The sequence below is a fragment of the Epinephelus moara genome, chromosome 7 (assembly GCF_006386435.1).
Source record: "Epinephelus moara isolate mb chromosome 7, YSFRI_EMoa_1.0, whole genome shotgun sequence".
NCBI classification, from domain to species: Eukaryota; Metazoa; Chordata; class Actinopteri; order Perciformes; family Serranidae; genus Epinephelus; species Epinephelus moara.
This window is the reverse complement of record NC_065512.1, coordinates 19,336,563-19,478,486: the sequence shown is the minus strand read 5'-3', so window position 1 is coordinate 19,478,486 and position 141,924 is coordinate 19,336,563. Positions and strand designations below refer to the sequence as shown.

Sequence of the window (141,924 nt, the reverse complement as noted above, 5' to 3'; positions counted from 1 at the left end):
TTGTGGCTTAACTTAACATCATTAACAGCAACATTGTGGAAATGTAAAAGTTCAACACATCTGCTACTTAATGACGCACTAATGTAAACAAATGCCAACATTTATTCTTGCAGCTGGGTTGTTAAAAGGGCAACGCTTCCCTACATGGTTTGTCTGATGGAGCTGTTGGTGCACGCACCTCCAAAGTAAAGATTAAGGTCAGCACTTTAACTGAAAAAAATTCTCACTGTCCTCATACCGACAGGCCGCTGTGTACTTGTATATGTTTTCCCATGATGCATGTCAGATCCTGAATCTCTGCCATAACGCAGTTGCTGCATTTTAACAGATGTTCCTACTCAACAAAATTGGATGCTGGAGAGTAATCAAATCAAAACTAAAGGAGAAGAAAGTAGTGCCTCTTTCTCTCTTCTCCCCCTACTCTGCCTCTTTCTCCCTGCATCAGCCCTATCAATGTTTAACACCCCATCTGTGTAAGAGACAAGAATAGAATCCATTCCTTGCTTTCACTTTTGAGGAAACAGGCACAGACATCAGATTACTCCCATACAGAGAAAGGCTCTTGTCCGATGAGTGTATAGCAGTTATGTACAAGTTAAGGTAAAACTAACAGCGGTTTTCTGAAAGATGTGAGAGACTAAAAGTACACTGAAGACCTTAAAGGCGGGCTGTAGCCGTCTCAGCCCCAGAGAGATGATGTAGCACTGTCTTTGGTCTTGGATTATAGCAGCCCTTCACAGTCTGGTGGACTGGCTCCTTCTCACAGACTCCCTCTTAACTTTACTGTAATTCCACTCCCTTGTGTTTCCATGGCAATGCCTGTCAGAGCAAACAAAGAAACATTGAATTTGGGAGGCAAATCAATGCTCGTGTCTATGCAGCAAAGACTAGATTTAACAAAGTACAATGCACAACAGCACCCATGCTCGAACTCCCTCGTCATGCAATTTGCCCTAATAAAGTCTGAACATTAACATGATGAACAGCCGTTCCATCAGCTCTTGTTTTGACATTAGATGCAGTGCATGAAGCGCAGAGCAGAATTTATAACCCTCCTCTACCACTCATTGGTGGTAGAAGATATTTTGGTTCCCAGTTTCCCAGCATGTGGCTGGATGCTTTGAGCCGGTTATCTCTCTTGCTATGATCTCATTCCAGATCTGATTTGGCATCAGCTTAATGCTCTGTCCTTCATGTGCCATGAATGGACTAGATTTATGAAAACCATGTAGCCATTGTTCCATAACTACAGCTCCTTGAACTACAGGAGCACGGATATTGTAAGTGCACATATAACCACGGCTATGAAAGGTGTACAACGTGGACTGCAACATCACAGCAGTATCTGGAGTTAAAGAAACAGCCACCAGTTAATGAAACTGAAAGGTTATTAAGTTTGAAAGTAAAAGCAACTTCAGTTTGCGTGACTCGTGCACCTGGAAAGCCCAGGTGCATTCCAGTAGCGGGACCCTGGCTTTGAGTATGCTGTCTTTCTGGTTTATTGACACACCTAAATGTCACAATGCAATAATTAATGGTATTTGTTTCACCTCTGCATCAGAGATCCTGCTTCTTTCCCTCTGGCCGCCGAGACGTGTAAAGACGTTTTTGTTTTTCCTGTAAAATATTTGAACAAGTACTGCGGTTCAGACATGCATGGTGCTCATGGGATGAATGCTAATGACTTTTATGACCTCTTGACTTTTTCTTTTGCGCCACCAGTGTAGAGTGAAATATCTCAACATTTACCTTACAACCTTATGTACATACATTCGTGATTTCCCTGGGCATGGATCTCTTTTTATGATCCCCTTACTTTTCCTTCAGTGCCACCATGGGGTCAACAATCTTGGTACAGAGTAATACGTCTCAACTATTGGTTGGTTTGACATCAACTTTGTTCATTCATGTTCCCCACAGACTGAACTGCGAAAACCTTTGGTGATCCCTTGACTGTTTATCTACTGCCATCATCTGGTCAAAATTTTAATTGGAGTAGATCGCAACACAAAAGTGCTGTGGTACAAAAGGCAACCATAAACTGCCATTTGGGACTACCATCAGCAAATGTAATCTTAAGTAAACTTAAAAAACTGCCATAATTATTATCACATGGTTCTAGTATTACAGTGTACTGCAGTTCTGCATGACGTTTGTGTAAGTGGTGTTTCCATACCCCAGCAGAAGCTACTTGACTGCTGTTGGTAGGTACAATCAATGTCAAACACTGTACTGTCTCTATTGCCTTACTTTAAACTGTATTAGAAAGTGGAAAACTAGGATGTAATACGAGTGTTATGTAGGTCATATCACTGTCAGTGGTTATAGTTATTGTACTGTGTTACTGTCATAAAAAAATAAATAATAATGTCATAAAAAAGTTATTAAGTCATAGTGTATGCACTTTTCCTGTGCAGCACTCATATGCTGACTCCCTAAAATGGCACACACTTTGAGAACCCCTTATGAAAGATTTTTTGTTTTAAAACAAATGGTCAGTAATGTTGTTTTGACTCTGGGAGAATTTCACCCCAGGCCCCCCTGGAGGGTTGGGTCATAGAAGGTGTCGACTGATGTAAATGTGATGATTAAGACTCTGCTTTGTCTCCTTTGTGATTCCTTTGAATAGCCAGTTCCAAAGAAAAAGAAAATCAGTTCTCACTCTGCATTGATGTATTTAAAAATGTTGACTCTTTTTTAATTAAATTGATGCAAAGGTGCTAAGTATGTGCAAGACCTGGCTTTTTTCTTTGGAATCAAAATTTCATTTTGTTCAATACTTTGGTTTGGAACCAAATGCCTGCAACAAATGACATTCACATACGTGCTAAATAGCAAATGTTAGCATGCAAACACACTTAACTTATTCCTATAACCATATTCCTAATGGTCCCATTTCGCAAGCTGGAAAGTCATTCTTCGGACTTCAGTGTGTTCATGAGTTGAGGAGACAACATGGACACTTAAAAGCAGATGTATTGTATTTGTATTGTATTTTATAGCTCAGAGCACTTAACAAACACACTGACAACAGTTTGAGGTTGAGGAATTTGTTGCTGCACCAGTACATCCCCTAAAACTACTGATGATAAATAACTTTTCGAACTAATGTAGGTCACTCTACATGGTCAGAAACAACCTGATACCATATTACAATTTACATGTGAGCAAAAAAATGACATGCAGTATGTGAAGCAATAAGCTTATTGCCATCAACCGAACATTTACATTCATCCGCCATGTTTCTGCATATATGACATCAGCTCGGCTTATCGTGTAGCCCACCAAATGTTCACAGATTTTTCATTTTCCAGATTATCCAGACACCATGAATGCAGGGTAAAATGATGAGTATGGTAAACCTTATATGTGCTTAAACATCAGCATGTTACCTGACTTTCGATTCTTTCTGTCACGAGAAGTCAAAATGTTTTCAGCGAGAAATGTCTATCATGGTCTGCCATGCACCGTGCTATGTGGTGTTTGTGTGCAGCAACAATAACACCAAAAAAAGCCCCACAGTAACCAGCACAAGAGGATAAAGTGTCCTGGCAGAGGTAGGGGCGACGCGAGGGGAGAGAGACACTCCAAACTACCATCTGCACGAATTACGTAACGTCTCTCTTGAAATCTGAAAGTCTTCTCTGAAGCACTTTTTGCCTCCTCTCACCTCAGCTCACTGAATCTCTTTGCTTATACCCTCAACTCCTCTCTAGTCTCTCCTGACCCCGTCTTGCCTTTGATATTCCCTTTTCTCACAAGGAGAAGACACAGGCCTGACAGATCTGCCTTCTGTTCCTCGCCCGAACCAAAAGCTACATGGTTTTTACTCTCCCTCTCTCCGTCTCTCCACGTCAGACTTTTAATCTGCCAGCACTAGAGGGAGCTATTGTAACCCAAAAGGACAGAGACATGTGGTAGTCAACAGGTTAACACTGAATAGGGTGAGTCAGAGTGCTTGTCAACACACAATCTGAAAATCAGAGACTTTGAGACTGTAGATTTCCTTCTCTGCTTCTTGGTACTCAGAGCTTGGTGAGGAAGTGTTTGTCTCTGTGTGTGAGAGAATGGAGGGAAAAATGTGTATAAGGATGGACATCCAGGTGGAGAGGCTGAAAAGTGTGTCAGAGGATGTGACGGTGAAAGAGTGACACCCCAGACTACACATCGTCACCAGGATAGCAGAGAAAAAGTTGAAGCAAACTGAGTGACAGCCACAGTCTCTTGACGCAAACGCAAAGAGAGAATTACCTCATTTATCCTCGCCCCCCCAACACACAAATATATAGACGCACAAACTGTATACAACTCTCTAAACTGTTAAGAGCTGTCTGCCTTTTCTTGTTGAGGCCTGATTGTTATCCCCTGAGACAGCGTCGGCTGGTAGAAGGAGCTGGAGAGTCCAAAATAAAAACAGCTTAAATGGTGCAATATGAAGTAATAGCCTGTTCTGCTCCCTGTCAAGGGAGCTCTCAACAAACTCCCTTTTTTTCTCCCTTCCACAGCTGTACTCTCACATACTGGGACTGCACAGATGAACACCCCAAAGCTGCTTCATCTGAGTGCCTCCTGTTATGATAATGCATCGATATGTATGCATGTGTCTTTCATGTTTGTGTGCGACATGTGAACGCGTTGTGCTGTTGCTGCTGCCTTTAATCACATTTGCAGTGTGCTGTGCATATCCCTTGACAGAAGAGAGACAAAAAACAGAGATGATGATGACAAGTTCATGTGTCAAACTGAAATCAATCCTGCTTTTTCTTGTTGTTGTTTTTTTCTTTTTTTTCTAAATAATATTGCGCCGGTTGGCACATGAATAAAACACTGAATCACTGACTCTTGATTGAGCGCATTTCTCCTTTGTCATCCCGTCTCTCCTATTCTCCACAGACCACTCCATTTAGCAAGACAGCAAAGACATCTCCATCCCAGCGACAAACAAGAAATAGATTTTTCGTACTGGGATTAAATTCAACATACTTTCCAGAGCTGATAAAAATGATAAAACAAACACAGCGTTGATGCGTTTTTATAGGACTGCAGGGGCTTTTACTTAGCGGCTGCTGCTTTCCTGTGGTGCAAGCCTAGCAGCTACTCCTGGTCGTTATCATAACTGTCATCATTCATGCTGGAATCATTCAGAAATCCTCTTTAATAAATCATTGGGCATTTATATCAAAGAGGCACTGACAGCAACATGTGCCCAATGTGAATAACTGATGACATATACAACTAACACAGTGGGAGTTGCCATGCATTTATTTGGCTTGCAGATGACGTGCTGGCAAGGGCAATCCGTATCAAGCATCACCAAGGAGACAGAAGTAGCATGAAGTCTGAGATGTCAGACTTTTTAATTTAGCACAGCTGCGATTTTCTGACTGAAGTTGTTGATGTGAACTTTGCTGGGTGAGAAAACGGAAAAAACAACAGTTAAGCTGGTTCAACTGTCTCTCCTCCTGTGTGTGTGTGTGTGTGTGTGTGTGTGTGTGTGTGTGTGTGTGTGTGTGTACAGTTTGACGTTATCTGATTTTGATACAGACAGAGCTGCTGCAGTGGAGAGGGCTCTTACATAGCTGAGGGATAAGAGGGGAGGGAAATGTCATCTACTTCCAAAACATTCATTCATTGGTATTTCAGAGCCGGTCAACAAATATAGCTCTGCAGCTATCAGGGAACTCTATCAGCAGAGGCCATGCAAGCTGCGAATCAGCTAATATATCAGCCGCTGGCACTGAAGGCTCTCCTCACAGTCAGTGCCCATCAGGGTCTCGCATTAAAAATGTTTTCCTGGAAGGTAGAGAGGGAAGAAATGTCATGGTCAGTTTGACTTGAACCACACTACACCTTGTTTTTGCACATTTTGTAAGAACACCGAGACCAAGGATGAGATTGCTGCCACAGTTCGCTGTTTGGAAAATGGATGGTCCAACTGGTTGAAGGCCCCGAGGTAGATCCAGGACACGCTGGAGGGATTATGTGGCCTGGGAACACCTCAAGATCCCCCAGGAAGAGCTGGAAAACGTTGATGAGGACAGGGATGACTGGAATGCTTGCTTAGCCTGCTGCCCCGTGACTCGGCCCCGGATGACCACATGAAAATGGATGGATGGGTACTATACACTATGCTTAGTTTGCAGCCTGTCTGTATGATCACCTAATTAAATCTTCTATGCCACTCATAACTCTATAGGCCTAATACCTTGTTTATTATTACTACTCTTGCATTCATTTTTCACCCATCAGTGTAAAAACGTACTGCTATTATCATCTTTCTTTTAAAACATTCTTTAATGGTGAAAAGATGTGTCCCAGATTTTCGTCATCTTTGTCAGATTTCTACAAAAACATCATTTAAGTAAGGGATAATGCCCAACGAGGGGTCCATTGTCAGTTTTTAATGGCTGATGTGGACGCATGAACCATTTTCCGCTGCATTTTGGATTTCCACGAAGAGCATTAAAAAATGGATAATGGATACCTCATAAAGCATTATCCTGCTTATACCTTGGTCATTTAGTCATGTATATTTAGCTTTTTGCTAAAATCTAGTTTTCCACAAGCTACAACCCGGTTTCCCTGGTAACACCTGAGGTTTTACCTAATAGCTGAAACAATCATTACCTCCCCATATGGTTCTTATGAAATGGAAATGTCATTGACTACTCCAGTAAATAGGATGAATCTTAGATGCAACTTTGCAGGGAGATATGTCGAGTCCGCTCAGCTCATAGAGCCCTTTGTCTCAGCTATTAGCCAGAAAGCTAATCTTATGCTAGCAAGATTCAGAGTCTGTAACATTGCGTACGGTTGACAAATAGTAAAAACAATTTGATAGTATGCAATTGATTGCAAATCAGTATCTAGATTTTCACAAACAAACAACACGCCATGTGTGACGTTACTGTCAGCAGCGGCCTGAAGTAGTGAGTCGAGTAGGGAATGGGATGTGAGATGACTGCTTAGGTTCAAAGCGGCAGTGTAGTACCTGCAGCATGTGTTACAGTCTCCCTCTTGTGGTGTTCAGAGGAAGAGGCACTGATGACAACACTCGAGCCCCTTTCACACTGCCAGATTTTCCGTGAATGTTGGGCCGTTTTGCCGGCAAGCCGCGAGCATTTAGACACACAGAGTCGGATTGGCGAGTTGATCCGAGGTGCCCAATTTTCCGCCTCGTAGGGTAGTCATATTGGCGGAACCCTTTTAGTTTAAACAGACTGAGGCGGCCTTCCGCAATGGAAGGGGCTGTTGATGACTTGTGGGAGGAGCTGTTGATGACTTGTGGGAGGAGCTGTCCAGACGCCGCATGTGTGACCCACTGCCGGTGGATGAACAGGAAACAGCTGATAGCAGGAATTAGCGAGCAGCTAGTAGCAAGAGGAAAAGCAAACCTGACATACACTGTAAAGATGAGCAACTGGGGAGACAAAGAATTGCGCGCCCTCCTTGCCCTCGCAAATGAAGAGGCCATTAATCGCCAAGTGACGGGGAAGGTGAAAAACGGGCCAACCTACGAGAGAATTGCCGAATTGCTTCTCTCCCACGTCATGTTTACGTCACATGCTGAGCTACACATTTTGTTACTTGCTCACGCCCCCCATTGCCCCGAAAAAGGCACATTCTGCATAAACAAAAGTAGGTAGACGGCATTTTGCTGCACTCCCCGATTTTGTTTTTATACTGCCAATGCTGAAAGAAGACTGATTGGGCTTTCCTGCAAATTTGCACAATTCCTGTTGGAAATTAATTGTAATCAGAGGCTTTGACTGCGTCCCTTACTCATATAAATACAGGCTAATGTAGGCCCCACGAAAGCAGCTTAGGCTTGCAGCAAATTTTTCCCAGCGGTCACTCGCAGTATTGCAGCCAAAAAAGCATTTCCCCAGAAGCCACCGCTGTAAAAGACACATCAGGACACATCGAACTGCAAACAAGGTCAATTATTAATCTTTCTATTCTGAATCTTTAAGCAATGATGGTTTTATATTTGTAAAACTTTTCTCAAGCTGAGGAAAGCAATTTCAAAATCAGTGACGTCATCACAATGTAAAGCCTATGAGGCAAGTGGGAACTTGCATGTGGAGCCAGCTGGAGGAACATTAGGCTACTGCACATTTTCAGTGGGCTGCATATTGTGGAAGTAAACCCAGAAGCTAGAAAGTTTTTTTTTGATGTATGCGGCAGGCGAGCAACTGAAATGAACAGGTGCCATCTTGGTGTCTGGTAATTATTATTAAAATCTATGGGTTGATACTATTATGTTACCAGCACATTGATTTAGAACAGTGAACAGTTTAACAGACACCCTGCAGCCAATCAGAATAAAGTATTAGTACCCAGACCATGATATAATTTGGCGTAAAAGGAGTTAACTACATGACAAGGACTCCTGTCTCACTTCCTGGTTTCCAAAAAAGAGGGAATGCTACACAAGTACTGGTAAGCTCTCTATTTTATAACAAATTTATTAAATGATATTGCTAATGGGCGTTTATCAACCATAACATGTCAACTCCGTAGCCCTACTAAATCAAAACTAAACAAGAATTATGAGTTAAAAAAAAAACAACTTTTATTTTGATTAACTTTAAGGGAACTCTTAACAACTTTGAAAATTGCTGTGAAATAATGAATATAGAACTTTTTGTTAAATCTATAAGACACCAATTCCATCAAAACTTATTCCAGGCATCCATCGTGTATGCTATTTCAGAAAATAATCGAATCAAGCTAAGGAAGGTTGGCCCATTACAAACTTTAATAGTCAAGACTTTGATCTTTTGAAATATGTTCTCCCAGCCTAACTGAAGAGTAAAAATCAACACCCTCCATCCCCCAAGTTCAAGTCCAAGTCCTAAAGCATAGGTGCTTCATTTTGCCTTCTTTTAGCACACAAAACTCACATTAAAGACATCCACATTCTTTACCCAATACTGTAACCTTCAAATTGTCATGGTAACACATAGAAGTTTCTATTTTTATGTGGTGACTTCATGAGCACAATGAGAGTGACCTGCAGTGAAAACAATTAAAAACTTTCAGATGCCTTCGCTACTTTAATCCACTCTTGTGGATTACTTTTATTTGCCTGCGTTCCCTAAATAAAGCAGGCAAATACAGTAGGAAAGACTAAAATGAAGTACAGCTCGAATCAGACAGATCCATCAGACAAACACAGCCAGTCTGATTGTATTTGCTTTTTCCTTTAGTTTAGTTCTGCACATTTGACTAGCTATGCAATGCCACCAGGACACCAGCACTTCTACTGGAGTGAAATAATTGTGTGTTCACAGGCACAAATGTTTTTGTTCCCTGCACCGGCGTGTGTGCATCTGACGGTTCCTCTGCGCCGCCTGAGCAATATCTTCACGCCATAATGCCAGTTTTGACGTCTGCCTCGCCTGTGACTAAGATAGCTATGCTAGTGAGCTGATGTCTTCATTAGCAGTGGTTTAGATGCTGTCAACGCCCCCCCCCCCTTCCTCAGTCACCAGCAACGACGCTCTGCTGCGCCCATCAGCTCCCATCAGCTTTTCTCTGCGTGTGATGCGTTCCCCCAACTGCTGTCGCACTAACTCATGTTGCTAATTAGCTGACAAACACTGTACAGTTCAACCAAGGGCCTGGCTCATTTACAGCACTCATGTTTGTATACATCTGCAGCCACGCTCACACACACACACTTCCTTATGATACATATGCACAGTCACATTCAAATAGCCACGAAAGGTACATGCATTCACATAAATGCAACACTCAATGAGTCATGTTTTACTTTACAATGAATACAGTCTGTTACATTTCATGATCTTCAATTCTAATTAGAAATGTGTGTGTGCATGTGTGTGCGTGTGTGTACTGTATGCTTAATGTATCTGTAATCATTTTAACTAACATAGAAGATCTGATTACCATCCCCCTTTCAGAGCCCTGCGGCTACCATGGTAACCAACACCTTGAGAGTATTAACAGTAAAACTGGAAAAGAAATAACTGTGAATGAACCTCTTATGACTGACATGAATCTCTGTTATATCTAAATTATGGTGCTTATTAGTTCACTGTCTGTGACACCAGTATCTGTTCTATCATGGCCCATGGTGAGTGTATGGAGAAATATGACGCTTAAGGACTTTACGTCTATATCCGTCAGTATCTCTATCTGTCGTGCACCCTCTCTCTTTCTATCTAAGCAGCTGGTTGATGTGACACTTAGGCAGGCAGGCCTGTCGCACATCATCAGGGTCGTACAGTGTGACACAGTAGGCCTTCGGGGCATGAAAATGGTCTGGTCCATGTCTACGTACATGATTTTTTTTTTCTCTAGTCCAAAGCACAGGCAGATTCAAAGCCATGATGGAGGTAATGAGAGGTCCCATGATACTTTTATGCGACATTTTCTTTTATTCATCATCTGCCACTCTCTGCCTAATTACATAGAGTACAGACACAGCCATCACAGACACAGCTCTTTTTACTTCATTTATGGTTTGCAACCTTGAATGAGAAAATTACCCAGCAGGCACAGGCACAATATGCCTATTTTTGCAGCATTTGAATTGCATGCGACTGATTTAGCATTGATGAGGGTGACTATGTACTGTAATATTTTATTGTGAGCACTACTTTTTTTCTTTTTATCCAAGTGGAAGAAAACACACTGATTCACATAGGGCAGCCAATTGCTGGTTTAATGTTTACATCAGTCTGCAGTGTAGCCACACTGCAATCAAACATGTAAAAGCATGTGGTTTTCTTTTTTTTTTTTTTTTTTTTTCAAGATGATTCAAAACATCACTGATTGGGGTGTGGCCAAGAGTGCAGCATGTTTGACAGCTTCTCCCACAGAGAGCATCTCTACAGCAGTTTCCTGCTCTGTGTAATTCACCGCTGATTTATCTCTCAAGAGCACCAGATCACCCAGGAAACCACTTTCCTACACTGAAATACACGCTGTCATCTTGTAAATTCTCTTTTTTCTGACTAATGAAAGTTGAATATGGAGAATATACCAACCATTGAGGTATTTATAGTTTACAACTTAGCCTGCTGGAGACGCTGCTGGGGTTTTCTTTTTAAACGCTCTAATAACACAAATATTTTCCTCGCATTTAATAAGCTGTTTACAGCAGAGATAGCCAAATCTGCTGCCGTCACAGCTAACATGAAAGGCAAACCCCTGGTGAACCTCGAGCAGGAGACAAGCGTGTAGCCCGCCAGCATGTTTGTCACGCTTAGCCCTGCTTTTCTGTGTGAAAAAGTAGTTGCTTATGTGAGTTTAGATCCTGGTTCACGGTCATTTAACAGCAGATGCTGTCCTTTTAATGAACCATATACAGTACGTTTAGCAGTGTGTGTGAGCTGAGCAAGGAAAGCTAGACAATGATAAAGCTTTATCATAACCTAGTGTCAGCGTTAGGTCCCTAAAAGCTGTACTCGTAGTGGTCTTAAAACAAGATGCTGAGGGCTGAGATACAGGTTTTACCGGAAGAGAACTTACAAGTCTTTCATCCTGAGCGTCTCACTGCCACAGCAGGCCCATTAGGCTTCATGATGCAGTGTGCAGTAATTGGTATTTCTGTTGGTAAGCAGCTTCTTTATCCCAGAGCTGAGCCTCACGCTGTGCTGGAGACTGTCTGATATCAGAGCTGCAGAGAACACATGACTGAACCTGTACAGTGAGCGACATATCACTCAGATAAACACCTCCAAGGATGAGCAAACTCCAATACTTTACCGGCAAAATTCAACCGTACATTTTGTCGGGAGAGATTTGGTTTGGTTTTTCCTCTGCTTCCTGCTATGATTTGCTCCCTTTTCAGCCTCTCTGTATATGATAAGCACGGAGCTACAATCCCTCCCCCCAAAGGATAATGGCTGTTGCATATCCGAGCGTACTCAATAGGATGACCCTAACGCAGCTAAAGGGGAGTTCATAAATTAACATTAAAAAAATGCTCCATGTCATCAGAATTGGCGGCTCGGTTCACACAAATGGCAAGAGGGTGGTTGCCCCTTTGATGTGGTAATAAGCTGTTTTGATTTCTGTGTGTCAAGCATGTTTTAACGGTGAGAGGCATTCCCAACAGCTACTACTTCAAAATCAATTAAAACTCTTTTGCTAACAGCCCTGCCTGGTTCAGAAGGAGGAAAACTAATTCTCCCAACCCCCCCTCTCTCATTCTCAAACATACACTCGCGGTCATTTGAAGAATGTGGACCAAGAGGAGCGTAGATACAGAGCCTGGGGAAGTGAGAGTAAGCACTCGTTTTGGATAGCTCGGCTGCAGCGTTATCTTTACTTCACGTGTGCTGCTCACAACTGGTTTGCAGTAAAGCAAGTGTGCATGGGACACGGGCCAACACAGTGTCTTTTTCTTTTCTTTTTGCATATGTTTGCAGATACTTAAGTTATTCATGAGTGTATTTGCAATGTTGAGAACTGATTGCATGCACGGCATTTTCCTCTAACAAAAACAAAAAGGGAAAAATGTTAATAATGTGAAAGCCTAATCCACTTTTGATTGTTTTGAATGCAGCTACTTATTATCAGCCATGCAATCCAAGCCAAATCTATCAACAACACAGCTTAATTAATTCCCTGAACTTCTTGTAGCATGTACAAATCCTTAAACTAATATCCTCTGGAACATTTAATATGCTTGAATCACATGACTCCATCTGACACGTTGACTCCAAATATCGTATTGATTTAAAAAATAATATATTTTTTGGCTAATGAAAGTCCCTCCACAGTAACTTAACAAACTGTAATTATTTTTCTTCAACAGCGTTTGGTGCCAAAGGTTGAACCCAAAAATCAATACCGACCCACAAGAATTATTTCTGCCTTCGTGATGCAAGACGAGAATGTCAAGACTTGCAAAATGTTGCATGTTATGATTCGCAGTGCGGGATCGTGGGTCCTCTCTTGCACAAGTGCTCGCAGTCAGAAGGGTTTGGATGGAAGTTTGTTTAGGCAGTGTGCATGCACGACTGTCTGCAGGTCCACACATGCTGATATTTTGCTCTCGCTCTATAGCACAGTTTTCTCCAGCAAGACAGTCAGTCACAAGATATAGCACGACGCACCTCTGTTTATGAGTGTTGAAGGACATGAAAAACCCACATGAATGTTAGTGAGATGAAAAAGGAGAGCCGGCTCAAAGGCATGTTAGGGAAAGTGTTTTGCATGGCACTGCTAGCATGAGATAGCATTTGCATCAGAGGCTGTGTTTCTCATTGCAGGTGTATGTGTGTCCTAAACTGCTGTGTGTGCGCTCCTTGTGTGTGTGTGTGTGTGTGTGTGTGTGTGTGTGCTAGTCCTCGTGGATGAATATGCAAGTGTGTTTGTTTAAGAAAGTGAAGTGCATGACTCAGCCCGAGGTAGGAAGGCAGCTCATGTTTCTTCTGTTTGGCAGGCAGCAGAGATAAGAGATCGGACTGACCCAATCATTTAAGAAGCCCTGGGCTTTACCTCTGCTTAACAATACACACAAACGGCTCAGGAATCTTTATCTTTTAACTCCCATCTCCCATCTGAATGCTTTGATTAAGTATCACTGCACAGATTGCCTTGATCTAAATCAAAATAATGGAATATCATCTTCCATTGTCATTTCATTTTCCGTGTTAGAGCTCGGATATAAAAAGCAGAAGAACAGATGGATAGATTATTACAGGTGAAAAGTAGAGGCATTACCGTCACTACAATAAGCCCTTGCATTAACAGGCCCTTATCTGAGTCACTTCCTGTATACCAACTTTACTGTGTGACTTATTGTGTGTCATCGCCATCAATACCTCAATGTGACCTTTAACGGGATTTAATACTTGGTGTCCTGGAGACGGAGGCGCTCTCAGTTGTCCCGTTTAAGATTTCACCACTGGTGATGATGTCACATAGTTTTCTCAGCGCTGTTGCAGAGACACAACTATACAAGTTCATGGCCTTGAAATTTTTGTTATTTTTCAGATTTGCTCGCTCAAGGACATGAGGATGGAAGTATTCGCAGATTAGACTTAACACATTACTCCCTGCAACCCAAGGTTACACACTGCTCTGTGGTGTTTGAATGCAACTTAAGGAAATTGCCAATTTTGCTTTGTATGGAAAAGTCTGACATTTTGGGAAACATGCTTATTTATTTTCTTGCTGTGAATTAGCTGAGATGACTCATACCACTCTGGTGTCAGTAGTACACTAAGTAATGTATGAAGCTACCTGCTGCCAGCAGGTAGTTATTTTAACACGACGACTCAGGGTTCAAGTTATAACCTGAACCTTCTAGGGGCCTCTAAAATAACTGAGGTTAGGGGCGCATGTAAACAAATAAATAAAACATGGTCCAACACTGTAGCAAACACACACAGCAGCCTACTACTTGCAACAATTGTGAAAAAAATAGCCAGTCTTGTAGACCAGGTCAGCAGCAGTCACCTTTTTGTCAGCGGCAGGGTAACTATATTTCTACGTTCTATTCCATGGGTGTATCACAGGGGCCGAGGGGGTTTTGGGGAGCCCATAAACCAGAGCCTCTGCATGAAGTCACTGTTACTAACATTTCTTGTCAAAGTGCTTAGTCATCATGTCAATAACATGTTATGAATTCGAGGGGAACCCAAGCGCAGCACACAGGAAAAGCTTTATTGCCACAAGAAATTAGAATGGTCGTGATCTGTGATCCGGGTCCGTGGGATGAAGTGGAGGAGGCCATGATGAAGCTGGCGTCGTGTGCAGGTGAAATTGGATAGCAGGAGAGGGATGATCCTGAACACGGAAACAACACACAAGCAAATAAGTTACTAAGAATATCTTAGTCGGCTGTGAGGTTATCTACCACTTGGTTAAACAACGATCCGGCAGTGAGTGGTTGAAGAGCCAGAGAAGAAATACTGCGAGGTGATGAGCTGATGAGGCAGGTGAGTATGGTGGGCAGAGCCAGAAACCAGGGAACCCAGGGAGGGGGACCATGCCCACGCCAGCACATGGACAAAATTAAACAGGGGGAGGAAGACATAGAGGAACACAGGAAAGGGGAAACACAAGGAAACACTAGGAAAAGCACAAGTTACAGGAGTGTCGTAACATAACAGAGCTCCAAAAATCCCAAAAAAGAAAATCTGAAGACACAGCCTCGATATTCACTTTGAAGATGTCACAAGAAAGAAACCATTATGTCATATTTTAAAACAGGGTTCTACAGGACTAGATGCACTGAGTCCTGAGTCATTTCTGTGGGGAGAAACAACAGCATGTTGTACCTGCCTAAAGGGAGGTAAGGGAACCCTTAATGCGTCTGAGCCCAGGGGCCCATTGTGTTATATTCCACCTATGTTCTATTCAATATTAAGATAATGTCGGCTGATACCAGCGGCTTCTTCTTCCAAATGGGTTCGAATATGTGCAGCTCCTGTGCTCCCAAATGACAGAGTTCACACAATATTCTCGGCTATTGTGCACCACGGTGGCTTTGTAGCGAAGTGTATATGAATATGGTGCATAGGTCTCTCGGAAAACATGTTTATTTAGCCGTGTTTATTTATGTTTAACATAAATGATAGTTACATTGAAAAATGCATTATTTGTGATTGAATGGTTGTTGGGAATGTATTGTCAAACCCCACAGATGTATGATGTCACTGCTTTCATTGGAGTTCAGACTTTTCCTTATGGGGCTGGCTCCCACATAACTCAGACCTGCAAAGACTGAAATGGGTGGAAACATGTAGTGCGGCAAAGCTCACAAATTAACCAATTATATCTCGTTTATTTTTACATTTTAATTTTGGATGGATCTAATCACATGTTAGTTAGTTAGCATCTCTGAAGCTGCTGGGAGGCAGACTGTTTTCTTTTACCAGTCTTCCAGTCTCAGCAATTCTAATTTCCTGCTGGCTGTAGCTTCATATTTAGCTTGGAAGCATGACAGTGGTATCAATCTCCATAACTACCTCTCAGCTAGGAAAGTAAATACAGTCAGTGTAGGCTACTCCCCAACATGTCTAATTATTTCTTTGATCAAGGAATACTGTACAGCCTAATGTTAGATTCCTGGCCTTGGCTGAGTTCAAAGACAAGCGTAAATGTTTTTCTTCCCATCTGTTAGCCCTGCGATGGACTGGAGATGTGTCCAGGGTGTTTCTATGCCTTGCACCCCACTGTATGTTGAAATAGGAGCCCGACGTCCTTCACATGACTGTTTACTTTTAGTTTATTCGTTTATTTGTAAGGGAATAGTACAGAAAAACTGACAGTTACAGCTGCAGTAGCAGTGTCCGATGCACTTTACGCATGTACATAGCTGAAGCTAATTTCCAACACCAGTCCCATGATAGTCATTAGTAGCTAAATTGATCACTAAAATTACATGTTACTGTTTAAAATCTTAATATCAGTGCAAACTGCACTCAGAAACAAGAACAGCTCTTCATGACAACACACAAACAAACAAAACAGAATGCAAAACATTTAAAGCATTAACTTAGGCAAGTGGAGGAAAAATAAACTGACCTCCTAAAAATGACAGACGAAATGTTCGTCTCACAGACACTAATTAGGAAGCAGTTCTCTATGAAATAATTGCTACTGAACATCCCTGCTGTCAGACGAAACCCGTCCTTTCTCACTATACTTTCACACACACAAACACTGTGTCTGACACAGGTTTGACCCATTTACCAATTAGACTGCTCATGGGTTAATGACAACAGTCTAATGGCCACTGCTGTTTTGTCAGATTTTTTCTCTCTTTTGATCATCTAATGCAACTGCAACAACCTATAATAATATTAAAGTGAGCAGCGAAAATAATGGTTTAGAGGACTGGCAGTTGACACCAGACTCTACCCTTGAGGTTAAAGTAATCCAATAATGAAAGCATACAGTAACCCTATAATTATTGTTCGGTATACCTTTCATACAACATCAAGCAATGTCAGACCTGTGTTCAGCATTTGTCAGGAGCAGGCTGTGAACCAGCCCAGCTGGCAGAATAAAGGCATTGTACGTGTCTATAAACCATGGATATGTTACAATTATAACTTTTATATGTATCATATCAAAGTGAGGTAGTTCAGATTGCATGTATGTGAGCAAAGTTTCTCATCAGGAGGAGGAGGGGATGTGGATGGTGTGACAACTCGGTGAGTCGGCTGCCAAGCAGCAGACAGCAGCAGACCACTGTTCCAGACCAGCAAACAATAAAAACAGGTATTTCTGATGACACATTGGAAGATTTCCAGACATGTTTGTTGTGACAAAACCTGGTATTTTAGGGCAAAACTTGACCTTTTCCTAACCCTAACCAAGTGCTTTTGTGCTTAAACCTAAACACACATTAACCACAGTGCTGTTACAACATAACATTTAAAACTGAAAGGTCAGGAAATGTAAAGTTTTAACACATTTGCTACATATGAAACGTATAAATGGAACATATTCATTGGTTTGCACTTTGCAGAAATGTACAGTGCCAACTAGGGATGTGTGCCATTAGTCGACTTGTTGATTTAATGCTGCTTCCCTCCCTCACTTGTACCAAAAAAATTTACATGATTGCATTCACCCATTAAAATGCTGTTGTAATAATCAGGCCTTATTGTTAGATTAGTTGACTACTCTAAATTTAAACTTAATTGACTGTTGATTAAGTCCCGCCCCTTTGTGATGGTCCAACAAGCTGTCAGAGTAAGCATGGAGCCCACACTGTAACTAACTGCACTCCCTGAAGAAATATTATCATATTTTGTGACGAAACAGTGATTCCAGAGAGAAGCAGACAGAGGGGTCTACAGTCTGTGTTTGAAGGATATATCCAGGATGTCAAACTGACTCAGCAGCAACAACAGGTTAAAAAGACAAAGATAGTTAGAAGCTAAAGCCGAACTATAGGCTACAGATCACAGTGTAAAAGTGAACCACCACATCACTGCTGATTGCCAGACAATGAATATGAAGGGAAACTTTGCTGATACTGAACCAGCTGTGTGGCATCACAGTGTGTGCAGATGAACAGTGCTTGGCTTTGCCCACATGCCGCTGCCAGCACCTGGACCTCCACCACCGGACGGCAGGGATCTCCAGGGGAAGTCAAACAACGTTCATCTGCACACACTGCGTTGACACAGAGCTGTTTGAATATAAGCATAGTTTCCCTGCTTCCCTTCACTGGTTCCTGTACAGCAGGGTCGGTCTTTTTTCCACTGTTATAATCATTAAAAAGCAAAAGCAGCATGTGTATACATTCAGTAGGCTATATCTTCAGTAGCTAGCTAGCTAACCCTACACTTTTCAGAGTTTGATTTTGGTTTTGGAACAGGGCAGAAACGTATATCTTTTCCAACCTCTCCAGGTAACGAGTAACATTAATACACGACGTGCCCCAGGCACAACATTTAACTCCAAATCCACAAAACCAGCCTGAAAATGAAGGAAATCCTGGTCTGAGCTGGCCCAATGCTACGTTAGGATTGGCCATTCTGAATCGGGGGTGGGATTTAGGGAAGGGTCAATTCAATCTGAGTTTAAACGTGAGGGAAATTAGTAAGAACATCCCTAATGCCGACATTTATTTGAGCGATTGGGTTGTGCAAACCCAGGTCAGATAATAACTGTGTGGTTGTATTGTGTTGGTCTGAAGGGGAAATAACAGACATTTCCCTTGGAATCATCCTGAGATCTTCTGGTTAAAATCCCTCATCTGTCTGAATTAAAGTCACAACTACCCTGTCATTCCTCCAGACTTAACTGCCACCTCAGTAAAATGAGCCGGCACTGTGCACAGTAATGTCACATTCCTTGGTTTATTAGGTAAATTAATAAAAACTAATTTAAAGAAATAGCAAAATCAGTGAAAACAAGTAGACATCAATGTTCATTGGCGTGATACATACTATTATGTATTCATTAAGATTAATAAAATTACACATGCAATGCCCCTCTTTTGTGAGCAGCTTGGATAATGCCGTGATTCAGTAATCTGGTGGCGTATTACTGTAACCGTGCCTCCAAAAGCCAGCTTTTTTTGCCCACATACTTCCTCTTCCTGCCATGAGTCATGTCAGTTTTACATGGGTGTGTGGTGAGAATTAGAGTTACCTTGTTCTGTATACACAAAGCAAAGGCTCCACTAAGTGTGACCATGAAAAGCAAATGATGTTTTTCAGTCCGCAGTTGATAGATAGCATCTGCTTTGTTGTTGTTACCCAACAGCAAAAAGGACAAGCCTGTACCTGCGAGGGATGATGATGAAATGCGTGCGTGTTGTGTAATGTGGTTTGTGTTTTGGGGCGTAAAGTCGAACAATCTTCACAGTGTGTCGAAAGCTCACCTTGATGCCCTTGCCATCATGAGCTATTCCCTGAGAATACATTGTGTGTGTGTGTGTCACTTTGTCCAGTGCATTACGAATGAATAATGTATGACATTCAGCTGTGTTTGCACGTCGGGCAACACCCACATAATCAAGATGAGACAGAAAAACAAAGACAGACAGACGGCGAGAAGCAGGGAGATTAATGCAACACAATTGCATGAACCTTACTAAAATTATTTTTAATGAAGATCCCAGATAATTAGTTCTGCCTCATGCAACGAAAGAACAAGTGCACACAGCTGTCCTTCTTCATGACACGGGAGGATTTTACCCACACTGCTGCCAAAAACAAGTCATAATTGTATCTGCGTTGTTCTGTTATTCAGCGTGGCCTGGTGGCTCGGCTGCTGACACCGTCTGTATATTAACACCTGCAGTAACACAATGTAATAATACCTACAGTAAGCCGGGGTATAAGGATCTATTGTTGCCCAGATGTTCAAGTGCTTGTTTCACGCAAAGGCCTTTAATTGCCACATGCAGCATAATCATTTGCAATGAAATAAATATAGGATATTCCTCGCAACCACCTGTCAGCTAATGATTAGGAAAATTACATGTGGTGCTCTGTCCATGTTGCTGCGTCAGCTCTGCCGTAATTTGAAAACAAAGGAGATTTAAATAAATATACATTAATGTCACCACGGCCACCTGTGAAGGTAGAAGGAAAGACCTTTCACTCTATAGTAATTACTGCAAAAGCTGTGTTACTGTGGTAATTGTATGCATGTAAGATGTATGTAGGTCTACTGCAAAGTAACTCTTATACAAATGATTAGAAAAAGATTACAGTGCAATCACATGCATGCACTTACAAGAGTGAACACCCATTCAGACGCATAGGTGCCGTTATATATAATTATAAAACAATCACGGCAATCAGAGCTTTCAAGTTGAAAGAGAGGGTAAAAAGAAATCTGAGTAATATGTGGCACAGAAATGACAAAGAAAGGGAGAGAAAGTGACTATGAGAGGTGATGGATGGAAGGAGATGCTGACAGAAATTTCACATTAATACTCTACATTAAGAGCCCATATGATGAATAATTAATCTGCTGGAAAGTGTAGCAATTTTTGCTCCTGGCAGGCTAATGCAATGTAAAAAAAACACCACCCCTGTGGCTGTGGCTATGAATGTATACAGAAGTTTCATGGACTGTAAATTTGCATAACTGATTTTTAGCTGTTTTTTTTGTGACACTCAGCTTATAACATAAAGGCACAATTACATCTCTGAGTGCACAAGCGTCAGCTCTATATAATCAAAGGTTATCTGACAATGCAGTGTGTAATCTTCCGAGCCGATGTGAAGTGTGGCGTGAGAAATTGGAGTGTATTACTTTGACTGTGCAGTGACTCAGCTTACATTAAATCCTAGATAGAAGAGTGGCACTCTTGAATCTGGTTGGTCCCAGCTGGAGTGTTGCCGTCTGCCTGCTGTCTGTCAGTCTGCTGACTGTCAAAACCCACACAATATGTCAGGTTGATTCCTACGACTATACGCTCTACATGCATGGGCCTATGCATGTCTGAAAGAGGCAGAATAACCTGGGACATGTGTTCGGATTAGGAGAAATGTTAGGATTGCGAATGTGTCCATACTTGTTGATAGATTGTGAAGGAGCTTTGCACAATAGTTCTCCCCGTGAGCAAAGCCCAATCCCTTTTACCTCATAACCCCACATGCACTCATGTTTAATTTAGATGAAGCGCACACTGCAACACAACTTTTGTTTGACAATGAAATGTTTCACTTTATCTTTTCTCTGTTTATCTTAACCCATCTGGATTATTTCCCCATCCCTCCCCGCCTTGCTCTCTCACTCCTCTTCGGGAAGCTTCTTAGAATAAATATGACCGGAAGGAATTTCAAAAGTTTTTTTGTTTTTTTTTCTGTGTTTCATTCTCTTGCTTTTTGACTGTATCAGAACAAAGAGCTTTTGTTTACTTATTTATACGTTTCTCATTTGTTTCAGAGATCATTTGTGTAACAGGGCTCATTGTATCCCCCGTGTGCCTTGTGAGTTTACAGCTGGGATTCGTCAACAAAGTGGGCTCACATGTGAGTCCATGTTTGTGTGGTTTCACATGTACGTTTGACATGTAATTTGAAGCGACACCCGCATCTGTATGTGCGCGTTTGAATTAATGTATGCATCTGAACGTGTATGTGATTGGGTGCGAATTGGCTCTTCACACTTCTCTGTGTAAAACTGACACATTCATGTGAGAGAAATCCCATAAATCATTCATATACTTTTGGGACTTACTATGAAAATGTGTGTATGATGAAATAAGTGAACAAATCTCTCTTTCTCTACATCCAACCTCGCTCTGCTGTACTACTGTATGTAACCTTGCTGACACTAGCTCAATAGATAGCGCTGTGAGGGTGCTGAAATATTGAGATAAAAAAAAACAGGGTCTGAAACAGAGCTGAACAATTACAAAAGACATTGTTAAAGAAAAGAAGAAAAAAAAAAGCTGTAGCTATCAACACTTTATCTTCTAGGTGACGGACCCTGTTATGAAGTGCACACAATGCAGATGCCTCTGTTTCCATGGAGACCTATTGTGATCCCCAGCACCCACCATACTTGCAAACATTCCTTTGAATCCTTTTTTCTCTAAGCAAATACACTTGTGGATAGTTGCCAAAACGGGCATGAGGGGTCAAAGGTGATCTCATCATCAGTGCTACCATGATGCCGGGCTCAAATAACGTCACAGCTGCCTTTTTAGCTGCCTGCCTGTGCAAACTGTGCCATCACTCGCCCATGCAATAAGGAGTCTGTGGAGAACTGAGCTAAATTTAGGTGCAGCAATATGTAGACCAGGTGTAATGCACATGGCCTACCTAGCCGGCTCTGTATTAATTCAGCTGCGGTGGACCTGGATAGACCTGTGGAGAAGATGAGCCAATAGCCCACATGCTTCATACCAGTGTCTAATCCCATTCTGGCTTACTTTTTGTAGGCAGCAGTGTCTGCTAAAGCCTTTGTTTTCTCTTTATAAACATGCTAAAAGCTGTCTCTGTTTTCTCTTAATGCCTTGACACAGTTTAAGACAGAAGGAGGAATGAAAAAGAGCCCATTTTTCATTAACACTTTGCTTAACTGTTATTCAGATGAGAAGTTACGGTTTATTAACGTACTGTACTCTGTAAACATCTTTCTCAGTGCCTCTGGGCTTAGACCCACTTCACCAGTTGTTCAGGAAGTTTTATCTGAGCTGAAATCCACGAGCACAGCAAAGGGAGAAAAACCATTTTTACTGCTTCCAAAAAAGAAAAAAAAAAACGCTATTCATGTTGCATTCAGGCAGTGTTCGGAACTTGCAATTCCCAGTTGATAAAGAGAATACCAGATGGGTCCATTGCAATTACTTTTTGTATGCGCATGCAAAGGCCTGCTCATTTATTTATGTATTACAAAGAAGGGAGCTTTGGGTTTCACTAAGTTTGAGCTTTTGGGGTTCTATATTTCTGTCCTTTTCCAGAAAGCAACGCTCTTTCATAGCTTCCCCACCAAAGCAGTATTATCTCATCGTGCTACTTTCTGTTTCCGTGCAAACTCCCATTCACCCTGTCTATTTTGAGATCCTCCAAAATATTGCAGCAAGAGAGTCGTGCAAATCAATAAACCTCAGCATATGTCAAAGTAATGCTTGCTTTAGCTACTTACGATCTGAATCAAAGAGGGATGGAATCTGCAACTTGCAATCCCTGAAAGGTGAATTGTTGTGTGCTGGTGGGGGGAAAGAAGTGTTTGTTCTGATAGTTCCCAGGCAGAGTGGCACCTCATTATGCTGATTGCCAGTTGTGCGTATGGCAGTAGGAGTAGGGGGAAAATAAGGTGGTGTGAGTGATATAAAATGTCTGCCTGTAACACACTGACTGCTGGGTTGAATTATGCATGAGAGAGTGACTTTTGTGATCAGCACAAGACAAGTAAACACCATAAATGAATAGGCTCGTATCAGAAAAAGGGTTTGTTTCCTCTTTTCCTTTTGAAAGACCCTATCATTACACACTTTAATATGCAGTATAATGTGATTTGGTGCCATAATGATTCATGTCAGCCCTCAAAAGGTGGTTAAACTTCACCCTGCAAAATAAAAAGCTGAGGAAAATTGGTAGCTTTGGAGGTTTAATTACCCTCCACTTGGCTTAACCCATTCAAACCATCATGGCCTAGAATTTGAATTTCAAAAATGCAAATGTGGCCTCACCCATAGTGGACGGTGTCCCATGCTGCCGGGGCGTGGTCTTGGATAGGGGGGGTGGGGGCAGACAAGGCAGCACGCTGTTAAGTTTTCAAACTGCACAGGCAAACAAAAGTGGCAAGCAGGAAGCAGGGGAATAACCTTGGGAGAAGAAACGCGGTGGACTGTTTCAGTCTGGGACCAGATCACAGCATTTGTCAGACAGATTATAATTAAGCAGTAGTGTTTGAACTCATGAGTAAAGCAGCTTTTTTTTTTTTTTGGAGCTACTAAGCCGTCTTGTCGGAGACATTTTTACGCATTGTGACTGAGGACACACCGGCTCAGGTGTATTGGTGGTACAATTAAGATCCCAGTGTTTGGAGTTCCAGTATTCATTGATTAATCTGATTTATTGTGTCAGAGCACAAAGCCTTGTCTGCTTCATCTAGAGCGCCCGCCCATTGGGCTTTCTGCGGAGCGATAGTGGGAGATTGATTATAGTCTCCGGGATTTGCCGTGGAGAAAGCCAGAGCCTGCTTGGACTGCGATTTGCTCTCCCATCAGCGAAGGGGAGGAAAATTATAGCAACGACTTATTTCAGCCTGACTCCACACGGACAGCACTCTCTGATCCCTCCTGTGCGCATTTAAGCCTCCTGTCTGTAATCAGGTTTTTTTTGTGTGTCTCCAAATACGCGCAAGACAGTCACGCCGGACTTTTGTCTTTTACCGAGGAAGCTGCGAGTGTGAATCGCCTCCGCAGTCTCAGATGCGTAGTAAACGGAGAGTGGGTTGGGTCGCCTAGGCGCCTGGCATACGCACACGTCGTCAGCGATAAAAGCGAGATAGGTGAGGGGGGGAAAGAGACACCCCGAGGCTTTTCATTGCAATCAGGAGGACACCGGAGAGGTGAGTCGGACACTGGCAAACCGCCGGACTCGCACCGGCTTGTGGATTTGACTCTCAAGACAAATCCCGGCCGCTTTTGTCGCTCGGGGATCCGCAGATCCTCTCCCTGATTCAGGACCAGCGGTTAACCACACTGTCAAACCCGACCAGACATCCCCTCCTCATCTGAAGGGAATATTACAAGTGGATCTGCGGGGCAACACACAATGGCAACCGGTGCGCTCCTTCTTGCCTGTGCGCTGCTTGGTAAGTCATCTGAGGAAGCTCTCAGCCTTTCAGCTTTCATCTGTGCCGCTAATGTGCCTCTGTGTTTGGCTCATAGAGGCGCACCTGTGTGACACATGTGCATTATAGTTGGGCAAGCAACTAATACTCATGGTGAGTCAGGTGGAAGTAGTCTACATCGATAATCACTGCGATAATGACAGATGCCCGTGAACAGCTGTGTGTGTGTGTGTGTGTGTGTGTGTGTGTGTGTGTGCTGAACTAGGTTAATGTGATATTTGGACTTCTAGTCACAGATTAACCCTATACAGTCTGACCTCTTGTGTTCATGAACTGATCATATAGACATCCTGCCATTGTGTGAAGGTAACCTACACACACACACACACACATAAATGTACACATACATACTGTATATATTACACACACATTATAGACACACCTGGATGACACACCACCAACACCCCCAGGCTATGAAGTCATCCAGTGGGTGTGAGGTAGGCTACCAGCTTTGTAAGTCATCTCTCCAGGGGTTAAAGCTACCATTCTCACACATTTCACCTGCAATTTATTGGATTTCACAGACAAAAGCGAGTTGGGGCATGCACAGCCGATGACACTGGGTGACACAACACAAACACTCACACAGGCATGATTGCTGACACACTCATACAACACAGTGCATCCTGCCTGTGAACTGTCCCAAACAAACACCAGATGGCTTTTCTGTTCCTGGATGGGGAGGCCTGTCAGCGCTGCCGGGGGGACGGAGGAGGGAGGGCGGGAGTGGGAGTGGAAGTGACCCCGCTGGAGGCCCCCACTTGGCCAAGAGGATTACCAGTCTGTGCCTTGCCTCACGTCCCCTTTCCGCGCATCAGAAGTCACTTTCACTGGGATTGAGTGGGCTGTGAATGATTATTCTCCACGAAAAACGTGAGCTGTATTGTTCCGTGTACAGTACAGAAGACTGCACACAGTTAGACTACAGATCTTATCTACAGTGTAGGCTGGAGAACGGAGGGTTTTTTCAGATTACATAATAGCCATGAATCATATGGTTAAACGGGAAGCAGTTTGAGGTGTTGAAGAACATGTCAGGTGTTTGGAAAGATTTTGTTTTATGTGGTGTGTCTGTGTGGCTCCCTGGCACAAATCACAGGAGGACTCAGGATACTTTCGCATGCTGTTATGACACGTTGCCAGCATTATTAGTGATATTAGGCTGGCAGATCTGCTATATGTAATACGCTTCAAAGAAATCCTCCGGAGCTGGAAAAATTAGTTGATTGACAGAAAAGAAATTGGCGACAGTTTTGATGATCATTTTTAAGTTGTTTTGGAAGCAGGGATGGCTAAATGTTCTGGCTCGAGCTCCTCAAATCAAGTCTCTTATAATAGTACGCAGACTATCTTTAAGGCCAGAGTGCTGGTCAGACAAAATAAGACACTGAAGACGTCACATTGGGCTCAGGGACCTTCCAAATCAACTTGGCAAAAGGCTGATTTAATGCAACATTGGTGCCAGTCATGGGTGGATTGTGAGACAATGGGCCCCTGGGCACAGATATGCAAAGGGCCCCACCACCTTTCCTACATAAAAACAAGAAACACAGACTCTGTTGAGGTTTTGCGTCTCTTTGTAGTTGTTATGTATCTTTTTGTGTGTTTTGGGGTTTCCTTGTGGTTGTTATGTGTCTCTGAGGTATTTTTCTGTCTCTCTTTGGTCGTTTAGCCTGTTTTTGTTGTTATTTTATTCTCTTTGCAGTTCCTTTGCATCTCTTTGTGGTATTTTTCTGTCACTTTATGGTCATTTTAGTCTCTTCCTTGTCGGTTTGTGTTAATGTGAGTGCCATTTTGCACTTTGGGCCCCTGAGCCTGTGCAAGGTAGGTGACTTCTGCAATCCATCCACCACTGTGCCAGTATATAAATATGTTTGTATGGCAATATATTGCCATATCAATTGTTTATATGTCTCCTGGTGTGCATGCACAAGCATCTGTGTTAAATGAGATGTGCTTGTGTTTGTCTTTTGTATGTGATCAGCTGTCTGATTTCGCCTCATGTGTCAGCTGGCACGCGTGCTCACACTTGCATTTGTTCAGAAGGAAGAAAGAAATAAAGGTGGATGACAGCTGTGTTAGATGGAGACTGTATCAGTCATTGTTAAACCCGGAGGTGCCACTTACACAATTTTTTGGCAGGCAAATCTTATATTGGGGTTATTTCTGCTGCTGAGTTTGCAACCAGGTGTGAGTGGGTGCGCGTGCGCATGCTCGTGGCGCCGGGGTATATGATATAAAGCGTATAAAAAGAGTTGCCTGAAGGAACGAATGTTTATTAGCTTTACAAACAGGATGTCTTCCTTCCCCCCCTGCAGAGAGTGAGAAAGATGTCATGCGCCTTGTGTGGTGAAACAGAGTGTGCTTTTTTTGGGGTGTGCTTCTGTTTGTGTAAGAGTGTGTTTGAAACGTCCCAGTTTATATAACTAAATTGAAATGTAATATGTGCAAGGCTGGCTGGTTTAACTGTGAAATGCCTGAGTGGTTTCCATTTACTGGGCTGACAGGAGAGCAGCCTCCAGTTGCCCGGTTCAGATGAGCTGCCACTGGTCCTGCTTATGAGCTGGTCTCAGAGCAGCTTGACATTGCACGGAGGGGAAATCTTAAAGCTTATGCCTGACAAGATGCACATTCTGCCACCTGCAGTTATTCACGCGTTTGTCACGATGTGATGTTTTATATATATATCTTGATTATCTCTGCCAACTCGGTGAAACAGGTGCTGTTTTCACCCTGTTCACACAATATCTGAACTCGTTATGAATGCATTTGCACAAACCATTGTCAGATGGTTGGTCGTGGGGATTGGAAAAATGTGATAAATAATTCATACATGTTGGCTAAAAGTGGGGTGTGGCAGTGGGTGTGGCCTCTTATTCAAAGGGAACATAACACAACCAATTAAACGACACAGAATCACACCGACAGCTGCGGCTTCATGTTATAATTCATCTATCTTTAACCCTGCTGCAGCATTTTTTCCACATTATTTTCATTTCCATCCGTTGTTTCCATTTATTTCTATAGGGTATGAAAATATTATCAGCAGACTTTAATCATACATTATGTCTGCGTTCATTTTTTGTTATTTATTATTACTGTGAGCAAAGTCAGCGCAGTGTTTTCAAATTAATCTTTGGTTAATCTACATTTACAACACAGCAGTAATGAAACTTCACTGACACTGGAATGAAAAATAAGCTGCAGACTTGTGTTCACTGTGATGGAATACACAACTCAAGATGAATAGATTCATAAAGTTTAAACACTTTGGGAAAAAGGTCAGCAGTTATTTGAAATATACATGCATTTCACTTGCAAAAACAGTGGTATGATCCTTTAAAAGTGGCTTGCTTCTCCATCCTCCTCCTTCGTAGCTCCTCTGTCTCCTCGTGTGCGGTAGATGTTTTCTTGTTTCCTTTCAGTCATCCTTATCTTTTTAGTTTGACTTTTGATGCTATTTTTTGATCAGTGGTTTCAAGTCAGAAGCGACGCTGAAACAATAGCCTGTTTTCCGGGCTCATTACAGTGCTATTGATTGAAAAGAGAAAAGTTTTAAGTAGTTGAAGTAACGCCATCAAACTTTGAGTTTGAAGCTGGCCCTCCATAATTGGCCCAATCAAACAACATGAAGGTACTTAAGAGCTCATTTCCATTTTCGGCACTATTGTGCCTTTGTTTTTTCTCCCAAACTTTTGTGCAGTGGAAGAAGGGCAGCACTTATAGCCACTTAAGTTAGGATTTGATTGTCCATGTGGTGCTGTGACAATTGTCAGAAATGCTTGAAAGTGGTTAGAGATTGAAGAATCTCATTTTCTATTTCAGACCTACTCATTAAAATGTGTTCATTTGTTAATGTGAATGAAGTCTATAATTAACAGTGGAGGAAATCTGGGACATGGAAGTGACAACTGTATGAACCTCACTTCTTGCCATCTATTTTTTTGACATTATGATGCAACTTAACGAAAAGGTTGGGAAGCCTCATTGTTTGCTTAAAGATATACTCTGCAGGGGAGACTCATACAGCAGTAATCCTTCTTAATCATCACATAAAAGTGTGCGGTGGTGTATTTTTCCACAGAGACTCTGCCTTCTGCCTGTATTTTCTTATTTTCTTTTTATTTTATGTGTTGGGAACATTTATGAGAGCGTACCCCCACAGTGCTTAGGTGAGTTGGGTCTTTATAAAAAGGTAGCGACCAGGTCCTAGACTGTTAGCAGCAGGCATCCAAAGTCCTGTTTCTACCAAAGACTTTCGGTATGGTACCTTTGGAACCAAGAGTAACCCTTCAGACATGGTACCTAGACCCTAGCGTTTACATTGCAAAGAGTACTCTTTTATGTGGGCAGGGTTGTTGTCACTCACTGCTCCGTCCAGCACTCACGGATGGAAGTCTGCACCTCGTCTATCGTCCACAGAACAAAATACAACAGGCTGCAGTGGGAGTCTTTCTCCATGGGATGTTTAAAAATAGTGAGTTTGTGGATTTAGTCCTTTCAGGCAAGCTGGGGGGGTTTAGTGTTGCCGTAGCCCACAGGAACGATGCTCCGCGGCGCCTTTTTTGTCTCAGAGTGAGGACTAGAATATATGCAGTTCTCATAATCCGGTCAAAATTAATACATATAAACGCTTGAAGATCCACCCATTACTAAAAGTGTATGTCATATAAAAAGTAAAGTGATGGTCAGAGTTGTTAAAGTGAAATTTAAGGTGTGCTGATGGATTCACATCGTCAACTCATGCATTGAGTAACATTACAAGTTAACGTTCCACCTAAAAGTCGCCGGCAGTCGGCCCAGTGAATTAAGTTATATTTTTCTCTGACTCCAGCTGCTGTGAGAGGCAGCAAAACATCCTTTCATTTTATAGTTACAGTAATAAAACCCTCCACAGTATGAACAGTGGTTACACGAGCCTCAAAACCAGCCACAACTCAGCCCTGAGCAGAGCAACCGTCTGCTATTGACCAATCAACAGACTGCAGTGTTCACAGCTCCACCTTTTAGTACCAGATCTGTGTGCTAGGTACCCCAACAGAGGGGGGGACCAAGAATGGGGACGGTACAGAACGGTTGCATTGGTACCATCCACAACTTTTCACAGTGGAATCGGAGAAAGAGTGTACTGAACTGAGCCGTACTGCTTGGTGGAAACGGGGCCGAAAACAGTGCAAATATAACAAAACACCAAATGAGTGAATCTGGGGTTGGCTTTTACTTTCACTGTCACTGCCCAGCGTGTTAGCAAACAATAACATACCATTTTAACTGCCTAGATGCCGAAGAGCAAAGCAAAGGGTATTTGAAAAAAAAATCCCTAATTGTTTTTTTGGACTGTCTCACTTTTTAAGGTCATGTGGATGATGAGGTCAACGCACAGGCATTTCAACCTTTGTCAGCATTCAGAGTTTGCTTTGACACACCCTCATGCCCACCACAGCCTCTCCTCTGTCCCAAATAAGAAGGACAGCTGCACGCTTCCACCCCAAAATGACAGGGATTTCAGCTTGTGTGTGGTCAAGCCGGCGCGTCCTCTCGCTGTGCATCTTGAGTCAGCTGTTCTCCCACTGGGGAATGCTTTCCATGTGTTTGTAAGCCTCAGCTGACACAACACAGAGTGCAGTCTAGACAGTAAGGGAAAAATGCAATAGCTCACTGTCTCGCTGTACGCATGTAACGCTATGTATATGCTATGGAAAAGTTTGACGTGCGTGCGTGTGATTGTCCCAAGTTTTGTCGCTCATTATTATTGCCTGTTGTTGCCACCAGAAACAAGAGGACCTACTTCTCTCTGTTAGGGGAGATGCAGGCGTGTGCAGCTGTCTGATTGTGGTGCTGTTTGCTCCCCTTGTTATTTTCTTTGCCTGCTACATCTCTCTAGTTGCACGCACGCTTGTTTGCATCATAAGCACTAGACCCACGTCTTTGTGTATACCCATGACAAGACGCCTTTTGTGCTATTGTTTTTTCATATCATAACATTGTTGACTCAACTGACAGAAAACAAACAATAGAAAAGCAGAAACAAGACAAGTCAGCTTGGCTATCATCCACCAACTGTGTGGTAGGTTTCAGTAAATATTCATTAAAGGGATGGGTAATGGAAATGCGAGCCATTCGTGGGTCAGTGTCAGGACTGAGATGTCCTATTAGTCATGGATCAATAGAGCTGGATGAGGGGTTTGTGATTGTGCTTGTGGACTTGTTGCATCAGGTGCACCCAAAGGCGAGTCAAATACTGGTTACTGGTGTCTACTACCCACAGGGCACGTAATGGCCCCGTAATACTGACTTCACAGTCTGCCACTGAAACTCACACCCAACTTCCACTGCAGTTTTACCACAACCCCACTGTCCTCTTGTAATGAAGTTTCCTCCTCTCTCCGTCCTCTCTAAGGTGAAAAGTTAGTGTGAAGGAAGAAAGCAACTTTTCCTCCAATGGAGCTGTCAGAAGACATCAAGAAAAATTTTTAAGATTGAAATGGCTTTATTGCGGGCAGAGCAGTAAATCAAAACTGACGTTAGTTGTGAATAATCACAGCTTGTCTTCTCATGCAGTGTCTTGTTTTTTTAATGATGATCCTCCCCCGTGACCCAGATCTGAGCTGTAGTCTCTCTCCAATCCACATGGGGAGATGAGTGACTGTGTGAAGTGAAGCAAAGTTCTTGAGGGAGACTTCCTGCCTGCCACAGTGAATCAGGAAAGTGGCTGGAGCCGAAGCCGGAGCAGAGGCAGCGTCTGCTTTGTGTCAGATTTTGACTCTGCCGCAGCACCTCTGGTTTTATTGTCAGGACTGACCCACATCACAGCTCCCTGCTGAGCTTGCACAGTTCTGCCTGCGCACTTGGTCACGCCTGAGATCGTATCTCATGTTGTGTGAAAACAAACCAACAACAACCCTTTAGCCATTCAGTTTGTTAAACCATTGAAGTGTTCTTTTGAGCTGATTTGCATGTATCTCTACTTCTCTTCACTCTAACGCTACTCCAGCTGCCTCCTCCTCCACCAGTGAATAGCCCCTGACCTCCCTCCCCCACTTCTTTCGAACAATACCAGCCCAGCCTACCTCCTCTTCAAAAAACACTAATTAGAAACTACACTTAAGGGTGATCTAAACCAGATATTTTCATCATTCTTACACTGTCAGAGGGAGAATCTGTGTTTAACAGCCACATCTACCTCGGACTATTTCAGAGCACCTTCTTTACCCTGTCAAAAGCACAACCCTGCCCCCTTTCCCTTGGGATTTGGTCTGTTCCTCCCCCCCTCTTCCTTGTTGAGGGTGATGATGACCAGCCTGCGAGAGAATTCCTCTTCACTCCTCCACACACACACACACACACACATGTAACTCACACAAGCACCCACAGCGCTCTGAGCTGCTGTCCTGCGGTGCAGCCACACTCCCCTGCTCCATGCTTGATCCTCCATCAGAGCAGATCCCACGCTGGTGGGATACACACCAGGCGGCGTAACTATGACGACCGCTCCCCACCTGCACACCGCTGATCCATATTCAGTGGCGCACGCTCAGCTCGCTGTGCACATTTAAAGGTGTGTGTGTGCATGACTAAACGTCTACATGCGTGTTCCCCCACCTTTTCTGAAAATCCTCTTACGCAATGATGAAGAGCACTTCACTCACTTTGCCATTATGTTCTGGTAATGTGCTTCTTTTCCGCTTAACACCTAAGACCAAAGCGATGCATGTGTGTGTGTTTGTGTCTAATTGCTTATGCATAAATGCATGAATTTACAAGCGCATGTCTTTTACTGCCTGAAAGGCAAAATGACTGACAATGGCAGAAAAAGTCTGTTTGAAGTAGACTAATTAATAGTTAATTAGTTTCCTTTCCAATCTGCAGCTTAATGCGCAAACGTGGGAACTGATAGCAAGCTGCCACTCATACAAAAACTAACCGCTGTACATAAAGTAGATACAGCTGTCAGGCTTAATTGTGCACAAGCGCAAGATGGATAATGACCGAAGATAGCTGAGTGTTTTTATAGCCTCGCATTCTTTTACAACAATTAACGCAAACATTCAGTCGACGCTGCTGTTACAGTTGCTCGTGACAGGATATTATGAGTTGAGCGTCTTTTGTTTGTTGCGTAATCTGTGTCTGTCTGAAAGTTTTGTTTCGTGGTACGTTTGGGACCACAGTGCTTTGTCATGCAGACAGGGTGGGGTGTGTGTGTGTGTGTGTGTGTGTGTGTTGGGGGGAGGGTTTAGGTTGGGTAGGAGTGGGGGATGGGTAGATGAGGTTAGTGGGGTAGCAGGTGTCCTTATAGAGTTAATGGATTTGGCGATGGGAGTAGATTGGAGCACTTAACATACTGTGTGTGTGTGTGTGTGTGGGCTGATATGAATAAACCACTGTGACAACTTGCCTCTGTCCCTCATCTTGACCCCTTTTCCTCCCACCCTGTTATAAACCCCAATAAACAGTAGATGGGATAATGGTCTTATTCTCTACGAAATGATGATTGGCCCCTTTAACTGCTAACCTAAACACTTCCATGTGGCTCGCACTCGGTCCCGCCACATCATCTATTCATAAAGACTAACTGTAACCATCTGTCACGATGTAAATGTTTAGCGAGCTCTCCATGGGCCACAGAGTAGCAGATTAGACAAGATGATATGTAAACCATGTCATTTGAACTTAAATTGCTTTGATATCTTCCATGTAGGGATACGATTTTATGGATACCATGCCATTGTCAATTCTGCTTATTGGTCACATTCTTTATCATGGAGAAATAAGTAGGCTAAACAGGTTTTCAGTGTCAACTGTTTTATTATCTCTTGAGTTTGAGCACAGTGAAGAAAAAGTCTGTCATCGTCTAGAATGAATGGAATTAGAGAATATTTGTACAGCAGTTGATTTCATTGAGGTTTTATTTGTTAAAGAACAAAAATCTGCAGTCTGCCTGCATGATGCTTAAGTTAATATATCAGGATAACGGAACAGACATGCTGCTTGGTTGAGTTTAGGGCAGGGCAGGGCAATATATCAATATTATATTGATATTGTGATATGAGATTAGATATCCTCTTAGACTTTATATATCCTCATATCGTAAGTGTTGTCTTTTCCTGATTTTAAAGGCTGCATTACCAGACTGTTCTAGCTGTTCTATCATTTTCCTTTACCCACCCAGTCATTATATCTACATTACTGATGATTATTTAGCAAAAATCATTCTTTTCCGCCATTGTTTTCCACCTGCAACTGTCAGAAAAATATGCCAGCGCTGATAAAAGAATGGACAAGTTCAGACACATGCAATTGCAATTGATCAGCAGACAATTCGGAGCGGTTCTCAATTGGTACTGATTTTCGATACCTGTCCCTACCTCCACGTCATGATTTGATATTCTCCAAATGTTGGTGAGAAGCACAGACTGCAGGTTTGAGACCTGCTCTTCTGTCAATTCACTGCTAATGTTCAGTGTGTGTGGTAGATTTTAAAAGCAAGTTGACCACGGCATTTATGAGGAAAATGATGGAGAGAAAATGATTACTTCCTGTATACAGTCCTTTTATTGTCTTTATGTGCAGCTGTTGATTTACTGCTCACATTGTAAATGCTGGGTTGAGTGAAATTCATGTATTCATTTACCAGTATACTACAGCATTCAAGTAGTATCTTGATTTTGCTTGTGTGTGTGTGTGACTTAGCTAGGCCTGGCATTATAGTCGATCTCAAACACCATACTGCTGCATATAAAAACACTACATTTCTTTTACTGTGGCCTTTTGGACGGAGGCATAAGAGTGGCAAGAGAGATATTGCTACGCAACTGCAATTTTTCACCATCTTTCTCGCTGCCTCTCTGTCTTTGAATTATTTATTCATAATAGGACTGGCAAGGAACTGTCTTCAAGCACACACACAATTTTTAGGCTTTAATTATATTTATACGTCAAGATGTCGCTTTAGCTGCACCATATGTGACTATGGTGTTGTAACTGAGTTAAAGCTCGGCACAGGCTCTCCCTGTTGACTGTCGCTGCACTGCTGCAAAGCTAAGTATCAGAGTCATGTAATCATTCTCTAATGAAGTTCCAGAGTAATGCTGTTAATGTTCACTGACCTTCATGTTCAGGGACGGAGCCACAAAGCAACATGTGGCATCTGATAAACAGTGGGAACAAGTTTAGTTTGGCGTCGCTCATGAGAATTTTGATTGAAATTGTTTGAAAATGTTATTTAAAAGACTCGGGGGAATCACTGCACGCTGATTATCTGTTTCAAATGATCACTCAGAATGAAACGATACAATTCAAAAGCTTATTTCCATTGTGGTCAAACAGGAAGGCGAAGCAGCTGAGGGTGTGGGAGGGAGGATGAAGAGGCAGCTGTTCAACAGAGAAGAATGGATTATTATCTGCTCCTTGTTGTTGACACTATCGACATCAGCACCGGAAACGGATGGGAGAAAAATTGAATCAGCCCACATGGAAAAAGTCCCATTTCTGCTCGGCAAGCATTGCCCGTACGCTTACCTACATTTAACAATGTAATGGAAACAGACACCTACGGTGCGCAGTAACACACCGACACAGACGCACGAATTAGCCTTAACCCCCCCCCCCCCCCCCCCGGCTTCCATCCTGGTCTCGCCAGCTGTTAAAAGCAACATCGCAGGTGGGGTCATGACTGTTGTAGCTCGGGGGGCTCATAAATTAGGACTGGTTAGCATAGTGAGAGCAGAGCATGGCATGACCCAGGTGTGACACAACACAGGAGTCCCAGTTACTGTAAGAGCGGCAGGCATTGATTTGAGTCACAGAAATGGAGACTTAAGACAATCTGACATGGACTTGACTGCTGAGACTTGTCTTACATAGACCTTAGCTCCTAAATGGCATTACACTTGAAAGCAAAATGTTTTAACACGGGGCATAGTAAAATCATTGTCTGTATAGTAAATATAAGTCTGCAGCAAGCAGCCGCCTAGTGTAAGTTAGCATAAATGATGGAAACCAAGCAGCAGTCTCCAGGGCTGGAAAATGAAGCCAACGCAGAAGTGCCAAAAACTGCAGTTCCTCAAATGGCTATTTGAAGCTGGCTCCAAAAGTGAGTCAATCCTCATAGAGCCCCATGTTAAAATGCCCAACTTTACAGCAGAAATAAATATGTTTACAGCCTGATACCAAAAACTGTTTTGGTCTCTAGCTAATTTTCCCATTCATAACGTTGAATCTCTATGAAATCTTTATATAACTCATCTAGTCAAATGTTATTAAGATTTAAAGTTATGCATAATTAAGGGCATAGCCACTTTGAGTGACAGGTGGATGCTGTCTGTTGACAAGCCGCTACCACGTAACCATGGTGGAATCCCATATTCACAGAGTAGGTGTCGCCGAGATGTCGCTATTTCGGTGTGGTTTGCGTTCGTTAAAGTTATTTAACGTTTCAAAGGCCTAAAAAAAGTCCTGTTCAGGATTTGGTTGTACTTGAAGACCCTCTGAGGAGTCAGATAATCAGTTTTTTAGCATTTGTTTAATGGACTTAAGCCTGTTTTTCGCCAGCGAAAAATTTGCATTAGGATTATCACAGTAGGGCAGCACAGTGGTACAGTGGTAAGCATTGTTGACTCACAGTAAGAGGGTTCCTGGTTGGAACCTGGGGTGGGGTAGCGCTACTGTGTGGACTTTGTATGTTCTCTCTGGGTACTCTGGCTTCCTCCCACAGTCCAAAGACATGCAGGTTAGGTCAATTGGTGACTCTAAATTGTCCGTAGGTGTAAATGTGAGCATGGATGGTTGTCTGTCTCTATGGCGGCGGTCAAAATGCCAAACTCAAGGAGTCCACAAACCAGTGGGTGACGTCATAGTGGCTGTGTCCATTGTTTTATACTGTCCATGCTGGAGACAGAGGAAAACTGCTAGCCTGGCTGTGTCCAAAGGTAGCACAACCATTTCTTGGCTGCAAGCACTAACTTCCTGATGTCTTGTCATTGCCCACAGCTTAGAAATAGTTAATCTCAAAACCCTTGGTACAATATACTTTAATTAATGACCTGTGGAAGTGCTCGATGGCTGATTGTCACATTTGGACAGAGCTACTTGCCCCTCTCTCCAGTCTTTATGCGAAGCTAAGATGACCAGTTGCTGATTGTATAATTTCATATAGCACACATGCATGCAAGTGTTATCCGTCTTCTCATATAACTCCCGGCAAGAAAGTGAATACGTGTATTTTCTAAAATCGTTTAAAAACAGCTTTGTCCCTGTTGGGAGAGGAAGAGAAAAAGAAGAGCTATGTAAGATAAAGAATTTGCACGGAAACTTTTTGTGCTCCAGCTAGAGATAGAGGGAGTCTCTGCGGGAGCATAAATGTGCAGCGCATTCATGTACTATACATGTATGTCTGTTTTTATGTCTGGTTCTGTCTTTGCCCTCCGGCTACATTTCCTGCTCTCCAAGGCTGTGAACGGTATGGGGAGTCGTCCTCAACCCTGCTGGCTTACTAAAAACTCCCTCTGTGAATTTTTCCCTCCATGTACCTGCTCTCATCTAATAATCCCTGCATATATACCTCTGACATCACCTGGCTCTCTGTACTTGAGCCATACAAAGATGAAATAGTGACGTGCAGTATATCCACTTCATCTTCCCACTCTCCGAATGCTCCTGCACTCTCTTGTTCTCGCTCTGATTAGAGCTGCGTGGATATAATGGGCAGTTGTTGTAACTGTTTGTCAGCTGTTAGAGCGGCCCGCTGGCCTGGCTTACTGGCCCTCTAATGGAAGTTAGAACACTTAGTCTCTCTTGCTCGCTGTGTTTCTCCATGTCAGACACTCACATACACAGTGTCACACCTGCTTCCCGGCTGACAGGCTTCCAGCAGCTAGAATGTTTTCCCTTGGACACTTAAAATCATTTAGCTTTCTCTCCAGCACTGAACCAAACACGCGGTGTCCCTTGTCTGTCTTTAAAACATCACAGTTAATAACTCTGCAGTGGATATGGGATTTGTTAGAGTTTTTGAAGCTGGCAGAAGGGTCAGAGGTTGTTAACGACAGCCCCTGCTACACTGATTTCTACATTCTGAGGCAGATGATGATTATCACCACGGGAAGGACAAGGAGTGCAGAAAGAGCGAGAGAATGAGGCCTGAATTATAATATTTGATACTGCCTAGAGCCTATCAATCAGAGATCCAAGAATCTGAGAAAGCCGTGGGGAAGAAAGCGTGGGGATTCTCATCACTCCATTACATGGTTTACTTTAGGATGACATGCTTACCTAGTGCCATGTAAAATGACTGAGCCAACTATTCACATTCTTGCTCAAGGACAGTGTCAGGATTTACACTGCGTCAGCACAGGCACACATTGCCTTATGTCAAATTTAGATGTAGAAGATGAGAGGAAATTAAAGAAAAGGCAATTATAATGTTGCAGGGTGCAACATAATGGAGCCCATACAGGGTTTTATTTTGTTGCACGATTTCAGGCACGAGTCATATTGCTCCGTGCCCATATCCTTTATAAATGTTAACGTTTCCCTTACATGAAGATGTTTCCTCTTTCTGCCGCTTTCATCTTTCTCCCTCCAGTTTTCCCTCATCTTGGAATCTCTCTGTCTCCCTCGCACTCGTGCTCTCTCTGGTAATGATGTTAACAGGGTCAAATCCTTTCGGGGGCCTAAAGGGAGAAAAATGCTGAGTGATTTTGGAGAATGGTTAACCAGGGCTGAGGAGTGCAGAGAGGGAAATACTCTTCATGTTATTCATCTATCTCCAGCATTTAGTTCTCTGTGTCACACATGTATGTGCAGCACATAAGTCAGCGGTGCGCTTGTATATTCACTTAGTTCTCGGCATCTTTGTGGTGTTCCTAGCACCCCAGAGGCTGCTGTCGTTTTCTCTTTTGCTTCTTTCTTGTTCCTCTTTTTCCTTTCCTCTCACCATGCGATACTTTCTTTGCTCATCGCTACCTCGCTGTCTGCGAATCTTCACAAGATTTTAGATCTGTGGGATGAGTCTGAACCTCCCTTGGGGAGATAGGACATTGACTAGGTCCTTTTTTTTTTAATGTCTCGCAAGCATGTTCGTAATTAATTCATATTTCACCGGCTGGAGTTGCTTTAGTTCCCCCGCTCTTCAACTTTCCCCGAAAGTTTTTGTGGAAAAGTTTGAGGACAAGGACTTGCTGTTCACACACCATCAGGGGTGGGAAATACCACACAAATTGGTTTTGATCTGAACCTAAGTAATGCCAGGGCCAGAATTAGCAGCCGTATTGATATAGTTACAGATGTGTTTTATTTTCAAAGCCCCTAAAATTTGGTTTCACATTTTCAAATATTTCTCCATATCATTAAATATTCATTACTGGATAAGCAACACTTAAAGTTCAGAAAGAAAACATTATTAGTAAGTATTAATTTAGAGTTTAAAAGTCAAAAACTCTGCTAGTCTGCTTCACCAGAACCGTGTTGGTGTGCTTTATAATTTCCTAACAGTGTAAATCATTGGTTCTCAATCAAGGGTCTGGGGACCCTGAAAGGTCCTTGAAGGAGTTCAAGGAGGTCCCCAGAAAAAATGGGGATTAGTTTGTTTTCACTAATTAAATTACTATAGAAGCCCAGTATGAGTAGAAGTGCTTTTATCCTGCTGAATTGTGCTCTCCCCCCGTGACCTGGAAATCATTCACCCCCTCTCAGCCATCAGGAGGATCTTCCAATCTTTTAAATGCACCTCGAGGAGACAAGGTGCGAGGAGAGAGAGGAGGTTTCCGGAGGCGCTTAGAGTAAGGAAACACAAGTGTATCCTAAAAGTCGCTTCCTTGCATCTCTCTCACACATTCTTGCCGGGAGGAGCTAAGACAGTAGGAAAAGACTTGAGTAAGGGAAGCGAGGAGACACGTTAGCATGATGAAAAACACCCTAAGAATCATAAGAGCGAATATTCTGATCATAGGTTTCACTTCCTCCACGGTTATCTCCTCAACTGTATTTAGGGATCCTTGACACAGAAAAGGTTGAGAACCACCAGTGTAAATCTTGCTGCAATGCCTGACATCACCTTTTACCAAATGAGCATCGCAGACTTCAAACCAGTGAAAAGAACCCACAGAAAAACTCAAATACAGAACTCTCTCCTGTGAAATAACAAAAGCTGTTTTAACGACAGCAGAAAACGTTGGGTTTTATGTAGGACCATAATCGCTCCAAGCAAGAGGATGATTGGAAAAAAAAAATAGATTTCAGGGCCTTTAGAAGTGGCCTGTCCTCTATTCCATGGGGCAGAGCGATGTGTCATGATCTATGGTGTGAATGTGTCATTAATTTGCAGCCTGTGAGTGCTCATTCCCACCAAACAATTTGCCAAACAAAAAGCATTTCTTTTTTACTACTCCCTTTTAATTACTCAAACACACGCGTGTGTTTTAACAGATGATGCTCATCTTTCATTCTGTGCGACTGTGTGTTTGTGTTCTCGTAACTAACGAGGTGACCCCTGACTGCATGCACAGAGCAGCAGCGGGAAAGTAGAGCACGTGTACTAAATGCATGGGCGGATAATGAGACAATGGGCCAATGGGTACAGATGTGCAAAAGGCCCCACCACCTCTCCTACATAGGAGGACACAGACTTTATACCAGTTGAGTGCTTTTGTTGTTGTTTTGCATCTATTTGTAGTCTTTATGCATTGTCTTATGGTTTTGTTTATGTGTGTGTTTGTAGTTGTTTTGCACCCTTTTGCGGCTGTTGTGTGTCTCTTTGCAATTTTCCTTTTCATGTCTTTGTAGTCATTTTGAGTATCTCTCTAGTCCGTTCCTGTTTATTGAGCATTTTACAAGTAAAGGCCAGGGGGGCTTCTGACACTATGCCCCTGTGCCTGTGCCAAAAGGCCCATTCAGCAATCCATCCATGACTAAGTGTGCACATGATATGATGTCAGGGTCTTGTTGGAGGATAAGAAAGAAACATTGTTTTCAGAGTCAGTTTCTCTACTCGAAATAAAAGTGGGTGAAATATAGATGATGGAGGTGGATCCATGTCACTACTATCAGTACTCAGTGACTTAGTTTTGGTAGTACTGACACTTGAAGTGAGGTATCTGCCCACCTGCCCTATCTTGCTGGCAGGTCATCCCAAAAAGTCAACTGTTTTTCTGTGTACATACATGTATGTGTGTGTGTGTGTGTGTGATTAGGAATGAAAACACAGTGAGCAGAGGTGATGGACAGCTCGAATCGCCACATTAGCACATCTCCACACCGCTGTGAATGTCCTCTATGTTACTTCCACCCTGCAGCGTTTTTATTATACACCTTTCTTGGTGTATAATTATCATGTGTCATAGACGAGTGATGGTGTGAGTGGTAGGCATGAATGCTAGTGGCCTCCCTGCTGTTTCCACTGAGAATAAGACACTGGCCACAAATGATTGGATTAGTATTTAACCCCACTTCCACTTAGCATAATCCTCTTTGCAGCTTTCCGTGTGTGTGTGTGTGTCTGTGTCTGTGTGTGTGTGTGTGTTATGTGTTTGGAGTCATCTGCCCCCATTGCTCCAGCCAACGAACATCAAGGTCAGTTAGAGAGCTTGTCCGTGGTCATTCACCATTATCTTACATGGGACGCATGTTTCCTGCGTCCAGTCAACAAGCTGTGTGGGAAGCGACTGGCAGCAAAGATGAGAGATGAGACACAGGAGAGGGAAGCCGGAGTGGGTGAGGTCGAGAGGAGGAGAGGGGTAGAAAGACATCCGCGGTATGCAGAGATGGAGATGAGTGTTAATAATAGAAAATCCGAGGCCTTGTTGAGCAAATATGGGCACTCGGCGATCGAGGCAGCGCAGCCAGAGGTGAAGAAGTGGGGGAGGTTGCGGGCGCAGGATTATTGTGGAAGGGTGGTGGAATAGAGCAATCAGTTGAAGGTCTGCAGGGTTTGGTATGTCATTGTCAGCCTTTCTAAACAGCCTGCAGAGCGATGGGCACTTTGAAGTTTCACAGAGCTGCTTAAATCCTGCCTGAAAAGATGCAGAGAACCGCGAGGCACAGAGAAGAGACAGGAATATACAGAGAGAGAGAGAGGGAGAGAGAGAGAGCGACGGGGCAGGACGAAGGGAAGGATTGACGATGGGTGAAACACGCAGGAAGGGAGTGAGAGTAATCAGAAGTAAGGAGGCAGCTTGTTTCAGGAGGATGACAGGAGACAGGCGTGCGGAGGAAAGCTCTTAGTGCACCAACACAGTATGAGTAGTATGGTTTTTTGGGATGTATGAGTAATATGTTTCCAGCAGTTCTGGATGAGTAGCTGCAACATGAGAAGCAGTGATGCAGCGGAACAGCTCTGACCTGATCTGAGCTGGATGTGGGTAGACCGGGTGCCGCCAGATTAGCACACTGACATCACAGTGAAGAAAAACAGGGAACCAAAGTCTGAGTCAGAATGGATGGCTGCCTCTTACCTAATGCATCCCATAATATGCTCAGCCAGATTCAGTCAGCGCACTTCACTATAGGCTTTCTGTCAATCTTAGCTCAGGGTGTTTGGTGTTTGCTCAATGTGGAAGGATTTCCTGTGCTAACTGGCTTTTAAATGCCGGCGGCCAAATGTTCTGCAGGTTATGGCCTTTAGTTTTACAGCAGTGTGGTATGACAACATGTGCAGGTGGACAGAGATGTGCAAAGATGTGGGTAAAGGACTGGCAAGGTGCCAGCTATATTAGCTGCTGATAAGACGAAACCTCTCAAAGTCTAACTTTTCCAGAAGTCTAAAAACAAATAAATCATTTTTATCTGAGCTGCTGACAGAGATTTTGTTAAAGGTGCAGTATGTACTTCTGGAGGAAGATGAGCCGTTTTCTCATATGAACTCTGGACAGTGTGCAGAGAATCACGTTGCGGACATAGTCTGGAGTTTCCCTTTCCTATGTAACACACAACAGGATTGCCTGTTTGTTTAGGTGAGGGGTGGAGCCTGGGTAGAGCACACAGGAAGTAGGACATGAGGCAGATTACACTGTGGTCACATAGCTGGTTTGTAGTTTGGTCATAAACAGTAGAATCTCCTGCTGTTCCTTGAACTCGTCTGATGATTTTGGTGTCGACCCTTATTGGCAGCATCTCTGGAGTTCAACATTTTTGTCGCCGTCTTCGTTCAAATAGCCCTTCTTCTTCACTCCAGGGGCCAAATGCATTCAACTCTGTGTAGATGACTAAAACTGTGTACGCACAATGACTGAAATGTGCGTATGCGTTCTTTTCGTCAGATTTATAAAGCCGCGCATACGCCTGATTCCGTTTTATGAATCTTGATCATTGTGCCACTGGGTGCACAGGTGCGAGACACATTCTCACAGCCACAGTTCACCAGAAATGGATGTAGAAATGCCCTTAAACGGGGCGTCGGTGGCTTAGTGGATAGAGCAGGCACCCCATGTACAAGGTTGTTGCCGCAGCGGCCCGGTTTCGAGTCCAGCCTGTGGCCCTTTGCTGCATTTGTAGCATCCTTAGCACTACTTAATTACATTTCTGCAAACTATCATTATGGTAAAATCTCAATTATTATTATTAAATGTCACATGGATGATCAATGATTCATTCATAACGCTCATGTGGAAACTGACTTTACTAAGTGCTGCACAGGATAAAATTAAACAATCACTGACAGGGAGGTGAATAAAAATAATGATGAAATTTATCACTCATGAATAATTAAGATCAATTTTCATAATGCGTCTTTGATTGACATTTTACAGAAAGCCGTGTGAGCTGCAAAAATAATCAGCGAAGTTGGCAAACCACCCAAAATAATGCTTTCCGTCTCAACTAATATGTAATCTCCTCCTTATTATAACACCCACAGCTATCTCAGGTAAAACTATGTGTATGTCTGGTCTGAAGAATGCATGAGGTGCGCACATACCAGTTTATGTGAGGAAAAAGGTGCATGGTTATTGTGCATTCACATCGTTTATGTGTACGGCCTCAGATGTTTGTTTTCTTCCAGTTTTTCATGAGCGTCATGATAGAAACGCTCCCACTAGCTTGCTGTGAATTCTCAAGACAATTACTTTCTCTATCCAAACATGGGTTCAGTAGGACATTACACAGACTTTGTACTCGGGAGCTGGCAGGATAAAGTCTGTTTCATGTCTGATACAACTGATTCAGACATTTCCATTCTCACATACAGCTCCTGTGGGTAATGTCCAGATAATTTCAGGTTTGCAATGCATGTGTGATAGGGGCTGTAGTTGGCTGCTGAGTCTTATTTCCAGGTCAAATACCAGCGCAGTGGGTCGGTGGTTCAAACCAAGGTTGTCAGTATTTGACAACCTGGGAATGACACTCAACAATCAACTATTTTTTCAGGACTGCATATTGAACCTTTGAGTGCTTACTTTTTTATTGATTATCTCCATTATATTTATGTCAAGACAGCATCAGGGTATGCCTCATATTATCCAGCAGCACTGCATGAATGATGTAAGCAGTGTGCGTGTGGAAAATTAATAAGCACAGAATTCTTAAGGAATACATTTGGAGCTCCAGTTGACTCAGTTTATAATTTCAAGCCTCATATAGTATTCCTATAATATTCCTATAGGGACATATCTGTTAGGGTTCGGTGACATTACAGTAATCTTAACATTCTTTAAATGTGTTTGTTATTAGTACTGTCGCTATGATACTACTATGATATGATTTTCCAGCTGTAACTTAGAGGCAGCTTATTTACAGATAGTTGGACCACTTGGCAAAATAAACTATTTATTCCCCATATCTTTTAAGAACAATGTTGACCTATCTAAAGTTTAAAGTTGCGGCATTCGTTGGTAGAGTTCCCTGATTTATATCTCGATGAGTCCTGTGGGGGTCCTTCAGGAGAAATCGAGCCATAAGGAGTGGTTACTTGGTTTAATTTTCTCTTTGGTATGCCACTGACTGAGTTCATCCAACTGATGAGAACTGAGGCCACACACCTCAGTTGGAAATCATAGATTTGTAAATATTTTATCAGCCTATGAATGGATTGTGTCTCAAAAAGCGAGTGATAGACAAAAGACCTGAAGCTCCTCCAAGTGCAGGAAGGAATATAAGACATAGATCCACACACACACACAGTCAAGCATGCTCGTACATAGACACGCATACGCAGACGTAAATGGACTCGCACTAATAACAGTGAATGAAAGGTGGGGGTGTAGTGTAAGTGTAAGAGAAAGTTACTATGAGAGGGGAGAGGATGTTGAAGTTAAAAAGCTGTTCTGGTGAATTATTAATGCCAAGTATTGTGCCCACAGACACAGCATCTTACAGACTTTCTTTTTCTCTCTCTCTCTCAGACACACACACACACACACACACACACACACACACACACACACAGCTGCAATCCCCAGTTGCTTGTGCAGACAGGAAACAGCGCGCTTGTCGCTCTGTCTGGATTTGGGGGGTATGTGTAAGTGCTCTGTTGTCTCCGGCCCCAATGAGAGGGATGTTTGTAGTTGTTCCCTGAATGGTGAATGCGGTGTGTGTGTGAGTTTGGTTTGTGTATGTGTGTGTGTGTGTGTGTGTGTGTGTGTGAATGCAAGGGGTTGAGGCAAGATTCACATATGCTGTCTGCCTAAATATAGGCTACAAAGCAGCATACAGAATCAGTCTTCACGAGGTGTTTAATGGTTAAGTCGTCTCTCAGATGCTACAGTGCTCAGTACACGGCTCATCATAGTTCACTCCACTAAGTGCGGGTTTTGTTTGAATAAGAACGACGTATGAGAATAGAGGATTGCTAATTTATTCCTTTAAACATAACATCTACAGAAACAATGTTTTGAAGTCTATCCGTCTTAGATTCTTATGGCCTTAGTTGTTATTTACAAAATGCAAATGATAGACCCTCTTAAATGAAAAATTAAACAGTGCTGGTACAAGCAGATCCTCATAAAACTAATCTAGAGAGAAGAAAATGCTTCGGGAGCAAATGACTGAACTGAATTTGTATTTCATGCCTAGAACAGGGAGGTATTTGACAAATCACTTAAACTATTTCAGGTGGCAGCTCTAACCTCTTACAGTGCAGTGTTAATTAAACGGCACCTAATAGGATTTCATTTGTGTAAATTAAAACAACATGTATCAACTTGGACTTAAAAATGCTAAGATTTGATTGACATTTGAGTGTTGCGGCTGACGCGGAAATGCAAATGGCCCTATCTAGAGCCAGCCTCTGGTTTGTCTATTTTGGGCTACTGTAAAAACAACATGGCAGGCTCTGTGGAAGAGGACCCACTCTGTATGTAGATGTAAACAGCTCATTCTAAAGCCCAGTTCAGACCAATGATTCGCGACAAGACGAAACAGTTTTGGAACGTCGCAAAGACAAGTTGCAGCGGTGTGAACTGGCCGGTCCGAGCTCGACTCAAGCTGGCTGATGGTGTCACCTGCAACTTAGCTGGTCATCTGTGGCTGGTTTTAGAATATAAGGCTGGTCACCTTTTTCTACAGCCAATCGGCTTGTAGTGAGGTCCGCAGGTCATGTCAAAATGACCGCAGACGGCATGTTTGTTTGCTGTTGGACGGTGGGTCATTGCTGCTGATTGCTGTATGTGCCTCTGCCACCCAACTCACACACATTCTCACTGACTGTTATTCATATTATAGTGGCGTATTTATTATGAGTACAGTCCATCTGATGCTCGTTTTGTTTGTTTTTCACCGTTTCATCACTACTACAAATGCAACTGCAGCCAGTATCTCACTATCACTATCCTAATTCATACTTTAAGGAGCTACAAATTATATTCAGCCACAAAATGAGCCTGAAAAGCTGGAAATCAGAACAGAAGTACAGAGAGTTGTTGCATAGCGATGATACACCATCTCATCTAGTTGCATTGGTGTGAACTGGCAGGTTTTTAGAACGTTGCTGAACAGCGCATTGCAGGTCTTTGGTCTGAACTGGGCATAAGGCAACGAACAGCGCATTGCAGGTCTTTGGTCTGAACTGGGCATAAGGCAACGAAGACCTAACACGTCTGATTTTCAGGTGATTATAAACTAACGAACACATAGTTATGAATATCATATTCCATTTCTGCCAACAGATGCCCCTAAATCCTACACACTTGACCTTTAAAGTAATTGTGACCAAAATATGTACAGAGTGAGAAAAAATTGTACTTAAATAAACTGTCAGTGCTTGCTGGTGGAGAAACCTTTGAGTGTGATGGTAACACTTTATCTAAATGAACTCATATTCAGCCTTTTTTGTACTGAATTCTTTTGTGACATTTCAGCCACCATTAACGCAGATACTGGCATATTGGTGCTGGTGTAATTAAGCAATATTACAGGAGAGGGTGTGATTTAACCTCATTGGCATGACGCATTGGCGCCGAGGCACCGCAGCAATACTGGCTAATAACTGGAAACAATCAGTTACCAGTATACTCGGATGTAATGGAACCTAGTTAACTACTCCAGCAAGTATTCCTACCCTTAGTAATGACCTAACAACAGAGACGATTTATAGTCTCTTTTGAATCAGCCAGCCAGCTTCAGATAACCTTAATGCTTTGTAGAGATCCTGGGATTTCCCAAACTAATAAATACCTCACACACAACACTGCCTTGCCAGTTCAATCATGTTATAACTAAGATATCCACTGAAAAAAACAACATGGACACATTTAGCTATGTGGGCTATTTCTAAGAGGTATTGCCATGTCATTGACTCACTGGCACGAGGAGACACGCACCTCTAGGTTATGAACGGGGTGATCAAATCATGTTCTAAAAGTCTAGTCGACCAATGAGATTGCCTGGTTGGCTTTCTTGTTGTATGATTATTATTAATAATGGATGCATCAGACAAAACAGTGTTTAATATACACTTCAAAAATACCCATCCTCTGCACACGACACACTTAACACGCCCCGCTGACTTGTGTTCTACCTGCTCACACTGACCTCTCCCCTGACTCCCAGATGGCTGCCTCTTACCGCCAGTGTAGTGTAGCTGCGGTGCTGTCCATGTGGTGATGGGTTAACACATGAGTGCGTGTAATAGCAGCGAGCGTGATCGGACGACAGCTGTTTAAAAAGACTTGCCGTGAATGTTTCAAGTGGTTAGTGGTGTTCAAAAGATGTGTGTCAGTGTGTGCATTTGCACACCTCAACCTCAGTAAGCACTCTCCAGGCTGCTTAGCTGCACATGTCGCGTTGTTTCAGTATTTCCTGGGAGATGTGGGGTGCATAAACTCTGCCAATGCTAAATATTTAAACTGCAGTTTTGTAACCCATGTTCTTACTTTCCTCTCTCCCTGCCCCCACCCCATCCTCTGTCTCTTTCTTTTTTCCCCTCTCCATCTCTCTCTGCCCATCTCCATTTGTAGCTGGTGTTGCCGTGGCTCAGAGAGTGGTAACAGTGCAAAGTGGACCGCTGGTACGGACTGAGGGCTCACATGTGACCATCTTGTGCAACGTGACGGGCTATAAAGAGGGGGTGGAACAGGACTTTGAGTGGTCCATGTACCTGCCATCAGCACCGGACAGGGAGATCCGCATCGTGAGCACAGCTCAGCCAAACTATGCCTACGCGGTTTATGCCCAGAGGGTCAACAGTAAAGAGATCTACGTGGAGAGGCTGAGTGGCGACTCGGCTGTGCTTCACATCACCAAAGTGCAGGCCAAGGACCAGGGTCTGTTTGAGTGTTACACACCCAACACAGACGGGCATTACCTGGGATCCTACAGCGCACGCACCAACCTTACTGGTGAGTCTCTAAACACACACAAACACATAAAGACACAGTGGATGTACAGGTAACCAACTTGTGTGTACAGATAAACCACATGTTATTATCACAGATGCTCGTGTAGTGATAATCCGCACATAGCTGTGAATGTATCAGTGGTATATCTGCTCAAGGTGTTGAAAAACAAAGCCACCAGTAGCCAGAGGTTGTTGTTTAATGACTTGTTTACTGATCAGTAGCACCGTTTAAATGTGGAAGTAATTCAAAGTGCTAGTGCCAGTGTTCTATAACTCACCTTGTTTGTAGTGCTGTGATTATATCAGTTAAGAGATTAACCTGCTATGAGGTCCCAGGCAAAGCTGACCCTTCACACAAGGGCTGCACTGGGAACAAAATCTGGCCCTGGCAATTTGGCTCTGGATGGGCCCCATTGCTCCCCGCTACCCCTAGGATTTAGAGTATAGGAACACTCAAAGCCAAACCCAAGTATGACGCTGAATGTATTAAACTGTATGGACCTTGAATTAATGACTAAAGAGAAATCTCGACCTTGTGGCTGGACCAGTTGGGAAACACTGCCTTACAGTATAGGTAGGCTATTGACATTTTTGTGACCATGTTAACCCTAATCAGATCGGCCGTTCCAACATTAAGTGGGCCAGAGCCGGCAGGTCTTTCTTTATTCCTCCCCCCACAGTTTTATCTCTGACATTGCTGGTTGTAGCCTTGCGGTCCACAAGCTGGGCTGTCCCATCTGGCATTTGCCAGAATTGCCTGATGGCCAATCGGAGCCTGCCTCAAACTCTCTGTGAATCTTGCTTGTATCCTGTTGCCTTTAAGTACCCATCAGGTAGCCTACATAGTGCACATGGTACACTACACATGGCATTGTCTTTTGCCAAAAAACAATGCCAAAAAACAACCAAGAGTCGTATTTTGGAATACTATCCTGCCCTAGGTTTGCTATGCTTCAGTTAGTAAGGTGCACTATGATTAAATACATTTATTTAGGTGTACAAAGCATATATGCTTATGTCAATAAAATTAGACAGGTAGATTTTGACACATGGACCCTTCATAAAACAGGGCCTTGCCATTAAATAAAATTCACTGCCTGCCTTGAGTCATATTGTACCTTGATGTTGCATATTCCAAACAAATTTACAATAACATTTTCACCTTGAGGCTTTCGAGTGTTGTGTCTCGTTAGAGTTCTGTGAGACCAAGTAAAACCAAGGCATTATTTGTATCACAGTGAGACCGCTGACAGTCACAAACAAGAAATCAATAACAATAATCTGTGCGCACTCTTTGGAAGGAGTGTGATGAGAGGAAGTGTTGCACTCCAGTTTCACACGAAGTCCCACCTGTTCTGACCGGGGAAAACCAAGTTCTCTCCTATCTCTCTCAATCTCAATCACACACTCCCACACACACACACACACACACTCACATAAGCTCACATACCTCCATCCCACACCTACTGAATTCGTCCCTTGCCCAGAGCTGTTTCAATAACGCACCCGGTGTGTTGGCGTGATGTGTGACTGTTTCAAACAGTAGCATTAGTTTCCGTCTTAGGCTCCTTCTCAATCTCGCTCCCGAAGATGTAGATCTACCAAACAGGCCCACAGCAGTGAACACACAGCTGTCATAGATGGAGATTCCATTCCCTTCATAACTTCATGCCTTTATCCCTGACATGGCTGACCTTCCTCTCAGGGCCTGCAAACCAAATGCTTGCTGGATGAAAATTCAAGTTATTTGTGTCCCCATTGTATCCAAGTTATTCAGTGAGTGGCACTGAGAAATACCGATATCGGAATGCTTTCTTTGAGGGTCTGTGTGAGGTCACGCTGTAGAAACAAAGGTTACCCTGCGCTCAGCAGATCAATAGGCTTGGCTTTTCACTGAACAAGTGTTATTATCTGGTTCTAATCTCTAAACAAATATCTGTGGAAGTGCTGTATGCAGAATCCGTTGGCGATGGTACAAGACTTTTGTATCAGAAGCAGTCTGGTTTCAATTTGTAGTCTGAGTAATATTGACCAATCATGTTTGATTGGCCTTTGGTTGCCTGCAGGTGAACAGTCCATGTGGAGAGCAGAAGAGGCAGAACACATTGGCAGAAATTTAATCTCCAATCGGCTATCATCTTATGTCCATTTAGCTTTTTATTAGCTTTTTTCTCATTTATGTTCTTTCATATGCAGATATCTGTTTACAGAGATTAGCCAAAATGTTGTCTGGACCTGTCTCAAGTGAATAATCGAACTGTAAACAGTGAATGGCACACATAAGAGGAAGTCTTGGCCCAGATATCCACTGGCTACATCAAATCTCCTGAAATACTGGCTGGTGCCCCCAGAGGCTTTATTGTTGTCAGATGTCGATGGGTTCCATGGTTGTTAGGACCTCAGTTGCATTTTTCTAGTGTGAGCAGTATGGTCTGAATGTGGGGCAGGGCTCAGGCGTAGAGCACTGTGAAAAAAAACACTGCTGATAGCACACAGTATTTATAGAAATGCATGTGAGAGGGCTGCGTGTGAGCGGAAGTGTTGAGGGACTGTTATCTGAGCCTTTCTGTGTCTCTAACCTTTTAACCCAGTTTTCAGAGGTCAGGGGTACGTGGCAGGGTCTTTTCCCTCTTTTCTTTGCAGTGCTCTTGAGCCCCTCTGTGATCCCCCCAGCAGCTGCGACCCTCCTCAGACCGTTGTGGGCAAACAATACCTTGTCCTTACTCCCCTCCCCCTTCAATTCCCCTTCTATTCCTTATTCTGCTGTCTTTCATTCTGTCATCTGTCTGTCTCCATTTATCAGCCCTGGCCTCTTTCTCTAATTTGCTCTTGTTCTGTTGTGTATATATAAAAAATACCTTTGCTGATGCTGCCTTTGAGAATATGTGTTTCAAGGGTGATGTCAAAGGACAACAACAAGCAGGAAAGTGCCGTGGAGGAAGTATGGGGAGGAAGGATACGAGATAGAAGGGCAGAAAGAAGTGTCTGTGTGAGTGTGTTTGTCTGACGGTGGGGTGGTTGGGTTAATTGTAGGGATTGAAGGCCACGCAGTAATCTTTGTCCTGAGTCCTGCATTAAGGCTTACTCAGAGGGATGTGTTTCGTCTGGAGTCACCTCTCTGTACAAAGAGCAGGGGAAGGTTTTAACAGGGAACTTAATAGCCGTTGCCTGAGGAGAAGAACAGTTTCTGCAGTGCACCTGGACAGCGTTCTCCCTGATACTGTGACGCTATGTTTTCATGTGCTGTATTGTCTGTTCTTACTCTGCCTGTGCATGTGGTTGATTGCCTGGAAAGATGATCCCTGCTTCTCTTTGTGTGGAAGCTTTTTTTTTTTAAGAAAATGAGCAGACCGAAAGTGTGTGTGTGTCTTTTTTTACCCTCTGTGATACTAAACTTAGATTAATCAAGTGAAAATGTAGCTCGGCTCAGCCCCCAAGTGCCAATGCTGCCTTAGGCAGTGCACTAATATCACACATGTGAGAAGAATAATTGACCATCATGGCACAAATACTGGATTATGTCCACTAAATCAGGGGGCGACACAAAGATGCAAGAAAATCATTATTTTCTAATACAGAAAAGGTTATGGCATTTCCAGTGTTATTTTCCTACAATATTTTGAATGGGAAGACAGAGTGGCTCACTTGCTAAGAAGGATGCCTGCAAATGAAATATTGGCCCACATACTAAAAATGTCTATAACTAATATTTTTAGATTAAGAATTAATCTGCATGTGATGTAAAATCTTGTAGTGACAAAACCCACAGAGAATTATTACCCAACTCTGCATTTCCCCCCAGCTCTAAAGAAATTCATCGAGTATTTCAGTACATGGTTTTAAGGCCCACAGCTGAACTGTTTTGCTTCAGTCTCACAGGTCTCATCAACCCTGTTTTCAGCAGCTGCAGGCGGTTGAAAAAAACTCTAAATCCCACTGAATGCTACCTGCTTGGCAACAAACAGCAGACAGACAAAGTTAGCAACAAGCTGGTGAACATAACGAAGCATTTAGCAGATAAAGAGCAAGAACTTTCTCTAAGGAGTTGGGGGAGACCAAAAATAGAGCTAAAAGTAAGGTGAATACTGGACTTAGGTGGACAGAAAAGCAGCTTAATTTTAACATTTAACACAAACAGCCCCTAAAACCAACTTGTCTGTGTAGCCCAACATTGCATTTTGGATCTCTAGAGAGTAGCTTCAGGTCAGGCAAACACTACAGTACATGCTTGAGGATTTGGCTCCACATAGGTTGGAAAGTAGTGCTGGGTATTGTTTTAAAAGTTAAGATATCAGTATCAATACCTTTGAAATGATACCAGTAGAGCACTTCATTTGATACCCATAATGTGAATAAGATGGCGAATGAATGTTAGCCACTGCTGCTGTTAGCTTGTGCTAACCAGGCAGACGCTGAACTGGCTGTTGGCCAAGGAAAGCGGCTCCAGAGACGGCAGCAACAGCCAGTTTGTTGGGACTGTTTAACAACTCAATGTTGGAGATAAGCTACTGCTGCGTTAGCTCATGCTAACCGGGCACATGTTGAAATTAGTGTTCGTCAAGGAAAGTGGCTCCGGAGATGCCAGCAACCTATACTATGCTGCTGGGAGTTGAGATGGTCTGGGATCAAATGCAGGTAGTTTGACTGGAGAAGTTTCAATACTACTTGGTACTGTTTTATTTTGGTCAATACCTTAAAGATATCGAGTACAGGTACCAAGCCCTATTAGGCGATATCGTGAGAAGGTAGAAAATTATGGTGATGGAAGATTTGGGCCATATCGCCCACCCTCCAGCACTGCTTTACGAGACTGACAATCTTAAGAGGAGTAAACCAGACTAGAAGTGTTCATCATAATGAAGGAATATGTCTCTCAAATGTCACACAAATGTCTCAGTGTGGCACTTTCTCTGTATTTGATATGTTTTTGAATGACAGTTCTAAAGCAGCGCGGCATGAGCCACAGTACGCTGTGGTTACAGGAAACATTTGGATAAATTCCAGACTCCTGTTTTGTTTTTGTCTTTTGATTATAGCAATCACAAAAGATAACACGGTGCCAGCGTTATCCTTTAACCTTTCACCAGCTGCAGTGGCACCACAGTCATGCCGACTGTGTGACCCACGCAGAGATAAGAGTGTCCCTCTTGGTAAATGAATATGTTTCAAATGAAACCGCTTTATTTCTTTTTTTATTTCTCGTACTCTTTCATTGTGTCTTTTTACTGGAACAGTCGTTGTTGTTTGTGCTTCACTGTCTGTGGTTAAGTACTGCATGAGGCATGCATTTAACCTGTTGTTGTAAAGCTGTTTGAGGCCAAAGGTTACAGTAGTTACTTTGATCTTGGAGATTGACTAAGCTCAGTCTGTTGCATTTGAGTGTGTGCTTCTGGCTGCTAGTTTGTGCATGTGTATGTGTGTGTGTCTGTGTGTGTGTGAGTTTGACTTCCTCCTACACATCAGATTGCAGAAGAAAAGGACAACAGCCTGACATGGCCATCATGGTTGTCCTTATCCTACGCACCAGCCTGTGTGTGAGCGAGTCCAAGAGCTAGCAGAAAAACAAGCCCTCGCTGAGACAAGTATCACACTGCTCTTACTCATGAAGCTCCCATATACCCTCACTGTCCTAGAAAGCACCATAGGTGTCACCATACTGGCAGATATACAAATCCTAGCCTCCGCATTTGGCAGCCGTCATACATTCCCAGTGCTGTAGTAATGTAGTAATGGAGCTGGAGAACCAAAGCCTTGGTGAATTTTCAAACAGAAGCATCCTTGCATCTCTCTGTTATTCACTGCCACTGGACAAGAAAAAGGAAGAAAGCGTTCATCTTTAGATGTGTGCCACTAAAAAAAATTAAGTTTGGCAGCGAGTGGTTTTGAAGAAAAGGAAGTGAGATGGATGGCGCGAAAAGGCAGAGATGAGGAAATTGAAAAAGAGAGGAATGGGGACAGAAGTGGCAGTATTGGAAATGGGTAGTGGGGCGATGCTGAATAGAGTGTGTGACCAATAAATGATGAGCTCTTCCTCTCGACTCCAATGTGATTGGTTACACCTCCCCGAGGCATTACCCACAATACAACTGGCGCTATAGGGGTGCGTTTTAAATAGTCTCTGCCTGATGTGACTCCTAAGGTTAATGCAGTTACAAACCGTCGTGCAAGTTCTAAATGCAATTAGCCAGCACAAATTGAGGAGACTGGGAAAGAAAGAGACAGACGGAAGGAGGCTAGAGATGAGACCTAGGAATTTCAATTAAGGAAGAAGGAAACTATTGGGCAAATCATTTTCAGAACAAACCGCGGCAAAATACCACATTTCCACCAGTCACACTTTCATTCTCATTATATTTATGGTCTACATTTTATTTTCTTGCATTTCTAGTGGAGAAAATCCATTCACCTGATGAAACTGTGGCCCTAACGTAAGCTGGAAATATGTGAAGCAGTGCCTACCCAAGGTCAAAATGCAGTTTTGTTGTGATTGTTTGCAAAGAGGGCAAAGAACAGTGTTGATTTTTCCTAGCATAGCTGAGCCTGTGCACTGCTAAACATACATACGGAGTAAGAGTGGCTGAATCATGCTTCTGCTGAGCTCAGCGCTGTGAGTGTGTGTATGTGTGTCTGATTTGTGTCTCTCCCCTGCCTTTCTTTTCACGAGGGAGCTGGCGCTGCCAAGTTGCACTCCTCTACTTCACTTAATGAGATAGACCGAATGTGGAGATGTCATCTTGCATTCCATCTTTTACACTGGGTGACACCAGGACCCTCCGCCCCCCATATCCTTCTTCTCCTCCAGTCTCTCTCATCATCTGAATCCTGCTCGGTCCATCAGTCCAAAGCCCCAGAGCCGATTCAGTCTGGTCCCCCTGCCTCGGCCCCCAGCTGGCATTGGTCATGCAGGTATATGGGTTTGTCAATACAGCCGCTCTTTGAGCTTTATCACAAGAGAAAGCACGAGGGTGATTGAAGTACATAGGACAAGATTGTGCAGGGAAACGGTGACTGAATAAAGAAAGAGGAGGAGGGATGGGAAGGAAAGAGATGAAGATGTTTTTTGAGGAGGCAAACTTATGGGTGAAGACTTTTGTTGAAAGATATAGTCAGATGTACTGTAGGAAAAGCTGAATAAAGGAGAGAATGTGTAGATGAATAGACAAGGGAAGTTGTATCTCTACGTCTGTGGTATTGATTGGGAGCAGAGGCCTGTGTGTGACTGGAGCATTTTATCTCCCTCGTCTCCTTGCAGTGACACTTCCAGCTTTCTCTGCTCCCCCTCTCTTTGGCCTTACCATCACCTCTCAGTTTCATTTACTTTTACATTCCCTTCTCTGCCTTTTGTGTATATGTGTGCGTGTGCGTGCGTGTGTAAGCACATACTGGCTCTAAGCTGCGGACCAGGCAGGACTCCAAATGGAAAGAGATTTTATCACTGTGTCTGGCTTGCCATTTCCTTGCACATCTCATCTACTTTAGCGAACAAGGCATCCTACTCAATAACATTACTGCCACTCGGACCCACCGTACAGAGATACACACATTCACACACACACACACACACACACACAAAAAAAACACAAACAAAGTCGCAGTCACACAGTGTAGCGAGCTGTCAGTCAGGACAGATGTCGCACCCATAATTGAGTCTGAGAGAGACGGTGCTGTAGTGCTCCCATCGGAAGACATCCTTTCTACTGAACATCACTGAAGAGGGCTTTAAAAACCCAGTGGATCACTGTGGTAGACAATACAACTGCTGAATAGAACATGTAGCACCGTGAATAAAGCAGCGCTGTTGAACAGGGGCAAACAGACACCTGGATACTTTGTAGTCCTGCAGGGCAAGCTGTACTATACTGTATGTACATATGTAGTTTATTTGGAGAAAACTGTAGCGGGTTTGGCCTTAAATGTGGGTGGAAAAAAGGAATATATTCCAAGTTTGAATTTTTCGTTTTTCACACTAATCTTCATAGGGCCTCAAAAGACTGTACGCAAAGATGGGGCAGTGAATGTAAGGGTTTGTAGGAGCAGCTAATGTGTCCTCTGATGGGTAATCTCATCATTAAATGGTCAAATCTCATCTGGCTCTCTGACATTAGGTACTCTGATATTCTGAGGTGTCTTTAATTGCAGTGACTTGGAAACATTAACAGGCACATTCAGGTTGACAGCAGTTTGGATATCGGACAAGCTAACTGTGTACATTCTCAAACTCAAAGAGGATGAAGTAATAAAGCTACACTACAGGTCTTCATAGGACCTGTAGAAAGCCTACCAATGGATCTGACCTCCACAAATACACAGGAACCCCAGAACATCACCGACACTGCCCTTCCCATTTGCACTGTAGAGAAGTTCGACCTGGCGACGGCTGGGTATCAGTAGGCTACTTGATACCTTTAAGGTATAGACCGAAATAACTCCAAGTAGTATCACAACTTCTCCAGTCAAACGACACTCAATCTCAGAAGGAAAAGGCCAACGATATGGGAGACTGAAAGTGATATCAGGTACAATGGAGAGGCAAAAGCAAGACAACTCCCCAAAAAGGGAATGGTTTTACATGTGGTAGCCACAGACAGTTGCTCTCTCTCTCTCTGGCAAGGGGGTTTGTTGTGTCTCCCAGCACAGTCTCAAGAGCATTGAAGAGATACCAGGAGACCAGCCGTTACAGGAGGAGAGCTGTACAGGTCCATAGAAGGACAACAACCCAACAGTAAGACCGCTCCTGCTCCTTTGTGTGAGAAGGAACAGGAGGAACACTTTCAGAGCCCTACAAAATGACTGAGACACATTATGAGTTGCTGAGATAAAATTCACACAAGCTGGATCAGCCTGTGATTTCATTTTGTTTTTACTTTGATTTTCAGTGTGATTTTGAATAAAGTTGAGCGCTGTGTGAAGCAGAAAGAAAAGGTATCAAATGAAGAACTATATTATTGGTTTTGGTATCACTATCATTTTTTTAAACAACACCAGCCCTAGATCTGGCTCAACTGAGGTCCCGTTTCAGGTTTTGGATACTGGGAACCCAGTGGACCTGTGTAGACCTTTGGATGAAGCTGCATGGGAGCCACATAGTGTTTTAGCCTGGCATCTTGCCCCAAATTGCTGCTAAGCAGTTTGGCGGGCTAATTAGGAAGCTGTTACCATTAAACATGAATCTAAATGCTCTTGTAGCCTACAGACACACATTCAAGCATACACTTCCTTGCAAATTTTGGTTGGTACCCTTCTGAAAATGATGTCAGAGATGCTCTGCATTTAGTTCTGCACCCACGCTACTGAGCTAGGCTAATGAGAAAGGATTTAATGTGCTAACAAATACACGTGTGTGTGTGTGTGTGTGTGTGTGTGTGTGTCTCTGTGCGCATATGTGTTTGTGTGTGCTGAGTGTATATGTTTATTAATGTTTATATAATGGGCTAAAGATGCGCCACTGTTCCTCTAGTTGATTTGATTAGCTTAGCTAAGCGCTAACCCTCAGGGGCCTGCTGCCTCTTCTCTGTGAGATTAACAGAACACAGCCACAGTTTGAATATGAATCTCAGCATGAATATGGATGTAAATGAATGTGCTAACGAGTGTTTGTGTTCATGTTGTTAAAATGTGTGCTAGTAAGGAGTGGAGCTTGCAGTATAATAGCCTCCAGGACTTAATATGGTTGTGAGTGTGGTCCAGGACACTCACGCTGCTGCATTGTTTGATGTCGGCGGCTGCTTTGAAGCCTTATCTGAGCACAAGTGGGACAGGAGGTTTTCCTGGTTCAAGATATACATCTGATAACCCCTTTTGACACAGACACAACTACACACACACAGCCTTCAGAATCCATTTACACACATTCATACATGAACATGCGCAGATATTGGCACTCATGCCCTCACTCATGTAAGGGTTATTCAAGCACTTATAGATATGTTAGAGATGCTGACAAGTCCACACTTTCCAGTGATGTATCCTGTGCGTGGAGAGAATTGGCATTGTTAAATAGTAACTGCACCCAGGCAAATATTTTTTTTTGCAATGCCAACTAGTGGTTGGCAGTGATGTAGTGTTTGTGCAATGCAGCTGGCTATGGTCACAAGCACATAAGCTGCACTCCGTTTGGCCGTGCCAACATGCTGATTGTACGTGACGGCAAGGACGGGGAAACCCTATTAAACAAAGAGCAGGAGGCATATGAGACAGCAAGTATGATGTTAAATATATACAGGCTGATAATCAGACAGCAGCGCATCATGAAAATGCTGCAGTAAACTTGAGCTTTATCTTTTTACAGCTTCTTTGAGTGGGCAGGGACATTTCAGCACCTTCTTCATTTGGATTTAGCCACAAGAAAAATGTGTCTATTTGTATTGTTTACCCTGCTGCTGGTATTATGTTTACCTGCTGCTAAAGTTTTGTGTGCCAAATTAAATTAGAGCGGAAACCACGACCATTCATCTCAAACCAACACTGTGTAGGAGGGGTTTTGGAGCGCATCCATAGACAACACCAGACCACACCCAGCTATGATCGTGGGTTCAACAGATATCCATTTAATCCCACAGAGATCTGTTGTTATGTGCAGCACTGCTTCTCCTCCTCACAACATCCAGCTACTCTTCAGAGAAGTCACCACCTCCTCGTCCCTTTTCCCGGTACTGGCCCGTCAGTTAGGACTGCTGATACCAGTTTAAAGATTAGCATCGCACCCACCTCGTTAGCATGCTAATCACAGCCTCATTATTTGCAATGGGAAACAGAGGTTTAGTTAAAACGTCTGATGTAATGGATTTGAGTGTGGGCTGCAGAGCTAGCCGCAGGCTGTTTTTTGAGTGCTGGTGTTGAAGTGAAAAGTAAAAGTGGAGAAGCTTGGGAGGCTTAACTCGTTTTGGTGAGGCAGCAACATGGTAAGCAAACTGATGACCCTCAAGCTCTGTCTCAGGGACGTTATGCTATCTTAAAATCTGTAGTACAGAGTCCAATAACACACACACTCATTCACATATATCTACTTTTTGTATTGACACACACATGTGCAGACACAAACAGACAGAGCATGACCAGTCCCTCCCTCTCAGTTGACTTAGGGTGAGACAGCGGACATATGTTGCCACCTGTGCCCCCGTGCCAGGGTGGCCACCTTGGGATGTGGGTAGAATAGTGTGTGTGTGTGTGTGTGTGTGTGTGTGTGTGTGTGTGTGTGTGTGTGTGTGTGTGTGTGTGTATGAGAGGGGTGGGGTGGGGTTGGCATATGCCTAATTCCCCTCAGTGCTGGCAGCTCAGACAGACAGTTGCTCCCTCATCTGCTGCCCTGCTGGATGGGTGCCTGGTGATTGAGTGCTGCCCACCTCCCTTAGCTACACTCTATTTGTTTTACTCTCTCTCTGCCTCAAAGACACAGTTTCTCATACACCAACACAACACACGCACACCTGCTAATACTCTGCACCTCTGGCCAGCTGCCACACTCAGCTCCACTCAACCCCAACCTTGCAATGAGCTCTGACGAAGTGGCACTCTAGATCTTGTCATTGTGTTTATGCACAATACAGGCGGCTTTAGATGGGACTGTATTCCTGTACGCATACGCCAATGTACCTTTTTAGGGGAGAAGCCGTGTGGAACTGGCCAGAAGACAAGGCTTTGTACACTGATTAAAACACAGTGATATGTTTTGTAAGGTTTATCTGCACACACACACTCACGTACACACAGAAATGGTCAGATGGCTGGGGCTATAACTGGTTCTATCCTCAGGGAAGTCTTTAATTGGTCACAGTGCTTTACCATCTGGGGCTGGGGCGACGGATGGAGGGATGAAGGGAGATGGTGGGAGCTCCTGTAAGGGGTATAGAGAGGGAAAAAAAGAGAGGGGGAGAGACAGTAAGTGCAGCACAGGGATGGAGCTTATTAGTTTTAATACTTGCACCTCCAGTAATATTAGAATCATAATATACTTGATAAATGCCGTTTATAGTGTGCAAGTGGGAAGGTGTGTTGCGCATGTGAATGATTGCACACGGTGTGTTCGTGTGCCTGTGTGCATTCATGTGTGCACTGTACAGTAGGTAGTCGGGTTATCGTGTGGAGGCATGTGTGTGTTTGTGTGTGCTATTGTGTGTGTGTGTGTGTAAGTGGTAATGACTCTGGGGTGTGTGTTTGTGCTGATGTTGGCAGACGGAGGAAAACCCTGCACATGTGCTAACAACCTCCAGGACAGCAGTGATAGAGAAGGCAAACAGACACACACAGGGGCGGTGTCTGTATGCATTTCTCTCTTCTTCGGCACAGTGTGTTTGCTGTAATTCATGTTATTTGGATACAGGAGCAGACGGAAGATGGGAAATGCTAAAGGAAGCGTATGACAGATGAAACGATGGAGAAAGTGGGTCTGAAGCTGGTGGGGATGAGAAGAGAAATGTAGGAAAAGAAAGAAGGGGGGGGGGGTGAAGGAATATTTCATGTGTTTAGGCATGATGAGTAAATCTTTGATACTCTAAAGGATTTCAGTCAACGATAGCTTTGCACACAGCTCCTCTCAAATGCTCTTAGGAAGATTTGTCTTTCATACTCCCACCTCTCTTCAGACTACCCCTCCTCTCACGCCTTGCCTTATAATCTCCCGCTTACTCTCCATCTTCCCAACACACTCACTCAGGCTCATTTCCTGGCTGGGCCTCAGTGAGAGGTTGTGTCATATTGTGTATTCCACGTGTGTGCGAGCCCATGTGTGTCTGCATGCGTCTTAGTTAGTGTTAAATCCTCCTCTTCTGCCTTTGTGTAAACAGCGTCTCATATTTGAAAGCTTCTCCTCACCACGAATCCCTCTCTTATCGCAACATTCAGCCTTTTAACTCCACGTCACCATTCTCCTGCTACAATAACAAAGCCCACTCCTTCGCTCGCTGCCCATCTTTCTTTTCTTTTCCTCTCCCACTTTGTCCTTTGGTTATCCCTCTCCCTCTCTGCTTGTGTCGTCCGATGAGAAAACCTGGACCCATGCGTATAAGTCCAAAAAACAACTGTTGAGCTTTGAGGGCTGATTAAAAGGGGCTTTAGATGCATTCATATAGTATCTCTATTTTCATTTAAATCATAATGATACTAATTAGGGCTGCCCCCTGAAAGGCTTTACAGAGATCACAGAGGTTCTCATAGCAATGAATGGACTTGTGGTTAACTTGCATACGTAGACAGAGCTATGCGGAAATGAGGCATAACTTACTATATTGCATGAACGCTTAACATAGTTATCAACCATATTGTCAAAATTACCAAAAGTTATCGAGATTTCCACTATGAATAAATGTAGCAGGGTGGACATGTTATGCTTTACCATATCAGACAAGCATTCCCCTCCAAAAATGTCTGCCACATGAGTCATGTGACAGTAGAAGAATAGTCAGGGGTCGTGTCCAGGGGACTTGCATCAGAGTAACAGGGGGGGGACAGTCGACTCAGGGACACAACATGTTTAAAAATGTTTTAAAAAGTGGATGTTTTAAAAAAAAAAAAAAAAATCTAAGCATTAAAAATGTTTAAATAATGAAAAATAAAATTTGGTGAGAAATATTATAAAGAAGGCTATACAACAATAATAAAAAATGTTTTATATGTTTGATTTTTATTACTTATATTTGTAATAGAAGTTGAGCAAACTTGATTGGGGACGTGGCATTTTCACCAGTAATTATTTCACATTTAATTAATCCTACGTACATATCATTCTGTTCTATGGTAGAAGTGGGTTAATCATGTAAGACAAACTCATTTTTACTGGGGATGTCCCAATCACATTTTTTTTTTTTGCATCCAATCCGATACCGAGTCCTTTATTTTGAAACCAAGTCCGATACTGAGTCCTTTATTTTGAAACCGAGTCCGATACCGAGCCCTTTATTTTGTACTCGAGTCCGATACCGAGTCCATTTATTTTGAAACCGAGTCCGATACTGAGTCCTTTATTTTGAAACCGAGTCCGATACCGAGCCCTTTATTTTGAAACCGAGTCCGATACCGAGTCCATTTATTTTGAAACAGAGTCCGATACCGAGTCCTTTATTTTGAAAGTCTGATCCGCAAAGCATTAAGAAATAAATAAAAAGAATGCACCCAAGTTGTCCCATAAGGTTTCTTTTTTATTTAAATAGTATCCAAAAAGCTTATCAGTGGTTCAGCAGCCCAAAATGTAAAGAAGTTCTGAATTGTAAACAAATTGTCCCTCCAGAGTTGCCGTAGTGCTGTGCTGTGGTAGGCGAGGTTCCGCCGTTAGGTGTGGCTGTGTTGCTCGGAATAAAGAGAGAAGCGGTGGCTGCTGATACTGTTGTCTCAACTCGATGAACAACATAGATGAAAAACCTGGCCATTTTTGTTGTTTTGATTCCTCCGATCTTTTATTACCGATTCCGATTTGGTAAAAATAACGTGATCGGTGCCGATCCTCGGATTGGACATCCCTAATTTTTGCACAAAATATACCACATTATATCATGGGGACTCAAATGCCACCGAATGCTAGGAATGACCCATTTACTATATTGCATGAATGCAGCTGTCACCCTTAACATCCTACCGAACTCTGTGTATACTCTCTATATGGAATAGAAGGAATGAACAGTCAAATATTGGCATTGAACAGCTAAGTCTGGTTCATCTGACATCATTCTGAGTCAGGTGCAGCCCTACTGTTAGTACTTTATTTTTATTATTAGAAGTAGTAGTCTTCTGAATTCATGCATTTTGCAGCTCAGCACATCCTGCGCCAGCAAGCTCCGTTATTAACCCACTGTTTCTTCTACAAAAATAATGTTAATAAGCAGCACACCCTTTAGGACTGTGTGTGATTCAGTGACCCAGTAGAGCTGAGTCACGGCTCTGGAAGACATGTTTGGGTGAGCAGAGGGGAGTACCTCAGTCACTTATACTACTTTGTGTGTGTCAGAGAGCAGCTGTCCCCTCAGGCTTGAATATCAGTGTGTGTTTGGGTGCTCTAGTGGGTGGGTGTGCAAGAGAGAAAGAGCGCAAGAGAGAGAGACGGCTTGATTTTGATGTGCCTCTCCTACCTTTAGGTATAATGAGCTGTAATAGCCACAGGGGCCTGGCTCTGTTTCTGTCTCCCTCTCACACACACAGCAGATGTTGCTCCCTTTACTAGTTTTATGACCCCCCTCAGGATAAAAAAAAAAACTTGCAATAGGGTCATAATCAGACTGACATGTAGACTGGTTAGAGTGTGATCAGCTGCTCGATAAAATGTGTCAGCCTGTGTTCTAAGACAGTCATGAAGAGGACGAGCTGGAGGAGGAAGGAGGCTGGGAAAAACAAGAATAAGTGATAATTGGGTGCTGACAAGCAACTTGTCGAACGAAAAAGAAACTCACCAGATAATGTGGTGGAGAGAGGGGGCGTGGAATGGAGAGAGAGGGGGGGGGGGACTGAAGATGGAAGCTCGAGTGAGGAGAAAATTGTGAGGAGAAAAATGGGACAGAGCCTGAAGAAGAATGTAAGGAGACGGGGAAGAATGCTTCAGAGACCCCTTTATTAAATGAAGAGTCCTTTTTCCTCTCAGTCATTGTGACCTCTGTGTTATAGCACAGGACACACACTTACACCCACACACCCACTCAGACTGATGTTCCATTAGCCGGGGACCTCACAGCTCCTAACTGAAAATCTCATAACAGCATCTGTAAGATCTCTCATATCCTCCGAGCCCTTCCCTATATCCCCCCTTATTTCTATTTTATCTCTCTCTACATTTTTAGAAGATTGGATGTGGTGTGTTATGATAGGACTGTGTGGAAGCCTCTTTGATCAGACGTAGGATAGTGTGAGACATCCAGCTCATACAGCCTCATTTAAAAAGCAAATAATGGACAAATTTGTTTTAATTTGCATCAGTTTGTTTTTTACTATCTCAGAATCAAGCGGTTTACGCTATGGGGCGATATGATTGAGAATAAACTCCAATCTGTGATCCAGATAATAAACAACTGTTAATGCATTCATTATGTATAAGGAGCCCATTTATTCTGCACACACTTGGCTCAGAAAGGAAGACAACTTTTCAAGCAATTTCACCGTCGCAGACATATTTCTAATATCGGAATAAAAGCATGAGTCTTAGCCCAGTTGGTGCACACCCACGTGATCTCGATTGTTTGGTGTGAGGCGGTCATAAAACTCAAGCCGAACTGTCTTAAGCCAGTCTTTTTTGTGTCTTGCCAATCAGACAAAATCAAACATGTTTACCATTATTATAAGTTAATAGTCTTGCGCTCTCTCCAGCACCAAACAAGAAGCAGCAAACAGGGTAGATCGTAAACATACAAGGGACTCTGAGTCAAGTCTCGGGTCTCTTGGACTGTGGAAAAGGAGGAGAAGCTAGTGGAATTGAGGAGTCTGTGTCTAATTCGGTGTGTATCTGATCCACTTACTTACTTTAGTGAGAATTCTTGATCTCTAAATCGGTTCGCCTCTTACTCCCACTAAAATTGCGCAGCTAACCAACAGAGGCTGGTGACAGGTTGAGACTACAAATTCCAAAATGTAAAGGTTGTACACAAATACAGTTCGTCTTTATAGATCATACTGATGCCCAATTGACAATAACACTGTCAACACCAAAGGAAGTGGTAATGTGTCATATCTCTTAAAGGGAGAAATATTTTCCACCAGGAGCAGGATAGGAAATAATCTCAAAAGGGATCTAGTTATAGTCTTGCAAATAGTAAGCCTGCAAGGTCCCCAGTCTTCATAAAATCTTATAGTTTGTGATTCAAAAAGTCTTTCGATTTGAGACGATATTAGACTTAAGTCTTTAAAAAATTGATTCAAAGTCTTCTAGTGTATGGTAAGCATTATGGAAATGTAGAAAACTCTGGTTTTCCCTATCTGTGTGATGCATCTCTGCATTGATCTCTTAATGAGGATTAAGCTAGTATTTATTGCAAAAAGAGATTTACATCTCTGGCATTTTATACGACAGTCGACAGTGAACACAGACAGGAAATGTGAGGGGCATGAGAGGCACCAGTTGACCTGCAACACTGAAATCAAAGCTGCACCAGCCCTCAAATACTCAACAGCATCTTGACCTCTGCATGGCTGCATTCATCTGCAGAGAGAAAATAGCATTTGAGAGGAATCAGAGCCACACTTCAGACCAAACTTTTACTCTTAACTTATCAATTATTCAAAGGAACTCATTCTGTTGATGATCTAAGAATTTATGTAATCAAGGTCCTACAGTACATTCTGCAGATCCAGTAATTATGTGGTGGTGAAAAAGTCTTGGATCCTGTTGCTTTTGTTCGACAGATGAATGTGATGTGTAAATGAAACATGTACTTGTTATGCCAAACAGCGGTGTGAAAATCACTTGTGCTTCTGGCCAAGACCTTTGCTGTGTCAAAGTCAAATATCAGATGGCTCTGCAAAGTGAGAGCTATTAGCTAGTTACAGATAACTGCAAGTGAGGCCTCAGTGCCAGCCGCATACAGACTAATGAATGAGCTGTTATGTTTTTGTTGGGTTTTCTCATTAAATAGTCATGTCCTAAGGCATTATCAACACTCCTATCATCAAAACATTGCCATTTGAGCTACAGTTAAAAAGTGTAGTAATTACTTGTGATTTTTTTTTTTTTTTTTTTAAATGTGATGATAATTCACTTTTTTTATCTAATCACTGAAATTATTGGAAATTATTTAGAATATTATCAGCTAAAGAAAATTGTTTTAAAATTAATGAAACATAATTGACAGTTTGTTAAACCCCTACTTGTCCAATCATAGCTTAGCAACCATCACCAGGCATGGCAGGCCTGTCAAGCTTTGGATTTTCTCCACATGCCACAGCAGGGTGCATGGGGCTCTAGTTAGAGCGGTGCACGGCATTTAAAGAGTTTAAAAGGAGTTTTTTGGGGTTTTTTTTTTCTTGTAGCCTTTCCAAAACCAACAACATCAACATTACATCAAGCATGCTGTAGTCTTCATTTTTCTGAAATCAAGGATTCATAGTTTTAAGAATTATTAGGAATTTGGGGGGGTAAATCTGCCACCATTCTCCATGTAAACTGCATATGTGCCATGCAAGAATAAAAATCAGGCGTAAAAATAACTAAGGGAGTGCGACCAGTGGCACCCCCACAAATTTTTTATAGGGGTGGCCATATGGGGCCACTGCAAATCTTGGGGTAGCACACTAAAACCAAAAGCCATAACTGAACATCAGGAATTCAATTATGGGGTCAGCATTATTTTTTAATGAGGATAGAAGAAGTCCCTTCTTTGTAGCGCCTTTGCATTTTTACACAGAACCAAACAACTGCAGAATTATCCCACTCCAGTGTGTTATTTTAGACAACATGGCAGCACTGCAGAAGCGAAAGAGGCGTAATGGGCATGGCATGTAACACAACAGCGTCGGCCTATAGTGTGACATATAAAATACGCATTCGCAGCACTTAATAAACAATAACAATGGCATTAACAATCATTTACTGTCCCTGTTATATGGCGACTGATTTCATCCTCTGCTCAGAGGGTAAGGTGCTCCCGGACCTCATTGGTTTCCCAATTTGTGGACATTCTTGGCTGCTGTTCTTTTGTCCTTTTTGAGTTAGCTGCTAACTGCTACTTTTTCAATCTCCTACAGTTCTGTTCTGTCAGCTGTCCCTTTTAAACAGACATCGTTTTGGCGCTGTCTCTACCTCCGATGCCGACTTACAGGCGAGACAGCTCTGTCTCCCCATTCCATGATTGTAATTTTTCTGCGGAACGGCGAAGCGAAATAACAGTGTAAAATTCCTGCGTTGAAGAGGCAGCATAAAAGAGTCTTAAAAGTAAAGTTAAGATAGTAGTTGTTTAGTTTAGTGCTCTCCCTAAGCTGTGGTCAGTACAGAACCTAGTTTACAATGAACTACAGTAAATAGAGCTTCCTTCAAAAGAGAACACGGCGCCGTTGGAGTAAATAAAAACTTAAAATCCCTGAGTACCGTACATTGTGGATTAAAACAGAAAGATGAAAAACAACAGGCCCTGCTAATAACAACACCATAGCAACACACAAATTCATAGCAGAGCGTCATATTAACAAACACAACATTTTGACATCAGAACTTAATAAACACATAATCGTCTCTCTGGGTCCGCGCAATCCACAACTGCCTTTATAATTACGGTATTACATAACATATAAATATGCAAAAACACAGAGACGGATGAAAGGGGTGGTTTTCTGTATCTCAGACTCAATAAGGTGCCGGGCTCATCTGATCATGTGTGTATGTGTTCTATTATGGATGTACCCCCTGCTGCGGACCTAGATCCCACACCGCACACTTCAACTCCAGTCTTCTTTTTTTTTTTCCACTCATCCCTTTCTTCTCTGTTAAAGACGGCTCCCACATGCCTCATTTCTAGCTCCAGGGCGTGATCCTTACTCTGCCCTTTTTTTCTAGTTTCACTCCGTATCCTGTCCTTATTATCAGTTCAGGCTCTCGGGGACGGTGCATAGACCTCAGTTCATCAGAGTTTGCTTTACTGGTTGCTTGTGGTGTTTTGTTTGAAGACCTGCTTGATTTTCCAGTCTCCTGAGAAAGCGCTCGCTCTGTGTTGTTCGGCAGATTTGTGTTACTGTGCGTGTGTGTGCGTTTGAGTGCATGAATTTAGGGTATTGAAGTAAGAGTGACAAGTACACTATCTATATATAGGCTACAAACAGAATCCTAATAATCTATCTAAAGTAGTTTTTGCACTTCCTGCGCAGGAATCATGAACAATTGGCGCCCGTCTGTTGCTGTTGTCAGATACATCAAGCAAAAGAGTGCTGCCTCTTTGTTCTTCATCTTTGCTTTTCCTTCCCTTTCCTCTTCATCCTCACCTTGTTCATCTTCCTGTTACTTTACCCTCCTCTCTCCCAGTTGAACCACTCCATCCCTCATTCTGACTCATCAACAGCTCTCACAGAGAAGAACAAAAGGAGTGGAGGATGTGAATGGGAAGGATAATGGATAATAAGTATGAGAAAGGCAGGTGTAGGCACAGTTTCTGTATTTATCTCTCCTTTTATTTCTTCCTGACCCAATACGCCTGCATGTGTTCCAGGCATCCTGGGTCAGTAAGTGACGTCTGCTTAGTGATGAGGCTGGCCTCACATGAAGTGGAGCTGAAGATCGCCCACTCGCTCTGTTTTCCTCTCAGCAGTACTCTCAGTTTCACAGAGTAATTAACCATAATTACTCTGCTGGCTTTGCCAAATGGCCATTTGCTTTGCAGCAACACACACACAAACACAGACACTTATGGTCATTACACACGGGAAAGCGGTAACCATGTCAGCTGTGGCTGAACATCTGCAGTGCTAGGCAGTATCACTGTGGATGTCATACACTCTAGGGCCAAAAGTATGTGGACAGCCTGTTCATATTCTTCTATGAGGGTTTGGATTGCCCCCCCCCCTGCTTTGGGTTTGTTCCTTTAGTTACAATCAGATCAGGGTTGTCAAACTCATTAGTTCATGGGCCACATACAGCCCAGTTTGATCAAGTGGGCCTGACCAGTAAAACCATTGCATAATAGCCTAAAAATAACAGCACCTCCATTTTACTCCCTTTTTGGTGTAAAGGAGTCCAAGTAAATTCTGAAAATGTTCATCGATTTAAAAACAGATGATGAACACCTTGAGATGTCTTAAAAAAATAAGTGCTCTTTCAACATTATGTCTTTGTTTTTCCACATTCAGTCAGTCTACTGCTCACTGCCATTACATGGGCCATTTTTCCATTCAAGTCCACTCCTGTGTGGTAATGCTGTTATCACTACAACAACAACTTAAAGCACTCTAAGTTGTCCCCTGCCTCACAAACCATTTATAAATCAAACGCTTTGGCAGTGCTGCAGCAGTAGGGTTCCACCAATATAGTTATAGATAGAAGTCTGATATATATTCTTTTGTATTTTAGCTGCGGATTGACAATAGTTTGCACAGTGTTCAGTATCTTAAAACAGTGGTGCCCAACTGGTGGATCATGGTCCGAAAGTGTGTTGCGGATTCATTCTGAATGGGCTGCAAGTTTGTAGAAAACACACTTGAAATTCCGGCACAGAGCTTTTATTTTGAATTGTCATTTCCTGCTGTAAAGTGAGTGGCAAATGGACAGCTACTTGACAGTGACCGCATCTAGTGTACTCACTCAACAACATGGCCAACCGTACACATAGGAGACTTTCTCCCAGAAAGCCTTTTATGACAGAAATCCATTCATTTTAAGCCAAACTACAAACTAAACCATGTTCTAAACCATAACCAAGAGATCCCTCTCTGATAGAAAGCCCTTGAGGAAAATTTCTCCCAACGGTGCCAAATGCAAGTATGACACTAAATGTGTTAAACTTTGTGGACCTTGAACTAATGATTTAAGGAGAAATCTTGACCCCGCAGCTGCACCAGTTGGAAACAACTGACTTAAAATACACCCACAACATGTCTTCGTTGTTTTTTCAGAGGACTGTATTCTCGTCAGGGTGGAAAAGCCTCTGAAGCAGAATTTTAGATTCTTTTAAATCCTCTTAGCCTTCACAAGTGTATCAGTATTAGGTGTGCAAACTTATCCAGTGGGCTAGATTGGACCGTTTGATGGGCCAGTTCTGGCCCAGGGGTCATTTCTTTGACACCCCTGCTCCAGGAAATCCAGGTGGAGTAACATATGAATGCATTTAAAGGTTTATCAAACACCAAAACACCGCACAATACTAACAGACATGGTTTTACAACTCTGGAAAGTTCTCACAATGGCAACTATTTTAGCCTCATCACAAGAATTGCGAGGTAAACAGCAGACATAAGCTATTCATGTAACAAAGTAATCCATCAGGAATCCATTAGCTTGTTTACCATCTTTCTCATCGCCAGACAAGTTGAGTCTGGTTCAACTATTTTTGCTGGACGAGCCTGCGTTGTTTTGCCCGAGCTGCACCCATATATGCACCCTTACAGCAGCAGCTCAAGTTTGTCTCCACACAGCCGGAGGGTTTCCAGATTTGGTGTGGAAGAGCTTGACTGGCCTGCACACAGCCCTAACCTCAACCCCATGGAAAGTCTTTGGGATGTAACACTGACTGTAAGCCAGGTCTTATCCCTCAACACCGGTGCCCGACCTCACTAATGCTTTTTTGGCTGAATTGGAACAAATCCCTGCAGCCAGTTTCCAGAATCTTGAGGATCGCCTTTCCCAGCAGAGTAGAGGATGTTATGGCAGCACATTAATGCCTGTCAAGTAAGATTTGCAACAGCCACATGCAGTATAAAAGTCCACATACTTTTGACCATGTAATATAGCTGGTAGGGTCAGCACACCAGCTCTCAAAGGAGTTTCTGTTGACTGCCTCTGCGCAGATTGTTTGTTGCAGTTTTGCCAGCAGGCGTAAACAAATTCAAATATATGTCAGAGAAAAGCTCCATTATGGATACTGCTATTGTTACCCACCTTTGACCATGTACTCCTTCATTCTGATTGGCCAGCAGCCAGTGGCAAAAGTTTGACATTCCCAACAGAGGCCTCAGACTTTCAGTGAAATAAACACCAGAGCCAGAAACTTGCTGCCTTTACACTCGCATTTAACACTTAGGCTTTCAAATGGGCTCTTAAACACATAACATGCACAAGCACAATGAAACAGCATCTGTGTGGGTGCATGCATGTGTTGTTTGTGTGGTTGAAAGGAGAGAGCGTGTGCTTATGTGAGCCAGAACATTTGTAGCAGTGGTAACATCCAGAGGGCAGTGTGAATCTCTCCAGTTCCTCCTGTCATCATCTTCTCCCATGACGAGACCACAACAGAGAGCACAAAGTGTCGGTTGGTTGGATCTTCACTCTCTTGCTGTTTTTTGTTCCATCTTTAAAAAAAAAACCATGTTCCCACAAAGACTCACATACGAAAACAGCGTTGGCACAAACAAACACTGCTATTTGATTTCCCGTTGTTCCTTTTTTCTTGAAGGGATCTCTTCTGCTCCTTCAACTTCAAGAGTCACAGCACAAACTTCATAGAGATGTTAAAGGTCTGGGGTGCATGAAAAATGTACAGATCAGACTTCATAAATTATCATCCTTTTCTCCTCGTGTCGTCTTTGCGAAATCTCTTTTCCACCGTTTTTGTGTCCTCGTGTCCCCCACACTTCTATCCCTGTGTGACTGGACTTAAAAGGCCAGCTTGAGGGATGACAACCGTCGCTCACTTCACAGGGCTGAGAAAGTAGGGGAAGATCGGGAAAGGAGAGAGATGAAAGCGAAAAATTGCAGATGAGGTAGAGCAGGAAGAGAGTAGTTTAAAAGATTTATAAAGGATTGACAGCTTCTGTGTCAGTCAGAAAAGCAGAATAACACAGAAATGTTATTTTTCTTCAAATCCTTACACGCGAACCTCCATCTCAGAATGCAAAAGATTACCTGATTCATCAGTGAGAGATGTTTTAATCGCTAGTACTTTGAGATTTCTAGTCTCAACGAACGCGATACAAGTGAGGAAAATTACTTTAAATTCCTCGAAGCCCTTAAATTAAATGCAGTTATTTATTTCATGGTGATAAAGAGTGGCTCATTGAGTTGTATTGAACACAGACTGTTTTTTTGCCATGGCGAAATGACAGTGCTAAGTGTTTTATGAATATGTTAAAAATGAAATGAAAGGAGGCATTCCCATCAATCCCTTCTCTTACAGTGTTGCTGGGGTTAGTGAGGGAAATTGAATGCATTTATTAAGACCCAGAGCGACGTGAATGATATCTGGCATTTGCTCTCAGGAACTAATTTTAACATCTCAGTTACCTAAGTGTTTACTCTAAGGTAACACTATGATAACACTTGGATGAGCTTGGAAGATGTTGCAGCTGCAGCTTTTGGCTTGGCAAAATGACTGCTTTTTCTTTTTAACACAGAATCAACCCGAGGCGAGTGCGTTGTGTTTGTATTAATCACATTGTAGGGAAAACAATCTGTTAATATTGTGGTGACTGACCCTCCATGTAGGCACGAAAAGCTGGTCCCACCAATGTTTTTTCTTTTGTGTAATGTATATTCCAATTAAAACATGGTTTTTGGTTAAGTTTAGTTACTCTTACAAGTATTTAAATCTTTGAACCCTGAGCAAATTTCTTTCAGAAACATGGGAAAAATGGCGGTGAACAAATTGGTAGGAAATGTCCCACAAATTGAAAAAAATAAATAAATACATAAATTTAGAAAATAATTTTAAAAATTCAGGAAAAAAGCAAAAGCTCGGGAAAAACTCTATTTATATTAATAATGATTATTATTTCATTTTGAAATTATTTTACAGAATTTTTATAATTTTAAGCACTTTTTCTAGGTCATATCTTGTTTGTATTTTTTTTTACTTTTTTTTTTTTACTTCCCCCCCAATTTTCTTCCTTTAAATTTTCTCTTTTTACTAATTTCTTGCTATTTTTGGGGGCATTTCTCTTTTTGTTGCTCATTGCCTTCTTCCCATGTTTTTAAAATAAATCAAGCCAATTTGCTCAGGTTTCAAAGGGTTAAAGCATAAGGCGAGGCCGCATATACTTTCGGTTTTAAAAAAGACTTCGTAATTTTCCTAAGGCTCACACCAAATCGGGCGTTGCAGCAAAAACCCTTATCCTCCCATTCATTTGAATGTGAGTTGTGTGTTTAGGCTGTAGTGCTGGTGGCCACAGGGGATGCCGTTCAAGAAAGTTAACTTGTAGAGAAACTCAACCCAACATCATGCTGCGGTGGCCAATCACATACCCTGGAAAAGACAGCTGAGGAGGTACCCATGTTCCCACGTTACCCAATTTGTTTAGAACATCTGTGCACAAAAAGAGGGGTGCTCACAGTCCAAAAAATAATGAAAAAAAATGAATAAAAAACAGCAGTAAACATTTCAGTTCTTGACGATAATCATTTCTGAATGGACTGAAACGTTTGCTGCTTTTTTTAATTCATTCATGTATTCATTTTGTGCAGAGATGTTCGAAATAAATTGACTTTTTTTGCATTGATCTCAGCCTGTGAACCTTTTTTTGTGGCTGCCCAGCCTAGTTGCATTAATGTGCGGGTATCTGCCGTCCCTTCTTGGTTGTCCATTGTACCGATGCACCCAAGATAAACTTTTTTTGTATGCGCAGTTTCAGAGCAATCAGACCGAAGGAGGCCCCATTCCACAATAATTAGTCTCTTTATTTCCTTAAATATCATAATGAGTAAAAGAAATAACAAAGTATGTATTAACAGCTCGTGTGTACTGTCCAAGAAAGGAGAGCGCTTGCTTTCTTTTTGCACACGTGTGTCTTTTGTAGTAGTTAAGATACTACAGTAATGATAATCCAAAAGGAATTTCACAGATCTTTTAAGCCAACATAAACAAACTTACCAAAGGCACATACTCAGTCGCTGCCATGGGGAGATTAGCTTTCTATAGATGGTGACACTCTCACACCGCCGCACGACCCCTGCGGCTAATCACCGCAACGCTTGATTTAGTGTGAATGCAGCCTAACAAAGCTGGACACTGTAGTTTTTCATTGACGTCACTCAGACGGGAGTAAATACTACTTCTGCTGGGGACTATTTTCCAGTGCCAGCAGATACACATTTAGTGCGCCAGTGAGGATTTACTGCCGCAGGATGGTGTATGTGAGTGTGACTTAAACTGCAGTGCCCACTTTCATTGTATTGAGGAAATATGTTAACCTAGTGCATTTGTTTGTTATGGTTTTTGGACAACAAATGAGGTCTTGGCTGCACGTCATAATGGGATAAATTCATTGTTGGTTTTGATCTTTTTGTGGGATTTGTTTACTGCAAGAAACCCAAAGAATACCCCCAGATTTGTCTTCTTAAGCTGATGCAATTGTTGTAATGAGGCGCATGGCCGTTGTGGTTAAGGAAGAATGAGTCCATACAATGTCCTCACAAGTGACGAAAATAAACGCGTGTGTGTGTTTGTGTGTGTGCCAGAGAATGCCATCTCATCCTGTTCTTAATCCTCCCCAGATTGAGGTCAGTGAGGCTATTGGAGGATCTCAGTGTGTTTACAACCTCAGTCTGACCCTTGGAAACGCCGAGATTGCCTGGTGCTATCTCATTGGTTGTGTCGCCCAGACATATCTGTGTGTAGGGATCTGATTGGCCCGGAGGACTTGAGATGAAGCCAGAGTGTTAAATATCTCTAAGAAGTGGGCTGAGAGGCGTGAAGAATCAGTATGCTGCTTTAACACTGTTCCCCAGGTGGATCCACAGAGGGGTTGGTTTTACGGGGGGAAGGGGTGTGTGCAGTTGTTATAGTAACTCCCGGCTGTTCTCAGAGGGCCCCAACATCATGTGGGAGGGTTGCTATGGCAATGGCAGGTTGTAGCGTAGGTGTGTTGTTGTGGTAACAGTATGTCTACGCGAGGGTACCGTTCACTTAGTGTTGAATGGAGAGTCAGAGTAAGAGGACTTGGCAACACCAGGTCCTTGAAGAGCAGAATGAGATATTGATACTTCAACAAAGGGCTTGGCGATATGGATAGAATCTTTATCACAATAGTAAATAAGGATTTTTTTTTTAATATATGGATAGTCATCAAAACATGACGGTTGTATGCAGAATCACATATGAAAATAATCAAACTTATTAATTACCTTGATTCCACTGACACACTAGTAGGGCTAGGCGATATGACCAAAAGTTATCACAGTAAACATTTTCACATCAGTTTATATTGATAATTATCACCATAAATATCACATCATGATTATCTACAAGTTCTGGAACAAAAGTTGAAGAAACAAGATGATTAATTGTGGTTTAAACTATTCCCTATTGTCAGAAAATGACATTTGCCAAACAGCGGAACATCCCACAAATCTGAGGTGGATTCACAATTACAATCCAAATAATGTCAATAAATGAAACAAGAGATAGACAAAGAAATCTCTGTACTGGTAAGCAGCGTGTCGAACCCTTTGTGCAGACGGTTTAAAACATTTTGTAAGTGTTTTGGCTGACAGTGTAAATAGAATAAATGGATGACAGAAACTGTGGTCAATATTCTCTGTACAAGTTTTGAAGGCATGGCATGTAATTTTCTGCCTTTTCTCAATCAAAACAGTAACAAAAGATGCACTTTGATGATGTTGTGAAGTAGCATGGATCGTTCATTGCTGATTAAAGTCCATCTGATGTGACTCAGGCAGAATGTTCGCTTATGATTACTAAATGATATATAATCATGTAAGTATCAAAGGTACTTTTATTTACGTTATATCACATCAATCAATTGAAATAGCAGCAACTGACCTTCCATTAGTATCAGACGTGTGGGTCGACTACCCGTCCAGCTGCTGGAATGTTGTAACATTATAGCGTTACTGTACACACTAGGTTAGTGACCAGTAGCTTGGTGATGGTAAGCCTTGGTGGCTGGGCTCGTCTTCTTCCTCTGAAGAAGGAAGTGGCAAATGGCATGGCGGGTGACCATCGATTTATCCGTCAACCATCCATTTTCATTTGCTTATCCGGGGCCGGGTCGCAGGGGCAGCAGGCCAAGCAAAGCACCCCAGACGTCCCTCTCCCCAGCATGCTTTCCAGCTCCTCCTGGGAGACTCTGAGGCGTTGCCAGGCCAGATGACATATGCGATCCCTCCAGTGTGTGGCACATAGCACAGTGGGTGCAGTAGCTCCCCCATCTTGTGTGTATGCCTGCTTTAATTATTTTAAGTAAAACTATATAGGAATAATTTTTGTTATCATTATCATTTTATCGCCCAGCCCTGCACTACATCTTAAAAAAACTTAGTATCTGTAAAACTTAACTTCACATACCAATTCTGTTTATTTTTAATTACTCAGAAACTTTTTTTAGCTCCACACATTTGCAGAACAATAACATGAGATCATATCCGCACAATATGATTCCACTGAAAGTTAGCAAATGATAATATTGAGGAATTATCAACCTGCAGTTGGAACCATTAGCAGGGGCTGATTGCTCAGCCTAAACCTGCAGTAAATAAAGTATGTGTATATAAACACTAATCCAGGCTTACTAAGACTCCCATGTTGGTCATTTTATCACACAACCAACAAACAAATATATCAGCAGAATAGTTTTATAGCTGCCCCTGACTACCATTTGCCTCCCTTGCTGCTGAACTGTTTATCAAGCACTCGAGGTAATGGAGAAGTGGATCCGAGGGCACATTCGCTTAGACCTTGTCAGTATTTTCACGATTGCTTGAAACTATTCCAGGCGACAGTGTATTCTTGTCTGGACTTTACTGTATGTACCCTCACAATGCAGCATGTCGTTAGAGCGCCACTGTGTCTGACCCACCTGATTACTCACTTTCTTTTCCTGCCACTTCTGTTTTATCCTTGTTTCTTTCTTTGAGTGTCTTGTTAAACTCCAATAACCAGATGTCAAGCTTCTTCTCTCCGCCTCCTCTATCTTTTTTCTCTGATCTGTCTGCCTTTGTTCCCCCCCCCCCCTCCCGTTTGTTTCATTAGTGGTGTCTGTTTCTCTGTTCTCGCAATCCCCCATCTCTCAATTTTACTCATGTTTTCCCACAGAGACGCATGAGCGCACACACACAGAGATGCATGTAGTATGCTCTTACGTACATGAACTCATCGCATGAATCCAGCTTTTTTTTCCCTCCGCGCATGTTTAGTCATAGCAGGTGACTTGAGGAGAACGGAGACCTCAGACATGCTGATTTGTAGTCTTCACAATGACAATCCCTTAAGAGCCTGAATAGCCAAACATCTTGACAAAGCACTCCACTAGCATAAACCCACACAAAGCACTTCCATTTTCTGGCTTCTAAGAAGGGCTCACAGTCACCACATGGCAATGCAAGAAAGCTTCTCTCTGTATTATTCGCTCAATTCATTTTATCCCGGCCTAGCTTAAATGGTTGACTGCTGTCCATTGTGAGCGCTGATGTATTGTACATTCTCAGTTTCTTATTACTTATTGTGTATATGTGCACGTACATGTGTGTGTGTGTGTGGTTGCACCATCCACAAGCAAGCAATGCAGCCTCAAACCAGAGGGAGGTCATGCATTGCATAAATGATAGGGAGGCAAACAGGATAGCATCCATGGGCAGCCACACACATCCAAACACAGCTGAGAGAGCTAATAATCAACATACTGGAACTTTTTTTTTTTTTTTTTTTTAATAACAACCTCACGACCTTTCTTCCCTTTCGTTGTCATTAATGCATGAAGTTTTGGGATCTGAGGTCCAGTGCTATTTATCAGTCTCCCTCTTTCTCTTCCACACACACTCATACACAGCAGCGCCCTGCGTGGTACATATCCAAAAATACTCCCTTAGCTCCTTTTAAAAGCTATACATGTTTATTTCCGTCGATGAGCGTTTCCAGCCTGCTTTCTGAAATTATCACATCTTGATGTCTCTGTTGCTTCCCTGCACTTGACTGTCCCCCCCCCCCCCCCCCCCCCCCTCCGTCTCTCATCTCCGCTGTTCTCAACCATCTGGCTTGAAGTCCGTCTTCTGTTCTCGGTTGTGTTGTAGATAGAAGGGCTGGGATGAATTCATTACAGCAATTTTAACTCGCTGCTTGTATATTTAGTGTGTGTGATCGAGAAAGAAAGAAAGGAAAAAAATATTCGCAAAAAGTTTAATGAGGGGGAGTGCGGCTGTAAGATGGCAGTGTGGAGCTGTTGTGTTTGCAGTAGCGAAACCAAAATGTGATATGATCAGTCTGAAAGAAGTGCCAGAGGGGTCTCTCGAGGCATCTGGCTGTGTGAGATAGAGAAAATGCCATCAACGCACGATGACATGTGAAAGTCATGTATGGATGAGGAAATAGAGGGCAGTCACCCCCAGAACAAAAAGCTCAGTTGCATTAACACCTTTTCCTCACACTGGGGAGTAAATCAGATTTTGAATCACTTGCAGCTCAACGCTGTTTATTTTCACTTTTCATAATAGTAGGCGTAAACAAAAATAGTCTGCTGTGTTATGGCCAGTTCTCCAACATTTCATGGTATTTTGGAAATTTTTCTAGATATGTAGGGGGCTCATACGGTATTTAAGGGACCAAACAACACTTTTAGAAACAGAGTAGTTCCAATCTGCCTCCACATCCTGACTCTTTTCTTTTTTTGCAGTCATTGCTGACTCGTTGACGGTGACGGCTCCAGCCCAGACTCTCTCCAAGGTGGAAGGCGACACACTACAACTCACCTGTGAAGTGTCTCGGACCACACAGCAGCACACTCACTTATCCGTGGGTTGGTACCTGCGGTCCCCAGAGGATGCAGCCGCAGCACCTCAGGAGCTGGTCACCTTGTCAAGGGACTTTGTTCTGCGCTCCGGGGGACCGTACCGGCAGAGGATGGGGGCAGGAGACCTCAGGCTGGATAAAACCAGCGCTACAGCCTACAGGCTGACCATTCACAAGCTGCAGCCAGTGGACCAAGGCCTGCTTTACTGCCAGGCTGCTGAGTGGATTCAGGACACAGACGGCAGCTGGTTTGCCATGACCCGCAAGCAGAGTGACAAGACTCAGCTCCGCATTCAGCCCACTGGTGAGTAGAGGGAAGAGATTCTGTGGAAAAAGAGGAGGGAGGGGGGGGGAGAGGGTAAAGATGCTGCTCTACACTTAGGTCCCCGCTGTCCTTCTGACAGACGCACACGCACGCATGTGGGCCGGCTTCCTCTGATTGCTGATCAGTATCTCACACTAAGCTCATTAGCTAACTAAAAAGGGCTTAACTAAACCTCCGCAGACTCCCCACTTTTGTATTTGTGTCTGTTTGATGGGCAACATTACAAGCACATCCAAGAATAATTTAACTAGCTCCAGGCAGCGTGGGTGTTTGACGGGGGGAGACCTAGGGCTTCCACATATACAATTTCCCACGCAACGAGTGGCCTAGAGATCAGAAGCCAAAAATGTTTTTTTTCAACCACTCCTCGCCAACAATTACACCAGTTTAGTTTGTGCTCGAGTGCATTAGTGGGAGAAACCGTGCTGGTTTAGTGCGGTTGCCAACTCTGAAGGAGGAGATTGTCTAATGGAAGGGAGGGAGGGAATTACCAACCAAGAGACAGAGAGGGGGGCGGTGGGGAGACATGAGGATGAGTAAGTAACAAGGGGTGCACAGTGAAAGAATGTGGGAGAAATAAGGGGTGTGTTGAGGTGGCTGACAGCGGAGAGGCCCTCATATGATCATGATCTAATAAGCTGTCAGACTCATGACTTGATGGGCTCGGAACAAAGACAGCTTTACAACTCCTCACATGTACTTTTGATCTCCCACCCAACTTGACCCCATGGCACCCACTGCTCTGTATTCCTCATACATAAAGCACCTCTTTGTATGCTTCCAAGAAAGGGCCACAAAGATGGGTGATAAACAGCTTTGACATTAGCTCAATTACCAAGGCAGCACGCAGTGGCGAGCGTGTCATGCCAGTAAATCACTTCAAAGTGGAATCGTTTTGCCTTTCTCCATTAAGCGCCAGAACCGCTCTGGACCAATACAACTTGATGGTGCCCCAGATAGTGCTGGGTGGATGAGAAGGAGAGTGGAAACTCAGATGTAAAGCAGGTTTGTCAGATGAGTTCCTGCTACTTCAGGGAGGAGACAAAAGGCACAAAGAGCTCCCCTCTCAGCACCCTTCGTCACTCTCTGTCTTCTCTGTAATCTATAATAGATGGAGGTGTTGTTACGTGACAAAGAGAATACGGCAGAGTTGTGCGGCTCGGGGTGTGCGGCTCGGGGTGTGAGTGCTCCAGCTTGTGTGTTGATTCATTTGGATTTCCTTCTGTGTACTCACTTATTGCAAGATGCGGGAAGAACTTGCATACCTTTAGGCGGAACTGGTGTATTTGATATTGCACCTGTCCATGTCCATATTTGACAGACGGAGAGCGAGGAAGAAATTTAGAAAGAGAGCGAGCAGCTCCTCCATTAGGCTCCTATTATAAAAGATGGAGTGGATCTCAAGACAGCCCCATCACTAGCTAATCACCCACAGCCAGCATCAGAGAGAGCAGCAACGGACAGAATCCTAATGTACCTTTCGCTCTCGGTTTTTACCATCTTTCTCTCTTCTCTCACCTCCTCCCTTGTTCCCCACTCACACATCACCTCTCATTTTCTGCAGTCGTGTCTCATCACTGCATTTTTTCTTCTCCCTCAGAATTCCTCCATCAACCACTTCCTTCTTACCTTCCTCCTGCCCTTAGTACCTTTTTTTATAATTAGCTCTAAACGCTAACACACACTGGACCTGTGAGCCTGTTTTTTTTTATTATCCCTCTGCATTCTCTCAGCTGAACTCTTCCTGTAAATATGGTCTTAATAGAGCTTCATGCTGAGTGGTGACTAATTCCTGCCAAAACAGGTCACAGCCCTTTTAGCATTGCTCATTTTCATCACAATTAATCCCATTCAAATGCCATTATACAATGTCTTGCTCTCCTTGATGTAGGTGCAGCGAGCAATCTGTGGACGCTTCTCCCCTATGCCATTTTGTGCATGTACAGTATGTGTGCACTACAGCTGCCAGTAATAGTTATTTTCATCATTTTTCTTAATGGTTTTTATTAATTAATGAGTACAAAATTCAAAGATATTCAAATGACAGTGATTCAAAAATCGAGAATAATAATATAATGATATATTATTTATTTAGGTATTTATTTATTCATTTATTTACTTATTTATTAAAAGAACATTTTGTCATATTTGCAGAAATTGTCACCATAGCCTTTTTTACACAGAGATCCTGCAATAGGGCTGCGACGAAGACCCTTTATTATGCCAGTGTTGCTTTTTACACAGAACCAAAAAAAAAAGGTGTAATGCCGCCCCAGTGTGTGATTTAGATAGCATGTTGGCAATCCTAAAGCAAAGAGGTGTGACTGGCCTCTACTGTGACATGTAACGGTGACAACAGGCAACGTTTTCTAAAGAATTGTTTTGTTATTTTTTGCCATCCCTGTTATATAGCGGTTGATCTTGGAGGCTAGAGCTCCTAGATCTCATTGTCTCCCCAGTCTATAGATACGTTCAGTTGCTGTTCTTCTTCTTTGGGTTAGCTGCTAACAGCTACTAGCCTTTTAAATCTCTTCGCGGTGGGTCACATACGAAACATATTGTCAAAATGTCACACCAGTCCTATCCTGTCAGCTTTCCCTTTCATACAGGCGTTGATTCGGCGCTGTTATTACCTCCGCTGCTGACTTAAAAGCGAGACAATTCAGTCCTCCCATTCGGCGCTCGTACTTTTTATAAAGAATGGTGAGGTGGAATAACAGTGTGACTTTCCCGTCCTCAACAGGCAGTGTGAAAGGGGCTTCTATCATGACGGTAGTAGATTGCTGACTGATTTTCAGAATGGCTGCCGGGTCACAACTTTCTCATTTTACAGCTAAACAGTACACTTAAATATGTTTCTGAAAACATGTGAGGTGAGAAGTAGGCAACGTAGTGACAGAATCTTGATTTATATTTGCTCAGTGATGCCTAGTTTGACTGCAGTTCACGAGCAGTGATTGACATGATTGACAGCTGTGTTAGAGAATCCTCGGCTCTGATTCATTGTTTTTATTCAGCCACGGTGGATTTTTGCAACTGCCATTAGATGCAGTATGAGGAAGCAGAGGGACATAATTTTCTCACAGATCATTCGTCTCATACTGTCAGGATGTAGTGACAGTTTAATTAAATATGACAAAAACGTATTTTTCAAAAAAAAGAAAAGAATACCAGCTGCGGCTTTAATGTTTGTTTATTGATTGATTGATTATGTTTCAACACAAGTTACACATTCCTAGCTGAACCACTATGATTAATACACTGTCTGTCTTTAACTAAAAGGCGGCTCGGCATTACAGTTCACAAGACTGTATGTTACTATGTGTGTGTGCATGTCAATATTTAGTGTGTGGGTGCATACATATGTTTGTGTATGTGAAAACAATACCCCCCCGCCCCCCCATAGTGACTCCCCGTATAATGAGCTCTATACCAACGGCGGGCTTTGAACTTTTCCACATGAGTGTGTTTCTCAGGAAGTCTGTTTAAAGTCTTTGTAATTACAGCTCGGGGCTACCACCTCACTGAAAGGCAAAGCAGCAGTTTCTGATACATACCGTGCTCATCATCGGGAAATTAATACAGCAAATAAAACTGAACAGGCAGCCACACGCACACACACATACATACACTCACACATATACAAACACAGCCGCACATGCGCAGATGACAAGTGCAATGTGGCCAAGTGGAGGAGCTAGCGCTAGCAGTGTTTACTCTGTCTGTTCTGACTTAGACTGCAGGAGGAGGAGGAGAGCGCCTGACTCTGTTTGAGACTGCTGAAGAGAATTTTAATTAGATGTGTTTTTTATTGCAGAGGTGAAACCAAGGGGGGAGAGAGAGCAGAGCTCGGAGCGATGCACTGTGTGACCTCAAGATTCATTCTCTCTCTCTCTCTCTCACACACACACACACACACACACACACACACATATACACACACACTAACTGATGATATTTTATTGCCCCCACCTCTCCCTGACCACCTCACATCCTACCTTTACCACCCACCCCCTCAATCTCTTCACTCTCCCACCCACTTTTTCAGCCGGCAGTTTCTGCATTACATACTGTGGATATTAAGAAAAGGCAGCACTGTTATGCATTTCAATTGTAGCCCACATTTAGACATCAGTCTTGTTTTAAACATGAGAGAAAAGTTGTTTGGGAACACAACAAATATCACCTTCTTGAAGAGATCTTCCCCACACCTACGCAGCTACAGTACGCTCTTCCCATTTTGATGCTTTATTTAAAATCTAGTGCTGTATTCAGGGGTTTTGTACATTTACTGGTGTTGGATAACATTCTTATCCGACTAAGCCACAATGATGTGCAACATTCAAAAGGGGATTTTCTTTTTTGTTTCATATATCAAAGTTGTATCACTGAGTGTTATAACATGACTTTTTGGCAGGCACTTGACCACGTTTCTGATTGCTCTACTAAACACTCCTTAAAGCTTGACGATTCCCTCTGTTTCATCTTTTTTCACCCAGATCGGGACTTCAGCATCCAGGTGAGCACGGAGCGACGGTCCTTCACGGCCGGTGAGCCGCTGGAGCTTCGCTGCACCATTGAGGCCCAGAACGTCCCAGAGCGCTTCTTCTCGGTGTCGTGGGTCTTCAGCAGCTCACCGGTGGCCGTGGTGGGCCCCAGTGCCGTGCCTGTCCTGGGCCCCGATTATGTTGCCCGAGAGGCGGCTGGCCACATGACGGTGCGTAAAGAGAGCGCCAACGTGCACTTGCTCAAGCTGCAGCACCTACGCCCCGAAGATGCTGGGAAATACATCTGCCGCGTGACAGAGCGAGAGAAGACGCCCACGGGAGACTTTATCGATCGCAGCAAGAGGTCCCGCAATGTCCAGATCACAGTCCAGCCGCTCAGTGAGTAATAATCTGTTCACGAGGCCACTGGCTTAGTTGTTTTGTCCTTAGTTGTCAATTACACTAAGAACGATGAACTCCTCATAATACCAGTTTTATCTTCATGTAGGCAGCATGGAATGTCACGCTGTGCTCCTCTCCAGCCTCTCTTGTTATATCTTTCTCTCTCTGGCTCCCCCTCTCTCTTTCTCCAAGGTGGCCTATAACAGATAGCTGCACAGCCTCTATTGTTAACTGAGAGCAGGAGGGGAGAGGATGATGCTACTCTTATTCCTGATGTATTTTCTGTTTGAGTGGATTGCTAAAGGATAGTAATGCAGCATTATGGTCTTTCCTATTCCCTTGGCTTTGCTATGAGGGGAGGGGGGGTAACACTATAGCAGGATAATGGAGAGCAGAAGAGTCCGGACTCAAGGAGGCTGAGCTAACAGGCATGAAATTAAAGCGTGGAGAAAGAAAAGAAGCAGAGAAAGGCGCCCAGCTCTCCAGGGCTCTCTAAGTGGTTCCCCAGGCCAAATTAATGTGTTCTGCTGGGGCAGACTTCTTCAGCTGGGTTAAGCAGAGCTGGCCAGTCGGGTCACATCGAGCTTGCGTCTGACTGATGCAAAGTTACAGTCAAACCTTGAAAACCGTGCTCACAATCCTGTGACATTTTTCTTCATCCCAGTGGCAGCAGGGAAAACGCCCCCTGCACCGGTCTGGGTCATTTTGCTTTATCCCCTCTTCTCTCTGTACCTCCATGTCTCTTAGGACTGCAACAGTGTGTGGCGCCAGCTGCTACCAGCATAATAAAACATAATAACCACAGAGTAGTATCTCCTCTCAAGCAGCCAGCACTACCTTATCCTGACCGCTCGGCACCCCCTGCTAAATAGGCCCAAAACAATGGCCCTGAGCTTGCAGCAGTCTCCAGGGAGTCTCTCTGTATGGGAGGTTTTGTTTTTCTAACAAAAGACCTTAATGCCCCATAAAGGATGTTTATAGGGTTTACACAGGATAATGGCCATGGTTATTGGAGGAGAACTTCCATGAAATACAGCAGAAGTGGTCAGGCAGGCATGTATTTGATGCACAAACTGTCCTCTCATGCCTAGATTCGATCTCGCACACACACAATTTCAAGATGTGCTTCATCACTCTAATTGGGGGAATTGGGCAAGAGCTGGTAATAGGGTGCGACAGGGGTTAAAGTTGATGAGTCCGAGGCAGGCAGAGGTGACAGGAAAGGAAAAACAGAGGTAAACACTTCTGGCAAATCAGTGCTGATGGATGAGTTTACCTTTGCAATGAGGAAGGGATAGAGAGCTTACATGCCACACTGAATCTCTGTCATATGGATAGAGAGGACAAGCGCAAGGGTAGGGAGAAAAGGGAGAGGATATATTATGCTCTTAGAGAGTGGAAATGCATTCTGTAGTTCAAAAAACAAAGACGAAGGAGCTGGTGGGGGGGAATGTGGAAATTAAAAAGAATAAAGTTCAAAGAGAAAGAAAAAGGAAAGTTGAAGAAAAGCCAAACTGTTTAGAAACCAGACAGCGTTTATAGGAAGGAGGATGTATGTATCTGCTTGTATAACTGTCTAACAATCCTCTCTTCATGTCTCAGTGTAAAAAAGTGATACAATACAATGTTCTTAGCTGTTGGAAAAAAAAACTATCAAGCTGTTACAATGAAAGACAGAGAGGAAAAGGATGAAGGCATTTTCCCTTTGTTCATTTGAGCGTGATAGAAGTAAGAAGCCAGTTTATTCCATATTCACAGAGAGCTCATGCTTATTAGGAGGGCCGGCGAGCTGAGAGGGAAGCAGCAGAGCTTGGCCTGAGGGGAGAATCAAAAAAAAAAAAAAAAGAAGTGAGAAACCTTAAGCCACATCCCCAAAAGACAGCAGCATTGGCCCCACAGGGCCTAAGAAAGCTTTTGGGTCAACTAGAGCTCCATGATGTTTGATGGACGATGAAGTGATGAGAGTCGAGATAAAGCAGAAAAACAGAGGAGAAGAGCCAGTAAAGACTTTTATCTTCCTCCTCTTCTGAAGTGCAGCTGAGCCCTGTGATCTGAGTCTTCTTTCCTGTGCCCGTGTGGACTCGGTCAACAAGCCACACAGGGTTCAGACGGAGAATCTAAACCCACACACACAAAATCACCAGGGCCTTCTCCCTGGCTGTCACTCTGATGTGCCCGAGGCCAGCTACAAAACCACACTATGGTCCTCCCACATGTGCACCGGCATCCAAACACACAGCACTGGCACAGGACTGTGAGATACTCTACTCCTGGGAACAGGCTCAGCGATTTGTTTTATTGCCCCTGGCCTCCTGTACTCTCTGAATGTTTTAACACAGAGAGTGTGATTGTTGTTGTCTCTTGGATTCAGCGTGAGGAGGAGTTGAGATTTTGAGGAACTTTTTCCTAACTCCTTTCATGTATCCCATCTCTACTCATCCTCACCGTCATGTCTCTCTCTGTCTGTGTCTCTTCTCTTTCCTCTCAGAGAGCAACATCACAGTGTCATTGTCCAGCAACTCTTCGGAGGTCCTAGAGGGTGATGTGATCCAGCTGACCTGCTCAGTCCACTCCACTACAGGTCCCCTGTCTGTTGTCTGGCAGTGGACAGACAAGCAGGCGACTGGACCGGCGCAGGAGGTGGCCTCCGTGGATCGCGACGGCACCGTGTGGCACAGCCCCTCCTACAGAGAGCGCTCCAGTTATGGGGAGATTCGTGTGGAGAAAGTCCGTGCCGACGCATTCTCTCTGTCCCTGTATAATGCCTTACCTGAGGACGAGGGTCAGTACCGCTGCACGGCCACTGAGTGGCTTCAAAGTGGTACTGAGCCGGAGCTTACCTGGGAGAAGATAGGAGAGAGGGCAGCAACCAAGACCGTCACTGTGAAGACTGTTGGTAAGTTAATGCAGCCTCAATATGGTCTATGTCCTGATCCTGCCAAGTCAGTTAGCAGAGGTATGGCTTGAGTCACATGACTTGGACTCTTGCCAGACTCAAGTCACAAATTTGATGACTTCAGACTTGACTTGACAAAATTAAAAAATCCCTCCAACTTGGCATGGACTTCAACACCAGTGACTCGTGACTTTACTGGGACTTGAGCATTTTGACTTGAAAATACCTGGAACTTGACTTTTCTGTCATGACTTGGGTCTGGAGTGCAAAGACTTGAGACTTACTTGTAACTTGCAAAATAATGAATTGGTCCGACTTCTGTCAGTTGGGCACATTGTGGGGAGGGGGTTGGTGTGAGAGCACCGTCCCACCCTCCAGGCCAGAGTGAGACACAGTGGAAATATTATTTTATCTTTTCAAAAGATTTCCAATCAAAAATTATTTTACAGTTTCTGCTCAAGTGCTTGCGGTAGTATATTTGTTATGGATAAAGTGTGAAAAATCTGGTAAATTTGAAGGGGAAAATACAGTTTATATGGTTTACTAATTAAGTTATGACTGCATGCCGTCGCCTCAGCTAAAAGTTTAGATGAGCTACTAAGCGTAACTCTTCTGATGATAACATAAAATAGCATATTTATTCACTTTAAATAGTCCATAACTGACTTAAAAAAAATATGCCGCATATGTTATCTGTACATCCCTCAGGAACACCGGTTCACACACAGTGTAAGTAAGCTGTAATCAGCCTGTGCATGCTAAGCCTGTATGTTTAAGATGAGCAGCAGCTGAGCTTGTTACAGGTTTAAATATCCTTGATCAAATGGACCGTACTGTTTATCCTGCTGTAATATTATTTCCACGCAAGATTCAGATTTAACTACAGAAAATGTACTTTATCTGTCAGCTAATTATCTAACACATCATGATGTGCACGCAAGTGAAATGTCAGGTATCCAGGGCGACCCCCCTATTGAAAATACACTCCGGGGCAGATGTAAATTCACGTACACGACAGTGTGTCGGCGCACATGCACACCAAATCAAAGAGAGGCATATGGTTTGTGATTTGCTAAAGACTGATGAACGGCGCGGGCAGAACATGCAGTCCACACAGTAGAATATACCATGGTTTATTCATGCAGCGCTCAAGGGAAAGAGCTATTACGGCACACACACACACACACACACACACACACACTCTCTCACACCACCTGCCACACGTCAAGAGCATTGCTTCCGTGACACCCATCATAGATACACACATACACGCTCACACACGCACACACACCCATATGGATTAGCCAGAATTATTAGAATGGAAATGCAGCGGCAATGTGTTTCACAGTCTGTGGGTCTCCTCTGTCAGTGCTGAGTTAAGCTGAACATCCTCGGTACAGGCTGAGGAAGCCACTGGAGCGGAGCAGTGAGGAGCTGGCAGACCAGGAGCACTGGGCTCAACGCACACACACACACACACACACACAACCAACGGATTAGCTCCCTGCGGCAGCACACAGTGGTGCTGCAGAGAAGAGATGTCAGTTTTTAAGTGGCCATTTGTTAAGTTCGGGCAACAACAGAAACATTAGTTTGAGGAACAAGGGACGCATTATGCAAATCAGGGAATAGAAGTCCGAAGCCGCTCGTCTCTCTTCAGTTACACTCCTCAACATCTTGTTGATCAAAGGATTTTTCTAAATGTGCGCTGTTGTGTGACGGTCAATGTGTGTGTTTTACTTCGTCTCAGATTTTGGCCCTCGTTTTTCTCACTTTAGCTTCCAACTTCTGTTTTATTGGATCTAAAGCTGCCGTGATGATGGAGAACTTATTTTTCCTGTGTTTCACATTTCTTGCATCCTACTAGTCTTGCCTTACTTAAGATACTCAAGTGTGTGCTCCACTTTTCTTGTGAGCTCAGGTTGGACTTTCCACTGACCTGTCCTCCAAGTGTACTGCTCTACAAGCTGAAGCTTAAGATATTATATATGGTCACTGTGCCTTAATTTAGATCACTGCCTCCTCCCTTATGGACTCCCCTGTGCTAGCTGACAAGACCTAGAGGGGATGGGAGAGGGATATCCTCTGGGAGCATTGTGTTTTTGTTGCCACGGTGAACACAAAGATGCTTGGCAGAGAGTCTTGTTTCCATCTGATTGGCTTAAGGGGCCCTCAGGGTGTCTGGGGTAGCAAGTGTGTGCAAGTGAGAAGCCTATATACAGGCGTGCACACAAGCCAATGTATAGTAGTCTCCCACTCAACCACAAGCACTTTGTACAGTGAAGGAAACAAGCGCATTCGTGTTTATTCACACAAACAAAAAGACGGAGTTGTATGGGATAAATGGATCGGCGTGAAATCCTCTTTCCTGTTACAGAGGCAGGCAGACAGTGAGGGGAATGGATGGATGGATGGTAGAGGGGCGCAGGGAGATGAGAGATAGAGTGAGAAGGGAGAGTTATTGTCTATTAGAGAATTATGTCCCGAGGCAGCTGTCCCAGCAGTAGCCAAGTCCGGACAGAAAGCCATTGATTACACACCCTGAAGGACACTGGGGGTGACGGCTGTCAGAGGAGGAGAGAGGGTAAGGGACAGGGAGAGAAAGTGACGTGGCTGTTGACAAGAATATAATGGAACGGTCTGCGAAATCTAAAGGAAATAAATTATCTAGTCTGACAAAGATCCTGAATCCTTGAATGACCCATATATAACTACAAAGGGAGCAGGCTGTTGTCCACAGAGATAACCATGTTGCACAACCATGTCTCAGAATGGAAAACCAAACAGTAGCTCTAGATGGGGTCATTCGCCTTTTCGCTCCTACGCGTCAGCTACCATATTCATCAGCCCCTCTGCAACGTGACACTGCTTTATTCAGTGCTTTTACCGGTTTCAGGGAGTTTTACTAATAGTCTTTTTTATATAAACCAAACTCAAGTCCTCTTGAAGTGCACCAACAAGTGGACCAACAGAAAAGGGACTTGGTTCTTTTTGTGTTCACACTGTCAGTTCATTTGAAAGAAGACTCTGTCTGGTCCACTTCAGCTCCGATGGGGCCTCAGTCCTCTTCCTGTTCACACTATATGTTCGTTTATTGTCTATCTACCAGTACATTTGTGTTTTATAAGTTGGAAAATGGCCGCCAACCGCACTGCAGACTTGAAGCGAACCGAAGTGGTCTGAGTTTGGTTCACTTCAGAGGTGTCTGAGTTCTCTTGGAGTGTTTACATACACGCAGAAAATGCTGAGTCACCGTTCTGAGTCCGTTAAAAGGGCTGAAAAGGACCAAGTGTGAAAACGCCCTTAATCAGAGAGACTCCTGCAGATAATTCAGCTCCCGGTAAAAAGCTCCTGAACATCTGGATCTTGATTTTTCAGAGAAAAATGGTGAGCACAAACGAGCAGGTGTTGGGCTAGCGGCCCCTCTCTGACAAGCCAAACTGCATTGGAGAAACACCGATTTGTAACATGAAACTGCTTTATTCAGTGTTTTTACTGGTTTAATCATTGGAGCATTTGTTTTGGGGAGAAAAAGACCTCTGCGGATAATCTGGCTCCTCGTAAAAACTGTCTGAACAATAAACACTGAGGGAATTCCAACCACGGCAAGTGTCGGCTGCAGTCTTCACCTCTATATGCCACTAAATCCCCCTAAATCTTTCATACTGTTTCTTTAATCAACATCTTTCTATCCTACCTCCCTGGTCTTTTTTTCTTCTGTGTATCGCCATCTTTCTCATATTCAACCTCAAGCATTCTCTGCAATGCCCTGAAATAAGTACAGCAGGGCCAGGTTGTTAAAGGGCCACGGTATCTTTATCTCTCTTTCTCTCTCTCTCTCTCTCGACTCCCTGGCACTCCAGTGTGGATGTATCTTGGCAATAACATATGGAGTTGGGTGAACGTTTTTAGTTTAATGAGGATAGTTTAGACTTGGCAAGGACTTGGGCGTAGATCGAACATCGGCGCTTAGAGGAAATCTCTCCCCTGGGCTTTCTTTGTTGCATCACCCATTAATTTTGAGGCGCGCTCACACAGTCAAGCACTCAAACTCATAGTTAGACATAAGCGCAGAGTGGTACATACATATACATGCATAAGCTAAATGGCAGCCTTTAGGCTCTTAATGATAGAGGAAAATGCTTGTGGAGATTTAGAACTGCTTTACCGGTAAGGCGGTGCACTTTAAGGAAATAATGTCTGTATTTGTTCCAGCAGGGGGCTTTGTTCCTCTTGGTAGCCATGCTTACAAGGAAGGTTCCTTCCTCGAAACGATTATAAACCCCCACATCATTCGCTAAGCTTTCAGAGAACAGGCTCAATCACACACCTTGGCTGCATTGTGCTATTATTACATGCAATCAGCTGTGTTCTGTTTTTAGAGGGTTTATCATTAGTTGCATTAAAAGGACATTTTTTACACTTTCTAACATTCTTTCCACTTTCTCCACCATCTAGAATCCTCCTTCATGGTGTCTGCTTCGTCACGGACGCCATCCGTTACATTCGGCGACTCCTTTGACCTCCTGTGCCTGGTGAAGCCTCGTCACAACCCTCGTGTCCCCACCTCCGTCACCTGGCGCTTCATGCCAGCTGGCACAGAAGCTGGCGACGAGGATCAGGGAGAGTTCAAAGACCTTGTGACTTTCACCCGCGAGGGCACGCTGCAGTGGGGGGAGCAGCTGCTTGGGCTGGGCACCCGCACCACAGTGGACCGCTCTCACTCCAACACCAACTTCCGGTTGTCGGTGACCCGCGCAGGGCGTCGCGAGGCGGGCAAGTACCAGTGCACCGCCGTGCTGTGGAGGAGGAACTACGACAACAGCTGGAGCAGAGTGGCCAACCGCACTTCCAACCTGCTCGGCATCAGTGTCCTACAGCCAGGTAAAGCTGCATGGCTTCTTGCCAGGCAGACACACACCTAATTGGAACAGACACAGACCAGCACACAAACAGGGATAAACACAGATTCAGACACACACTCGCACACACATACACATTGAGTGAATTCAGCAGAGCTTAGAGGATGTCTGCCTGCTCTAATTGCTCTTAGTCTCTGGTTTAGCCACTAATTGGAGTGTGTGTGGACGTGTGTGTGTGTGCGTGCAGGGCAGGGTGGAGTCTCCTAATGGATCGCAGTGAATGGATTGCTAAATATCCCACAGGAAGGGGTAGAAAAGAGAAAAAAGGCACGAAAGAGGTAGAAAAGAGAGGGACGCAAAGGACGGAGACGGAGAGAGTGAGAAAAAGTGATGAAGAGAGTGAGCGATCTGTCCTTGAACCTCTTTTCTCAGCGGAGGCATTAAACTGTCTACACCGCCCTCATTGGCCCTCTGTGCTCCACGCATGCACAGAGAAAAACCCATTCAGACACAGCCCAATTAGCGGCTGAACACAAACAACAAATACACACAGACACACTAACACACACAGGCCCAATTTAGCCCAGTCTGGTGTGCCTCAACAGTATGATACTTCATTTATTTAGGTGAATGTGCCTGAGGCATACTGAGAAAAAAAAATGCTATTGCAGTCTGGCTTTCAAAGCAGTCCAGCAAAGCATTATGGTACCTGAAGTACCAATGGGGTCCACATTTGTTGGATTTTGCAAGAGGTATGTGAGCAAGGTGCACAGGTAGGATGAGGAGAAGGTTTTCAACTTCTGAAATCCCAAATGTTTGTGTAGCGTTTTATTTGTGACCATGAGCAATGCGTCAATACCTATGTGCGAGCTTGTGTCTTTGCCTCCCATGCTCAGGTGCGGATAAGTAAGATGCTGTATTGAGTTCACAGGGAGACCGTGGCGATCAATATCACTTTCAAAGTGAGGCAGAAGAATGTAGTCACATGTGCAGTATAGCCAGATAGCCTCTCATTCCTTGCTACTATTGATTCAGATTTGCACATGAATGCAAACCGATGTAAACACGCACACACCCCCAGTTCAGAGACACCTTCTTAACTGACTGTGCTCTGACCTTAACCAGTCAGGCAGAACACCCAGCATCCCCGGGCCCTTCAGGACTTATTTGGAAACCGACTTATCATCCTGAATGCTCATTTACCTTCCCCCCATGTGCAGTTTACATTGTGTATCCTTACCCTGAAAAAAGGGACACACACACATATTTTGCAAGGAAATAAATACTGAGTCCTCCTCCCGCTTCTTTTTCTAGCAGCATCTCCATGACAAAGTGATCAGTTACCTTGGTAATGCCATCAGTAACCGTGACGATGTGATCAGTTGCCGACTGAAAGCCAATCAGTAACCATAACCGTGCGATCATTCTGTGTGTAAGGGCACTATCTCACAGGGGAGGGCACATGAGTAATTCCTTTATCTCATTGGTTGCCGAGACCCGGCTCAATCCAGGTCATGCTGCGTTCGTCTCCTCCACCTCCTGTGTGTTTTTTTTTAGTTGTGCAGTCAGACCTTCATTTAGACTGATGATTCATTTGTCAGCATGTAGGACGTCTCTCTCTCTCTCTCTCTCTCTCTGCCTCACGCCTCTCCTCCCCATCTGCTTTCCTCCTCTCTGTTTTCCAAAATTTTAACCACTCCTGGCTAAATGAGTGGCAGTGGCATGTTCGGCTCCTCTCTTAAAGAAGTGGGATAAAGGGGACTGTGTGTAATGAGGTGTGAGCAAACACAGCATCTGACCAGATTCATAATTGAGAGACTTTAAGTCATGCTTCCAGAGGTACCTGCTCAATATGTATGAGCAGCCTCACCAGCATTATGTGCGCACATACTTGTGTGCATGTACAAGTTCTTGCATGAATGCTCCTGCATCCGTGTTTCTTCCGGTGTTCCTCTGAGAGCTTCCATATGCTTACCATGCACATATGCAGAAGCTTACCTAACTTCTGACACCCAGCAACACAACAGTGGAAGTGTTTCTCTCAACTTTCCGACGGCCCATTACACCACCATCTTATATTCAGAAGACAGACGCGTGCCTCACATAAGAAGGCTTGCAAATGCGGAGTGACGCTCCTCATTAAATTATTGGAGAACTTCAAAAGCGGAGAGTGAAAAGTAGCATCAGAAATAGCACCCTTGATCCAACATCCATGCATCTTAGATCAGCAGAAGCGAAAAGTTGGATGTAGATAAAAGCAGGACCAAACCCACACAGAGGCAGTTGGTCGGTCGGCGTGACGTTCCGTCAAACTAGCGAGGTGCCTGCAGCCCGGGCAACTTCCTATTTCAGACCGCATTAGTAGCACGCTGCCTGTGTCCAAGTCCCATGGGTCATATTAGGGGAGTTCACCACCATAGCTCCACACAGACACACACACACACATGCACATACAATATTTTTATGATCATTGTAAGGGCAACCCTGTGCTTGAATTATCCACCACAGACTTCATGCAGAGAGCGAGTGCACACACAGGAGCACAAATACCGCCATGTACACACAAATATGCAGTACATACACACGGGGGGTTTACCTCCCAGAGCAAAAGTGTAATTATCTTATGGTACAACACGAATCAATATTAGCCTTCGCAGCGGAGGACCTCCACAAACACACACAGCAAAAACATAAACACGCCGTATACAGTTTCCACATACAGTGGCAGTGATATTAGATTTCACCTGATTGAGTTTTCTCTTTGTCTCTGTCTGAAACGCAATAATGGCAAACACATGTTCAGCATGGCAGATCACCAGGGGAAGCCTCAGTCTCTACAACACAATCTAATATCATCTACTCATAACTCAAGCTACACACGCACAAAACCACACTTTTCATTTCTTCAAGATACACACACACACATAAGCACACATGCACGCACACATTGAAAACACGCAAAACTAATTATGCTGAATCTTCCCTAATGGAACCGGAGTTTAGATTAATGATGGTTTTGGGAGTTCAAGACATTTTTCTCATCATTTGAGTGTGTGCATGTGCACATTTGTGCGCGTGTGTCTGGCATGAGGACTGGGATATTAAGACCGTCTGGTTATTGGCTGAGCTAGAATGATGATGGTGATGATGGAGGGGAGGGGGGGTGTCCCACTTAGAGTTTCTCCTCATCTCTCCTCGCACACCTACGCTTGCCTGGCTACCTTTCACTCACATGATCAAACATCACGACGCAGGGATGGATGCCTTTTTTGCTTATTCTTATCCTCCTCTCTTGTTTTGCTCTCCTGTGGTTGCGCCTTTGAGTTAGAGGATATATGCCTCCTACTTTCTCCCACTTTATCTTGTCCTGCCTCATGTGCTCTGTCTCTCTCTCTCTCTGATAGTTCTTGAGGGTATCTTCCCATTTAATATGGGCTGGCACTAGCAGATGCCGCATGTGCTCTCTTTTCATGCCAGTGAAGTACTTGCCACCCAGCCATTATTGATAGCGTTGGCGTCACTGCGGTGATTGGAGATTCCTGCTTATCAGGGCAAGGATAGGAGTTGTCTATCTTCATTAAGGCCCGTCCTATCACCCTCATGTCCTCCTTTCTCGCTCCCGCTCCGTCTCTGTCTTTCTACATTTTGTTCTCACTCTCCCCATAAGTCTCTTTTAATGTCTTCTTTCCCCTTCACTCTCACTTAGCTGCATGTTTCCCTCCACGCACGCCCCCAGCTTCTCTCTCACTCTTGTGATTTTTCAATATTTTATAATTCCCTGCCTCCCTCCTCCTCCACCTCCTCCTCCTCCTCATAATTCTCTCCATTATGTTTACATTTTTCTTCAAATAGCTTCTTCACCATTGTCAGTATTTCATAAATAATAAGGATATGGCAGCTGCGCTTGTTTGCACACAATAGCGGCTTTATCGTAGTGTTGTATTGTTCGTGTCAGGGTTGTAAATCTTTTTCTGTGCCCTGTTTTCAGCTGTAGAGGATATAGTTTGGGTTTGCCCTCAAGCTCACTTGAAGCAGCACTCTGTGCACGGGCTGCCTGTACGTCTACAACGAACAACTTGGCTCTGTTATGTACAGTTTGCACGTGCATATACAAATAATCACTTGTGTTTTTGTCCGTCACACACACACACACACACACACACACATGAGCGCGCAGGGTCGTAATGGGTGATAAATGAAGAGCCTTTGAGGGATGCACTGGAACAGAAAATAATTTCATAAAAGATTTTTGATTAATAATGCCCGTTTCAGACATTCAAGGTCAGGCTCCTTCCTTGTGTCTTCTTCCTCACAAGGACAAACCCTAACACACTCTCTTTGAGATGCAAGAACACAGGCATATATTTCTGTCAAATCCAATCCAATCTAGGCCTCATTTCCTTGTTCAGCCCAATCTGAAGACACAATGAGATTCTCTGTGTTGTGTCTCTCCATCTCTTTTAAGCACCTTTGTGTGTGTGTGTGGGTGCGTGCATGTGTGTGCACACGCACGCTTGTGTGTCCTGCTGCCGCGGTAATTGAAGTCGTAACTCAGAGCTAGCTACAGTGCTGCTGCTCCCCATGTAAATCAGTGGCTAATAGTAGGAGCAGAGCCGGAGAGGATGTCTCCTGAATACACACACACACACACACACACACACACACACACACACACACACCAGCCTCTAGCCTGCACTAACTGAATGACCACTGTTCTCTGTGGTTTAATGAGCATAATGTGTTTTATTCTTATTGGCAGACCCCCCTTTCAAACACACACACACACACACACAGGCACGCACAGGCACGCACACAGGCGCATGACTCGATCTGATATGTCTTTATGCACTCCCCTCCATGCCAGCTTCTTTTGGGCCATTAATCTCCCAGAGTTCCCCTGCCCTGACCTCCTGTCTCACCCCTCTCTTGTGCATCCGTTTTCCCGTTGGGCCAGCCTGCGTCCAGCAATCACTCTCTTAGACAGGCAGGCAGGAAGAAGGAAAGTGCAGTCAGTGCATCAGTGTGTTCGCACTGATGGTAGAGAATAGGAATTACATGGGTGGAGGTTGAATGCATGTGTGTGTGTGTGTGGCTCTGTCTGGGTGTGTTCAAGGCTGCCGTTACGTGCACAGATCCCCATAATTAGCCCAGTCTTAATGATATTGTAGGGGGAGTTGGAAAGGGGAGGAATGAGGAGTGGTAATATCCCTCTGACACAATGGGATCATAGATACATTGCAGTCATTAGCATAGAAATTAGGCTCCCAACTCAGCAGAGGAGCCACTTTTCAGTCAGGGGAACCCCATCCTTCATTGCCTCTGACTAGCAACCCGCTCTGATCTAATGCCCCCTGTGACAGAGGTCCAGACGGGCCGGAGCGTGTGCGGCATCTTGTGTGCGTGTTTCTGTGTTTGTGTGTGTAGTTGCAGATGTTGGCAAGGAGCAGCAAGCCAAAGTAAGCTGTTCTGCAGGGGATCAGGGCGTGTCTAAAGCCCTCAGTCCTGACATGCTTGGGGTCCTGGCCATGGATTAGCCCATGGCTGTGCTAATGCTAACGCTAAAGGCGGAGCAGGCAGCCATTAAGACTATAAGTCCTCTGGAGTGGAGCCGGAGAGACTGCCTGCTGCTTTCCGAAATCCCCCCAGGAGCATGTTCTCACTTTCTGTCTTTTACATCTCTCTCATCTTTTCCAGGCTCTTTCCCTCCCTCTGCACACTCTCTCTCTCTCTCTCACTCCTCAGCTTCTCTGTTGGTAGGTGCTTGTGAATATCCGTTCAGTTTGGTGATATATCCCTTAACTCTCCTGCTTTTCTCTCATGCTGTCTTCTTTTAGAAAAAACTCTTCCCTTTTCCTGTGTCTACCTTTCTGCATTTATTCATCCCTCTCATCTCTTTATGTCTCTTTCCTCTGCCTTCTGCCCACGTTGGTCTCCTTTAACTAAGTGGAAGCATTACATCTATGGACCAGTGGATAGGATGTCAGCTCAGTGGTCATTAAGTACATATTAGACCATATTTAAAAAGAGCCAAAATGTTAGGCAGAGACCCCGCCAGCACCTCTAGTGTTCGCACTTCATTTAGGCCTCATTAATATTCATGAACCCACAGGTGAGGCTGCTGAATATTCATGTAAGTGTCAAGCGATTAGACAGAATGTGATCGGGAGAAACATAGATCACAGGAACGCAGAAGGGAGGAAAGAGGTGATGATTGGTTAAAACATAGACTGTGATGAAGGGGAAATGAGAGGGATGAGGCGGACATTTCAACCCTAACGTTTAGAGCCAGTCTTGTATTAAAAGACTTCACCTGGAGCAGCAGCAGCACGAAACAGAGATGGAAAATGAATTCAATTTCCTCCCTATACAAAGAATAAAGGATAACATTCTTTGATTTACAATCTCTGGCTGTACTCTCCTCCTCTGAACATTCGGCCAAGCAGTTTCTTACCTCCTTTGAAGTCATCCTAAAATTTTGTTTCAGTCTTGTGTGTGCGAGCTGTGGTTTGTGCACGCTGACATTCCACAGTAGCATCTTTACTGTAGCTGTACACTTCTCCTCCCCGCGGACTCCAACTTGTTTTCATCCGCTCTGCTTCATAAACAACAGTTGCGTGGCGCAGCTTTTGGGGTTTGGGGTGCACTTTGTTATCTGTCTTCCTTATCAAAACTGGGCTGCTGTTTGTAGCCTTTGTGTACTTACCTCCACCGATAAATAAAAGGAATAAAGACAGCTTTGTCTCAACTCTGCAGTTCCTGTAGCTATTAAACGAGACAAATTGGGCACACACTGGAAGGGGTTGAGACAAGGGTTCAATGAGCCAATTAGTGACTGTACTGTGTGGATCTGTGTGTGTGTGTTTGTGTGCGCTGTAATGACACTACATGCCCGGCAAACTGCTGAAACGCAAGTACCTCCAGTGGAGCTGAGATAGTTAAGGGGGTAAGAGGCAGCCTGCCTGGATGCAGCTCATATCATTACATCTGCGTTCCACCCAATGTAATATTTTTCACGCATTTCGCAGAGCAAGAATTGGACTTTTAATTAAATTTTGTTTAATCACGCCTAGTGATGTAAACAAAAAAAGCACTGGCCTTGTTTAATTGAGTCTGCCTTTTCTTTCAGGAAAAATAAGACCAGCAAGGTCCTTAAACGTTATCTTAACCATGGCACGTTGTTCATGGAGACAAGGTTGCCCTGGAAACCACAGAGGCAGGTGACGTGTATGAGGAGCTGTCAACAATTATGCTCAAGGTTAACTTAAAAAAATGATTATGAGTTTTTCTCTTCTTCTTGATTATACAGCGACACAACTTTGCTGCTTTTTTTCCTGTGGAGAAAATAAACTGGCCAACATAAAAAAGAGAGATTGAAGGCTGCAGATATAAAATGCACTTTGATCCTATCCGAGGCCAGGTTTGTCTGGCACATGAACTAATGCAAAGCAGTGAGAACAAGTGATTTCAATTACGGATTTGTCTTACTTTGTGGATGCACCCTTGAGGCTCATTAACGAAATACAGTAGCAGAGAACATGTAATCACACTTAAAATAGTTATTGACAGCCTCTCTGACAGACAACAACACAGCACTACTCCTGCTGCTGAAGGAATGCACATATATGATGAGCAGGCTTGTGAACGATGTATGATTGAAGTGGCTCCCTACGCTTGGTCTTCTTCCCTCAATCTGCCCTCATCAGTGCCTCATATACAAAATTATATACATCATATAGATTTTTTTTCTGCAGCTTGTGTCAGCAGATGCATTGATGTAACTGGGAAAGATGGCTGTGCTGTAGCTGAAGGAAGAAACCTCACTCTCAGAGGGAAGGGACACGTGTCAGAGGATGTGACAGGCTAGTCTGTGAAGCCGCTGTTCTTTTACTGGAGCATTGCACAGCGAAAGGATTCAGGATGGAGTGGAGACTTTAAGGTTGTTTTGGGACATAGACAGACCATATTTATCTTCCTATTATTTCTCTTCCACCCCAGTGCGCTTCGATTTTATTTGTCCGTCTGTCTCTGCTTGAGTCAGTGCTAAGTTATGATAACTTGTAATAGCTCATGATGCTACCTAATAGGGCTTGAATAATTAGCCTATTTTAGCTTTGAAAAGGGATTTCTGTAAACACTGATGTAAGGCAACAGGCTTTCAGCCCCCAGTTTTTCTCCTGGCTGCGGATTCAAACTTCAAATGGTGAGCGGCAGAGAATTGCTTTGTCCTGTGCCAATCCAATCCTGCATGGTTCCACTTCAGGAGGTTCGGAGGTAATTCTCCTGCACAAAAAAAAAAGATTGCCAGGATTCCGCAGGGCTCGGCAGTAATTCCGGATGGGGAGATTGTCAGGCTTCCTACCAAGTCTCTAGTGGGTACCCAGGCAATGATAATGACTCATTTCAAATGCTAGCTTGAAATGCCGTGGCACAACAGGGTGGTCCAGTGGTGCCTTGCAGCCATGCATCCTTTGATTTCAACCGAATGTGTACGTACTGTATGTATAGAGCAACTGTGCAGAATCACAAACAGCGATCATTTGAGCACGCACAGCAATCTGTGAGGGTGAGGTTTTCAGGGCAGATGGCTGTGACCCTAGGCAGTCAATCAGTCAGTCAGTCATAGCAAAGCTTATCGTGAGCTGAGAGGGGACATGAAATTGGAGATGTGGAATGCAGGAGAAGCGTAGAGAGAAAAATTAAATGTAGGGTTTTATATTGGGTCATATTCGTGTCAGTAAATCAATCAAAAAACAAACAAATACATATTCCCCATCAAGGCTTGATATTGTTTGAAATGTGTTGTGCCAATACAGTAACTGAGTTTTTGTTCCAGTGCCAAGAAAATACTTTTTTTTTTTATACCTTACATTGTGGAATATAAATACATTTTTACTACAAAACCCTTTTTTCATTTGACAAAAAAAGCCATTATCGTCTAAACAGAAACAGAACAAGAAGCTTGCCCAAATATATTCTATTCGATTTATTTATTTCAATTCATTTTTTCATATAGCACCATATCACGAATCACAATTTGCCACAGAGGGCTTTACAACATATGACATCCCTCTGTCCTTGGACCTTGACAGCGGATAAGGAAAAATTCCCCCAAAAACACCATTTAACAGGGAATAAAATGGACGAAACCTCAGGAAGAGCAACTGAGGAGGGATCCCTCTTCCAGGACAGACAAATGTGCAATAGATGTGTACAGAACAGATTAAGATAATTAGAGTACAATACAGATTATTCATATGGCAAAATGATACATAAGAAAGACAGAGAGAGGGAGAAAGAGTGAGACATGCACAGCAATTATAACAATTACAATTAAAGCTGCAAGCAGCAATGATTGGGCCCTTGCACCTTCACACAACTTGAGGGCGCTAGCAGGATGCTGGCTGATGCCACTGTTCATTTCTGTGAAAGTCAGACCCTGTATGCAGGAGTGAGATGGTATATCCTTCATAGAGTGTAGGTGTTGGAATGACTTATTCCACATTTTGTACTACTCTCTGTGTTCACTATGTGGTAGTGGCGAACACATTAATTATACGTCATGTTGCTGTAAATAAAAAAAACACAACTGTCTGAAAACTCTTACTTCCTGGTGCCAGTAGGTGACGCAATCACCATGACATCTAATGTGCATGTAATTATAAAACGTGAAGTTTGGGGCAGATTGGACCATGAATGCTGGAGTTACAAACCACTTCCTGTTTGGTGGCAAAACATGGAAATTTGACACCTCTCCACGGTCACACGGTTTGACAAAAACTCAAGCTTTAATCAACTTTTTATGTAAAAGGTCTTAAGATGGTACAGACAAGATTTCAAGCCAATCGGATCAAATCTGTCGGAGGTGTTTGTTAAAGTACGACCCCTGGAAATGGCCAAAAATGCACAAAAATTGCACAGTAAATTCAAAATGGCTGACTTCCTGTTGGGTTTAGAGTATGGCTCCAAGAGACTTTTTTGTACGTCTCAGGGTGTTGCATGTGCCTCCCGAGTTTCGTACATGTCGGTGAACCCAGCTTCGGGGGCTGCTTCGTTGAAATTTTATAGGGGGCACTACTGAGCCATTTTTTGGCAGCCGAGCACGAGACCCCCAAATGTGAAATTTTTTACCAGATGTTATGTGTGTGCAAAGTTTAATGAGTTTTTGAGCATGTTAAGCCCCTCAAAAATGTGATTCATTTGGAGGAAGAGGAATAAAAATCTCAATGAGGTCCTCGCCCTAACTATGACAATAATAGAAATATGACTAATAACAATATATGTATTTATTCATGTGTATAAGTATCTAATAATAATCATACATGTGTAATAATAGTAGAACTATGACTTATAATAATAGCAGTAGTGGTAGTAGTTTATGCATTCACATCTCCACATTGGTGAAAATGTGATTAGAAACAGGTGAAAGCTTTTGGATCTTGAAATTTCTAAAGTATGTTCCCTTTTTGCTAATTTAGAAAGAATAAATTGCATTAAAATCTGCATTTGAGTCTTCTGTATTTATTGGTTGTTGTTTGCATTCACAAACCACCGCAGCGCTCTGATCCGAAAATAGGCATTCCTCCCTCATTTTGGTGGGAAGAGGGTGGCAAAATGACATTCTGCAGTTGCTCGTCTGCCGCTGAGATCAATTAAGGGAATTTGTTTCCCCAAATTGGGCTCTGCCAACAAACAACTCTTGGTTCGCTGTCAGTGTGCCAAAGCTGGAAAGTGTTACCAATCAAATCGTTATTTCTCAGGTCAAAGATTGTTAATGTTGCTGATAGAGATGCCCTCTAGGAATGCACGCGTTTGGAATTGTTTGACATTTATTCAAGCGGCGTGGTGTTTGTTTGAGTGCAGGTAAATACCCCTGAGATTATGACTGTTTGAGACAAATCTTAACTATTCATGAAAAAAATATACTCATGTCATGCTCGAGAGTCGTATGGTGTGGATTCTTTTTTGCTTTGTGATCCTGTGTTTTTATACATCCCATGTTAGGGCTATGTGTGTGTGAGTGTGTGTGTTTTCAACATGCTCTGTGCCGAACTAATCCTCCCCCCAAGCATTTGACAGCGGGGCCCTGGCCGCGGTCACACCTGATGTACCTGCAGCTAATCCTATCCCACAACCGATGTCACTGTAACCAATCCTGTCACAGCACTCAGGGCAGCCTCAGCTCCTTCGTGACATCTCAGTCACACCTCTCTATCATCTCCTCCCTCTCCTATCTGCTCTCTTCCCATCCCGGTTTGACTTTTTATAAATGCGTTCCTTCTTCTTTCTCCTTCCTCCTACTTTTGGCAGACTGTCAGACCCCCTGCCCCGCTTTTGTCTTGTGTGTTACCTAATAATATCCATAGCCCAGCTTCCCAATCCACCCCCCTTCTCCTTCACCCCTGTCTCTTCTGCTGTTCTGCATCTTATCTTACATTTCTACTTTGATACCAACAGACCTCCCATCCCCTCAGCTTTGATTTGCCTGACATTTCCTCCTCCTTTCCCCTTCCCTCGTATTTCTTTCTTTCTCTTTGTCACCTGCTTCACCCACCCACGCACTACTATCTTTTCTTGCCCTGCTGGCACCAGAAATAAACCCAGCTACAGGTCGTCTGTCACAAAACAGAAATTGCATTGTGTACCTGTCACCAGTGCTCACATTCTCCTGCACCCAAAGGATTGACTGTCTGCTCTTTTTCCTTCCCTCATGAACCCCCTCTCTCTTTTCTAATTCTTTTGCAGAGAGCAAGCTGCGAGTGCAAAAGACCAACCAGTCTCAGGTGTACCTGGAGGACAGTCGCGTCAGGATCAATTGCTCCATCAGCTCCCAGACCAGCCAGGACTCCCAGCACGCTGTGCTGTGGTATGTTAGGCGCGCGTCCGGGTCAGAAGCTGATGAGCTCCTGCTGAGAATCGAACGCACGGGGGCCTTTGAATATGGTGCCTACGCAGACGAGGAGAGATTGCGACGCCGAGTGCAAGCTGAGAGGCTGTCACCCCGTCTCTACGTGCTGACGCTGAACAGGGCAGAGAACAGCGATTCTGGGACGTACTACTGCCTGGTGGAAGAGTGGCTGAGTGACCCAGATGGAGCCTGGTATCGCCTCTCCCGGGAGTCATCGGGGTTCACGCAGGTTCTGGTCAGACAGCCAGGTGAGCAAGCGGTCTGAGCTGCTGTTGTCTTCAGCAAAATGCTTATTTATTCCCACTGCAGGGAAGCAGCAGCTGTCACTTTAGCCCCACATGCTGTCCTGCTTTAGAGCGGTTGACCATTGTTAAACATCCCCCTGACCCACCCCATTTCATATTGCTCTGCCCTCGCCTTGCCTCTCACTCCCACATGCTCTGCTCAAGGCCTCAAGGCCGTCTCGCTCTGATGACCTTACACCTGCCCTGGGCAGAGCTCAGGTGGTAAAAAATGGGTTGAAGTCATGCCAGCTGTCATATGCCACGCCAGAGGGAAGAGCCTGGCTCAGACGGAGAACATAATCCTCTTGTCCAGTACTCAAAAACTTCCAGAGCGCTCACACCCATGATGTACTGACTGCCACCCAAGCCCTGACATCTTACCTCATGATAGTAATCTTAAGTACACTCACACACATCTCATTTCCTTTCCTGTCCTTGATTGAATATTCCCTTGGCCCACATTCTCTTACCATAAACTTGTTTCCCCTCCTTTACAATCAAACTCCATGCACCCCTGAATGCAAATAAATAATAACAACCCAATGAACCCATCCTTGACATACCCTTTTTTGTGTGTATCTATTCCACACACCAGCTGAAGGTGACTTTTCTCAGACGTCTCATCTGCCAGGTGCGCTGTTTATAATGCAGAGTGAAATCCCTGATATGGCATCTGTCCAACTAAAACGTGAGGATCAAAACGTCTGGTCACAAGCCAGCGGGGCAAGGAGAAGGCTTGTGTTTTATCTAGACGAAGGAGCTGACGCTGCTCTAACAATTAATCGAGCTACAGCGCCCATACAAATGCAGAGATCTGGGAATATGTGCACCTTATATGAGGCTTTTTATTGTGTAAGGCTCTGATTTCTTTCATGCTTTAGTTTCAGCTAAAAGTTAACATATGGTTGTTTGTGGAAACTCATCAGTGGCTGGTTAATATTTAACATTTACTGAGGAACGTAGGTACAAGGTTATACATAACCATATAGGTTTCTAAATTATACATACAGATCTACATACGACAAACAGAATATACTGTATAAACACCATGGATATTCATTAAGGTGCTAAAAAATGCATTCACTCAGGAAGCCATCCAGAAATCAGTCTGTCGGGAGGAGAGATGATGGGAGATGAGTGCCAGCATTTGCCTGTTTTTTCTGCTCTCCTGCTGTCCTTTCTGCTTCCCGTTTTGCTTTAACAAGGAGACCATTCCAAACTGTGTGTGAGAGGGGCCCAAGCAAGCCAGGTCTCCACTGCCATCTTTTTTTTAGCTGCAGTAAAACTGGGTCATTGTACCAGCCCTGAAGGGTTGTAGCATACCCATACAGACAGATAGACAGACAGACAGACAGACAGACAGACACGTTAGCCGTGGGGTGGGATCTAACCTTGCTGGAAAGCTGAAAGACCGGTGATAGCTGTGGGCAGCACTGTGGGATTTATTTATTTTTGTCTTTTGTTGGCACATATTGAAAAGTTTGGTGTCCCTGTTTGCAGAACTACTTGCCGTTTTGTAGTGTTAATTTGAAGCTGAAGTGCCTTCCACAATTTCCCAGAGGCCAAGTTGACATCTTGAAATCACTTGTTTAGTCTGATCAACAGTCCAAAACACAGAGATGTTCAGATGTTTATCATACAAGTCAAAAAAACGTAGGAAGACCTCACATTTTAGAAGTTTTAAGCAGAAAATGTTTTTGCTTGACAAAAGGACTTTAACGAGTAATCAATCATTGAACTAGATAGTTAATTAATTTTGCTCTGATCCATTTATCCATGAATTGATGAATCATCTTAACTCTAGCTCAAACAGATTCCCAAAAAGATGCAGCAACAGGATTCCCACAGTCATAAAAGTCCTGGAAAAGTAATGAAATTAAGAAAATATTTAAAGATGTTCATAAAAATCCTAAAACACTTCCAACGTTATACAGAATAAATTCATTGTATTACTAATTTAAAATTCTAGTGCTGCATCTCTCGTATCACGTGATATACATTGGCGTATGCAGCTAGTGGGTGGCATAGATTTTAATAATAACTAGATACCGGACACTAAGATGGCACCTATTCATTCCAATGGAGTTGCTCGCCTGGAGCATACGCCAAAAAAGTTTTAGCTTGTGGGTTTACTTCTGCGGAATGCGGCCCACTGAATATGTGTAGTAGTGTTTCTCCCGCTGGCCCCACATGCGAGTTCCCACTCAGCTCATCAATCATTTTTCTTGGCTTGACGAAAGTTTTACAAGTTTTGCCTAAAGCCTCCGTGGATCAAATTTCAAAATAGAGCGATCTCCCTTACAGTGGTGGTCCATGGGGAAAATGCTTTTTGGGCCACAGGGGATTTTTTATTTTTTATTTTCTTTTTATGCAATACAGCGAGTGGCCACTGGGAAAAATTTGCTGCAAGGCTGAGCAGCTTTCCTGGGGGACTGGTTGATGGCGGGAAGGTCTAATGAGCGAGTTAACTTAGCATGCACTAGCAGTTTGGCTATTTGCAAATGCTGCGGAAGTGTGTTTAAAAATGTATGGCTTTTATACATTATAAAACATGGCTCTAGAGAGAGGTTGTTTGTAGCCATGCTGGATAAAGGCTCTGTACCAAAAGGTTTGATGCTGGTAACATGGGAGAAGTGGCTGTGGTCAGCCATCTGACGGGTCGCTCAGCAGAGTGCCAGCATCTGTACATGTATCACACCTGCTATAGACGACCGATAATTTTACTGCTGTGTCTACTCTATGTGTAAACACAAAGGTATTCCAGTCCATATTCCATGCTACATTTTTTGCTACAATGCTTAACTTAGTGCATAGCTCACTGGAATAAGAGCCTCATTATTGCGACCTATGATTGCAATATAGACCTTCCTATTGTAAATTGTGATTTGAGGCTCTGTTGCTAGGCCCAACAAATACTGTACATTTTAATACATCTCCACTTTTTCTCCCCTCCTTTGTTTCTCCTTCTCTTTCTTCCTGCCTCCGCAGAGGTTCGACTGCAGGTGGAGGAATCAGAGTCAAACATGACAGTGGAAGAGTCCGCCTCTATCCGACTGGGCTGTAGCATTCCCTCCCAGTCGTCCCGAGACTCCCGCTTCTCCGTGTCCTGGTATGTGGAGCGCTCCGACGATGAAGACGACGAGGAACAGGTGGGCGAGGAGGAGAGAGAGTGCGTGTTCTCCATCGGCCACGATGCCGTTTTTGGAAACGGAAACTGCAGCCCCAGAGAAGAGCCGGGGCCTAATTCCCGCCTGCAGTTTGAGAGGATGACCTCTGACCAGTACAGCCTGACCATACAAGGAGCACGGCCATCAGACGCCGGCCGATACTACTGCCATGTGGAGGAGTGGCTGCTCAACCCCCGCAATGCGTGGTACCGCCTGGCCACCAACAACTCTGGGTTCACAATTGTCAATGTAATGCAGCAAGGTAAGTCCTTAATTAACTAAATCCTTTAAGCTCCTCTGAATGCAGGTGGAAATGAACACGGTGACAAAACCGTACTTGTATCAATGGCTGTTTCCTATTATTACACTGGCAATTTAAGACCAGGGAGCTTCTTCACAGATAGCACAAGATTTAATTAACTGCTGCTTCTTTGGATCTTTCATCTCACAATATATAGTGCCATATTGCCCAATCATAATAGGTCCTCTGTGTTACAGTATATGTAACTAGAGAATATTATGGGCCAATTAAGGAGCTCTCAGGTACTCTATATGTCATCTGTGGATGATCTGGCTTCCCCACTGGCAGCATTTATTTTAAAGATAGGAACAAGCTCAGTTAAAAGCCGAGCCGAGATGGCCACCCACTGTTAAGCATTAAAGCTGAGTGATTAATGGTGTCAAAAGCTGTGCTTGGATGTAAAGCAGTCAAATAGATTCATTCGCCAGTGTCAACAACTGGATGAAAATCATTTATAACAGTAAGAGGTACATTCAGCATGCTAAATGAGTCATGAAATCAGAATACAATTTCAAAGTCCATTTCAGTCTGTAGTTTTTTCAGGATTTGCAGAGATTAGTTTCTTCAGGACTTAACGAAAAGTTTGATTTGTACTTTCTCTGTCAACAGTGTCCACCCTCCAGTCCGTGGTGTGCTCCAACGACTCCCTCTTCTACTTCGTCTTCTTTTACCCCTTCCCCATCTTCGGCATCCTCCTCATCGCTGTGCTGCTGGTGCGCTACAAGAGCCGCAACAACAGCAAGAGCCAAGAAGGCAAAAACGGCGCTCCCCTCCTGTGGATTAAAGAACCACACCTCAGTTACTCTCCCACCTGTCTGGACCCGCCTGCGCTCAGCCTACACCCCGGCTCTGTCGACTAAGCGAGGGTGCTCCCCCCTCCTGACTCACGCGCATCGCGAATCCAGCCAACACAATGCCAGGGAGCAGATCTGGACTCCACCTTCAGACCTTACTGTCGTTCACTGCTGTGTTGAGTTAGTCAATCAGTTGATCAGTTTAAAAACCCCTACCCTGGTGGCTGCCTGTTTTATGTTAACAACTGTATGTATGTATGTATGTATGTGTGCGAGCGTGTGTGTGTGCGTGCGTGTGGGGACTAGTATGGGTGTGCCATGTCAGCATGGTCAATTGTGCAAGTGCGAATTGAAGGACAAGAGAGTATCACAAGCCTCTCTCGTTTTTTTTGTTTTCTGTGAAACTCATAGCTGCATTTTGATTTTTATTACTCTGAATATCTGTCTATTTTTCAAAAAAAAAGGAAAAAAAAAAACTGCGCACATGAGATCATCGGCCAATCCGGGAAGAACATTTAAGAGAAGGAACTCTATAACCGACTCCGGCACTCAGTGGATGCCAAAAAAGTCTCCGCACTGATCCAAGAGCAGCCACAGCCTGGCCCACTATGTTGGTTGCCATAGTGATTCTCTGCGCCCACTGACTCCGTAGCTGATGACTTGGTTGCCAGCCTGCATAGAGACAAAGGCAAGGACACACAAGTCTGTGTCCTAAGTGAGGATGTGTGTATGTGTGTTGGCCCACCTGCCTCCACAATGAATTTGCCTTGGCAGACAGAAACAGGTCCTCATGCACCACTTAAACACTGCCAGACACTCTGGCCTTAGCGAGAGACTGCTCCGCTCTTTTCCTCTATCCTCCGAAAAAGAGACGGGGAGAAGGAGACGGAGGAACGTCGGAGATGATGGGGAGTAAATGAACAGCGCTCTCCTGCTGAGGATATACGTACTCTCACATAAAGAATTTTTTTTTTCAGTGCCAAGACCTCCTTATTTCCACGCTGCTCTCCGCAGCTGATGTTTGAAGTTTTAAAGAGAGTCGCGAAGCTGATTGGTTTTTGAAGCAGATTGTAAATATGTCTGCTTACCTCCTGCTGTGGGTTTATGGGCCTTGAGGGCAAAAGGGCAATTTTTACACTCGTGTTAAATCAGTTGAATTGTCCTGTTTAAATTACACAGTGGGGGTTATTGACTGAAATTAAAATCTTGCACATTTCTTTATGTTGCCCAGTATGACCACTCCGTCCAGTCTTTAAAAGATATCAGCTCAAAAGAGGCAGATGAGAATAAAAAAAAAAAGACTTTTGATTTGCTAAGAGCCACACTGAAGATTACTAATGTGTAGATGTGTAGTAAAACACTTCAAATGTTCTCTGCACATTATAAGAAAACAAAATGACGAGCGGGGACAAATGTTTGACTTTTGTGTTTATTTTAAAGATTTTTCTATTTATTGTTTTTTTACTACTTTGCATAGCTTTGTAAGATTTTTTTTTCTTTTTGCTTTGAAATTCTCTAAGAACTGTGCTGCTTGTGTTGCCAGGCAACTGCACCAAGCAGATTATGTCAATAGCCTGTGTGTTGGCAATGTGGTAGATGTAGAAATGCTAGATTTGTCCTGCGCATTGCAGTCTGTAGCATTTCATACCAGATTGTCAAGTTTGGTCAGTGTCAAAACACTGTATATCTATACCTATAATGAAAATTATTGTGGCTTCTACATGTACAATAGTCAGAACCGACAAGTCACAAAAACGAATTCACTTAATGCTTTTTGCTTGAGTCGCGTTTATTTAGTGAAAATGTGATGTAACACCTAGGTAGGATGTTTGATCAAAGACAGCTGAAACCGAACTGTTAAGACGTCTTTTAATCACGGATTCTAGCTGAAAGGCGTCATCCTCGGCTCCCCTGACGCAAGGCAGAAGGGTTGAGAATCTGTGTCACCTTCCCTGGAATGCAACAGCCAGGAGAGGTGTGAAATCCTCTACCCCGACCTGGGCCTAACCCTTTCACTGCCAGACCGGACATGAGAACTCTTGAAAAACTTGACATTGTTGTCTCAATCGTGTCAACATGTATATTGCATGACAATACTGCGGGAGGAATTTTGATGTTTTGTAAACTTTGAACTCTTTGAGCATTGTGTTTGTGTGACAGAGCAGTGCCCCTTCCCCCTCCTCCTACCGACGTCCTGAGCCAAGAGTCAACACAAAGCCCAGTCCCTTGTCATCTACGATATTTGACTGCCAATTCCAGATGCCCTTTGAAACCTGTGAAGTAATCTATTTCAAGAATGGGTGTTGTGGAGATTGTGTTTGATATTATAGCTCATATTTGTCTTTTTAATGCTTTGCTTTTATGCAGCACTTCATTAAACAGATTTATGTCCAAAAGAAACAGTACTTACAGTAGCTGATACTGACACAAGTCACGAGGTCTGATATTTCAACTTCCTTCACTGTTTTTCAAGGTTACCAGTCCATTTTAAGTAGGCCACCCTATTCCATGTGGAACAGGGCTGGTGCTGTAAAGTCAGGGGAGTTGGAAGGAGCTAGATGTGATGCACATGCAGCAAAGTCCGCTACAACTAGATTAATCAGCGTCTTCAAAGAAAAGGTCCATTGATTAGCTGCCAGTCTATTCCTTATTCAGCATGTGTTTACAGGTTTTTTCAAGGGGAACAAGGTGCCGGACAAAAGCAGCACACAATGGAAAAAGACAAGTAGTACACACACTTGATATTGTAACCTTCCAAATAGTTCATGAGCTGAACTGGGTGTCTGTGCTTGATAATTTGAAGGTATCTACTGAAATGAACCAATATCAAGTTGTACTGAAACTTATCCAATCAAATGAGAACTGCATTCAATTCTTTTTTGTACCCAGATCTAGAAAAAACGTTCTTCGATTTAATACGACATGTGATCGGCCCACTGCTGCAGCTAAAACCCCTTCTCCACCAACATGGAACAGGTTGTGTTCCAGTACCCACACCTGATTTTGAGCCGTTCGGAGCATTTTGACCAAAAATTAATTGGTTCAGAACTTGAAGAGTTGGATCCCAGTTGAAACCAAAATAAGAAGGTTTTCCTTGATCTGAGGTGCTAACCATGATGACATCAGTGTCATATTCTATAGATTGGGAAGAGAGGATGGAGAAGGCAACAGTAGAGACATTAAGTAAGAAATCATCAGAATAAAAAAGAGTGCAGCGGTCTTATTAATAGCTGGTCCCTGCCTGTTTTTTGGATAAAAACAAATATTTGTAATAGCTCGCTGGTTGACAGATGGCAGGTGCGATCTGCCATCTTGCTACTACTGTTAACTTCCCTTGTACATTGTGTGACACCCTCTGTTGATGACGCATTCTTGATTACAGTAGTTCTATTTAAAACCGGTGGAAACGTGAGCTGGCTCACTAGGTAGCTCCAAGCTTTCAAGAAGCAGAGTTAACTTGGTGGAAAAGGGGATCTGTGGTGCCACCTAAACTTTAGGCTCGTTCAAGATGAACTGCGCCTCGCCTGAAAAGTAGACGAGAGCAGGCGGCTGCAGCGGGGGCCGGTGACAAAAAGCTGCGGTGAAGTCGGACAGTTTCCCGACAGTTTCCAGCAGCCTTCAGTCCGTGCAGGAAGTCACAGACACACTCACATCCTGTCTGGAATGATGTCAATTCATTAAAAAAAGTGATCAAACCCATATATCAGTTTGTTTTCAGTCTCCAGTTGTTTTAATTATGATAGATTAATTTATTAAAATAAAGCTTCAAATTAGACAAATACAATCTTAATCTCTAACAAAAATGAATAGTTTATCTAAAACGTCATATTGTTGAGTCAACATCTAAACCAATCAGCTGTTAGATCAGGTGAGAGCCAGGCGGTGCAGTCGGTGGAGAGCAACTGCAGCGCCTGGCTCTAAAAACTGCGGCCGCCTTGCTCTCGCGGTTTTATCGCCGTCCACTTTTGTAATACGTCAGAGCAAGTCGGGATGAAGTCGGGCACAAAACTAACTAGCATGCATTGTGCGCCGATCGCCGAGCCTATTCCAAAGCAGTGGTTCCCAACTGGTGGGTCGTGGTCCAAAAGTTTGTCGTGGGTCCATTGTGAATGGACTGCAAGTGACTCGTGAATGTGTCAAGATTCTTAAACAACACAAGAAGTAGTACAGTGAATTTCCAGCATACAGTTTTTATTTCAAAGTGCCCTTTCCTGTTGTAGAGTGAGTGACTAACGGACAGCTACAGAGTACAGGACACTAGCTCGACAGCATGGCCAAACTCAAGTATGACACTGAATATATTAAACTGTGTGGACCTTGAATTAATGACTAAGGAGAAATCTGGACCCTGTGGCTGGACCAGATCGGAACCACTATTCCAAAGTATGGCTATACTACACACCCGTGGTGTTTGGTAGTGTTTTACGCAACTGAATGCTTCCATTCACATGACTGCTATGAAATGAAGTACTTAATTGGTATCTCTGCCACGTTAAAGGTACTGGTATTGTCATTTTTCAACAATACCCATCCTATTAATGAGGCAACATTTCAACCATCAAAGTCTTTGTCAGGCAAACATCCAGAGAAAAACAGAAAATGACATCTCCAACTACTGTTACAAGAGCACATGATACATATAAGGAATATTATCCACTATATGCATAAACTCAAGTGGCAACTACACTAAGGCTTGCTAATAGCATATGCAGGGTATAAATACATAGCAACTGTATAAATACATTTTTTTTACACATGTACAATAACAGACATATGTACAATACTGTGATTGTGCATGAGGAAAATGAGTTTGTGACAATATTTTGATCTCATTGGAGCTGTCGTTTCCTTTGTATATATCACCTGTTTTTCTTACACATGGGTGTTTGCTTAACAAAGACCTCGGTGGTCGAAATGTTGCCTCATTGAATCGCAATTTTCAGTGTGTGGACTACCTCTCTTTTTCCATTATAAACACTCTTTCGCCTCCTGTTGCTTTTTGATGTGATGCCAGTGCAAGTCAACGTATAAATGTATACTGTATATCAAAACTGCAGGAAAGCCATTCTGTGCTTTTCCTGGCCCCAGCATCACCAGAAATAATTGATGGAGCTGTTGGAAAGCTCTTGTGTGATTTGACAGTAATGGCTGCATATGCTATTGACTTGCATTTGCATTGGCAGTAAATTCTAATAGGAAGATGATTTCAGTTTTTCATAAGCAAAGGAAAAAAAAGGAAAAAAAAAACTGCAGGAGAGTGTTTGTTGGCTGAATGATTGCCTTTTTATAAATCTTGAACATTCCCAGAGATGCAAGTTGTATAAATGGTGCCACTGAACAGCTGCTTCAGCTTCAGTGTTCAAATCACATAATCCCACACTAAATTCATGCAAAATTCATTTCATCTTTCTAGACTTGAGTCAGGAGGTGCAGGTTGCGTGTGGTGTGTGATGTCACAGCGCCGCCGCCATGACTGGGGGTGTACAGTCAAACTCTGAATGGTGTTTTTCTTTCCTTTTCTACTAATAATATTAATACCATCCCTAGCTGCCTCCCAAGATTCCTCCGAACGTTCTGACAGTGTTGTAGCTGCGTTTCGAGGGCTGCATGTATTGGCTGTGTGCTGGCTCCAGATTTAGGTGTAAAATAGTTTGTGGTGATGTTTTCAGTTCAGCCAGTGATGCTTTATTTTCAGTGATGTATTTTTATATGACCATGGTTTGTTTATTTTTCCATTTGTTATAAATAGTTGCCATCGTGACCATGAAAAAGGCACTTTGCTATTGTCAGTTTATTGCAATAAAATACATTCAGTGCATCTTCCTGTTTTCCTTCCAACCATATTCATTTTGCAGTATTTGGAGATTAAAACAACATATCGATCAGTTTTCTTACAACAACCATCATGTACTAAAATCCTGCCAGCACCTCTCCCAGCCATGTAGTTCTGCTTTAACCGTAAACTCAAGGTTAATGCCCTGCAGGCATCAGGGTCTGGTTGAGTCTGCGTTGGATTTTGACCTCTGAGCCCAGCAACAACATGAGGGTTTATTTACTCCGTATGTGCAGTTGGGTCTGTACGTGTATGTGTGTGTTTTTGTCAGGGGGTTAGAGAAGGATTGGGTCAGCATGTCAGAGGATAAATGATGCTTATAGGGCCTTCTGCAAGTTAACCAGGCACTTTTTTGACAGCCTCAGCAAATCACATCCTACCATTCATAACTCATCCAATGCGGATGGACTCGCTCGCTCTTCCTCTCTCTCTCTTAAACACACACAACTCCCCAGCAGTAAACTTCCATCAGTCCATGGCATTCATAAACTTCTCCAACTCCTTCTCCCATGAATTCATATTAACTCATATTGATGCACGCATACCCAATGAAGCCGAGAACAAATGCTGCCACCCATTCCATAAATCACAGTGACACAAAGGGAAAACAGCATTCACTGGAAGAAAAATCATAGTTTGGTGTTTGCTTGTGGAGTTACTGGATTGTTTTCTGGGTTGTGATGCATGCAGGTTCCCCCTGAAAGAGCTTTTGGTCGACTCTTGACAAAACAATCTGTCTTGACTGAAAGAGCCCCCACATTCAAAGAGCTATTGATGCTGCTAGCGCTGATAGCAGGCACACTGATACTGCTGATGTTATTGTCAGCCAGCTCTGTAACAACTTCACAGGATGCAAAAAGTACTGAATCCCCCCCCCCTTTGAGTGCTATCTTCCTGTCCCACTTTCCCCCTGATTTTTTTGTTCTCCGTCTCCCATTTTCTCAAGCTATGAGGGAAGATCTGTTTTGCATAAAAGTAAGCAACACTCACAAATCCATAGTCCTCGCTGACACGGGTACAGACACCAGAGGGCACACATGGGCAGACAGTACTTAACGATCCAGAGCAGCAGGGCAGCAGTCAGGCAAATAGATTATGATTTATTGCCAGCGAGAGAGGAAGCGCTGACGAGAATGCAAGGACAGGACATGCCTTTTCCTTCTTTCACTTTGGCGAGCTTGGATGCATCATAACGAAGACAGAGAGAAAAATCCATGAAGATCAGTACAGGCTAACAGCATACAGGTGTGAATGGTCCTTGTGCAAGAACATGTCGACTCACCAACACACAATGCTCAGCAGTATAAGCAGGGCATGTTCTGTTCTTGGGGGTGAAGGCATAAGGGAGGTGGAGTCACAGAATTAACAGCTTGTGTGGAGTGTGACTGGTCTGCTGAGGCTTGTGCACAGCTTGTTGCACTCACTTTTGTATGACACAACGTTGCTTTGTGTGGCGTGACTCACTGCAATTTAACTGTGAGTCAATAAGATTGGGGGAGAAATCTTTTTAGCACACGAACTGTAACATTCACATCTCGAGCAGAGCACTGGTTTGCCTCTGTTGTTTGAAGGGGAAATAAAAGTGAGTAATAAAAGAAGAAGAACAGATGTACCACCTGTACTGCTGAAAATGGCACCGCAATTGGCTATTGACGTACAAGCAGCAGTCGGTAATCGCGAGGGCAGTGTGACCTGTGTAAATTATGCAGGGAAAAACAGAATCGATAGCTGTATTATGGGCCCGTTAGTTAAGGCTGTTCATTGAAAAAAAATAGGAGTGTGCTGTTGATTATCGTGGAAACTGAATCACATGATTTACATGGAGCACAAAACACACAAGACACCTCCTGACATAAAAACAACAAAAACACTGATGGTCCCACATCATTCATTATGGATTAAAAACATGCACAAATGTACCAACACACAAACTGACACGCACGCCGGAATATTCTCACTTCATCCATAATTGATAAACACTAAAATCGTGTGTGTACTTCCACTGGCTCTGCCTACGATGAAGTAAACTGATGCTAAGGTTGCAACTGAGGCAACGCTCCCCTGGGACCTCTGCATTTAGTCTCTCTATTCTCGGGGGCCCTGTGAAAGCCTGGAGATTCAAATGCAGAGCTCATTAACTGTTCGAGGCCTTCATTGTTTTATTTGTTTTAGTGAGAATTTAAATGGGCATTTAAATACCTGATAGGTGGGAAGGCCATGCGGAAATGTATAATTTATTAGGGAAATTTTGCCAAGGCCATTTTGTCTTGACCTTTCCTACTAAAGCTTGTCTCCACTTTGCATTATCCAAGTGTGGGTTTACCAGAGGGAGCTTTAGTGAATGTTTTCAACATGGCTTTCAGCTCACAAAGTTTCTCATTTTACAGATAAATAGTACACTTAAATATGTTACTGAAAACATTTGAGGCTAGATATAGGCAATGCAGTGTCGTATTTAATCCAGCTGCCAAGTTTGACGGTTTGTAGGCAGTTCACAAGCCGTTATCGACACGATTGATAGCTTCCTTAAGCCTAGTTCGCATTACACGATTTTCACCCTGATTTTGCATCGCGGAGACTATCGTAATCTTTTGAGTGTTCTTACCTGGCGACGTGTGTTTCTGTCAGCGGGAGTCTCGCCAACTGCGTTGCGACCTCTGTGTGCACACCACAAGGTTTCTCCACCGAGCCCTCGCCGACAGAGCCCCAGATAACGCGATGATGTCACCAAACTTGGAGACGACACATCGTAAAGGCATGGATATTCTTTATCATCCTGGGTCCAAACACAACGCGCTCTCTGTGATCCTGTGGATGCCACCATTGTTGTTGTTGCTTGCCGGTCGGCTTGTCAGTGTTGCCAGATCTTGGGAGAGAAACAACCAACCAGGGCTATGGAAACAAGCCCAAAAGAAGCGACTATCATGCTTTTAAATAACTTATTAGACGGATATATATAGAGAAAGGTGACATTTAGAGAGCAAGCCCAAATAAGCGTTGGCTGATGCTCTTTGTCAGTCGTGTCAGCCTTCTCCAGTTTTCTAGCATGCCAGATATCCAGTCCCAGTCGCAGACGAGGGGGCGACTTGCTCGTAGGCTTGTTCACACATGAGGACTCGTCGTGGCAGACTATCTGCCGACTCACGTCCGACCCAAGGTGGCTCTCAAGATCTTCTGTGATGTCAAAATCGCGGTGAAAATTGTGTAATGTGAACATGGCTTTATGGAATCCTCGGCTGTGATTGGTAGTTGCTGTCATGCCACTGTCTAATTCTAGCTAATGCCACCGACAGTCTCAGCTAGCAGCTGTAGCTTTAATGTCTCTGCAACAAATTACTTGCAATCCATCCAACAGATGTTGAGATATTTTAGCCTGGACCCAAGTGGTGGACCGCCCAACATTTACATCCCTAGAGCCACATTGTTAAAAACATGGCTTTGATATAGTGTAAGAGGATGGAGTAGTGGCTTTCTTTTCCTTGAATCCATCCTTCAGCTGCTAAGCATGCAAAGCTGTGGCTATATAGTGAGAGATCCACACAAGCAAATGAATAATTACCATCTGTAGGAAAATATAAGCTCATATTATAAGCACCACAGTTGCCTTTGGGGATTTTAGACAGCAGTATAGTAAACGGGTGCTGAGAAGCAGCAGGGCAGTTAGCTGACATTTCACACTGCGCCCTCTTCTGTGGATCACAGCTCAGTTATCCATCGTACAGTAGGTCCAGTATATACTGTGCAGTCGCCCACCTGCAGGGCAAAGGAAAGAGACGTTTTGTATTATTATTCTAAGCGAGTTTTTTTAATTATTATTATTAAGACTATGCACACTCAATCAGATGAGTCCTTTATGCATAAGTAAAGGTGGTAACAACAGCAAGCTAATCAGCGATGTGCATCTTGTTCTCCTGTGGGAAGCCAAGTAATTATGAATGAGCAGCAGAAGGCAATGCGAGTTCACTAATGTGCCTTTAGTGCTCAAGATGAGGAGAGAAGTAGAAAGATATAATTCTACTATATAATGATCCCAGAAAGGGGGGGGGGGGTGAGTCACGGAGGCAACGAGAAAGCAGGAGGGAATAGATGGAACAAAATGAATGGCAGCAGAAAGTGCAGGAGAGAGAGAGAGAAAGAGAGAGAGAGAGAAAAAGGAAATGTAAAAACCATGTTCCCCAGGGACAAACAGCTACTTCAAACAGTATCGTAGGATGAGCCTGTTGAATATTTGACAGCGTGTAATATACAAGGGTTCCTTATTCAGTGATTTATCCCTCATGATCATGGATCTGGTTAAAGATACTGGGACCAGAATTCTTGAGCCCCGGGTGTAAATTATCTAGAGGTGGATTTTACACCTATCAGACAGCTGCTCCACGCAGCAGTGTATGCTCCTGTAGGTGAGTAGTAGCCCCGCAGACCATCAAAATGGCCTTTGGAGGGACCTACGCTTTGATGATCTGACCGCCTTCATGTGTGGTTGTACAGTCTATTGAAGTCTGCATACCACCTCTGCGTGGGACTGAACAGCTGAGTCGCCACAAGACAACGTTGGTGCTGTATGTTTCCGCAACCATTTCTAAAGTGACACAGCCCTGATTACATGTATATGAGCTGACTTTGTCATCAGGACGAGGAGGGGATGGTGGATGGTGTGACACCTAAGTGAGACGCCTACCAAGCTGCATACCACTGTCGTAAACCAACAAACAACATAACAGGTTGTTTTTTAGTGTGACATTGGCCCCATTTATAGTTAGAATTGTGACATCAAAAGCAGGTGTTTTTTGTTTGTTTGTTTTTTTATTTGACATTGGCAGCATTTCCAGTAATGATTGTGCTACTAAAATTGGGTGTTTTTAGCAAGACATTGGTGGCATTTCTATCCACTATTGTGACACCAAAACCATTTTTTAGAGAGACATCTGCATCATTTCCAGCGACAATCAAGTTTTTTTTTTTTTTTTGTGAGACATCAGCTGCGTTTCCAGCGGCGATTTTACCACCAACAGCAGACGTTTTTTAGCAAGACATCAGCAGCATTTCCAGCCATGATTGTGCTGCTAAAATTGGGTGTTTTTAAGCAAGACATTGGTGACATTTTTAGCAGTGATCGTGACACCAAATCAGTCGATTTCTAGCGAGACATACGTCATTTCCAGTGATGATTGTGTTACAAAAAGTGGTTGTTTTTTTAGTGAGACATCTGCAGCATTTCCAGCGATAGTTACACCACTGACAGTGGGCGTTTTATAGTGTGACATCAGTAGCATTTCCAGCTTTGATTTTGCCACCAAAACGGGTATTTTTGTAGTGAGACATTGGCAGCATTTCCAGCAACGACTGTGACACCAGAAGTGATTGTTTATTAGCAAGACACCTACAGCATTTCTGGCCATGATTGTGCTACCAAACTGGGTATTTTTTGCCAGACATCAGCAGTATTTCCAGCAGCAATTGTGCACTAAAAGTGGGTATTTTTGTAGTGAGACATTGGCAGCATTTCCAGCAGTGGCTGTGTCACCAGCACCAGGTATTTTAAGCCCAGATATCTTTTTCTAACCATAATCAAGTGTTTTTTTGTTCCTAAACATTGTCACGTTAACCACAGCACTGTTGAAATGTAAGGAAACGTCAAGTTGCACCATATCCAGGACATAACAAATGTTACATAACCATGGTTTGCAGAAGTCTACAATACCAACATTTATTCTGGCAGTTGGGTTGGACTGAGACATTCCCTCATGGCAGTGCAGTGAAGATCAAAAGCTCTACGTGATGGCTGACTCATTTTTGGTGTAAAATCTTTTCTGCGCTTTCAATATCTGCTTTCACTTTCTCTCCGTCTTTCTGCCTTTCCCTGTGTGTGTGTGTGTGTGTGTGTGTGTGTGTGTGTGTGCGCGCAGGCAATTAACACACGTGATCAGAAGCAATGGCAAAGTGCCGATGGTTACCTGACCATTCAATACTCCCTGTCCCTGCCACCCCCAATCTATTACTGCTTTTAACCGCAAATGGCGGTACCTGTGGATATGGTTGTCATGGCACCAGAGCAGAAAGTCTCTCATGAGTGACTTTGATGTATAAGTAAGGGCCCAGCATGTGAGACATGTCTGTCTCTTGCTGTATGAGCGTTCCCTCTACGCTTACCCTTTCATTGTCGCGACCGCTGCTGCTCATATTTCTCTGTCTGCATTTATAGTTTCATCATAAATCAACAAACAGTGTGTAAACAGTGCAAGGTAATCTGGAGAGAGAAGCTGTCAATTAACCGATAATGAGACTACGACATGGCTTAAGGAGTGTGGAGCATGTGTAGGTGCTGACTGTTCCCTCACACTGAATCGTGTCCCTGTCTTTGCGAGGCGGCAGTGACACTGGCATACAAAACGCCTGTCACCATCTATTAGAACACAAATCTGTAACAGGAGATTCCCTCATGATGTACAAACGCATGCATTATACACAAACTCCCTTGTCACATGCGCACACTCTATATGGACCTCTCCAACATGCATACAATGAGGGGATGAGCAAAGATGATGACATTATCTGCCATTATATATGACATTGAAGTGAAAATACAGATTTAAGGCATCAATATTTCAACCGGTCTGCGAATTGCCTCCAAGACATATGCTGCATTATTAAGAGCGAGCTGCTTGCAGTTGGAAGTATGTCATGGGTGATTCTCATTGACAGGAGGAATTCTTTCAGCACACAAAGAGATGAGAGATGCTGCAGACGTGTCTTTAGTCTTTCTGGGGGTCCACAGGAAACGCGTTCTGCATCACAGCGGCTCAACAAATGTCTTACGAAATAATGGACACACGTCACACAAATGTCTTTTGAAGGTTTAGTTTGTGTGTGTCTCTCTCTGTCTCTTACGTCAGCAGACATTGTGAAATGAAGGTGGTTGGACGACTGGTTGGTCGATATGCTCTTGCCCAACCAAAGTTTCATTGGTCAGACAGTCACTAGGGTTACTTTCATACGGCCATTAGTCCACCAAAGTAAGATCGTTAATCTAGTGATGACGTGCACATTATTTTTTTGTCATCAGCCTATCAGTTGGTTCAGAGTGGGTCAAATTTCAGTCGATCAAGATTTTTTTTGGTTGACTACAGCCCTGCATTATACACCGTGTGCGCCTCTTGGACCATGTGCAGAATAAGGTTATTTGAGGGCCGTATGTCTTTCCACTGCACATTGATTCTTACCCATAATGCCACAGTTATGCCCTTAGCCAGACTTTAGTCATGTGAGCCATTAGACTAAACCTTACATTGAGAGCACTACATCTTTAAGCCATTTAGGACTTTTTTTTAAACTAATGTTACCCTTTTAACATCTCATTTATTCATTTTTTAATGGCTGTACGAAGTAAAATAATCATGAATTTATGACAGAAACATATAAAATAAACATCCCGATAAAATACGTCTCATGAGGCACTTACAGCAATATCATGTAGCTCGTCCCTGAAACGCATCCTGCTCACAAACCTGCATTTCTTTCTATTCCAATTAAATGGTCAGTGGCGCCACAACTGCACTCGATTCACATGATTAACAGAAAACTTTTATTAATGCATTTATTTAAATTGGCCAGATGGTGAGTTTCTGAGAGAAGGGCAACAGTGCTGTTTACAGACAGCACACTTATGTTTCAAATAATTCTGCCAAAAGCATTTCCTCAGCAGAGATTTTCTCGCTCTGCAGTGGTCTCTGCTCATTCTGTAGTCAATCCTCTGCTGCGCTGTTAGTGGCGCTGTTCACACGCCGGAATTGAATGCATTATAGATTACAGCATCTAATCTGGAGCTGTGTAAAGTGTTTGTTCACGTTTAGAAATTAAAGAATACATGCTTAAAATTTAATTATATAATTTTTTTACACTGACATGGAATCCCACTAGATATAAGGGATTTTTGTCCAGACTCACCATCTAATGTATAAAAAAAAGCATGTATGTATATTTTAAGTAAAGTTCAACATTAAAAGTAAAAGTAAGAATTAATTCAAACTGAAAAAAAGCCCCTGGTAGTGTTCTGTTATAGATTATATTATTGGAGTGTTATCACTGATTATGTGTTAAGTAGCCTCTTACTGATGTGTTCTGTCAAAGTGAAGCTAATTTTAACGCTTTATGTACTGTTGGGTAATTTAATTAATTTAATTTAATTTCTTTGTCAATCCACACAAGGCAGTTGGCAGTTTAACCCTTTGAAACCTGAGCTAATTGGCCTGGTTTCTTTCACAAACATGGCAAGAAGGGAATGAAAAAAAAAGAAAAAATTACCTAAAGTAACAGCAAATTGAGATTAAGAAATTTAGAAAACTAGTTTAAAAAAAATGAGTAAAAAGAAAGTTAAAAACAAACAAACAAACAAGGAAATGACCTTGAAAAAGAGCTTAAAAATTATAATAATTCTGTAACATAATTTTAAATATATGATAATGGTAATTATAGTTTTTCCCAAGTGTTTTTTCTTTAATCCATAATTTTAAAAAATTCTATAAATCTATTTTTTTTTTTGCAATTTGTGGAACATTTCTTAACACGTTGTTCATTGCCTTTTTCCCCCATGTTTCTGAAAAAAATTGCACCGATGTGCTCAGGGTTCAAAGGTTTAAATACTTACGAAAGGCGTCTAAAAGCAGCACAAGAAAAGTGACGTTGCTCTGGGTTTCAAAGGGTTAAATGTGACTTTTGCATATCCCTTTTATCACACACAACACACACATGCAATTTGGCAGAGGGGTAGCGCAGATTCATCCATAACATGGCGCCCCTGGAGCACTTTGGGGGTTCGGTGCCTTGCTCAAGGATACGTCGAAAGTGCCAAGGGGGTGAACTGGCACCTTCCCAGCTGCCAGCTCACACTCTTTTCCTGGTCTGTATAGGGATTTGATCCGGCGACCCTCCAGGGGTACAAAACCAAATCCCAACAGACTGAGCTGCTGCCACCCCAGGGTCTTTTTTGACTTTACTCAACAGGACAGATTAAGCGTAAAAGGGGACAGAGAGGGGATGACATGCAGTAAAGGGCCGTAGGTTGGAATCAAACCCACAACACTGCCTATGTAGGTGGGACGCCCATTCTACCCACTGAGCTACTAGGCGCCTCAAGCCCCAGGGTAATTTAATACAACAATGCATCATTTTCTAAATACTAGTTTGCAATGTACAATCTTATTCTGCTAAGTAGCAGCTGTCAAATAAATGTAATGGTGTGAAAGTACACTATTTTCCCTGAAAAATGGAAATACTAAATGCTTCATACAAGTACCTAAAAATTGTAATTAAGTTCAATACTTGAGTAGGTGTACATTCCACCACTGCATTTTATATACTTGGAGATTAAATATTAATTATGTTTACTTTATACTTACATATCTTCTGCTTTCACTTAAGGTTATGTTTTAAAAATTTAATGATTGTTTTTAATGGTTTAGAAATGCTTAAAATCATGCAGATGTATTTCATTATCACAAAATATTTCATGCCTCCCTTTCAAAAAGCTATCATTACAAAGGATAGATTTTAATATAAAAAGACTGAATGGTAAGTGCAACACCACATCTGTAAGAATCTGTAGGAGAGTGTACTGCCTTTGCCAGAATTGGGTTTAACTCCGTAAGTTTAATTAATAGGTCTGCCAAGTCTTTTTTCCCCAGTTTGGTGCTATGAACCACTCTCAAGGGCAAACTGAAGAATCCACACTTAAATTAACTGGAGTCTTTTTATTCTGCAATACCAAATCCTCTGGAATTTAGAAGTGTCCATTACTTATGCTCGGTGCGGCAGCAGGTTGTGAACGGTTCATTTCAACGAAACAGTAAAAAGCCGAAACAGATCTGATGAGACAGGATTTCAAATGGAAGTCAGAAAATGACTTACAAGACATTTAATTCATACTTAACTCGTAGTGTTGGTTACAGTGTCAAACAAAATTCAGGAATGTTTACAGATGTGAAATCAGCAGGACCTCAGCTCCAGTCTTGACGGGGTTGTTGCCGTGTGGAGATGAGACTCACTGCGAGTTAACTGTTCGGAGAGTGTGGCAGGACAGGATGAGGTTCTGAAACTTTTGTAGAGGCACGGTGCAGCTTCACTCACGTCAAAGTGATTTGGATTTGGCAATCAGCCTTCTGCTCTCACCGTGACCCGTGACCTTGACCCCAGAAATGTCCGTATTAAGTCTGTTCCGCTGGCTGCTGTGTTGCTGGGACGGGCGGGTAGGGCGTCACAGAGAGGGCGTCACAGAGAGGACGTCTCAGCGGTCCAGCGAGCGTTTCTGGATTGCTTCGGCCACCACGGTGCGCAGGAGAGCGATGACGGAGCGGGGGTCGTCGCTGCCTATAACAGCGCTGCCTGACACGATCATGTTGGCTCCTGCCTGCAGCAAACACAAACACAAACACACACTAACTGTCAAAGCAACTCGCAAAACTGGATTTAAGGTGTTTGTTTTACTACAGTGATGTTTGTGTATGTATTCCTTACCTCTGCACATTTGTGAATGGTGTCAGGGCCGACTCCTCCGTCGACTTCGATGTCTAACGATGGGAACTGACTCCTCAACCAGCTCACCTGGACACATGCACAGAAATAAAGAGAGTTCGAAACCTGCAGACGACCTTATCTATGACACACTTTTCAGATAATAGCAGGACTGCAAAAAGAAACACACTGCTGCAGGTTAAATCAGAAACATCTTGGACTAAATTCAGATGCCAGTCAGACAAAATTATAACGCTTTGATGAACAAGGGCTGTTACAGAAATTTAAATGACATCTAACAGACTTGTGCTAAAAAGAGACATGCAGAGAACAGAGCACTTAAACTGAACTCAGCCTTATTTGGTACAAAATTGTGTCTGCTTCTGTGGTTTAGCAGAAACTTGTGTGAAACTTGAGCCTCACATCACTGAGAAAGTCAAAACTTCACCTAGCGCTTGCGTAACCTCCCTCCCCCGACAACAACTGTTTAAGATTTAATGAATGGAGCACAGATCTGCGGCAGCTCAAAGAGAATCGGCCAGTAATTTCTTTTTCTCACAAAGGTCAACTTGTTTATGTTTTCTGCACCACTGTGAAAGACTGCTTGTTATGTTCCCAGTTAACACAAGGCACAATTTTTTTGCACAGTGTACAAACTCCTGTATTTTTGTCAATGCGTTGCACATTTAGTCCGTGCTCTTCTGTTACCATTGTTTGTGATATGGTGTTTATTACAGAAAAGCAAAAATATTGCCATACTTTTGATTTATCTAACTTTAAATGTGTGTGTCTACACTGAAGACACTTAACTTTAATGGTTTTTAAAACATTTAAGATATTCTTTAACCAAATTTAAGACTGTTTTTTTTTAGAGATTATCTTTTCCTTGTTGAAGCTTTGACAGTATAAAGGTAAGTAATAGATATGTGGTTTTATGAAGGAATGTGGTTATTCCAGTGAGTTGAGCTAAACTACAGTTTGCCAACAGGTAGGTGCAAGTATGAGGTAAAAATAAAGTGTAGGTTCAGGGCTGGTTTAAAGATTTCAAACATCAGAAATGTGGACTTGAACGCAGAAGAGATTGACTCATTTTGACAGTGAAATTAAAAGATGGATAAATGAAATAAGATAAAACTGTTTGTGACTATTTGACTTTTAATTTAAGACATTTAAAGACTTGTTAAGGACCTGCAGACACCCTAGTGTGTATCTCATGTCTCATGGTGCGTTCGATTTGTACTCGGAGGTTGGAAATTCCTGGTTCCCAGTCGGAAGTTTTAAACTCGAACGCACCCTGAGATTGGATTTCCAACTCGGAAACTCGGAGCAACTGCATCAACCCCGACTTACGAATTCAAAATGGCTGCCGGTCACATACATAGTGAGTAAACACTCTGCTAAAGTACTGTTTATAGCAATTTTATCCTATTTGTTTTACATTAGGTCAGCCTCATCTGCGGCGTTCATCAGTCGGAGTGCATGATGGTTTTGAAGCTGTAGGGCAAGGGCAACAAAGGCTTTCTCGCAGGCGTCCATGTTTTTTTCCGACCGTTGTCAACTAGAATGCAAAAAATGTTGTCAACTCGGAAGTGACGTCATTCCCACTTCCGACTTCTGACCCATCAACACCACTGAATCAAACTGTGAGATAAACTTTGAAGCCTAGTTGGTGTCAAGTGTAAGGTTCCTACTGTTTTCTTCCTCTTCCTGCAGTTTGTCCTTACCTTGGGCATCATGTCCTCCATGAACTTCTGCCCTCCAAAGCCAGGTTCGACAGTCATAACCAGCGCCATGTCAATCTGGTTAGCCCAGGGAGCGAGCTCTTCAACAGTAGTGCCAGGCTTAATGGCCAAACCCACCTGCAAAACTCAGTGTTAGTATACAGAGAAAAGAAAATACAGTCGCTACAGAGCATATGTGTGTTGCTACTGCTAGCATTACTTCCTCACCTTCATCCCGCTCTCTCTAATCTCCTTGATGAGGTTTCCAGGGTTGGTGGTGGACTCTATGTGGAATGTGTACTGGTTGGCACCTGCTGCAGCCATGGGCTTCACCCACTGCTCCGGCCGAGACACCATCATGTGCATGTCTGCAACATAGACACCGTCACATTACTGCACATAGCAGAGGCATTCATGATTCAATATAACAGGATAACTGCACAAGTGTAGCATATGTTCAGGGATGGGTCTTCCCTCACCAAAGAAAGGGTCCTGGCCTACTGACTTCCTCAGGCACTCTACCATGGGGTGTCCAAATGTGAGGTTGGGGACAAAGTGCCTGAAAGAGGAAACAAAGACATTTAACTTGCAGCTGTGATGAAATTATCTCGTCTTGCTGCAAACAAACATCTTGCACAAGAGGAAGGTAATCAGTTGCTAAACAAACAGGCAGAAGGAGGAAGTGTGCTGCTAAGACTTGGAAGACATTTTAACGTTGGACACCTTTACGTATTAAAAGCTTCCCCACTGACACTTAAGCCAGATAAATCCAGTTACACAAACACCGGCTTCCCCATCTTAACTTCTGGCAAGCTAGCTTAGCTTGTTGATGTTAGCCAACTTTAGCCTCCACACACTGAACTTCCAATAGGCTTGCTAGCCGTTAGCATGCTAGCTTGTGTTCACTAAGTGTTAACGTTAAACTGACCCGTCCATGACGTCCAGGTGCAGGTAGTCCGCTCCGCACTCCATCATCCGCACACACTCGCTGCCCAGACAGGACAGGTCGCTGCTCAGGATGGACGGGCCGATCTTTGCACTGTAAGCCATGCTGTCACTGCTGCTACTGTCCGCATGCAGCCTGGAAGCCAGCTGGAAGGTAACACACGTTAACCACAACAGAGAGTACAACTTCCGCTGGAGACCTTCAAAATAAAAGCCGCAAGCAGCAACAAAACACGATATAATTCCTAACGACAAACGTGTAGTCACGTAAAATATACAAATGCTAACGTGGCTATTAAAAATATGAAGGATTACATGCCAAGTTTACAATAAAGGCAAAGGGAGGTCATGATATTTTAAGATTTACTTTTTGTAATATAGTATTTAGAATAAATGAATAAATATGTGACTGTCTTTTCATGCAGTTGTCTTTATATACATGGTCGTCATGTTATAACAATGCTTTAAAATAAAATAAAATAAAAAATTACATTAGATTAAACAATCATGGCAATAATAATGACAATAAGTCAATGATAATAATAATAATTATTATTATTATTATTATTATGAATAATAATATTAATAATATAATTAATAATACAAATATATTGTTATTATTATTATTATTTAATAATATATAGTCTTTGGAAAAATTAATAAACATGTAACTGTCTTTTCATGCAGTTGTCTTTATATACATGTTATAATAACTGCTGTAAAATATATATATATATTTAATTAAACAATTATGGCAATAATAATGACCATATAACAATGATAATAATAATAATATTAATATAATTAATAANAATAAACATGTAACTGTCTTTTCATGCAGTTGTCTTTATATACATGTTATAATAACTGCTGTAAAATATATATTTTTTTTTAATTAAACAATTATGGCAATAATAATGACCATATAACAATGATAATAATAATAATAATATTAATATAATTAATAATAATAAATCATGATTATTACTTTCATAATATATCATCTTTGGAAAATACTAATAAATATGTAACTGTCTTTTCATGCAGTTGTCTATCTATACATGGTCATGTTATGATAGCAGTGCTTTAAAGTAAAATAATATAAATATGGCATAACGATAACAACTATAATTATCGTTTTGATTATTATTAATAATAATGTCTACAATTTAGAAAAATCATCCATCCTCAATGCACGTATTTTTAAGGATGACAAAAAACAATAAAAACAGCTTCTACTATCGTTTGGGTCAACCAAATCATTTCAATTAAAATTTGTTAATAATTCTGGAAAACACTTCCAATATTTTTTTTGTCCTACAGCCTCAAAACTACGTTTACTAACACGAGATTTCCTCACTTCCGGTCTCCGTCTATGTGCCTGTTGGTAACTTCACACAACTCTAACTCTGGCCTCATACTTCCGCCTTTAAAATAAAATAATACCTACTTGTTCACGCTAGATGGCGCAAAGCTCATATGGGTAATGACCCTGCATCTCAGCCTTTCACAGTGGATTTAATTTGAATGGCTGGGTGTTGATTGAGGAGAAGATTATAGTAATAAAATCTCCGTTCAGTTTGCCTCTCCTCTGTGCAAAAACGGTGTTAGAACTTATTAGACTTTTATTGTACTGTAACGTTTTTATCCCCTGCATACAATGATTAGCTGCAACACATTCCTGCAAACTGCATTTCTTATTTAAAAAAGAATAATGGCAGAGGAGTCATAACAAAAAAATCTGGGAATACAGCCTAAAACACAGATTCCTTTCAGCCTTTTTTTTTTAAGGATAATTTGTTTTGTAAAATGGGACACAGTTTTGTAATTAGTGTATTGCATTATTTAGGACACACTGTGAAGCAATGTGGGACAGAGTTTATTAAATGGGGCAAAAGGTAGCCTTTCAAACCCTTTCTAAAATTATTCTGCACATTCTCTGCTTCCATTTTCTCTCTGTCTCCGGTTATTGGTTTCACGTTTTAATATTTCTCTGAGATTTCACAGACGTCTTGTCAGCCCTCCATCTGTCTCCGTCATTCTGCTGTGCCTCCGCTGATAATATAAGTAGCGTCTCTGTCAGTGTGGCCAGATAGATAGTTTAATAGCCCTGTGGTAGAAAATATTTTTCACACTCGGTGCTTGGAGGACACAGGTACTTAATAATATAAAGTTGTCTGGGCTTTAGAAAAAGAGCTTTTATTGATTCAAGCAGCTGGATGGATGGAGAGCAGGTTAGCCTGCAGGGTTACTATTGTCTGCCAAAGAGCTGTGATGAATCTATTCCTCAAAAGAAAAAAAAGTCTTTTGCAGAAATATAAAAAAGATTAGTAGGACTCTTACCATCGGAAAAGCCTTTAATGTCCCATGTGACCTGATAGAGGCTTGACCAAAACAGAAAAACAAGCAAATAGATTTTGAGTAAGACAGAATTTAGTAATAAAAAACTTTAATCCTTAATAATCCAATTACATGCAACATAACTTATCACATTAATTATTTCACCCGTCATTGCTTGCCTGGTACATCAAATTCAACGTGATGTCTAAGGTATGGTTAGTGAGCACAAGTGTGTGTGCAGCTTCCACATAATATATGATAGTTTTAATTAGTCCCGCATGTCTCATAATATCTGCATAATATAATGTAATCCTCTACTACTTTATGGCATTGTATCTCTTACATTTGGTGTTATGATAGCTCTTCAGGGATAACATTCGCAGTATCTTTAGTGCACTTTAGTTATAGTTATTCTTCCTTGTCTGATTTGTGTGTCACCTTCATCATCTTGAGCACAGTCCAACAAAATGGTATGAATATTTTTCAGATGAGTGTGTACGTTGTCGTGATTTATAAGAAGCAGATGGCAGAGGTTTTTTAAAAAAGCCACTCTGCCGAGGCTCAGCCCACAAAGAGCCACACGCTCATATACCCAGATTGGCTAAACAGAATCTGACATTTACGAGTTTTACCCACGTTTCGCATTCACTGCGGCAATGACGGAAACATCGGTGGCATGGTGCACTCAGGCAGACAGGAGGATGATATATGGGATTTTTGAGTGGGGTTGAGTCAGAGTGAGTTGGCTGCACAAAGAAGCGGGGCCTCAAGAGTCTCTGCGGAAGGTAGTAAAAAAAGCTTCAGGCTTGACGGTCGTTTTGTGGACCTCTGCCATAGCTGCTGAGTTTTATAAGTCTGTCAGTGTAAAGTCCTTCATGGTGTCTCTGATTCTTGCGAGCAGAGTTGATGGAGGGGTCCGAGAAAGATTCACTACAGCTCAGTAAACAACTATCTTTTAACTAAGATAACTAAAACAATATTTTGAGCACAACAAAACATTTCTGAGTGCTTAAAGAGTCCATATTTCCACAGAGGCTGCACTCAAGGTTGATGCACTGCACCAGCCTGGTTGATGCATTGGTGTTTTGACTTTAAGAGGGGTCATTCTTTCTCCGGCAGCTGACACTGAGGCACATTCTTCACCTTTACTGTAAACAGCTCCAACACCCAGCACATCATTTCAGTCAACCAAAGGCCTGTGCTTACAGGAGGTCCCCATTAAAGACACCTTTTTTGGTTTAGTGCAGCTCAGGAATGTGACTCGCACTACTTTTCAGGATGCTGTCAAGCTGTTCTCTATTGCTCAACGTTGACATATTCTCAGTTTAAGAAGACAGACAAACCAGTGTTGTACCACTGCTGACCTGTCACATATATTCACATAGCTGCCTGATGACATACTATATGTACAATATCAGAAGACTATGAGTAATAACATTAATCTCAGACAAAACCTTTGACATTTTGAGTTGCTGCACCTTATGTATAAAGCCATTACGGTTGTATAGTTAATTCACCAACCATAAATTGTGGATTGACTTAAATGAGCAATATGTACAAGTTAGCGGCTTTAAGAGGGGTCACTGAGCTATATGTGACATTAGTATCGAGTATTTTTTGCTGTTTAGTTATATGATAATGGACATATCACATGAACCCTTAATGCCAGACTGTTTCTGCTACTGAAGGAAACGGTAGAAAAGTAGCCTCATTAACGACTGATGAGGTCTGTCTGACTGAAATGTAGCATTTATAATAATGGGAGCCACTTAACAGTGTGTGGATTATTTTACTTGTAAAATATTATCTGTTTTATCGTAGTTCTCATCATGTAGGTGTCTTGTTATTTTGAGCTGCAGTGATGAATCAGAGTGTAAAAGTAGCAGCACTGTCAGCAATTGCTGCAGACTGAAGTAAACTTTGCACAAGTTCAAATCACGTTCTTAGTGATGCAAACGATCTCTCTGTTTATTAGAAGCTCTGTTTTAAAACCAGTGGAAATAGAGCCCTGGAACAATGACATGATTCTCCTGACCAATAACAACATAGGTTACTCTCTTCATGGATACTTTTTTCTTCAGTGATCTGATTGGTCAGAGGTCGAGGTGTTGACAGGTTTTGATCCGATATTCTGAAGTTAACTTACTCTGGAGCAGGTTAGCTGTTCAGCATAAGTAACCACGGTGATTTATTCCAGTATAAGGAGAACCAGCTTGGTAGTACTGAGAACACTTAGTTGACCTTTACGTTACCTCGCTAACTCCAAATCCTGCTTCTTAGTACAGGCTTCTGGTGATTACGAACTGTAAAAAATACTGAATAAAGCAGTTTCACATTACAAGTCAGTGTTTCTCCAAAGCTGTGCAGCTCATCCTAGAGGGGCTGCTTACTGCACTGGCTGATGTGAAAATGAGGAAAACCTGAAAGGCCCTAAATAGAGCCAGTGTTTGGTTTGTCCCTCCTGGACTACTGTAGAAACATGGTGCTGCAACATGGTGGAGTCCAAGGACTACAAACAGCTCATTTCAAGGTAATGAAAACACAGTGATTCTTATTTTCAGGCGAATATATTCGAAAAATAAATAAGCCTTAGTGTATATATACACTAAAGAAAACATACTTATTATTACATTATATTTTATGCCAATATATCCCCCTATATACTTCACACTGGACCTTTAAAGTCTTGCCTGTTTCATATCATCTCATCATACTATAGAGGCATAGCATCCCCAGCTGATTAACTGTCTGCTTCTCTAACTGATGGTCCATGTCATAACTAACTTTATGCACACTGGGCTAACAGCAACGTAGCATTTTTCCACCCCACACATGCTCATTTAAACTCATAGAAAACTATTAAAATAGAATTATAAAGCCACACAATATTAAACACATTATAAAATAAAATATAGACAAACCTTGTGCCCTTATGAGCCAGGTGCTACACATTTACTGTCGTTGTGAATCTGTATTTACGCTGTACACAACACCTGTTCGGTTTTTCTCCCACTTCCGGCAACAATCCCTTTCAAAATAAGAGCACCCGCTTTTGCAATGTCACTTCCTGGCTTTTACCTTTCAAAATAAGAGCACGTCTTTACACTTCAACCTTCAACCTTTTTACACAGTCTATGACTTCAACTCAATAAAAGCAAATGTATGACTGTAATAGAGCATGACAAAGGTTATTTACAAGAGGTATATGGGCCCCTTTAGGTTTGATGGCTGAGACTTAAAGAATTTATTTGAATAATCAAAATCCTTAAGTGCGTGTATGCACTGTACATATGCTATGGCCTGCGGTCCTAATGAGCTTGTGGATGAAAGATTTCTTGTTACATGCGTTCCTGCATCTCAGTCATCTGTGAAGACAATTAAAACATGTCTCTTGTTGAAAAGTTGAAGACTAATCAATTCCATTCACGGTCTTCTAAACAAGTGTGCGCTCATTTTCATAATGTATCAGGCATTGCCATTTTTACAAGGTTCTGCATGTTGAACCACTAATTAATGTGACTTTTTTATTTTTCTTTCAGAGTATTCTTTTAAATTATATTTTTCAGAGTGTTCCCACAAGATATTAGCACATTTTCACTAAGCTGGCATATGGCTTCATCTGCACTTTCAACTGTGTCCCTGGAGGTTTAGATTTAGCCGTTTGCAGGTGGCTAATTAACAGCCACACAGCAGCGTGCCTTATACATGTTTGAACTTGTTTAACAGTCTTTTGAAGTGCATCATTTACCCTCTACGAATGAATTATCTTGTAAATAAATGGCGAGTTCAGTTCCACTTGAGAGCCTACTGAAAACAACGTACAGAAAAACATCCTCTTGTATTATTCAACTGCTAATCTGCAGGGGAAATGGTGTGTTGATTCCATATAGGATGGAATTTCCATGCGTTCGCTTTAAGTGCACCTCAAGATGTGTACATTGAGCCCTATGTGAGCTGTAACCTTAGATAAGTTAGGTTAATGTGACCTTTAACCTCTGATGTATAGAAGGCAGGAACAGGAATGGGAATAGTCCTGCTCTGTTTTTTTCTTATTCCTCTGCAGTAGTTGATTATTAAGGACTTGGTACAACTCCAAACTTTTCATGTATTATCTTGATTGAAACCTTCCTCTCACTTCCCGCCAGCAGTTGACTCTAGCCTCCTGAGCAAACAGATAGCGATAAAGGAGTTTCATGTGAAGGCCAGGAGGACAGTGTGGAACATGTGTCCTTGAAGCCTCTCTCTTCCTGGGCTTCCTTGTCGTCCTGGTCGGGGTCCATAAGTGGAAAGGGAAGGGTGGGGTGGGTGCTACCTCCCTCTGATAATTATAAATAAATCCCTCTGGTTCATGCTACCAATCAAGTTTGTTTTCCTGCTGGTGGGGTGTCACAGGCCTTCAATGTGGATGCTTACACGCAAACATTGATTGATGTCAGGATGTCCAAGGCGCCATGTTGTGTTAAAAAGTGGTGGGAATATAAAGGCTTGGATGAAAAAACATTTTTTGATGGTTTTTAAAATATGTGATTTCATGGGCGGATCATGAGACAATGGGCCCTTGGGCATAGATATGCATGAGCCCCACCACCTCTCTAACACAGGAGCCAGACACAAAGACTTTATTTTTTTTCATTGTTGTGCATGTCTTTTTAGTCCTTGTGTATGTTTATGTCGGCTATTATTGTGTGTCTTTGTGGTCGTTTCGCATCTCTGTGTGGTCATTTTGTGTCTCTTTGTAGTTCCTTTGTATCTCTTTGTAGTCATTTTGAGTCATTTCCTCGTCGGTACCTGTTTATTTGAGTGACATTTTGCAAGTGAAGGCCAGGGGGCCTCCTAACACTTTAGGCCCCTGGGTCTGTGCCTGGTAGCACAGTTCAGTAATTCATCCATATGTGATTTTAGGTACTGTGATGGAGGGGGGGCAGCGTAGATAATTATGGCAGGACTGGGAAAAAAACAGCACATCAAAATGGCACCAGTAGGCCAACACTAAGGGCATAGGTTTCATTTCAAAATGAGCAGGGGGGGGGGGGTACATGTGTCTGATGTCTGGGGGTCCTCCATCCTGTTTTCTGGGGATTTTTTAAGCACCACTTTATGGTGGAAATGTCTTCCTTTAGCCTTTGTAAAGGAAAACACAAATTCAGGAGTCAGGCAACACTTCAAAATATAAAAATGTAATGAAAACAGTGCTGTAAGGCTCTCAGGCATTCTGTATTGATTTCAAATATTTCTTCTTCTGTAGAACAACTTTTCTCATTTCATGGTATCCTTGCTGAGTCATCGTGCATGTAGGCATGATTTACTCTTCCCTCCTCTTTTGTGTCTTTTGTTTGGGGAAGTTACCTCTTTAAAGGTGCAAATAACCTATTCACATTTATGATACATTTATTTATCTTAATTACTGTATCAACCCCTGGGCCCAGTTGTTCAAAAAATTTAATCTGGATCAGAATAATCTGCATTTGGAAATCCATCCCATGGTTTTCTATCCAGGATCAGCTAATCCATCTTACTTAAGTGCTTTTACTTCAAAGCGACATTAAATTGGATCGAGATAAGAGGGACATAACTGGACCACGTGATCTCAGTGAGTGAGTCATTAAGTAAGTAAGTGCAGATGTATTGGTAGTGCAACTAAAAACCACAACTTTAAGGAACAACTGCAGGAAAAATCCCCCCAAATTAGCTGATATGGTAGGTAGGATAGACGACTACTTCCTAACTGAGCTTGCGTGTGAAATTTCATAGCTGTGTGAGAAGGTGTGCCGAGTTTACAACCAAAATAATGCATTTTACGTCTAAAATAATTTTTTGGGGACTAAGTCTATACTTTGATTAGTATTGATACTGTTCAAATTAGCATAAGGTATATTGGATTAGAGAATCGCTTGGGTAAAATGTGAGGCATTTCATCTGTGCTTATTTTAAACCACCACTACAACTACCTAAACAGTGGCTGGCAGAGAGCGTTGTAACACCTTTTTAAAAAAGTGTTACAACCAACGTCAGTGACAACTAAACACATTTTATCTACATGTGTTACTCCTTTTATCAGCATGCCAGGAGAGTTGGTGAGAAAAATGACAGGGGTATGCTTGCTCACGTACTTCATTCTGCATCAGATCAGGCGAGGCAGAGAAAGACAGTAAAGTCTGTCCCCAAAGAATACTCTGTCCTCCATGTGACATTGAGCAGATACTGTAAGAAATGACAAAATTACACAAGATGATCAACACAGCTGCCTTGCGTGGGTGATCACAGCACTCCAAAAGTCTTTAATGCGCAGCAGGAGTTTTGGCCGGTGACTTGACGGAGGCAACAGACTTTTATTTTGGACTCACTCCATGTGATGTACTAAGCATCTGATAGGTACAGGTTAGTGGGTCAGACTGTTGCAGTGATTGGTTCTTAGTGTATGTATCAGATTTTATGTGAATTTTTTGTAACTGTGTAATTTTTAATTCTTCGCTCTTATTGGTAAAACTCACCCCAGGTTGTGACACAACTGTGGACAAATAGGGGGAACTTTGTACAAGAATTTGAGAGCTCTAACACAAATATTCAGCGAGTTACTAAGACAAAGAGTGTTACAACCATACCTCCTCCTCCTTACTCTTTCTATACTTGTTTCTGATCTGATTTCAGAATCCTGTTTTTCTTTTGGACAACTCATTTTCAAGATTTGATCCAATCCGACAGCCGAAATCCGATCAGATTCATTCCAAACAACTAGGCTGTGGACTTAAATAGCTCATATGTGTCAAACTTGGATGAGAAGAATCTGTGTCAAGAAATTTCTGAAGTTACTGAGCTGCATTTGCACATTTTTCCACGCCATTTTAGAGTCAGTAGGCCGTGTGAACAATGCACATTTCTTTGTTCTTTTCATTTGTCAGTTAACCTTTATTGGTCTACGCAATTTTTCAGAGCATTTTTGAGTGATGAGGACAAAATTGACCTTTTCAAAAAGTGGTGGGACATGTCCCCAGTGTCCCCAGTGTAAATGACACCTTTGAGAATATCAATAAAGATGGAGAAAGATGGATTAGTAGTAACAAGCACAGCTGGACTGTCTGTACATCTTGTAAAGTGCTACTTTATAGGTTGAAGTAGTGGTCCAATCCACCGTGTAATTCAATTATCTGTGAACTCTCGCTGGATGTTGTAGAAAGGCTTTTTATTATGATGATGCACTCACTGGAAATGCTGCAGCAGCTGCAAAGACCCAGTGTGGCCCTCAGACCTGTAATCATTAACCACATTAAACTGAGATGTTTGAACCAGGAAAACAAAATCTGTGCACTTTATTTGTGCTGCTTGGTCTGTGACTGTGGGATTTGGGGTGTTTTTTTTTTTATTATCTGTTGTATATCACACAGTACGTCACACCATTAGAAGTACATAAAAACAAAACAATTGATGGTCCCCTAAAAATAGCCTCCTTTTGCGGTTAGATGTTGTCTTGCTGCATGTCCAAATCTGTTAGTGTCATCGGGATAATTAGCTTTGTGTCAATTATTTAAACAGCATTAAATCAATTTGTGTCATGGTGCATATTCTCTGACATGACCTCAGCTTTATGGTACCCTGACCACAGCACACTTCAGTGCACTAGAGGCCAACATAGAACAGTAATGGCCTGTGGAAACCCCCTCTAGGGAGAAATGGACCCTTCCACCAGTCATAATTTAGTGCTTCACGGAGGACAAAGCGTCACTTCAAAGAGCCAGAAATGTGACCGCAGGGGCGCCGGTGGCATTTCAAAATGACAGTATGAGGTTATGGAAGAATAAAAACACAGATTTATTCGGAATTTATTTCAGTGATTTAATAACAGTGGCCCACCTGGTAGGTTCATGTGAGCAAAGCTTAACTCCTGACTTCATAAAAAATCTAATCCACCTGATTTAATCTTTAATATTTGGAGATTGTGGATGCAAGAAGGCTGCTGAAAAACAACTCAGCAGGCTTTAATATTTCCTCACAACATGTGCTTTTAGAGTGCAGGGGTTTGGTTTATGAAAACGGAAAATCCAGCTCTAATGAAATTGCTTTCTGGGACTAGACGGAGATATTTTTATTTATTTTATTTTTTATAAATACATCGCTTTTTTCCCCCTTCAAACTCCTGTATTTGGTATCTTGCGCTTTAAGCTATATTTTTTAAACAGCTTGTCTCAGCCAAGGTAAATCTGAATTTTCTGTGATGCTTCTTGGCTTTGATATTCAAACACACATATACGACACACACACGTTATGAACACAGTCTTAAAGAATTACAAAGCAAATCTGGCAACAAATGAGAGTATTTATCCAAACTCCTCAGAGAGCAGGCTGGTCTGTGTGCAGGCTGCACTATGAATCACAAGGATTCTCTCATCTGCTGGGAAGAGTTGACATGCTGGTGGTGCTAAGAATACAACACAAACATCAGCTGCAGAGCATTACTCAGCTGTGGAAAAAAAAAACATTTGGCACTGGGCGTCCACTGCCTTTTTGAGAAAATAACTTAATTGTAAAAAAAAACAAAAAAAAAAAACAAAGTGTGAAATATCACTATCACATGATTCGTGTGGGAGTATGAATCCTGACCCCATCTGCTGTTTCAAACAGCTGTCGGACCGACCGTGGAGAGTGCTTAAGAATCGAGCTGTATCAAGAAATTCTCCAAGATCCTTGTCCTCGTTTAGGGATTTTGACTGCAGGACATTGGATTCTGGGATGCACCCAGATGCAGTTATGTAAGTTTAAGACACACACTAACTCTCCATGACATTCTCTCTTCCTGTCTTTGAGGTAGAACACTCCTCTGTTAGGATCTGACCAGGACAACTCTACGGGGAGGAAAGCAGTCAGTGAACCTCTGCCTGTAAACAAGCTTAACATTTAGATTTTGAGTAGTTACAAATCATATAACTAATAATTAACTAAGGAAAAATAATCCCTCACAATAAAGCAGTTGCAAACAAAATCAACTTTTAGTAGATCAAAGGAATAGTTAGTTACACATAAGGTTGTCATTCTGTTCCCGGGAGACCTGTGGGGGATTCTGTGGGAATGCGGGGTGTGAGCCATGTGATCCATGTATAACCAAAGTGAGAACTGTGTCCGTATACTTGGCACAAAGTCATGTTTTTAGTGAGTGTTGGCCTCTGCCAGGGTTGTCCCTCGCCACTGATTCTGTTTCTGATTTTCATGGACAGGATCTCAATGTGTAGCCTGGGGCAGGAAAGTGGAAAGTGCCCTGTTTAGGGACCTCAAAATTCCATCTCTGTTCTTTGCAGATGATGTGGTTCTGTTGGCTTCATCAGACCGTGACTTTTAGCACGCACTGGGATGTGTTGCAGTGGGGATGGGAGTCAGCGACTCCAAATCTGAGGCCATGGTTGTCGACTGGAAAATGGTGAATTGCCCCCTATGGGTTGGGAGAGCGTTACTGCGCCAAAGAAAAGCAATTCAAATGTCTTGGGGTTTTGTTCGCGAGTGAAGGTGAAATGGAGCGTGAGATGGACAGGCAGTTTGGTGCGGCATCAGCAGTGATGAGGGAGCTGAGCCGGAAGGCAAAGCTCTTGATATAACAGTCCGTCTACGTACCAGCACTCACCTTTAGTCATCAGCTTTTGGGTAGCAACCAAAAGAATGAGATCGCAGATACAAGAGGCAGAAATGAGTGTCATCCGTAGAGTGGTTGGGCTCAGCCTTAGAGATAGGTCGAGAAGCTCAGACATCCAGAGGGAGCTCGAAGTAGAGGTGCTGCTCCTTCACATCAAAAGGGGCCAGTCGAGGTTGCTGGGGCATCTGAACAGGATGCCTCCTGCGCACCTCCCGTTAAAGGTTTTCCAGACATGTCCAACTGGTTGGAGGCCCCGGGGCAGACCATGAACATGCTGGAGGAATTACATATCTCATCTAACCTGGGAATGCCTCAGGATTCCCCAGGAGGAGATGGAAAGGCTTGCTGGGAAAGGGACATCTGGAGTACCTTGCACAACCTGCTGCCCCTGCAACCCAGCCCTGGATCAGTGCTTTAAAATGGGTGGATGGATTGATGGAAAAATCCCCCCAAATCCCCCCAAATTAGCCGTTAAAGTAGCTGATAATGTTTCTTTTTTCTAATCTTGTACTGTTGTGGTTTATTTTTCCTAGAAAGGCAGATGACTCACCAAACGTTATGTCAGGGTATTTCCGATGCATCTAATGCTCAACTACTTCAGTCATCAGCGCTAAATCTCAGGTTTTTTAAATGAAAGAGCAGTGGGTTTCAATTTATCATAACCTTTATTTAGTCAGCTAATCACACCGAGATCAAGATATCTTCTGCAAGAGAGGCCACGGTTTAACAACCACACAGGGTGAAATTCAGCAGACAAGAGGCACACACTGTGCCAAAAATCCTCAAACTTTAGTGAGGCAATAAAGCCACAGCTTGCATGTGATACGATACACCAAGGTATTGTGTTCTCCAGGCTGCTTATCAACCAATCTATACTGATATCACTCTCTGTACATTCAGGTTCATCCAAAGTTATTCCAAATGTCAAAAATAACTTATGTTAACTTTACAATCCTTTTTTGAGTCTGCAGTCCCTGTGCTGAAACATGTGAGCACTCTTATCAGAGGAAAAGTGCTTGTTCCATTAACAAAAAAATACCCGTGTGAGTGACTCTAAAGACTTACACACACATCCTGACAAAGTGTTGTCCCACTGTCCAATTAACCTCACACAGAGAACGGACGGAAGTGAGAGCAGGAGTGTGATGGGTTACAGCCCCCTGGAGACTCGCAGACCTACGAGAGCACTTCACCAAACTCCAGGTCTCATTGTGGCAGCGTTCCTACTATCTGAGTGCTTTCATTCAGCCTTTAAATATCCTTTGAGGTATTTTTGCTGCTGGTATTCAGCCTTTTCTGCTGCGGGTTGGCTGCATAAAAGGCTAATATTGACTTTAGTGATGTGTTTTTGTTTGGCATGGGAACGCTTGAGGCTTTGGCTGGCGCTGGCCTCTTTGAGTGGCTTACCAGAGGAGCCTGGCAGATAGCCAGCATGTATAGCAGCTAATAATGGACTCTGCTGTATGGCGCTGCTGTGCTCATCAAATGACAGAAGAACGAGTGGAAGGAAACCACTATATTGTTACAAGCTGCTGTAATTTGGGTTAGTGTATATGTACAGCATTAAAATATATTAGGAGTTATGGTGTTATCCATAGTGATAGCCATGAAAGGCAAATAAAAGAGTTTAATAGATTCCAGAGATTAATGGAGCATTTAACCCGGCCCCTAGCTGTTACTTTACTGAAGCCTGAGCAGCTCCAAAAAGGGAGGTAGGTAGTTATATTTTTTTTTTGCAAGGAAAGATCCCTCTGGCATTGAGAGAGCACAACAGAATACAGAAAATATGGATCACAATTGAGGAGCAAGGATCAATGGGCCCTCTGCCAACAGTTTTCACGAGCTACTCCATCAACAGGAATGGAGGCACGGTAGGGAGTTGTGCAGCACAAAGCAAACCACAAATCTACACGAGCCTTGACAGATCTTTTTCTCGCTAATGCAGAAACAATCTGAGAGACAAATAGAAACACTGGCAGTTTTGGAGGAGATCCACCCAGCAATGAAGTTTCAGTAATGTTACAAATCAATGTTGTTTTTCAGGCTGTGACAGGATGTTCCCTCTCTGGGTTATGTAAGGTCTAGCACTGGAGAACGAAGACTGTTAGTGGTTAATCAGGGTTGATTTCCCTTGAGTCAAATAACCTGTCCCGTGGGTAACTCATTAATTACAGTAACCATGTTACTCTATGATTAAGTTTTATTTTTGCAATGACAGCTTGTGTTTATATTATTTATATATATATATATATATTAATTATAGTTTAATCTGTGAGCTGCAGAGAAAATGTTAATAACACTGTCAAAAAGAAAACACTGTACTTTCATTTAAAAAATTGCATATAATTAGGATTAGTCACTTGTCAAAATTGTAAATGCACGACAAAATACAGTGCCTTAACATTACATTTATCCTTGTTTGAAGTGAAATGACTGGAATTGTCCTTAAGAGATGAATACTGGGGCTTATTTTGCTTACTTTCAGGTTCATATCTGTATTGTGGTTTCTACTATAACATGTTTACAAGCTTAAATATTTAAACAACATTTTATTTTGCTCATATTGTGCACCCTCTGTTTTAGGGTCTGTTTTTTAAGCCCTGCTCCCAAAAAACCCCGTCTTCTCCGATTAGTCAGTGTTTCTGGGTCTTCCCCATCCTGGCATTTCCTTTTCCTATTGCAGTCATGGGAATGACTGTAATGGAAAAAGTGTCACTTTCTGCC

The 141,924-nt window shown here is 42.9% G+C and overlaps 2 protein-coding genes across 2 annotated transcripts; one reads left to right on the top strand and one right to left on the bottom strand.

Annotated features, from left to right (window-relative positions):
- The first annotated feature begins 23,707 nt into the window (after window positions 1-23,707).
- igsf3 (immunoglobulin superfamily, member 3) lies at window positions 23,708-114,055 on the top strand. The gene is made up of 9 exons (XM_050048395.1): window positions 23,708-24,738; window positions 48,159-48,539; window positions 78,701-79,120; window positions 83,641-84,027; window positions 86,519-86,926; window positions 91,385-91,810; window positions 103,531-103,941; window positions 106,966-107,406; window positions 108,055-114,055. Exons 1-9 carry the CDS (start codon window positions 24,699-24,701, stop codon window positions 108,303-108,305), a joined length of 3,165 nt encoding a protein of 1,054 aa, XP_049904352.1. The 5' UTR covers window positions 23,708-24,698; the 3' UTR covers window positions 108,306-114,055.
- A 9,878-nt stretch (window positions 114,056-123,933) lies between these two features.
- On the bottom strand, window positions 123,934-132,611 carry rpe (ribulose-5-phosphate-3-epimerase). Its single transcript, XM_050049017.1, has 8 exons — window positions 132,506-132,611; window positions 129,588-129,628; window positions 127,228-127,391; window positions 126,779-126,858; window positions 126,528-126,667; window positions 126,303-126,437; window positions 124,582-124,668; window positions 123,934-124,474 (listed from the first exon to the last, which is right to left on the bottom strand). The coding sequence occupies exons 1-8, from the start codon at window positions 132,534-132,536 to the stop codon at window positions 124,352-124,354; spliced, it is 801 nt and encodes a 266-aa protein (XP_049904974.1). The 5' UTR covers window positions 132,537-132,611; the 3' UTR covers window positions 123,934-124,351.
- Window positions 132,612-141,924: the final 9,313 nt, after the last annotated feature.

Coding starts and splice junctions, on each gene's coding strand:
- igsf3 (XM_050048395.1), top strand. CDS start 24,699: ATGGCAACCGGTGCGCTCCTTCTTGCCTGTGCGCTGCTTG. Junction 48,540..78,700: donor CGCACGCACCAACCTTACTG/GTGAGTCTCTAA, acceptor CTTTTTTTGCAG/TCATTGCTGACTCGTTGACG. Junction 86,927..91,384: donor CGTCACTGTGAAGACTGTTG/GTAAGTTAATGC, acceptor TCCACCATCTAG/AATCCTCCTTCATGGTGTCT.
- rpe (XM_050049017.1), bottom strand. CDS start 132,536: ATGTGTAGCACCTGGCTCATAAGGGCACAAG. Junction 126,859..127,227: donor CACCTGGACGTCATGGACGG/GTCAGTTTAACG, acceptor TTCCTCTTTCAG/GCACTTTGTCCCCAACCTCA. Junction 126,668..126,778: donor AGGCCAGGACCCTTTCTTTG/GTGAGGGAAGAC, acceptor TCTATGTTGCAG/ACATGCACATGATGGTGTCT.